We start from the raw sequence: 144,179 nt of genomic DNA on the forward strand, positions 1-144,179 counted from the left end.
AGCCAGATGACCCCCAGTGGAGCAGAGGCAAGGCAGTCAGGTATGGGTGGAAACCCCACAAGCATAGCCAAAGCAGAGGCTCCTGTGGGGCCCTCCAAGATGGGCTGCAGCAAATGCAAAACCTCCAGGAAAGCCCAGAGCTGTGTAGCATGATACAGAAAGAATGTCTACCCGTGAGGAGCTGTGCAGATCATTTAACACCTAGTTGAACACCTAGTAGGCACATGGGGACTCCTGCATTATGATGAGGCTCTTGGCAGGGGGGTCATGTACAGCAGGGAGCACAGGGCTGTGTGCAATTGTTCCCATCTACAGCAGCGGGTGCTAGGACAGAAGGTGCTGTGACAGTCAGAGAGAGCCACAGTGACCAGGCTGGGCTGGCTGGGAAGGGTTAATGGAGATGCTGCCCCCATGTGGAGCACGAGTTGGACCCAGAAAGCAGGGCCCAAGCTTAGCAAATGTGCTGGATAAAATGTCAAAGGCCAAGAAAGAGATGGGGAGAAGAAGGGCGTGTTTGAAGACCCCTGCACAGGAAAGGCAGTCAGCTAGTTTGGTGTATGTGGGACTAGAACCACAGAGACCAGAATTTTTTTTTTTTTTTTTTTTTTTTAGGTTTTATTTGTTTATTTGACACAGAGAGAGAGATCACAAGTAGACAGAGAGGCAGACAGAGCAAAAGGGGGAAGCAGGCTCCCTGCTGAGCAGAAAGCCTGATGCCGATGCCCAGCTCTATCCCAGAGACCAGGTTTTCACAGAAGGCTAAGTGCAACCAGTGGCCTTTGAGAGAGCCCTGGGTCCAGTGGTCACAGCCTAGTGAGAAGCTCAGGATGCAGATGCTCTCCCTAGAGTCTGAAATGGTAGGGGCAGGGGCAGGGTTACTTGTGCCCCCCTCCTCTTCCTGCTGATTTAGCTGGGAGATTCACTCCTATCAGGGACCATTCCCCAACCAGATCGTTGAGTCACAGTGGGAGCTGCTTAGGTAGAATCCACACTGGATGTGATTCCATCTCACCAAAGCCAAAAGAGCCCTCAAGAGAGACCATCAGGAAACACTCTCCAGACCTTTGAATGGGACCTCTGGGAATAAGTTTCCTCCAACACAGAATAGTTCATGAACTCCTCAGATGGTTAAGTTCATGGTTACCTGAGTCTGGGGTTTCCCAAGTCCTTCCTTTGGCTCTGAGAGATATTTAGAAGTATTTTAGAAGAAAAGTAAGACTCCAGGGCCAATGAATTTAGGAAATGCTGGACTCCATAATAGTAAAGAGTTTTCTTCATTGCATGACTTCTCAGAGCCTTTAATATCCTAATATGCACTGCAACTCTTCAAAAGGAAAAGAGACTATGCAGAACTGCCCCAATTTAATACACATGGGATCATTTTCTGAGAATGCCCCAAGTTCTTAAAAGCCCACTTTAGATGTTTAAAGAATGTTGCTCCCAGGCAGAAGCAATACTGTAAGAAGCAGCATCTCTGAGGTAGGGACTCCTCAAAGCAGACACCACTCCTCCTCATCCCAGTGGCTTAAAAAAAAAAAAGTATATTTGCCCCCTTGGAGGGGAAGGAACTGGGCATGATGAGAAAGGAAAATCTCAGCCAAGCATTTTCCCAGGACAATGGAAAATTTGGGACTAATTACTAGCAATCTCTTAAACCAAAGTGTTCCTTGTTTGCTTGCCTTCTGAGTCAACTGGGAAAGAAATAAGTATCTTTAAAAAGTAGAATGATTCAGCCATGAGACAGAAGGAAATCCTGCCATTTGCAACAACATGGATAGATCTTGTGGGCATAATGCTAAGTGAGATAAGTCAGACAGGGACAAATACCCAATGATCTCACTTCTTGTGGGATCTAAAAAAGTTAAACTTTTTTAGACTCTCAGAGAAACAGAGCACAGAGCGGTGGTTAGCAGGGGCTGGTGGGGAGGGGTAGGGAGAAATGGGGAGATGTTGGTTAAAAGGTACAAACTTCCAGTTGTAACATTAACAAGTTTGGGGATCTAATGTACAGCATAGTGATGATGGTAACAGTTCTGTGTCATATACTTGAATGTTGCTAGAAGAATGGATCGTAAATGTTCTCACCACAAAAAAGAAATGGTAACCATGTGACAGGAGGGAGGCGGTAGCTTCTAGTAGTGCAGTAATCCTTTTGCAATTTATAAAGGTATCCAATCAACACATTGTACACCTTAAACTTACGGTGTTATGTGTCCATTGTATCTCAATAAAGCTGGAAAAAAATAAATGGAATATGGATCCTTAGAACAGAAGAGTAGACACTAGAAAAATCTAAGGAAATCTGGATATAGTGTTTACTTAATCATAATGTATCAATAATGGCTCATTAATTATAACAATATACCATAGTATATATGCTTCCATAGAAATATATACCATATCTATTCTTATTTCATAATGTAAATGTACTATAATAATATAAGGTATTAATAATAGAAGAGTGCAGGGTATATGGAGACTCTCTATATTATTTTCTCAATTTTTCTGTAAATCTAAAACTGTTTTAAAAAACAAAGTCTGGGGAACCTGGGTGGCTCAGTCAGGTAAACCATCTGCCTTCAGCTCAGGTCCTAATCACACAGTCTGGGATCGAGTCCCACATGGGGCTCCCTGCTCTGCACGAGTTTGCTCCTCTCTCTGCCTCTGCCCCTGCCTCTCTGTCTCTCTATCCTTCATGAATAAATAAATAAAATCTTTAAAAAGTAAAAATATTTTTTAAAAAATAAAAAATGAATTCTATTAAAACTGTTTATTCTATTTAAAAATGAATTCTATTAAAACTGTTTATTCTATTTAAAAAAATAGAATGCCGGAATCTCTCCTAATGTTTCCACGCTTTGCAAAACTAGCTCTTAACTTCTGTAAGCTCTGTTTGCTCACATTTGTTACCCTTATCCTTAGCAGCCTGCCTTGGCCTGTTTTTCAGATGCTTTTCAAAAGATTTTTCTCAAAAGATTAAAATTCAAAGTCATTCTGCTAATCGAAACAAAGATTCCAAGTAACAAGGGCACTCTAGTCCCAGAACTTTTTGTTTAAAACTTTACTGAGATTTACTGGATGAGCCTAAATTTTTATCTGGAGTGCATTTTTGCTTTACGGGTTATTGCAACCAAATTGGTTAAAATCCAAATTTTAGTAGCTATGAAGCATTACTCAAAAGAGATGCATCTGGTAGGAAATTATCTTGAAGACCATTAGGAGCTCTCCCTTTCCAGTGAGGCATGATGCATGAAATATAAATAACTTCTGTGCCAGGTGTCAAGGGAGCACAGCCTGTAGAACTCTTCACATTCTGAGGCATCTTTCAGTGCTGATCTGTGAGAAGGCACAGCTGGCTTCATGAGGCTCATGCACATCTTTTATCTCCCAGAGATCTGTTCTTCTTATGCGTCAGCTGCTCTAAACCAAGTCACAGAGAGGTGAAATAACTTCTTGCCATGGCTCCTGCCCAAAGTTCTTCTCAGGACCACAGATATCTTAAAGGAAGAAAAGGTCAAAGTGACTTTCTCATAACTGGATTCACATTTTGGGAGACTTGCCATTGCTCCACAGCGAAGAGTATTTAAGAAGCATGAACCACAACGTATGCTTGGAATTTGGAAGTACACCGTTAGGTCCCACCAAAGGGCAGAATGTTACATTCCGACTTGGATAGATTCCAGCACTGTAACAGTAGTGTGGGATTACCACGAGTAATTCCAGCTCCTTATGTGTGGTGGGTGGACTGGTGGATGAATGAGATGTCAAGAATTTTGTGAGAAGGAAAACCAGCTCAGATAGTGCTCTTTTTTGGGAACTTCCAGAAGCTCCAGCCGTGAGGAGGCCACCCTTAGCAGCTCCAGGCATACTGCTTCTGCTTTGCCCAGACTGGCCATACCAGTTCCTGACATTTACACCACTATAAGACTTCCACAAAGCTTTGACATAATGGATGATTTCTACAGCAAAGTCACTGGCTTTATTTTCATTGCGGAGATTATTCTGGAAACTAAAAAATGTTTCATGTTTGGCAGGTTTTTCACCCATGTGCTTGTTATCTTAGCTCACGTCATCTGCCAACATTGCAACATAATCCGCTGCCAAAAGTAAATAATAAAAAAGAAGAGAAAAGAGAAAAAAAAATGAAAAGAAAGCTGTCATGATCAAACAGGAAGCCACTGTGCATTTGGGATCTTCCAACTGGTATCTCCATGGTGGGCTTTCCAGAGCCTCTGTCCTCCGTTGCAGAATGACCAGCAATGAAGACATACTATGAATTCCAGCTCCCACAAGCTTAGAGCCATGTGGAACAGAGAAGGGTTATAAAAAGAGGTTGCTATCAATATTTAACTCTTGATAAGGCTGGGAATCCTTTGGAGAATGGCCAGCATATCTTGGCCAACTTGGCTCCTGAGACTCATCAGGAAGACCTCTGCCTTCAAGAGACTGGAGTTTCCACAGCCTGTGTTCCAAATGTTTGAGGATCTTTGTTCCCCCAAGTGGAAAAACACACTGTATTTGCCAGTCAGCGGATAATTTACAGAGAAGTGGAGGCAAATTCATGGTGTCCAAAAACACTGATAGACTTGTAGGTCTCTGCCTAATCTAGTCATTCGTTTATTTTTAAAGACTACCTTTGATAACAATACCAAAGATTTTAAATTCCTCTCTAGCCTTCGTCTAGCCTTTGATAACAATACCAAAGATTTTAAATTCCTCTCTAGCCTTTGTCATTTGCAGAGGCACTGTTCAATGAAATGTGAATTTAATTTACAAAGCAAATATATCTTTTTTTAAAAGATTTTATTTATTTATTTGATAGAGAGAGAGATAGAGAGAGAGATCACAAGTAGGCAGAGAGAAAGGGGGAAGCAGACTCCCTGCTAAGCAGAGAGCCCAAAGAAGACTTGATCCCAGGACCCCGAGATCATGACCTGAGCCAAAGGCAGAGGCTCACCCCAGTAAGCCACCCAGGCACCCCACAAATAATATCTTTTTAATCTACCACCTCAGCTTCTTTATTTCAGGGATTCTGCCAATTAAGTCATTCAAAGTCAACACTGTCTTGTTTTTTGTTTTGTTTTGTTTTTTGCCTTATATGCAGGTAGCACTTACCATTATCTTGTTTAAAATGTATATAAACAATCCAGAAATATAGAAAGTGGAAACTCACCTCTGCAGCCTATCCCAGGAGCAATGTGTTGTTGTACAGATACAAGTCCTACCCCAAATAAGACTCTGAGAAGGCAGGTACTTTAGAACAAGACTTTGAGGTCAGAATTCACAAAACTTCTGCTCGGCCAGTACTAGCTTGAGCCCTCAGCATCCCCAAATATCTCCCACCTTCTCCTTTATTCCCAGCCTGGTCTTCCTCCTTCCTGCTCATCACCCGTCCTGGTCTCAGAACTATGCTTCAGGTCACAGGGTCTGCAGGCCTGCCCGAGGTCCTGCTTATGCCCCTTCCAGCTCTTTGCATAAAGTGCCTCCTTTCCTCAAATCTGCCACCCAGATATGTCCAGTTGGAGCACCTCTGCTCCTCCTGATAAGTTCTCTCTCCCATATATTATCTTACTTCTTGGCAGGTCTAATTAGAATGCTTCCTGTAGTCTGTCTTGTATTTCAAGTGTGTTTGTATAGGTGACATCTCCCATACTAGCCTATGAACATTGGAAGTCATATTTGAGTCATTCCCACACCTCTTCACAGTGCAGAAAGGATGATGACATATCTGATGAAGGGTTATCATTCAAAGTATAATAAAGAATCTATATAAATCAACACACAAAAAACAAATAATCCAATTTAAAAAAGGCAGAAGACATGAACAGACATTTCTCCAAAGACATACAGATGGCCAACAAACACATGAAAAGATGTTTATCATCACTTACGACAAGGGAAATGCAAATCAAAATTACAATGAGATCTCACCTCACACTTGTCAGAATCACTAAAATCCACACAAGAAAAAAATAAGTGTTGACAAGGATGTGAAGAAAAAGGAATACTCGTGTACTGTCAGAAGGACTTCAAATCTGGTACAGTCACTCTGTAAAACAGTATGGAGATTCCTCAAGAAGTTAAAAATAGAACTATCTGATGATTCAGCAATCCCACTACTGGGTATTTATCCAAAGAATGCAAAAATACTAATTCAAAGGGATACATGCACCCTGATGCTTATAGCAACATTATTTACAATAGCCAAGATATGGAAGCAGCCCAGTGTCCACTGACAGATGAATGGATAAAGAAGAGGTGGTGTACATATACAATGGAATATACTTGGCCGTAGAAAGGGATAAAATCTTGCCATTTGCAATGACATGGATGGAGCTAGTGAGTATAATGTTAAGCAAATAAGTCAGGCAGAGAAATACAAATACCACATGATTTCACTCATATGTGGAATTTAAGAAACAAATATTTCTTAAACAGATGAGCAAAGGGGAACAGAGAGAGAGAGAGAGATAAAAAATCAGACTCAGCCATGCAGAACAAACTGATGGTCACCAAAGGAGAGGGAGGTGGAGGGATGGGTTAAATAGGTGATGGAGGTTAAGGAATGCATTTGTTTTGCTGAACACCTGGTGATGTATGAAATTGTCGAATCACTATATTGTACACCTGAAACTAATGACATTGTGTGTTAACTAACTGGAATTAAAATAAAAACTTTTAAAAAAGAGAGAAAGGGTGATGTCAGTCGTGAATTAAATTGATGAACTATGGATAGCAAGGAAGCAGGAGGCCGAGGCAAGTAAGTGAAGTTAAATAACAAATGACAAGAGGGTGGAAAAATTTGCCGACTTTATCACAGTTACACGTTCACCATCTTGATATAAACAAGCTCTAAGAATTAAAAAAAAGATCCTATTTAAAAAATGAACAGAAGATGTGGAAAGTTCACAGAAGTAGAAATGCAATAGCACTTAAACATGAAAAGATGCCCAACTTCACTCATAGTAACATAAATGCAAATTAAAACTACACTGACCTACAGACATCTAACACACCACCCAAAAGCAGAATACATATTCCTCTTGAGTTCACATGGAACATTGTCGAGGACAGACCATATGCCAGTCCAGGAAACAAGCCTAAGTAAGTTTAAAAGGATTGAAGTCATGCTAAGTATGTTCTCCAACCAAAGTGGAATTAAATTCAAAATCAGTAACAGAAAGAAATTTGAGAAATTCACAACTATACATACACTTAAGCAATCAATGGGTTAAAAAGTCACATGAAAAACTAGAAACTACTTTAAGATGAACAAGAATGAAAACACAACATACCGTAACTTAAAGAATGTAGCTAAAGCAGTGTGAGAGGGAAATTGATAGCTTTAGACACCTATGTTAATAATGAAAGACTGCAAATCAGTAATCTAACCTCCAACTTTAAAAAACCAAAAAAAGAAAATCAAACTAAAATCAAATCAAACAGATAAAAGGAAATTAAACTAGAATGGAAAGAAATAAAATAAAGAATAGAAAACCAAAACAAGAAATCAGTGCAACCGAAAGTTAGTTCTCTGAAAAAATCAGCACAGTTGACAAATCCTTAGTTAGACTGACAGGGTGGGGGTCGGGGTGGGGGTGCTGAAAGAAGACTAAATCTACTAAAATGAGAATGAAAGAAGGGATACCACCACCTATCTAAGAAATAAGAAAGCTTGTAAGAGAATATCATGTCAACAAATTGAAAATTCAGAAGTAATGGACAGATTCCTTCAAAGACACAAATTATTAAAACTGAGTCAAGAAGAAATCGATCTGAATTGATCTACAAAAGAAAAAGTAAAGAGACTGAACTATTATTTTTTTCCTTTTTTAAAAAATTTAATTTAATCTTATTTTATTTCAGTGTTCCAAAATTCATTGTTTATGCACCATACCCAGTGCTCCATGCAATACCTGCCCTCCTTCCCACAAAGAATACCCCAGGCCTAGATGGTTTCTACGGTAAATTCTACCAAACTTGTAAAGAAGAATTAGTACCGTGCCCAAGATAAAAGAACTACAGACCAAAACTATATGGAGACACCATTTCTTAGTAAGTTGGGCAAACATCCCAAAGTTTCATGATATATTCTGTAGATGAGGCAGTGGGGAACGCTCATAAAATGCTGGTGGAATACATAATGGTAACCTGTTTGGAGGGGAATTTTATAATATTAGAAAAATTATATATCCATTTACTGTTAATTCCAGCAATCTCTCTTCTAGGCATCTAAGCTAAAGAATCCTGGCTAAGCGCAAAAGAATGTGTGGCATGGCTTTTAACTGTTATGAGACTTGTAAAGATTGAAAACCACCAAAGTGTCCATCCAGTTGAGTCAAATTTCATTCATTCACCCAAGGATTTAGGCTATAGAACTAGAAAAAGAAATGAGGAGAGACTGAGTAATTCCCAGGAAAAATAAAGATGCAAAATATTCTTCCATTTATGTGAAAAAAAAGGAGGGATATATATATATATATATATATATATATATATATATATATATATATGAAGTTAATATTATATGCTAATATTTTAAAATGGAAAGATTAAAAAAATTTCTTTAGTTCACTTTTGAGAGGCCAGACAAGGGTGAGAGATAGCTCCAGTAGCCAGATATTTCTGAATAAATCTTATCTGCAGTTTTGGTTTTGCAATAATATAAATGCTTTATAAAATTATTTAAAAAATGAAATTAAAAAACCAATTCCTAAAAATCCAAAAGAAAATTAAATAAGTGAATCCAATGGTGTCTCTAAGTTTGCAGAATAACCTCACAGAGAAGAATTATTTTAAGTAATTTTAAAACTCAAACAGGATATACCTAAGGTCAAAATGAACAATAAAACAATGTTTGAAACTGCACTTAGGAATTGTATTATTAATGGTAATATTGGCATTGTTGCTTTGAAACTGCAGCTAGGATAAAGTAAAAGACAAATTATATTAATATCATTAGGAACAAGACTCAGCATAAGTGAAAAGAGACACAAATATAAAATCAGGACATAAGTAAATTAGCTGTGTTTCTAAATTAGAATTGGAACTGTCAGTATGAATTCATGGTGCATTTTCTCTTCTATGTCTTATATCTTATACATAATTATGTTATATAATTATTACATGTTGTATACCATATGTTTATTGTATGTACATACACATATCAAATATCACCATTCTGCCAACTGCAGGGACTAGAAACACTTCAATTCAGAGGCAGATCCTGGTTTCTTTTCTTTTCTTTTTTTTTTTTTTTTTGCTAAAAAGACAAAAATAAAGACCATTTATTTTAATAAATGTCTATTTTAATGTTTTTCACAATAGAATAAATGCTTCTCTTGATGACTGCAGATAGTTAAGGCTGTTTGGTAGTATCCAGAACCACCACAGGAATGGTTGCTTTCCTGACTGGTGTGTAGTCTTCAGTAATTATAAGGAATTACTTGTCTCGAACTGCTGTCAAACCAGTAGGACTGCATTTATGCATCCATCATTTTCAGGATTGTTGGTAACCTGGGCATATTTTCCCCAAATAACTTTGCCTCCTTGTGTCACATGGCCCAACTCACTCACCTTCAGCTCAATTACCATGCCTTTGGTAATAATACCCAAAGTTGTATATAGTGGGGATGAAGGATTTTTTTTACACCAAGTATTGGCAGGCTAAAGGTGGCTTTCAATTCAGGATGTGTTACATGGGCCTTTTTGAAACATAAGCCCATTGGCCTAATGAATCTTTCATATTTAGGTGGTTTTCGAGTAAAGCCATCTCCAACAAAGCAGACTTTAGTGACCATTCTTTTCCATGCTTTCTTCTTTCTCTTTCCTGTTCGAATAACTTTTAATACTTCTGTTTCTCCCTGGGCACGAACTTTGGGTAAAGGAACTTCCCATTTTCCCGCTTTCTCTTTTCATTTTTGTTTAATCATATTAGAAAGTACTTTAGCTTGAGACTGTCCCTCCCTGTCCAGTAGATATGCAGGTACTGCTCCTTGTGGAGTCTTTTCATCATTCTTTTGTTTGGTGTTTCTCTTTTCATGCATCTTGATAGTCTTTTTCATCTGTATTTTCTCAGCATGGTGCTGTTTATGGTAGAGCTTAGCTTTCAGACCAATCATCCTTTTGCCTTCTTTGAACGTTCATGAGCCTCTCGACCTTCTTTCTTTCTCTTTTTCTCATGGTAATCCAAACGATAGCCATAGCGCTTCTGGTGTGACTCAATATATTCATTTGGTGGCATGGTGACGGCTGCAGAGCTGTGGGGTACAGCTGTCGGGGCGCAAAGAAGATCTCAGTTTTCGGTCTCCCAGACCCACGAGCTAACTCCCCAGATCCTGGTTTCTAAGGACCATTCCCCCACTACAATGGGACAAATGGCCACATCCAGGTCTAGGGCAAGAAATGTACCACATGAGCATGAAACACCTTTTCATTCCAAATAGCAAGGATGCTCTCAGAGCCTCCTGGTGTCGTGCCAGAAGGAATCAAGGGCCCGTGTGAAATTGGGACAATTTGAACAACAATAAGGAAAGTTACTGCTGTGAATTGAAATTCTTCGAGTATGTTTCCATCTGTGAATTCATACACACTGACACTCTGAAAAAAGAAACACGTTAGTCACCTTGGGATCACGCCAGGGAACCAACTCATTACTCTGGAAACCAAAACCTTTTGCCTTTCCTGTGTGAACCACACTAACCAATTTGGTCAGGCGGTTTCTCTTCATAAGTGAATTCCAGTGAATAAATGAAGAAGGAAAGCCAGAACTGAAGATCACCCTTTTGCAAGTTCTAGTGATGCAAAGGCTCTAGGCAATCATCATCAAGACACCCCCCCAAATCGGAAAAGGCAGACAAGTGGACATTAGGTGCCTCCTGATGGAAAGACACATGTCACCAGTGAGTCTTGTCAAAAAATCGCTTCTGAATCCAAACAGGTCTCAAGATCTTACTATTGGTCAGGAAATGCAGGGCACAGAGCAGAACAAGAAACATCATGGACTTGTCTCAGAGTCTCCTTTGTGGGGAACCCGAACCAAGACCCCAGAGACAGAGTGTGACTGGGACCACCCTGGGTTCCTCCCTGTTCCCCCGGTGCCTGGTTGCCTGCTGCCCACACTGGTGACCACACGAGTCACCATCCTAGTTCCTCTCGCCAACTGGGATCACAGGCAAGATGCATATTCCTTAGGCTCCTCGGCAGCTTTATTCCTGACCCATGATAAGAAATGCACCACCTCCCAGGCTGGCAGACTAATCAAGTTGGTCCCTCCCCAAGAGGCAGGACCTGGCAGCAGTGAACTACCCCATGTGTCTTCCTCGTCACTAACATCAGTGCTAATATCATCGGCTCAGAATGCTCCCTGGACACGTAAAAATCCTTACCCATGAACAACGTGTCCACAGTTCTCGTGTATCATCTCCTAGCGCCGGGTTCTTTCCAGGTGCCATGCCCAGAGAAGGAGACCTCCTGAATATGGGAATTCTGCTCAGGACCCCCTCCCCTTCCCAGGCTCTAGCTTAGCACCAGACAACAGGAATATAACGTGAGCCGCAGCTGTGAGCCACAGACATCATTTTACATTTTCCAGAAGTCGCTTTAAAGAAATAAATAGAAGCGGGTAAAAAAAAAAAATTAACAATACATTTTATTCAACCCAAAATATCTGAAATATCATCTCAACATGTAGTCAATATAAAGCATTGGCCATCTTGCGTGTGGTACACTCGGAGCACATTTCATTTCCGACTGGATGAACTTGGAGTTCTCTGCAGGCAGCCGCAGGCTCGGGCCGCCATGCTGCCCTTGGCAGTTCCGGTCGCCTGCCTCACTGGGCCAGCGCCAGCAAGGAGGGTTGTTCACTTTTGGAAGGCTCAAGATCTCCATCTCTCCATGTTCTCTGACCCCAGACCCACTATTGACTAGTGACAATAGCATCCGTTGGCGGGAGAGGCACTGACTGACGGGCTGAGACGGGGCAGCTGCCTGGCATGGGACATCAGGTTTCTATACTTTGTAGTCATGACGGAGCACGAGCCTGACACAGGGACGGCAAGACCATCACCTGCCAAAGGGGCCTCCCAGAGGCTTTCAGTCTGATTCTTGATACCCCAGGAACACCCTGCCTCTGCAATTCTGTCTCAACCTGCGCCATCCAAAATACTGTCATTGCAGATACGCTCGGACCCCTGGAGGAACTCCTGCCAGGAGCCATTTGTTTATCTAGAGCCAACCATGAGTTGACAAGGAAAACACCCCCGGTGCTGGGCCAGAGCTGCCGCCGGGTGGGTGCTGCCCTCCCCACAGGCTGTGTGTACCTGCAAACCATGGACAAAGTCACCCCTATTGGGCCCACTTTCCTGGGAAATGGTTGTCACCTTCGGGGGGAACAGATCTGAAGGAAGCTGACGAAACAAAGGGTAGACTCCCTCCCCAGAAAATGGCCTGGTCCACCTGCTCAGTCTAACATCCACCTCTGGAGGTCAGAGGCTCCCTGAGCGCCCCGGGGGGCCTCCAGGTGTGGGTATGGTCTTCTGCAGCTTTCGGTGGAGGACATGGTCCCTGGTTCAGGCTCTATCCCCTTAGGGCTCGATGGGGTGAAATTACGTTCCTGCTCCACATCCTGTGCTCACTCAGAGGCCTCAGTGTCCTCATCTGTGAAATGGAAACTGCCCTAACTGTCCTGCATCCAGTCTGTCTGCATGTCTGTCCGCTCTTCTGGGAGATGAGGGAGGCAGCCCAGGAGACCCACAGGTGTGTGGGGAACCTGGTCGCTGCCTAAAGGGTTGCAGACAGGAGAAGTTCAAGATTTGGGTTTTCTGTCTCTTGCTAGTCTGAGAAAGCTTCCTGAAATCTGGAATATCCACGCACATCCTTATAGCACACCCTCCCCCATAGCAGTTTTAGGGGCACTGTGCATACGGGTCATGCAAGCTGCTGGTAGTGTGGGGACCGTGGGGGTTAGGAGCACCCGGATGGGGACGGGAGTCATGTGGGACTCACGCTGCATGTGCAGTGGAGTTCACTGCGACCTCTGGCTCAAGCTCAGATGATCTGAGAAAGGATTATGGATGACTAGTGCCATGTGCTGCCTTCTCCAGGCTCCCTGGGGCCCTGGCGCAGATGAGGGGCTTCTGAAAGAACGATTATGTCCAATTGTCTCAATTATGCAAACCATGCTGACATTTCTAGCAGGGGAAGGATGGGCTGGGGGGAGGGTCACTTCAAAGGGAAAGTTCTAGCTCCCCCACCTCTCTCAGATCCCAAGGCTATTTTCATGGGATCCCACACCGAGCAGCCTGGCAACATGGGGCCCTGGTTTCCTTTTTTGGCCCGGGAGCGAGGTCATGGGGCCATCGCCTCACCAGGATCATGAGGGCCCCGGCACGGGCACTCACATGCTCCTCATGTGGACTTCTGCTCTTAAAGGGTGGGCCCGCCTCTGCCAGCTTCCTGCCTGGCCTGAGGAGGAAGCTGGAGAAGGTCGGGCTGAGCCCTCCCCACTCTGCCACTGTAGCAGGTAAGCCCAGGTGGGGCTAAGCTCAGGTGGGGGTGAGCTCAGACGGGAACTCTGCTTCCCAGGGCCTCTCCTGCAGAGGCTGGCTGGACAGGGGTGTATCCATTCTCAGCCAACAAGGCCTCCAGGATCATTCCCTGAGGGGACAAGCCCTGTGTCAGTCAGGTTCCAATGTGTTGCGGTTCCCTCAGAGCTGGCTTCTAAAGGTAGGTGCCAGGGGTCTGCACGGAAGTCCCAGCTGCAGAGTTTAGGCTCCTTGCCTGTCACTCCTTATCTTACCTCTGCTTCTTTGCTTCCTGGAGAGGTGCCTCTTCCCAAAAGCCCTTGCTGTCACTAAAGTTCTTTGGGGTGGGGGGGGCAGAGGCGATACCTGTAAGCCTTTATCCGCTGATATTCCAACTGTTAGTTCAAACCTCAGGGAAAAGATAGGTTCCACTACACAAGACTGCAAGGGAGGTGGGAGTTCCCTCTCACTGCCGGTGGGAAGCAGGAACGGGTTTCTGGAAGGCCATGCAGCCAAGATTTACACAGCGCTGTTTACTGCAGGGAGACACGGGAGCAACCCAATGTCCAAAACAGGGGACTGGGTTCATAAATCACGGTCTATCCACAGGATGAAATATAATGTAGCCATTTGCAGAAGGACAGAGAAGAATGCGTAATGACAATGCGCAGAATGGATATGTTTTTTATTACACACATACACGCACACACACATATGTCTATTCTATTCACAGAAAAAAGCCTCGGAATACACTGAAATTCTATCTGTTGTTATTTTAGGATGAAGGCCATCTGGGTGATGTTTATTCATTCCTTAGTATATTTCCTCTTCTTTTACTTTAATCATTTTCTATAACAAATACATTTTCCTTTCTGTTACCAGAAATTACACCTTTTTAAATTCTTTTATCTTTTTAAAAAACCTTAGCAGAAATTAGCAGGAACAGAGGGGTGCCTGGGTGGCTATCAGTTAAGCCTCTGCCTTCGGCTCAGGTTGGGATCCCGGGGTGCTGGGATCGAGCCCTGCCTCGGGCTCCCTGCTCAACGCAGTGTCTGTTTCTCCCTCACCCCTGTTCCTCCCTCCCCCCAACTTGTGCTCTTTCTCTCTCACTCTCTCTCAAATAAATAAATACATTCTTTTTAAAAACTCGCAGAAATAGAGAGTAGGGGGACAAAGAACGGGAGTATTTACAGGAATCGTTCCTGAGTGAACCAGGAGTAGGAACTGAGAAGGAAGGAAGACCAGAAAGGTAGAGAGGGGAAATAGGAGACAAATTTGCTCTGTCTGAATTAAATATTTAGGGAAGAATTAAAAAGGACACCAGCCTCTCTGGGAGCGGACTTCATACAGGCTTGACTTGAAGGAAGGATTGTCCTTGGCAATCTTCCCCAACTATCACTCTATACGGTACCTAGCAGCAGTTTTAATCATGGCATTTGCAATGGAGTTTACAGCATGAATTGGCCACTGTCTACAATGTGTTTCAGGCCCCCAGAAAATGTAATCGAAAACACCAACGAATGTTGAATGTGTTTGCTGTAATTGTTTGTGTTTAATTGGTTCTTTTCTAGAAGTCTGGAATTTTGTTTGGTTTGGCTCTTTGCATTCTCATTTGTTTGCTTTGCAAAGTTGATAAGTACAAGAAACAGAATGACATTCAGGCATTTTAAGTGGCTAGTCATCTTCCTTCTGAACTAAGTGAAAACAAAACACACTTTCTATTAACTTAAAATCCTCTTACTTGGAGCAGTTAATATTTTTAGAACTCCCTCTTTTGCTTTGGTTGAAAATATTTTTGAGAATGTCCTATAGTGTGTGTGTGCATGTGTGCATGCATATGTGTGTGTGTGTGTGTGTGTGTGTGTGTGTGTGTGTGTGTGTAAATTCTGGGCTTAGAAAAATAGAAGGGGAATAATGGAACCCACTCCATGATGCTCTTCCATAATCTAGAAGCTAATGGGGTTCAACATCTTAAACCCTCCATTAAAAAGGCAGTAGCCAGACAGTGGCTGTGATGCCCCTTTGTTCTCCAGCTCTTTTAGACTCTGCAGTCCATGAACGAATTACGGCATCCACTGGGAGTGAACAGGGTCCAGGAAATGGTTGGTTCATTGCCTCAGACACACATCACATACAGGAACACTTTTCCCAGGCTGCCACAGGAAACACTTACTAGAATTTATCTTGCTATTCTCCAGAAACCGTGCCTTCAATTGCTATCCACATCAGGGGAAGGATCCATTTCCAGTGCTAGAAATGGCTTTAGGAAAAGGAGCTAATGTCAGCTCACAGTGCTCCCTTCCCCGGCTGCCAGGCCCTTCTGTTGCTGTGTGTCTCCCCAACTTCCCTCACTGCTTCTGGCTCTCATCCTGCCTGGTCTGCTCTCCGCATGAATGTGGCGCGGAGACAGCATGTCCTGTGTCTGTTCCTTAACGGCTGGTCATGCTCGATATGCCTCAATGTAAAATTAGTGCTGAAAGGGCAGGTGGCCTCTCTCCATGGGCCACGGACCCTGCCTGGAGATAGGGCATAGGAGAGGGTACATTTGTTAGGCATGATGGAGTGGAAAGCATGCTACCAGGAATCGTGGCAACAGCATCCTTTCTCTGTTAATCATTGGAGACACTATATACAAATGCTTAAAGCTGTATGACCATGCAGAAGAGCCAAGGGAAGGTCTTGGTTTACGCACTTCTCCTAATCTTGACCCCTACCCTGCTAAGCACACTTGGCGGTTTGTTATCTGTCATTCTAAACGAGGGCACCCAGTCATGCCTGAGTCACAGACATAATTTTAAATTGTAGAGAAGCCACGTTAAGAAAAGGAAAGCCATGCTAAAATAAGGGAAATTAATTTTAGAACTTACTAAACTCCATATATCCCAATTATTCTTTCAACGTGTTGTTATAACAAAACAACTTATTAATGACATATTTTATGTCCTTTTTTTTTTTACTTCAAAATCTAGCCAAATACTACCCCCCCCACCCTTTTCCTAAGCTCTAATGTCAGACATAAAAAATGGCAGTTTTCTGTCTTGTACTTGATCTCACAGCGTATCTCCATTAAGACCAGCCAAATTTCAGGGGCTTAATAGCCACATATAGCCAGTGGCCACCATGTTGTACAACATAGCTCTAGACCTTTCAAGGTTTGGTGTTTTTTTTTTTTTAAGATTTTTTATTTATTCATTTTAAAGAGCGATAGAATGAACAAGAGCGTAAGCGGGGGACGGAGGGTCAGAAGGAGAAGCAGACTCCTTGCTAAGCTGGGAGCCCGACATGGGACTCGATCCCAGAACCCAGAGATCATGACCTGAGCTGAAGGCAGATGCTTAACCGACTAAACCACCCAGGGGCATCTCAGGGTTTGTGCTTGTACAACTGGATCATAAGAGAAAGATCTGACTACAACTTTTTTTTCCCCCAATTCATAATAGTGATATTTACACTCTAGAACTTAAAGTTCTTCTTCAGAATGTCTGAGTGTTGCACAGCCCATGATTTGTTATATTGCCATTGGTTCAACCAGTCCCTGACAGAGAGGAAAAAGAAATTGGAGGCTTCTAATCCTTCACTCAGTTCAAAATACACTGAAACAAACTTCCATGTATGCATGTAAAAGTATTTCCAGATAATAGGTCCCTAGAAGTGAACCTATTGGTGACCTAAGTGGGTCAAAGGATATATACACTTGACCCTGTGGCAGGTGTCGCTCAGCTCCCCTCCAAAAACGTACTGCCAAGAGTCTGTGAGCAGGAACCACATCCAGAGCCAAGCAGGCCACCAGCTAGCCTTGGGGTTTGGACCTTGGTTCCCTTAGAAGTAAAACCAGGGAGCTGGGCTAACCCTTCCTAAATGCCCGATTCTATGGCTCAAAGGTTGGTGGTTCCAGCCATCCCTTTGGTAGGAAGCTGGTGTCTGGATGAGACCCACCTTCAGCAGGACAGGCTCAGAGAGGCAGATGAGCAAACAAAGCTCCACACGCCCTTTGTCTGAGGTCAGCAGAAGACTCTCAGTGAAGACCCAATTCTATTTATTATACAATTACTATTACATCCTTTTCTGTGAATACAATATTGTCTATGAAGTGTCACCCCAGCAAAGGAGTAGAGGAGCAAGGACCAGCCCCAGCAGTCTGGTTCCTGAGCTGGCTGCCTGAGGCAACACATTGAACTGCACCCAGCTGACTCCGTTGGCATGCCACCCGGGGTCCTTCCCCACCCTGGTGGCCCCAGCTGTCATCACAGTCCCTGAGGGACACAGTTCCTGTTTGCACACACTGCCGATGGGGTGGGGAACCTTCCAAGGTCCTGGGAGTGTTGATGGGGGAAGCCCTGTGGATAGGGACCTAGAGAGTGGCAAAAAAGCACTGAAAAGGAGAAGGTGCCCCCCATGGGAGCCAGCCAGTCTTGGTTTTCTGATCTTCTCTCCAATGAGCACTGTACTGTACCCTCCCAGCCAGGGAAGACCAGACTGGGCCCTCCCACCATATCAGGGAGGCTCTATAACAGTGGCTTCCCAACTTGCTGGCCCTCCTCAGCAAGCCAGCCAGGTGTCGCTGGCTGAACCAGAAAGGGGAGCTATAGAGGGGCTCCCCTGAGACCCTTATGGCAATCCCTTAGTTCCCAATCAGGGAGGAACTGGTGATGGGGGGAAGGGAAGATTGGGGCACTTGTCCATCCCCAGCTGTGTGCGGCTGAGGCTTCCAACCATGGCCATGGGTCCACATTGCATTTAATTAGGTCTTCTCCCCTTCCAGTGATTCCTTCTGGTTTTCAGCCTGCAGATCTTTCGCTCCTGGGTTAAACTTATTCCCAGATACTTTCTTCTTTTTGATATCATTATAAATGAGATTGTTTTCTTAATTTCCTTTTTGAGTTCTTCACTGCTGGTGTTTGGAAACAACGGGTTTTTGTTTGCGGACTCTTCTAGAGTTTTGCTATTGTTTCATTACGGACTACATCTGTATCCTTAAACAATACATTGTTTAGCTTTGTCTGGTTTTGCACTTCGTATAAATAGACTCACACTGTGTGTGTCCTTGGGGACTTGCTTCTTTTGCTGTGTGTTATGTTTTGAGAGCCATTCAGATGGTGTGGTTTGTCTGTTTCCATGGCCATATCATGTTCCCTTGGGTGAATATGTGATGACAGACTATAGCTCCTACTGCAGCTGGCCGTCTGGGCTGCTGTCTGTTAGGGTTCTCATGAATGGGGCCATGTGAGCGTGCATGGGTGGGGGGGGGGTCTCCCGGCATACACATGCAGGAGCGTATTTGGAGCAGAACTGCCGGATTCCAGCATGTGGCTGCTCAGCTCCCCCAGACCATGCCAAAAGGTTTTCTCTCCTCTTTAAAGGGAGGAACTCAGAAGCATCTGCGCATTTTGGAGAAAACCTTTGGAATCAGCCAGAGGACACAGATGTGTGAGGAAGGCGAGGGCTGTGCAAAGCCTGGACTGGTGACCTCACCATGACTCAGTCTCCCCTCTTGATGCCCATTCACCTGCCAGAGCACCGAACAAAGCCCTGACCTCTCCACCCTGTTTAAAACCACAGGGAGGGAGCACGTGCTTTCTGCAGACCTCTGCCGCCCAAGGACGGTGGCATCTCAGTTCTGTGCAACAGGAACAGTGGGAAAGATGATCGGGTGCTCTGCTTTGCTCCTGCTGTTCCCTCTTCCAAGGGACCCTTTCCTCTTTGCCCCTGCACCCAGCTAAATTCTCCTTAGGCTCTGAAGATGAGCCAAAGGCCCCCTCCTTGCTTTCCCCAACAAGAGAAGTACTTGTTCCTGCCCTGTCCCCCTCACCGTGCACAACTTTACAGTGCCATGCCCAACTGGGAGCTCCCAAAGGCTGAGTGCACTCACCTCACCCGCAGCCAGCAGAGCCCACCAGGTAAGGGAGCTTCATTTACCACGCGTGTGAAACACACGCCCGCTGGCTTTCCGTCACATCACACAAGGTGATCGGGGGCCACAGAGGTCCCACTGAACTTTTGAAGATAGATTTTTCTCTGCCACAACCCTCCCAAGTGTAAAATGCTGATGTGTGTGGAAACACCTGTAAGTCCATGAACAGCCCAGATCAGGCCTGAGTCCTGGGTCACTGCAGACCACATTGGTTAGGACAGCCCTAGACGAACCCGGCAAAGGTGAACGGCATCTGGGATGCTCAGCCATGCCCCCTCCTCCACACCCAGCCCCCCACGCATCTCTGCACAGCCACTCTCACCACAGGCTCCCTGCCAAGACTGGTCCCTGCAGGAGTGCCCCTGTCGAAAGCAAAAAAGTTTGTATTATTTGTTTCAAGTAAGAAGATAGGGAGAGGGGCGCCTGGGTGGCTCAGTGGGTTAAAGCCTCTGCCTTCGGCTCACGTCATGATCCCGGGGTCCTGGGATCGAGCCCCGCAATGGGCTCTCTACTCAGCAGGGAGCCTGCTTCCCTCCTCTCTCTGCCTGCTTCTCTGCCTACTTGTGATCTCTGTCTGTCAAATAAATAAATAAAATCTTTTAAAAAAAAAAAAAAAGAGAGAAGGAGAAGAAGAAGACAGGGAGATAACTCTCAAAACACTGTCTCCAGTGGGGTCAGTACAGTGTATTAGGGGGGCAGGGAAGGAGCTTGCATATACATTAAGGAACTTGGACACGTTCTATTCTTTAGGCGCTTACGTTGCACTGCACATGCCCAACGTGTCCACGTGCTAGTGCACACATTGCATATTTGAAAAGTAGTAGAAAACTCCACCCATAGGAGATCTTCATAATGAGCTAAAGGTAACTTCAGGACAGCTCAGGAGGACTTCTGGGGACAGCTTCAGCTCCAGTCTGGCTCAAACTGGCTCCTGTAAGGGGCTCTCAGGCGAGACCCATCTAGCAAGGGGCTCTCAGGTGAAACACCCGGGCAGGGCGGGGGTCTCCTTGGCTGGAACTGTTGACTCTGCAAAACAAAACACATTCCTTCTTTGCTTCTGCCCTTCCCCCGTCTCCCTTCTGCTAATAATGCTTAGCCCTCTTATTTGAGTAACTTCCCTCTGCATTCTAGCTGCCAGATCCGTCCCATCCTGGCTCTCAGTCTCTCGGAGCTGGCTATTGCAAACTGACCGATCGCCACAAACAGTACTGAAATATGAGAGGTGCTTTCTGATTAATGCATGCACACTGGTCCCCAGGAGCCCCAGGAAACTGATTTAGCATGGATGAGAATATCATCAGTGCAGAGAAGGAGAATGCTGGTGAAAGAAATCCCTGGAAAAAGACAAACCCGCATTAATGTCTGACATTGTCAGAGCTGACCACAGCTGTGAGTTGGAGAGCAGAGAGTCCCTGGTTCACCAAAGCGTCCCTCATCTCGGGGACAGCTGGTCAGGGCTGGGCTTGACTCTCAGCCCTGGCATTCTACTGGCCTCCTGCTGCCTCTACCATGAACCATGAATTAGAAGCAATGTGTTCCAATGCCCATCGACCCTACCTGACCCTACCAGACCCTGGGCATTTAACAGGAAGCTGAAATCCTACCCTGGATGCTCTTCATCCAGTTCTTGCTCATTTAAGAAACTCAAAAACTATTTACGGAATACCGATCTCCGTCGGACAAGGGGCTTGAGGTTTTTCACACTAAATTGTATTTAACCCGTACAACAATCCCACCTCACAGGAAAGATCGTCAAGGCTCAGGAAAGGTACATACCTTGGCCAAGGTCATAAGTGTAAGAAACGGCGAATCTGGGAGCTGATAGGTATGTCAAAATCCAGACTCCTTTTCTTTCCCCCACACCTTGGATCGCATTTTTACTTTAGGGACCACCTTTAAAGCCTTAACCCAAAGAAATGACTTCAAGAGTAAAACTTTCAGGCTCCGGGGCAAGCCCACTGGGAAGATTCTTCTCAGGGTGTGACACCATGTAGAATACGCCCAGAAAGTCACAGGATGAAACACCATGCCCACGAGTTAAAGGGTGAGGAGGCTTTCTGGGCAATGGCTGCAGGCTGGCCGGGTCCAAGGACCCAGAGGGAGTCCTGCAGGACCGGCCAAGAGGGGTGGTGGCTTCATGCGGGAGAGAAATCAAACACAAGCCAGTAAGAAGTGAGAGCAGAGTTTATTAAAGTCATAGACCAGATAAAGACAGAGAGTCTGGGAGACGCAGTAAGGAAAGGATAGTGAGTCTCATCTTCGTCTGGGGTCTGGAGTTTTTCTTGAGGATGGTGCTCTGTTGTACTGTCTTCTCCGGCACTGGTTGAAACAAGGACAAGTCCTCAGGTGTCCTCCAGAAGGCATTTATGCCCTGGAGCCAGGGGTCTAGGTGGCAAGGTGTTGAGAGTCAGTGGTCTTGGAAAATGTATATGCTGACCTCACCCAGTCACTCTTTATGTATTATTTATGGTGCTGGAAGACTCCAAAGAAATCATTACTCCTTGACCTTTACAGGGAGGACATACATTATGGCATGGGTGAGGAGGGGGTACAAGTCCTAGTACGTATAGAAGCAGAAAAAAAGCAGTCCTTTCATGGCACTCATTTTACAATGGCCCAAAACATGCCCCCAAATGTCACTAATTTGTCATTTAAAAAAAAATTACCTATTTATTTACCAGAAAGAGAAAGAGAGAACAAGCAGAAGGAGCAGCAGCGGAGGGAGAAGGGGAATCAGGCTCCTCGCTGAGCAGGGAGCCCAAGGAGGGACTTGACCCCAGGACCCCAGGATCATGACCTGAGCCAAAAGCAGATGCTTAACCAACCGAGCCACCCAGCCTTCCCACCTAACCCATCATTTTAAAAACGTTCTTTACAAGAGTGTGCGTGTTTGAATAAACAGGAGGAAAAGTCTGAAGGGCAACTGTTAGCGAGCGTTACTGCGGGAGGCTAAGGGTTGGAGGCAGAAGGAGGGAGAATCACTTTTTAATTTAGACATTTTTCAATCTTTCTAATTTGTTCCATGGAGCACTTATTAGTTTAGAGATGCTTGTTTGCTTTTAATTCTAAGCAAAGAAAAAAAAAAACCACCATCCTCCCACCCCACCCCCACCAGCCCTTGGAAATGGCCGCCCCCCTCCCCACGCCCACCTTGTGCTCCAGGCATGAAACTTTGGGGGCCATCTCTGTCAGGAGAAGAATAGAAAACTGTGAGCTCCAGATCAAGTTTCAGGTCTTGGAGAGGTGAGCGTGGGGCCCTGTCGCTGAAGCTTCTCCGTCCTCGTCCTCGTAGGGGAGCAGCGCCTAGGCCAGGGACCTCCATGCCTCTTCATGTTACAGCAAGACACCCAGCCCCACCCCGTCCCCATCTGCTCTGTCTTCTAGAACATGTCTTCTCATTATGATCCCAGGTCCCCTTGTAGCCTGGGTACAGGGCTGTCGAAGCACCTGACTCTGGGACTCCCGAACAGACCAGGTTTGGTGACTGACAAAATCTGAAGGCAGAGAGACCAGGGGTGACAAAACAAAGGGATGTATTTCAGTGAGGCCAACACTGGGAAGACAGCAGACCAGCTTCTCAACGACTGTCTCCCAAGCACTAAAAATACTTCTAGGTTCACAGAAGGAGAACGTGGGACAAAGGTCCGTGGATTTGTGCAATGGGACTAAAGGTCAGGGGCATCATTGTCTTGGAGTCAATCACGTGGAATCTTGCTGGCATCAGGCCAGTCGCCATTATGGCTTCCATCACAGGATGCTTTGCCACTGGATCTTTTGCCCAAGTTAAGAGATAAACTGGAAAGAAGAACTTGATTCGTTAAGAAGTACAGACTAAGGTCAAAATGGAGGTAGTCTCTGTCACAGTCCCCACAGGCCTTCCTACCATCCCCCAGCAGCCGTGTGCACCACGGAGGGCCGGCCTGCCATGGTTACCGGTGACCTGTTGTGGGCACCCCGCTGAGCCATATTGGAGTCTGTGGGGGAAGGAACAATGAGTGCCCTACATACGTTTACCAAAATATCCTCTCATGTTTTAACCTGTGTGGGAGAAGTGAGTAAGAACTCTATAGTCAAAACACATGACTGTCTAAAAAGCCTCCCACTGCCCAGCATGCTGGCCAGCTGCGGTGAGCCCTCGCACACCACCCAGTGGATGCAGGTTGGCGGCACACGCAAGAGCTGTGAGCAGATTGGAGACAACCTTCGCACCATGATGCAAGGTCATGAAACAAGCAACGAGAACCTGTCTTTAAAATGCTGATATTGTGTTCACAAGGAACCCTCTGTGTGGATTTATTTTTTAATTTCATATGAAATGTTATTTATCTTAAGTACTGAATTTGGGGCACCCTGAGGTCAGTGCCTGGCCCCAGGCCTCACCCAAGAAAGGCACACCAAACCCAATTGTGCCACGCCTGCTCAGCATCTTCTGAGCACTGATTCCTTCCCTGGGTGCCCAGGTGCCAGTGCTGCCATCAGAGGTGACCTCCCTCTGACTTGTTCCCTCTACACCATGAACCTGCAGCTCGTGGGGCTGTCTGGCTTGGAAGGACCCAAACAGAGTAGCAAGAAGCGGCGGGCAGCATGGGCAGCGGATCTCCAAAGCTTGTTAAAATACAGATTCTCACACGCTGATTCTGATTCTAAGGCCTGGAGTGGAGCCTAGATATCTGCATTCTTTAAAATTTGAATTTAATTAGAGTAAGATACACACAACATGAAACGTACCAACCCCACCATTTTTAAGGGTGCCGTTCCCAGGCATGAAGGACGTGTACGTTGCTGTCCGGGCCATCGTCACCATCTTCTCCAGGACTTCATCCTCCCAAACGGAAAGTCTACCCATTAAACACGAACCCCTCATCTCCCCTCCTCAACCCCTGGCAGCCCCCATCCCACTGTGTCTATGGATTTGGTTGTTTGAGGTCCCTCGTGTAAGTAGTCATTCTTCATGACTGGCTGGTTTCACGCAGCATAACAGCCTCAAGATTCACCCGCCCTGTAGCTGGTGTCCAAACTTGCTTCCTTTTCAAGGCTGATCCTGTTCCATGGTAGGGATAGACCACATTTCATTCACTTCTTCATCTGCAGACGGACACTTAGGTTGCTCCCAACTTTTGGCTATTTCGAATAATGCTGCCATGAACAGGGATGGACAAACCTCTCCTTGACGCACTGTTTTCAGTTCCTTGGGGTATGTGCTCAGAAGTGGGATTACTAGATCGTATGGTAATCTTAAATTTCACTTTGGGGGAACTGCCAGACTGTTTAGCACAGCATCTGCTCCCTTTCAGAATCCCACCCATTGTGCACAATGGGTGCACAAGGGTTCAGATCTCTCCCCCACACTCACCAACACTTGTTATTTCCGATACTGTTTCTACAGTAGCCATCCTAATGGCGCGAGGTGATGGCTCACTGTGGTTTTTATTTGCATTTCCCTGATGATTAGCGATATTAGGTATCTTTTCCTGTGTTTGTCGGCCATCAGTGGGTCTTCTTTGGAAAATGGCTATTCTAGTCCTTTGTCCATCTTTAAATCAGGATGTTAACTGTTTGTTGTTGTTTTGGTCACTGTTAAGTTGTAAGAGTTTCTTAAATATTCCAAATGTTGATTCTTTTTTTCTTTTTAAGATGTATTTATTTATTTGAGAGAGAAAGAGGATGAATGGGAGGGGCAGAGGGAGAAGGAGGGAGAATATCAAGCAGACTCCCCACTGAGCACAGAGTCTGACATGGGGCTCGATCCCGGGACCCCAAGATCATGAGGAGCTGAAACCAAGAGTCAGATGTTCAATAGACTGAGCCACCCAGGCACCTTCAATGTTGATTCTTTTTCTTCTTTTTTTTTTTTTAAAGATTTTATTTATTTATTTATTTGGCAGACAGAAATCACAAGTAGGCAGAGAGGCAGGCAGAGAGAAAGGGGGGGAAGCAGTCTTCCTGCTGAGCAGAGAGCCCAATGCGGGGCTCTATCCCAGGACCCTGAGATCACGACCTGAGCCAAAGGCAGAGGCATTAACCCACTGAGCCATGCAGGTGCCCCTAAATGTTGATTCTTTAGTGGGTATTTAATCTGCAAGTATTTCCTCCCGATCTCGGTATTTTTTAACCACTGCCCCTGCACCATACTTTGAGGAACACTGGCACAGACCCTGGGGACCCCTTTCCAGATGCAAGTCTCTGGGCCAGGTTCTTTTTTTTTTTTTTTTTTTTTTGTCGGAGGCTGTTACATGCTTTTATTTTTTAATTTTTTATTTTTTCAGTGTAACAGTATTCATTATTTTTGCACCACACCCAATGCTCCATGCAATCCGTGTCCTCTCCAATACCCACCACCTGGATCCCCCAACCTCCCATCCCCCGCCCCTTCAAAACCCTCAGATTGTTTTTCAGAGTCTATAGTCTCTCATGGTTCACCTCCCCTTCCAATTTCCCTCAACTCCCTTCTCCTCTCCATCTCCCCTTGTCCTCCATGCTATTTGTTATGCTCCGCAAATAAGTGAAACCATATGATAATTGACTTTCTCTGCTTGACTTATTTCACTCAGCATAATCTCTTCCAGTCCTGTCCATGTTGATACAAAAGTTGGGTATTCATCTTTCTGATGGAGGCATAATACTCCATAGTGTATATGGACCACATCTTCCTTCTCCATTCGTCCGTTGAAGGGCATCTTGGTTCTTTCCACAGTTTGGCGACCGTGACCATTGCTATAAACATTGGGGTACAGATGGCCCTTCTTTTCACTACATCTGTATCTTTGGGGTAAATATCTGGGCCAGGTTCTGTTGAGGAGCAGGGCTTGAGGGGAAGAGATAAGGAGAAGAGTTGGCTCCGCTCAGCACCCGTTGGCCCCTTCGGGGAGAGGCAGCAATCCTAACCTCAACACCTACCAGCTATGGGTCTCTGGCATCAGAAGGAGAAGAGGCATGTAGGGCTATGCAGATTCTGGCACCCAAAACTGTGGCTCCCCCTCATCTACAGGGCAAAGCATCCTCCTTCAAAAACATGATCCTAAAAACATGGGCCAGCCCTGGGTCCCATGCTATAATGAGGAAGAGTGGCCACTCCCATCGGTGAAGCACAGCTTGTGCTTAGAAGTGTTTGTTGGTCTTACCCTTATGTGATCCTGGAAGTGGGGAGCAGAGACATCTGACATCTAGAGGGCATGTGACTTCCAGGCGCTTTCTGCTCAGATGGCTCTGCAGGGGGCTGGGGCTAGAAGTTGACCTTGGCCACCTTCCCTTTTCTCCCTCCATTACCCCTGCCAACCCATCATCTTACCTGAGCTCCTGATAGCTCACCCCTTTTCTTCAGGCTCAATGGAGAGCCCTCAGCTGGTGTCAAAACCCCTCATGTTCCTTGTGCATCGGTCCTCATTCTTGACCGGAGCAGCAGAGTCGTCTGCAGGGGTGGGAGATTGGATTATCTCAACACATGGCCCTTTTTTGTTTCCTCTCTTCCCTCAAATGGTGCAAGAAAAGTGCATGTGTGAGTTGGTCCCACAAGACCTTCCTTCCAGGATATCAAAATATCAGTCTGGCTCTGGGGTCTTTTGCTGCATCTGTGGGACCTGGAGGTCTTTCCTGTAAACAGTAAAAATTCAGGAGCAAATATCAAAGACTCAGTAGGCCAAGCCCAGCTGCTACCTGTATGGCTGGCCCAGCTGTACCATTAAGTACCTGATTGCTCAGTCCTGCTCTCCTTTTCTTTTCTTTTACTTTGGTTTTTCCTCCTAATGGACAATTTGCATTTTCTCAGGGATAATAACAGCCCTGCATTCCACCTAAAGGTCAGCAACCTTCTCACTTATGGTGAGGTCTGCCTGGCAGGCAGCACATGTGAGTCTCTGACATTGTGGCAGCACCACTTTGAACTAAGACGCTGTCTTCTGTGATCTGACTGCATCGAGAATGATCATTCCAAAAACAAATGGGTATGGGCTCCCATGTGAACAGGAAAACCCAATTTTGATGAAATCCACTCACTGGATCCTGGCAAGACTTTCATCTTCGCCCGTTCAGGCTACTACAACAGAACACATACATCAAGTAGCTCATCAATCTACTTCTCACAGTTCTGGAGGCTGCGAAGTCCAAGACCAAGGCAGCTGCAGACCTGGGGTCCGCGGAGGGCTTCGTGGCTCCCAGATGGCTGTCTTCTCACTGTGCCCCCTACATGGTGGAAGGGGCGAGGGAACTCTCTGGAGTCTGTTCTGTAAGGACACTAATCCCATTCATGAGGGCTCCATTTTCTTTCTAAAGTCAGTTATCATTTTCCTTAGAAAATTAAAAACACGATATGAACAATGAAGAAATGAAAGGAAAACATTCTGCATCTCCTACCACCAACACAACTTAACAAGCTAGTAAATGTGCTTCCTTTTTTCCTGGCCTTAATTGGTACTCCCTCAACAAAGAGAAATGTCTTTAGGGCAGCGATAGCCAGGGAGCAGAGACAACCCAGGTGTCCCTGATGGCTGAGCTCCCCCAGCGGAGTATTACTGAGGCATAAAAAGGAATGAAGCCCGGACACCTGCTGCATTCCTGCTACCCAGGAAGACATGCCAAGGGAAAGAAGCCAGCCATGAAAAGCTACACTTCGTATGATTCCCATTACATAAAATGTCCAGAATAGGCAAATCCATCGAGACAAAAGGCAGATTCCTTGTTGTCAGGGACTGGGGGGATAGAGGTGTAGGGGATATTAGAGAATGACTGCCAATAAGCAAAGGACTTGTCTTTAGGCATGACAAAAAAAACCCACTTTGGGATTAGATAGTGGTGCAGTTACTCAGTTTTGGGGATATACTTAAAAAAAACTACTGACTATACCCTTTAAAAGGTGAATTTTAGGGTATGTGAATTATAGCTCAATATATATATATATATATTTTTTTTAAAGAAAAAGAGAAAGGTCACTTCCTGTGGCCTAAAGATGAAGTTCTTTTCCCATGACTCTAGACTGGAGGATGGTGTTATGGTGTCCCGGGGAGGGCCCCTGGATAGAAGAGGGCTGGAGATCGGGGATCCAGAGAAGAGGGAACCCTGGACCAGGGGGGGGCTCTGATGACCCCCAGCATTTCCTGCAGGTTACCTCCTGTGGACTTGTCAATAAAGCACAGGAAATCAGATCTTGAAGCAGTTCCAAGCATTATCATGGAGTCTCGTGTAATCATCCCATTTTATAGATGTGAAAACTGAGGCCTGGTGCCTAAGAGGCAACCACACAGTGGGCCATTCCTTGGGGCTCCTACTGGTTCTCTTTGCTGTAGGGGGCAGTGAGGCAGAAGTCTCCCTGAGAGGCCAGGGCAGAAGTATCTGCCAAAACAACACAGAAATGGCCTATTGGATGGGGCTCAAGATCTCCTACATGGTGAGTGCGTGGCAGGTGAGGGAGGAAGGAACAATTGTGGAGTTTTAATCCTTGTGCACACAAAGAGGGGTGGTTTGTCCCAGTGCTTTGGTGGGGAAGTTGTTTGATTCTTTGGGGTGGAGAGTTTCCAGGCATGCAGGTGCTGCCCAGGCGAGGCCCACAGGTGCTCCCAGAAGCCAGGCAAGGGCGGGTAGGGGGCATGATTACATATGCAGGGGCACAGCCACCTGCAACTGTGCAGGGATGTCCTCCGGTGTTCCCACATAGCGAGGGCATTCTAGAGAAGCCAGAAGTCAAGATTTCCGCCTGTAATCCCCACTCGGTGAATCGAATCATGGCAGCTGATTCTTCTCTTTATACAAGGGTCAAACCAAGTCCACATGTGCACCACAGGCAGCCCCAGGATGAGGGTTTGAGGCATCTGCTTTAAATACCCACGGCAGACAAGCAGTTTCTTTTGGCTAAATTGGTCCACGAATCAGTCATTTCACTGTGAGGTTTGCTGTTAATTTTGGACCAAAAAACAGGGCCAATGAGTAAACAAAGACTTGCCTAACAGTAAACCCACTCTTATATTTGGAAGTCACAACCCAGGGCTGGTCACATCTGCCCAGGCCAAAATCCATTCCCTGTCCTCCTGGCCCTGCCTCTTGCCTCCCCCTGTCACCCTGCCCCTCCCCTTCCTTCCTGCCTCCCCCACATTGTCCAGGCCCCATCCCCCACCCCCTCCACTCGCTGCCCTCTCCACCCCCACCCCCCCAGGCACCCCATCCCAGCCCCAGCCTTCTCAAGCGTGTCCCCCGGCAAACTCCTCCTTCCTCCTGTACCTCTCCTAAAGGGTCATTTCCACTGTGTGCCCATGTTCCAGAAGGTCCAATTCTCCTGACTCCTCCCGCCCCTCCAGCTCCCACCACTTCCGGGCTTCCTCGGAAACTTCTCACAGGGACTGGTGCCAGCTGCCTGCAACGTCCTCGGGCCCTGCCTTCTAAATCTAAGTAAAGGTCCAGAGAACAGTCTGACAATGAGCATCTGGGGGACCACAAAACCCAGACCGTACAAAAATTATCTTGGTCATGTTTACAACAAGTATTTCTTTCTTTTCTTCTTCTCTTTACAAAAAAAAAAAAAAAATCATAATAAAAACCTGGTAGACCCTGGACACCCTTAAGAAGGCTCAGGATGGGATGGGGTGATAGGGGTGCAGGGTCTGGACTACTTGGGGCAGGAGTGGGGTCCTGAGGCCCCGTGCTCTTGAGCCATCATCTGGCGTGGCCCATCACAGGCGCACAGTCCCCAGCAGAGGGACCATCGTGGCTCCTGCACCATTGCCTCTGTCCTCCAACTCACCAGCCTTTCTTCTGAAGCTCCCTCCTCCGCTCCCCGGGGCTCAGTGCTAGGCCGCCTTTCTCTCTTAGTCGTGTGGTCTTTTCTTTGCAATCTCAGTGATTCCCATTATCTTAGATAGCACCTAGACAGTAAGTCCCAGACTTGTGTAGCTAGCAGCTATGAGACCCCTCTGTTGTCCCTGGAAGTCTAAGGGGCCCCTGGAGCCTGGGTTTTCCTCCTCGAATCCATTCTGGAGCTAGTCCCACTTCCATAAATTGTACCACTAGCCACCCAGGTCCACAAGCCAGAAAACCAAGAGCCATTACTGGCTTCCCTTTCCTTCACCTTTGTCAGCACAAGGTCCATTCTCTGTCCCTCCAGCCCCACCAACTATCTCCAATTGCCCTCCCCACTCCACTTTCCTTGCTCCCAGGCTGGTCCAGACTTCTTAACGCATCTTGCCTGGACCACACTCCAGTCTTGCTGCTGGTGCCCTGCATCCCCTTTGGCATCCCCAGAGGTTCATGCAACTCCTCTGTGCACCAGTTCCTGTGGCCTAAAGTCCCTGTGGGACATGCCCCACCTGCTTCTCCAGTTCCAAGGTCTGCTGCATGCCCAGTCCATGCTCCTCAGCCACCACCCCAGGTCTCTCCCCCGCAGGTCCCCCCAGCCCCCTAGAATTCTCCTCTGGTCTTTTTTGTCTCCATTTCAGTGTGTAAGCCCTTCAGCCAAGACTTCCCAACTTAACAAGCCCTCCAACTCACCCCACGTGGAGACTACAGACTCTATCACACCCTCTTCTTTATCCCCTTCGTAGTCTTAGCACAATCTTCAATTTCTCTGGTTTATCTGCTGCCTTGCTTGTTTGCTGTTCATTGTTACTTGACCACAATGGAAGCCCCATGAGGGCACAGCCATGACTACCTTGCTCGCCTCCATCCCCAGCCCATGGCCCCGAACCCAGCCATCCCCACGCTGGCCAGGTGGGGACACTCACAAAGCACGTGGAATATGAGTCTGTGGTGGCCTGGTTTCTGCCTGCACCTCACTTCCCCAGAGAAGCCTTCATTAAAACACTTATCTCACGGTGGGCCTTCTCCTGCCCCTTGCCAGCCCATCTCCAATCTCACCAGGTGAAGGATGGCACAAGAAACCTACCCTTCCCCCATTCCTCTCCCTCCACTATCCCCCCCCACCCCCATCCCGGTATCCTCACTCCCTCTGTTATGCACATGCTGTTCCTCCCACCCCACCGTTCCCTGGCCCCAGATATCTCTGACCCACCTTTTCAGATCTTACCTGTACTATGAAGTAGTAGGAAGCCCAATTTACCTCCCTATATTTACCCCCTCTAGACTCCTGGCACCTGGTGGTTTTTGAACCACCAATTGAAGCCCTGACAACATACAACCTCAATTTCCTTCATGCATCTGACTATCCTGTGATAAAAACAATGACCAGGTTTTCTCTTTAAATCTAGAACCTCCCTGGGGCACCTGGGAGGCTCAGATGGTTAAGCATCTGTCTTCAGCTCAGATCATGATCCCAGGGCCCTGGGATCAAGCTCCACATTGGGCTCTGTGGTCAGTAGGGAATCTGCTTCTCTCTCTCCCTCTGCCCCTCCCCCCACATGCTCACATGTTCCCTCTCTCTCTCTCTATCTTTGTCTCAAATAAATAAATCTTAAAAACAAAAACTAGTACCTCCCAGTTACTGTACAAGTGTTATCCCAGGTGAGGCTCAAACTATGCAATCCAATTTCCATCTCAGAGATGAAAAAAGTCACCGCTCAGAGGACTTGGGGAGCTTGACGGTGGCACCATCTCCGTGACCCCTCACTCTGCCTCGCAGACAGACTGTCCAGTGAGAGTGCACTCTCTCAGGCCAGGTTTTAATTCCCAGTGCCAGTGTTCCTATGATCTTGCCCTAAAGTGTTTAAAATAACCATTAATGATGGGCGGGAACATTTTGGATGAGTGGACAATACCTAACCTAATGGGGGGACTTGAAGGGTTTACAAATGAATCATAAGGGGCTCTGCTCTTATTCCGTTTCGAAGGACGTGCTGTGCAAGATTCCCTGGCTCTGTGTGGTTACGCTGGCAGTCTCAGTCCTGGTAGCAGAGGCTGGAGGGGAAGGAGGAATATTTGACTAAGGGGTCCTCCACCCCTTGCCTTTCACCTGCATCAGTGCGGTGCCGCCACCCAGGAGGCTGAGCTCCTCCCCCACGAGGGGGACTCTCCTCAGGTGACCCTTCTGTTCTGTGTGCACCTCGCTGGGGGAGCCTGGGCCCAGGGGCCAAGGCTGCAGTAGGCAGTGTTGATAAGTGCTGAACAGCCCTGGCAGTGTTCCATCCAGGCGGTTTACTGACTCATTTAGTCATTGCAGGGTACTGAGCACCTCCTCTCTGCCAGGCATTCCCGGAGGCGCGGGGGATAAAGCAGAGAACAGAACAGGGTTTCAGGAGAGGGAGAAGGGAAGAGAGTGGGATAAAGTGTATGAAGGACAGGGAGCAGGGCTTGGCGATGGGATGGGGAGTCAGAGAGCCTCCCTTAAGAGGGGACCTTCAAGCAGAGACTGAAACTGTGTGAAAGACTGGGCTCAAAGAATGGTTCTTGTGCCTTTTGTTTACCCTCAGAAGATTCTAGAACATTTCTGGAGACCCAGCTGTAACTCAGAATTTTGAACAAGAATGTTCTTCAGGACTGAACTTTAAAAAAAATAAGTAGTTAATACTTCAAGGAAAACACTGTTTCCCCCCAGGGAAAGTATGATAGGCATAGGCTAGGTTATTCATTAGAAGAGAGAAAAAAGATTTTTGGTGAAGCAGAGGGATAATGGATTGAGTTTGGAGGATGCCAGCTGCTGCTCTTGTCCAGGGCTACAAGCGAGCCCTGGGGCTGGGCACTCTGAAAAGGTCCCAAGTTTGCAGGGTAATGTTCAAGCCAGGGCTCTCTTGGGGTCACAGATGTCCTGCACCTGCTTGCAAAGGATATGCTCCGGGTGGGGGGAGGGACCTCTGTGATGGAGGAATTTAAATGCTGCCTGAGACAGAGAAGACATTAATAAAAACGAGAGGCACATTACTGCTTTCCAAGTCCTTCATCCACCTCAGCATATTAAATCCTGTGGGACAGGTAGCATTTCCTCTTTGGATGATGTGGGACCTGAGCCTCATCCTCCAGGAACTGGATATTGGTTTCTGATTGCACTGTGTAGGCATAGGCTTCCTGGAAGTGCCCGCTGGCTGGTTGGTTATGCGAGGTGGACTGAGAGGGAGGACAGGCAAAACCTAGGAGGGGGTGGGACCTAGAGAGGGAGTGGGGGGAGGGGCTGCGAGGGGCCGGACAGAGACAGCGTGGCCCAGAGATGGGAGGGCATTCCGTGGTCATGTGACTATAGTCTCTAAAACTATTCCCAGTCTTTCCTTGTCTTTCATGGCCTTGACATTTTTGCAGAGTATTGGTCAGTTATTTTGTAGGATGCCTCTCAGTTTAGGTTGTCTGAGGTTTCCTCCTGATTAGATATAGGTTAGGTATTTTTGGCATCTTTATTCTCCGTGCATTTTAGCGGGAGGTTCATGAAGAATATTCATTCCATTACTGGTGATGCTCACTTGGTTTCCGGGAGTATTTGCCAGATTTCTCCACTGTCAAGCCATTAATTTCCTCTTTGTCGTTAGCAAATACTTGGGAGAGATAGTATGAGATTAAGTGCCCTGTTAAATCTTCAAACTTTTACCCACGACTTTTAGCATTCCTCCAACATTTGTGGTATCCTGATACTCATGCCTTTGGAATTGTTGCGTTGGTCCCATTCCTGGCTAGGAATACCTGAGGCACTTGCCAGGGCCTGTGTTTCTCAGCGCAAGCACACACAGGCATTCCCTTCATGGGCAAATGTTGTGGCTGGACCAGCCCTTGTCCTTCTTATCATGATTGCACGATGCACTTCATGAAAACCAGCAGGAAACTTTGAGGAACGAAATTTATCACTTGCAAGCCTGAAGGGTATATGGCACACCCAAGGACCACACAGCGAAGTCACAGATAAAGATAGAGCGCAGACCTAGAAATCTACCTCTATTAGGGTGCAAAGGCTGGGGGGGGGGTCTGAGGTTTTGAGGGTTTACTCTGTATGGCTAATTTCAAGCATGAGAGCAAGAACGAGGGCAATGGTCAGGTGTCAAGGTCACCCAGGGCTTTCTGAAAGAGGGAGCTTCATGAGTGGGGGGAAGCCTGGTTCTTTATTTGGTTGTTTTGCTAGTAGCTGTGTCACACACCTACAATATGTTTACTGGAACTGGGTGCCTTTGACATGGATGCCTCAGCATTCAAAGGCTTCATGTCAGGCACCCACATTAGAATAGAAAAATTTAACATCCACTTACACTACAGTAATCCTCTCCATCTGAGTGTGGGGAGTAAGACTAGATGACTCTCTTCTAATGCACATCATACAGCAAAAGTGATGAGATATCACTTTAAATATGAGGTTATAGAGAGACTGTGACTATCGTCTTGTGTGACTTTTATGCTTCCCCCTCTGATGGAGGTCACCTGCCATATTGTGAGCATCCTGTGAAGAGGCTCACATGGCAAGAAACAGAGTGAGGTGCTGGGCCCACAGGTCTGGAAAGGAACTGGGTGTTCCCAACAACCACATGGGGGAGCTAGGCATGGGTCCTCCCCAGTGGATTTCCTTCAGATGAGACCACAGCCCCCACCCATGGCTTGATTAAATCCTTGAGAGAGAGAGAGAGAGAGAGTCAGAAGCACCCAGCTAAGCCTCCTCTAATTCCTGGTCCACAGAAACTGTGGGATAATAAACTTTATTGTTTTAAGCTACTAAGTTTGGGATCAATTTGTTATATTAAGCAATAGGTAACTAATACAATATGTTATATATACTCATCGTGTGTGTGTGTGTGTGTGTGTGTGTGTGTGTGTGTGTAGAAAGGGACCACACGCACCTATATCTATATAAATTACAAACCATGGGTTCCTACTGATCATCTCAGTTTCAATCTCCTGCTACAGGGATTTGTTCTAACCTTCCCCACCTTCCACGTTTGTAATCCTCCAATAGTGAGAAATCCAGCTCCTGCTATACACAATGTACAGATTTCTTTGCTCTATCCTAGAATACACAGAAAGAAATTTCAGAATTGCTATCCTATGTCTCTGTGAAAAGCTAGCCTACTACTCATGGGAATTCATATTTGTTAGAACACTTATTGTCTTTAATTGAAGGTACATAGTCCAAATACTATGACTCTATTTCAGAGGTGGAGGGGGTGGGGGTGGGGAGTGCCCTCCCACCTTCTCTGGGAAGTGAGGAAGGACAGGCAAAAGGGAAGCATATTTTCTCTCCAGACAGCAAATGCTCTGCTTAGCTATTCCACACAGGATTATTAGAACATTCCACATGAGAAGGGTTGGGGACATGGCTTGCCACCCCGAGCTTTCTCCCCTGGGCTGATGTAGCCACTTCCCCCTTATTGACTGTGGTTTTCAAGCAGTCATCAAATTATTTGTGGAAAAAGGTATACAGCATTTCTTTTTTGAAGGCCACTAGGGAAGTTTTTGAATAATAATCCTTCCTGTTATTCAAAAAGAAACCAAGTGACCAGCTGACTCTACGATCTTCCCAGAAAGGCTTGCGGCCCCATGGGTCCATCCAGAAGGATGAAAACCCTGATCAGACTGTCTCTGTCTCTGCATGCCTAAGACTGGGGCCAGGACTCTGCAGAGCAACAAAAGGGGCATTGGGTCCTGGCTTGACCTCACTGGGGAGAGCCTCTGTGACACGTGGGTGTTATTGCCCCGCTCTGAGGAGGTGACATCCATGGACATGAGGGAACCCCTAAATCAGCATTGCTGCCCAGGTGGGTGAGGGCCACTGACCTTCAGGTCACAGCCACACTGCGACGCTCCCTGGAGACTGTGGGATGGTGACCAAGAACATGAGGCTCTGCCTTCCGTGGTTTCTCCAAGATCTGGCTCAGGATTTCCAGGTTTCACAAGCTAGGTGACTGCATTCCCTGTGCCTGCCAACCCAGCATCAGAGACACATTCATGTTACATACACACCACATGCCACATAGCACACATGCCACATGCATGACACACACCACATGCATTGCACACACCACACACGCATACGCACTGCATATATCACACCCACTCACACACACGCTACCACACGTGCATATATCACACCACACACATACCTGTATCCCATATAATCCACACTCATACACCACACATACATCCTACACACGCACGAACACATCACACAGGCACACACAAGTACATACACAAATAGCACAAACCGCATTGAGCCAGGGCTCAGGGAGATGCAGAGAATGATGCTGGCTCCCTGATAAAGGAGACAGGTTTGCATCCTGCCTCCCTCAGCTCCAGAAAGCCACCTTGTGTTGCCAACCTCCTTCAGTGCGTGCAGGCGCCACACAGTCCAGCACTGCTGGGGGCTGGTGACCCAGCCTTCCCTGGAAGTCCCCAAGCACTCAGCACAGCACCTTGTACAAAACACATGTTCAACAAATGGACATAGAGGAATAAGACGTTGGCAAATGAAAAATGACAGCACCCAGAGCTTTTCTCTTATTAAAAACTTGTTTTATTTTACTTTTGCATTACAGGCAAACTTTTTCTATTTTTAAATAGTTTATACATTTATGTAATTAAAATTTTTTATGATTTTATGATGGGATTTCTCGTATTTCTCTTTAAATTTTTTTTTATTTATTCACTATTCCAAGATTCATTGTTTATGCACCACACCCAGTGGTCCATGCAATACGTGCCCTCCTTAATACCCACCACCAGGCTCACCTAAACCCCCATCCCCCTCCCCTCCAATACCCTCAGTTTGTTTCTCAGAGTCCAAGGTCTCTCGTGCTTCATCTCCCCTTCTAATTTCCCCCAATGCACTTTTCCTTTCCTTCTCCTAATGTCCTCCATGTTATTCCTTGTGCTTCACAAGTAAGTGAAACCATATGATAATTGACGCTCTCTGCTTGACTTATTTCCCTCAGCATAATCTCCTCCAGTCCCGTCCATGTTGATAAAAAAGTTGGGTATTCGTCCTTTCTGATGGAGGCATAATACTCCATTGTATATATGGGGCATATCTTCTTTATCCATTCATCGTTGAAGGGCATCTTGGCTCTTTCCACAGTTTGGTGACTGTGGCCATTGCTGCTATGAACACTGGGGTACAGATGGCCCTTCTTTTCACTCCATCTGTATCTTTGGGGTACATACCATGTAGTGCAATTGCAGTGTCTTAGGATAGCTTTATTTTTAATTTCTTAAGGAATCTCCACACTGTTTTCCAAAGTGGCTGCACCAACTTGCATTCCCACCAATGGTGTAAGAAGGTTCCCCTTTCTCCACATCCTCTCCAACACTTGTTCTTTACTGTCCTGTTGACTTTTACCATTCTAACTGGTGTAAGGTGGTATCTCAATGTGGTTTTGATTTGAATCTCCCTGATGGCTGGTGATGACGAACATTTTTTCATGTGTCTTCTGCCCATTTTTTTTATGTGATTATCTGTTTTCTGAGTGTTGAATTTGAGGAGTTCTTTATGGATCTTGGATATTAGTCCTTTGTCTGTAGTGTCATTTATGAGTATCCTCTCCCATTCCATGGGTTGCCTCTTTGTTTTATTAACTGTTTCCTTTACTGTGCAGAAGCCTTTTATCTTGATAAAATCCCAAAATTTTTAAGAGGAAAAAAACCCCAACATTTTAAAAGGAAAAACTTAAGCCCAGCCAAAAACCTGCACATAGGTGTTTATTGCATCTTTATTCATATTTGCCAAAGCGCAGAAGCCAACGGCTCCAGTGAACGGTGGCCCATCCAGACAATAAAATCTTCCTCAGCATGAAAAAAGAAATGAGCTATCAAGCCACGGAAAGGCATAGAGGAATCTTAAATGCATGTTAGTAAGTGAACAAGGCCAATCTGAAGAGGCTACATAGATAGGATTCAAACTCTATCAACATTCTGGAAAGGGCAAAACTGTGGAGCCAGTAAAAAGATGAGTGGTTACCAGGGTCTTGGCTAGGGGGGAGGAAGGGATGAAAAACAGAGCACAGAGGATGTTTAGGGCAGTGAAACTGCTCTGTATGGTGGTGTGATGGTGGAAACGTGTCATTATACATTTGTCAAATCCATAGGGTATACGACACCAAGAGTGAATCCTACAGTAAACCATGGGCTTTGGATAATTAGGAAATGTCAGTGTAGGTTCAACCTTGGTAACCCACATAGCACTCTTGATGGACAGTGCTGTTAATGACAGAGGCTGTGCATGTGTGGGAACAGGGAGTATATGGGAACTCTCTGTACCTCCATTTCAATTTTGTAATAATGCTAAAACTGCTGTTAAAAAATAAAATCTTTTGGGGGCTCCTGGGTGGCTCCATGGGTTAAAGCCTCTGCCTTCGGCTCAGATCATGGTCCCAGGGTCCTGGGATGGAGGCCTGAGTCAGGCTGTCTGCTCAGTGGAGAGTCTGCTTCTCCCTCTCTCTCTGCCTGCTGCTCTGCCTACTTGTGATCTCTGTCAAATAAATGAATAATATCTTTTTTAAAATATTAAAATAAAATAAAAATAAAATCTTTTTCAAGAATTTAAAAGAGCACTCCATTTGTGAGTGTCTCCTCTTCGCCATGTCCCCCGGGTTTCTGGACCCACCCACCTCCTGGAGAAACCAGTGTTAGCTGCTTCTGGTGAACCCTTCCTAGTATATTGCCTCTACCCTTAAGCAAAAGTATTTCCATATACATATTTCTTAAGTAACAGAATGACAATACCCTAGAGATTATTCCATGTCTTGCTTTTTCACTTACCATAGCTCAGTGATCTTTCCCTGTTGACACAGCAAAGTCTTATTTTTTTTAATAGCCACAGAGAATTCCATGAATGACTCTTCCATGACACAGGTAACAATCTCCTACTGGAAGACAGTAGGTGATGTCCAGTCTTTGGATATTATAAGTAGTGGATGCATAGTGTGCATTTTGCATGTGTTCAGGCATATTGATAGAGTAAAATACTGACAGGTCCAGAGGTATATGCTTTGCAATTTTGATATTATTGCCAAATTTCCCTTGACAGACATTGTACCAACTTCCAGCTGCAGCAACTGTGTTATATGAGTGTCCATTTCCTTACAACTTTCAGTATTTTAAATTATAAAAATAACATGCAGTGAATCTGAGCACCAGAGAGCTCACTTGTAAAATTACTATGGTGTGTGGGTGCCTAGAAGCCCACAGAAGATGACGTTCTTGACAGCAAAACAAAATCTTGACCAGAGTCTTGTAGCCTTGGTTGGTTGGCTTCTCCAGTAACTCACGCTCACACCAGGGCTTGTCCAGGCACTGGCTTACTCCAGGGCGGTATCATGTCCCCTTTGCAGACTGATTTGCATGCAGAGATTACTTTTTGCAACCCTATGGAAACCATGAATACATTCTTCCAAGCCATTTCTCTGAAAAGGAACCAGAGCTAAGATCCTTGAAAGCTGCCTCCACCATCTATGCAGATGTTTTGGGCAGACTTCTGTTAGTGGCACTGTGGTTTTATAAAAGTACAAGAGGGAAATCCGACTAGACTTTGGGAAGATATCAATCTAATTTTCATTTCTTTCTCTTCCAGGGACAGAAAGCTTGGATAGAAAAAACCTTTTGCAAAAGAGAATGTGTCTTTGTAATTCCCAGCACTAAAGACCCTAGCAGGTAAATTGGAAGTCACAACTAAGACATTATCCAAACCAGCACTTGTCTACCAGGTGCCTGCAACTATTCTTGTGTTTGTGAAGTTGGCGGGGCGGCGGGGCGGGGCGGGGAGGGACGATGCAAGAAGAATGGTCAAAGGGGAGGCATTAACCATGGAATACTTCATCTAAGAAGCTTCTCTGTTAAGATGCAGGAAAGATTGCTGTCCAGCACTCATCCTAATCTAATGTGAGCTCTCATAACCAGATGGGCTGACAGTGTTCCTCCTAGTCTTAGGGAGAGCAAGATGCTGATAGCTTTAGACAGATTTCCAGGGTAACTTCACATCCTTTTGTTAGAGATTCATAATGTTATTTAGATAAACAAGTACTTCCACCATGGGAAAGTTCTGAGCGGTTAAGTGAACTAGATGTAACTCTGTGTAAAGGCAGACTTTGTACACAAAATGTCAATTTCATTCACTTACATGGAAATGAGTTATAATTAAACTGTTATAAATTAAACAGTAGGTCTTCTAAAGCTGTGAAAGTGACTGGAGATGAATTTAGCCAAACCTTCCCATCTCTGAGGACAATAGCTATGAGCAGAGTTTGGAGAGCCAGAGGGGGATGTTTTTTTCATATGTTCACCCGATATGAAACCCATGCAGGTAGGATCACTGACAAAGAGTGCACAGACTCTCAGAGATCACGTAGGTCAAATCTGACACATACAACCTCAGCCCTGTCATGTCACCAAGCCCGTCCTTTCCACCACCACCACATAGATTTTTCTCCCTGCTTAAACCCCAGGGCAAGAAATATGCCGTAAGGGACAATGCCAAAGATCACAAAAGTCTTCCTTCCGTTGCACATAAATTTCCCTCCTTATTTCAGTGACACCTGGACCCTCCTTGAAGGAAACTACCTATGCCAGTCTTCCTGGCATTGCAATGCCCCACACAGCCAAGTGGCTAGGCAGCAGAAGCAGCAGAAGGGGCCTCTGGGACTCACATATGAGATTCCTCTGTGAGTTGGATGTATTCTCTAGCATGGGCTTAAAAAAAAAAAACAAACCTGGAGTAAATAAACAACCATTTAACAGTCCCTGGAAATGGTCCCAAGGGGCAATAAGAAATAAAGAAATATCTATTCAAAAACACCAACAAAGATTCAGTAAGAAGGGCTAGAGTCTGGTATTTGAACCAAGAGAGCTCCACCCCTTCCCCCTCCAGGCTTAGTAAGAGCAAACTAAATCTTAGGGAAGCAGAAGGAAATGGTAAAGAATAAAATGGAAATTAACAAAATAGAAAATTTTGAAACAATAGAGAAAAATCAATAAAATCAAAGGTAGTTCTTGGAAAAGATCAACAAAATTCACAAAGCTCTAACTAACTCAATGAAGAAACAAAGAGAACAAATTCAAATTACTATCATCAGAAATAAAAGGGCATTACTTACCAATCTTACTATCAAATTCCAAAAAGACACAAACTACCAGACTAATTCAAGAACAACCAAATCTGAATAGACCTATAAGAAATGAAGGCATAGGGGGCGCCTGGGTGGCTCAGTGGGTTAAAGCCTCTGCCTTTGGCTCAGGTCATAATCCTCGGCTCCTGGGATCGAGCCCGGCATTGGGCACTCTGCTCAGCAGGGAGCCTGCTTCCTCCTCTTTCTGCCTGCTTCTCTGCCTACTTATGATCTCTGTCTGTCAAATAAATAAAAAATATATTTTTTAAAGAAAGAAAGAAATGAAGGCATAGGATTAGTATCAAAAATTACCCACAAAGTGGGGCACTGGGGTGGCTCAGTCAATTAAGCGGCTGCCTTTGGCTAGGCTCATGATCTCAGAGTCCTGGAATGGAGTCCCACATTGGGCTCCATGCTTGGTGGGGAGTCTGCTTCTCCCTCTCCCTCTGCCTGCTGCTCTGCCTATTTATGCTCTCTCTCTCCGTCCCTCTGTCAAATAAATAAAATCTCTTTAAAAATTTTTTATGATGACTTTTACCAAATATTTAACATAGGCAGTAACCTCTTCAACATCAGCCATAGCAATTTCTTTCAAGATATGTCTCCCAAGGCAAAGAAAACAAAAGAGAAAATGAACTTTTGGGACTTTATCAAAATCAAAGCTTCTGCACAGCAAAGGAAACAGACAACAAAACAAAGAGGCAACCCATGGAATGGGAGAGGATACTCGTAAATGACACAACAGACAAAGGACTAATATCCAAGATCCATAAAAAACTCCTCAAATTCAACACTCAAAAAACAGATAATCACATCAAAAAAATAGGCAGAAGATGTGAACAGACACTTCTCCAAAGAAGACATACAAATGGCTAACAGACACATGAAAAAATGTTCATCATCATTAGCCATCAGGGAGATTCAAATCAAAACCACCTTGAGATACCACCTTACACCAGTTAAAATGGCCAAGATCAACAGGACAGTAAAGAACAAGTGTTGGAGAGGATGTGGAGAAAGGGGAACCTTCTTATACTGTTGGTAGGAATGCAAGTTGGTGCAGCCACTTTGGAAAACAGTGTGGAGATTCCTTAAGAAATTAAAAATAGAGCTACCCTATGACCCTGCAATTGCACTACATGGTATGTACCCCAAAGATACAGATGGAGTGAAAAGAAGGGCCATATGTATCCCAATGTTCATAGTGGCAATGGCCACAGTCACCAAACTGTGGAAAGAGCCAAGATGCCCTTCAATGGAGGAATGAATAAGGAAGATGTGGTCCATATATACAATGGAGTATTATGCCTCCATCAGAAAAGATGAATACCCACCTTTTGTATCAACATGGATGGGACTGGAGGAGATTATGCTGAGGGAAATAAGTCAAGCAGAGAGCGTCAATTATCATATGGTTTCACTTACTTGTGGAGCATAAGGAATAACACAGAAGACATTGGGAGATGAAAGGAGAAGTGAGTGGAGGGAAATTGGAGGGGGAGAAAAACCATGAGAGACCGTGGACTCTAAGAAACAAGATCAGGTCTTGATCTCTGAGGGTTTTGGAGGGGGGGGTTGGGTGAGCCTGGTGGTGGGTATTAAGGAGGGCACGTATTGCATGGACCACTGGGTGTGGTGCATAAACTGAATTTTGGAACACTGAAAAAATAAAATAAATTTTTTTAAAAAAAGAAAAGAATTAATACTAATTTCTCATTAAAATTTTCAAAAAATAGAAGATTAGATAACTCTCCCCAACTCAGTTTTCAGTTTCATGACGTCAATACTACCTCGATATTAAGACCCGACAAAGACATCACAAGAAAGGAAAACTATACGATGGCATCTTCTGTGAGTATAGATGCAGAAATCCTGAACAAATACTATCAAACCAAATATAGAGACATATAAAAAGAATTATACACCATAATCAACTGGGATTTATCCCAGGGACACAAGGTTGGTTTCACACCAGAAAATCAACTAATGCAATACATTGCACCAATAGAATAAAAAACAAAAGTCACATAATTATCTCAACAAAAAAACATTTGACAAAATCCAACCCCTTTTTTCATTTAAAAAAAGAAGTCCTTGGAAATAGGAGTAGAACTCCTTCAGTCTAATAAAGGACATCTATGAAAATCCATGGTTAACATCATATTCAATGGTGAAAGATTGAATGCTTTGCTCCTACTATCAGAGACAAGACAAGGATGTCCACTCTCACCACATCTATTCAAAATTGTACTAGAGGTCCTAGCCAAGGTAATTCAGAGGAAGAAATAAAGGGCATCTGTAGTGGAAAGGAAGAAGTAAAGCTATCTTTATTGGCTGTTGACATAATGTTATATATAATAACTCCTAAGGAATCACTAAAAAAAAAAAAACTATTGTACCTTATGAGCAAGTTCAGTAAGGTCACAATGTAAAAAAAATAATCAATATACAAAAAAAATCACATGTATTTCTATGTATTTTCAATGAACAATAGGAAAATTAAACTAGCAAAACAATTTCATTTATAATATCATCAAAAGAAATAAGATACTGGGGTGCCTGGGTGGCTGAATTGGTTAAGCTTTGGACTCTTGATCTCAGCTCAGGTCTTGATCTCGGGGTTGTGAGTTCAAGCCCCACCTTGGGCTCCACACTGGACACAGAGCCTACCTAAAATTTTTTAAAAAATTAAAAGTAAATAAAAGATAAGGTACTTAGGAATCAACTTACAAAAGAAGTGCAAAACCTCTACTTTGGAAAGTACAAAACACTGTTGAAAGAAATTAACAAAGATCTAAATAATTGGAAAAAATTGCCTTCATTCATGGGTCAGAACAGGTTAATATTGTTAAGATGGCAGTATCCACAAGAGGATCTACAGATCACTTCTTTGCAGAAATTGACAAGCCAGTTGATAGGGAATCGCAAGGGATACAGAATAGCCAAAACAACCTTATTTGAAAAAGAACAAAGTAGGAGAACTCACACTACTTGGTTTCCAAACTTACTACAAAGCTACAGTCATTAAGCCAGTGTGGTAGTAACATAGGGGTAGACATACAGACCAATGGAATAGAACTGAGAGTCCAAACATATCCGAGCAACTATGGACAATCAATGTTTCAGCAAGGTGGCCAAAGCAAATGAAGAAGGAACAGCCTATTCTTCATGTGGTACAGAAACAACGGGATGTCAAGATGCAAAAGAAAGTAGTTATCCCCGACCTCACACCATATATAAAAATGAGCTCAAAATGTATCAAAAATCTAAATGTAGGGGCTAAAGCTATAAAGTTCTTAGAAAAAAATGTAGGGGCAAATTTTCATGACTTTGGATTTAACAAAAGATTCTTAAATAGGATAAAGAAAGTATAAGCAGCAAAAGAAATATATTCTCAATGTGTCTTACATAGAGAAGTGTTTTACGAAGCAACAGAAGAATTCAATAATATTGAAGAATCCTGGAAGGTCAACTCCATATCTGGAGGGCATGACTATACTTTGTCACAGAATGTCCAACAATTGATGCCTATATTGATGTTTTCAAGACATCAAAAAGAGCTAAATATGTTCAGTAAAGAAGGGCAGCCATCTGATGGGTTTTAAGTGGACTGGTATGTAAATAGATATATGTTGGTTATCTGGAAACGGCCACCGTAAGGGGCATTTCTACCCCCACAAACCCCAAGTACGGTGTTAGTCTGCCCCTGTTTGGATGCTACCCTTCTGTTTAGATGAACTCATCGTAAGGAGGAAAATGTTATAGAAAGACTCTGTTTTACCTTTGTTTTCAGGTGCTGCTGTGGCCAGTTCATCAACCAGCACATCCCCCCTCTGCCAAGCATAACATCTGGCAATAATGAAGAGGAAAATAAACAGGTGGAGACTCAGCCCGAAAAATGGTCTGTCAGCAAACACACCCAGAGCTACCCAACAGATTCCTATGGAACTCTTGAATTCCAGGGTGGAGGATACTCCAATAAAGCCATGGTAAGAGAGGCCTTCGGAAGGGAAGCTGCTGAGCCCACAGTCTCCATCAGAGGCCCAGCCTCCCAGACCCCCAGATGACTGACACCTGGGTCTTCTTTCAAGAGCGTGGCTCAGTCTTCCTAGATAATTCATTGCAAAGGCAAGAAATACATCTGTACACTCCACTTTTTAGTCATGTGATTTGGAAACTGAGCACTATTCAAAAAAAAAAAAAAAAAAAAGTAGTGTCACTAAATTCATACCAGAGTTGTGAATCCACAAATTATGCTCCAGCCCAAGTCTGCAACCATACTCATCACTCTATCTCCAGTGATGAGTGAGAAATTACACTATTTGTTTTTTGGGGTTGTTTGGGGTTTGGTTTTGTTTTTTATGACTGTGGACCTTCAAGCCCCACCCCCCTTAAATGGGTTAGGAGTGTCTGGAAATGGTTCCCTCTGAAGTCCAACCGCAGCCTCCCTGGGCCTGCATTCAGTTGGCCCAAGAAGACTGAGGTCTTTCACATTTGCGTGTAAACAGGGAGTGCCCTCTGCCTTTCTGATGAGCCCTGCCAGAGAGGGGAGGCGTTAGCACTGTGATTCCTTTCAGCTAATTCTGAATAATACTCCCACATGCCCAGTCAGATCATTTTTGCAATTTCATTTTATTCCACTGGCCCAACGTCATTGTGCAAATAAAATGCATTTGTATTCCAAATAGCACAAAATAGGGACTTCTGGAATGGCACCCTACACGTTGGCATGGACACAAAGAAGTGGTTCATAGGGGCCAAGGCAGATATCTGACCATTAACCTCTTCCTCACCTTGGGGGGAAAGTCAAGTCCAGAGGCTGGCCCAGGTTCCCCATTCTCAGCACCCACTCAGTGTGGCCAGAAGACCGCTCCCTCAACATTGCCCTGTCCAACCTCTGGAGCCATGGTTCTAGCTGAGCCAGCTTTAGAATTGATTTTTTCAAGATTAAGGGTTTGCCAGGTAAAACACAGGACAGCCAGTTATATGTGAATTTCAGATGAACCACATAACTTTTTAGTATAAGTATGTCCCAAATATGGCATGAAGTCATACTTACAATAAAACATTTTTCAATGTTCACATGAAATTCAAATTTAACTGAGAGTCCTATATTTTTATTTGCTAAAATCTGGCAATGCTTCCAAAGTTCCCTTCCCTCACTTGGCCACAGACTCATACAGAGGAACAGAAAGCCAAGACAGCTTTTGCTTGGGACAAGAGTGGTAGCGCTGTTTCCCTGTGATACAAGAGGAAAACCAGGAACGGTCCTGAGTGTCACATACTCTTTTACAGTATATCCGAGTATCCTATGACACCAAGCCAGATTCACTGCTTCATCTTATGGTGAAAGACTGGCAGCTGGAACTCCCCAAGCTCTTAATATCTGTGCATGGAGGCCTCCAGAACTTTGAGATGCAACCCAAGCTGAAACAGGTCTTTGGGAAAGGTCTGATCAAGGCCGCCATGACCACTGGGGCCTGGATCTTCACCGGGGGCGTCAGTACCGGTAAGAGCAACCTCATTCCCTTGCAACAAACATGCAAACCCAGAACTCATGGTGGTTCCCAAAGAGCTTCTGAATAATTAAGATCATAAAAACAAAATGCATTGCAATATTTATGACAGAAGTGAAATCTTTACCCAGTAGCGTCTTTGTTATTTTGATATGAGAGCAGTAATGGTCAACTTTTCTGGCACCCACGATGTCATTCCTTGAACTGAGCCCTGTACAAGCCTCGTTTTCACTGAGGGCCCCTGACAATCATTTCCACTGTCCTATGAGAGAGGAAACTGAGGCAAGGAGAAGTTAGGGACAGGCTAGGCAGTCTGACTCTCAACTTCAGCTAAATGCACCCAGTGGCTTCCAAGGCACCCCCACTTACTTCCCTCTTTATGTCCCGGAAATTTATAAAGGAAGTCCATGCACCATTGCTCTAGTTTTGGGTTTTTGTTTTCCCTTTTCTGGGAGCTAATGCCGAATGACTAGTTATTAGGAGCTCGGACTTTCAGCGTACTTCCTTTTAATGATGAAGATCTATATGCTTCAACCCTATTCCATAGGGAATGGAGTGGCTCAGAGAAGGGGCCCCTAAAGTTCATAACTAATGGTATGGTGGGAGGTATTGGGCCTAAAAATATGATTCATGGCTGGTTACAGGTGTTATCAGCCATGTAGGGGATGCCTTAAAAGACCACTCCTCCAAGTCCAGAGGCCGGGTTTGTGCTATAGGAATCGCTCCATGGGGCATCGTGGAAAATAAGGAAGACCTGGTTGGAAAGGATGTAAGTGTTTCCTCCCCAGATACTGGTAATTTTTAAAAAATCAAAGTCTTTATTTTGAGATAATTGTGGATTCCCTGCAGTTGCAAGAAATAATAGGGGTCCCATATCCCCACCCCCCTTCCCCAATGGTACCATCTTGCAAAACTATGGTACAGCATCACACACAGGATATTGACATGGATACAGACAAGATGTAGCGCATTTCCATCCCCACTAGGATCACTCATGTTTCCTTTTAACATCCATACCTAATTTCTTCTCACCCCTCCCACCTCCTTAACCCCTGGCAGCCACGAATCTGTCCCTTATCTCTACAATTTTATTATTCCAACAATGTTCTATAAATGGATCATACACTTGTAACCTTGAGGATGTGTCTGAATTCTACCTGCTTCCCCCGTTAGTCTTCATGTCTGAGTTCTGCAGCTCTGATCTGTTGTGCATTTTGCCAGGTAACGAGAGTGTACCAGACCATGTCCAACCCTCTCAGCAAGCTCTCATTGCTCAACAACTCGCACACTCACTTCATCCTGGCTGACAACGGCACCCTGGGCAAATACGGTGCCGAGGTGAAGCTGCGGAGGCAGCTGGAGAAGCACATCTCTCTGCAGAAGATTAACACAAGTAAGTTCCAGCAAAGGCCATGGGTCCTGGGCACCACGGCTGCCGTGAAACCTGGGCTGAAAAGGAAACTTCCCACGGGTGTTGAGAGCTTTCACCTTGATTCTCATTAGATCCACTGAACAGCAGATCAACAGACTTGTCCAACCCCCTCATCCTGGCCACCTACCCAATCTCACACTCACTGAGCTGTGTGGCGATGCTCTGCCCCAGGTTCACTGGGAGGGACGGTGCAAGAAACAGCCCTGTGGCAGTTGTCATGGTGATGGCATTGCCCACCACGTTTTCCACTGTAGTTACTATAGTTATTTGCTTAATGTCTGAACAGGAAGAAAGCTTCTCACTCTAAGACGTAGGTCGGATTTCTTCCATCAAGTAAGGGTTAGTGTGATCGTTACATTAAATAGCTCTGTAGCTCTGGGTCTATCCCCCAAACTAAGACATGGTTGCAAGACCATCTGCTCCCCCTGGCTCCACCAGTGCTGGTCCAGATGGCACGGCTCGCAGTGGAGCTGCTGCCCAGGGGAGGATAGTGAGGTCAAGCTCAAGAGAAAGGAACAAACCACAATCAGATGAAACAATACCACTTAGAATGAAAATAACTGGTGTCATCTCTTGGAACATGTGCAGTTCTTACTGCCAAAGTATTATGAAGAGATTTTTAAAGAGTATTTTGTTTTTACCATGACTGATAAGATTTTTGTGAAAGCCAGTCTAAGCCCTGGAAATAGCCATCATCAAGGCTAATGAAGGGCCTATAGGATGGCACAAGCAGTTGGAATGCTTGCCTGCTAAGGGGACTGTGGATTTCCAAGATTCAAATCTCCATTGATAAACTGCTTGATAACTGATTTTTTGTTCTCACATCTGTCATTGTCTCGGACTTGTAAGTTTTCACGCTACCCAACTGCATCTGTCCATGTGACTTGTGGGCTTCCCTTTGTCATCCTTTGCCTAGGGCTCTGACTGGGGCAGGGACAGCAAAGGGGTGCTCAGTTGTCATCTCTCACAGCTTGGAGCTTCGGGGAGTCCAGCCTCAACCAAGAAGAACCAATTTTACACTATTTATAGAAAATAAAGTGATTTGGCTACACTATTCCTGAGAATCTAGAATCCCAAGACTTGCTTGGGTTCCAAATCTCAGGCAGGATCCACATCGTCTTGATCCATTTTTCCAGTATCTGTTGGCCAGGGCCGGGCACCAGGCAGACCCTCAGTGCATATTCGCTGAAATGAACTTAATGGAGATGACCCGGGTAGGAGAAGACAAACGTGTTCAAAAAAAAACTTTTTAAGAGTTCCTGGTTATAGAGATGCATCATGGAAGCAAACCCGAAACTCTGAATTCAGCCACTTGAAATTTTTTTAGATTTCCTCCTATGCTAGCAGATTTTCTCTGAAGGCCTTCAGAACGATGAGACGAAAGACATTTCTCCTACTTGCCATGCATTAAAATGCTCATCAACATCATATCCCATCAATCCCATCACAACCAAGGGACACTAGGTGAAACATGCTCAGCATATGACCTGTCCTGTCCATTCCAGGGTGAAATTGTCAAGAAGACAAGTGTGTCTCAGTGGCTTTTCTACCTCTACTGTCTTCCCTCTCCAGAAATCTCAGGTTCTTGAAGTCTTCCAGAGTTCACTCTGTTGGTCCTGCCTCCAGAAGTTAGCCTGTTCCTACTGAGTTCCTGAAGAGTCCTATTATCTGATGGAGACAGATGGAGGACTCCGGGAACAAGTTAGTCCCTGCCAGGCTAATAATGGTGGCCCGAGTTTGCCCTCCCAGGTGATCTGTGCCGTGACATTGGTCTCTATGATGAATGTATTTTATGTTGCAGGATTGGGGCAGGGTGTGCCCCTTGTGGGCCTGGTGGTAGAAGGAGGCCCTAACGTGGTTTCCATTGTCTTGGAATATCTCCGAGAAGACCCTCCAGTCCCCGTGGTCATTTGTGATGGCAGTGGACGTGCGTCGGACATTCTGTCTTTTGCACACAAGTACTGTGAAGACGGAGGGTAGGATTTCTGACCTGTTGCAGAGGGTGGGTTTTTAACTGCCTTCTTGTTAGACCAAGAAGAAAACTATAAGTGATACATTGAGCCATTCCAAAGATGCTAACTAATGAAGATTTGCTAGCTCTCTCCCATTTTCCGAGGTCAGCATGTGAGGGAGCTGTCAAGGGCATGATGTTTCTTACGGAATTCTTTCTCTGGGGGAATATGCTCTCTTCCAACTTCATTTTCCCTTATAAGGTTTTCAACGAGTCTGGAATTTAGGACACGTGTGAATGCAGTTTTTGACTGTGGTCCCCTTTTGTCTCCTAGCCTGGGATAGCCGCCAGTGGTAAAGTTTCAAGTCAAAGACACCAGACCGACCTAGAGTTCTCTGATCTATTCACATACAGATTTAACTTGTGCTGTTTTCTTCTCTTTCGCATTTCCTTCGAACAGGGTAATAAATGAATCCCTCAAGGATCAGCTTCTAGTTACCATTCAGAAAACATTTAATTACAACAAGACACAATCGCATCAGCTGTTTGCAATTATAATGGAGTGCATGAAAAAGAAAGAACTCGTAAGTGTCTTCAGTTTATGTCCAAGCCAGCTCCGCGGAGAGAATTTTATGTTTCCTTGCTAATTCTGCCCATGTGTGCGTGATGGACTGGCTCATATTTTAGTTCAGGCTTTGCCAAGGGCCAGTTTACAAATCCCTACCAAATTGGCCATTATGCCCACGTGATGGAAGCAGACTACGCATGCGCAAAAGAGGGACCGGGTTCTTTCAGATCCTGGCAAACATCACGTGACCCCATGCCACATCACGCCACTTCTGAGGCTCATGACATTAATTGTATGTCAAGTCTTGAGGAGTGACAAACACACCCTTTTAGGTGTGCTTACAAAATTCTATCCCTTCACTTTACAAATACAGTAATTATTTCCCACTCCTTGCCCTCCCTAATTATGCTGGTAGAGGAATACGCACAAAATTCTAAATCTACAAATTTCCTACGAATGGGGCACATTTCTGAGTAGAAATGATTGTGTCATCTCCAATTGCGATTTAGATAATGGAGTACACAGATCCTGAATGAGCTCTTTCCTCTCCGGGGCTGTTGAAGCCGATTGGGTAAAATAATAAAACAGGGACCCAGGCAAGGACTCAGAGCCTGGATGAGCAAGGTTGTGCCTCATGTAGATGAAAGGCACCTGGTTTAAAATTAATGCACTTTCTGATTCATTGTATCCCATGTCAGGCTCTATGGTCCTTTTTCAAAAACACCCCCCTCAAAAATTCGCCCTCTCAATTGCGGCTTGACTTTACCTAGTCTTCTCATGATTAACTCATTTTCAGGTCACCGTGTTTAGAATGGGTGCCGAGGGTCAGCAAGACATCGAGATGGCAATTTTAACTGCCCTGTTGAAAGGTGAGCTCTCAGGAAACAGCAACTCCTGGCCTCTTGGTGCTGGCCTCATCTGGGGCTTTGCTCATGGCCAGAAACCCCACTCCCTCTTCTGCCAGGAACTGTGTCTATTGGTGATAGGCTCCCGAGGCGGTCAGGCTGCCTAGAGTTATCTCAGTGTGAAGCCATGGGGAATGACCAGGTTCACAATGGGTTTCCTGGGAAGGGGTATTTTCTATGAGTCCCAGTGGCCTGTGATGGCTGAAGTCAAACCAGTTTCTATTTGTCTGTCATTAAGGATTTCGTCATAGAGGTGACCACGAACCATTTTTCATTTGTTATCACTGCATCCCACAGTGTTGTGTTCAATTTCCCCATCCCACTCCTAATGATAGGCTGCAACCTGGCCACTCTTGGGGTCACTCCCAGGACACACATTTCCTCCCTGCCTCTTGATTACTCTGGGACCATAAGGGGGCAGGGATGAGAGAGGAGAATGTCACCATTGGGCCAGCTGCCCAGTAGTCCTGTGCTGGTCTCCCTGCAGCTGGGGGCTGTTGCTCTTGGCCTATACTCACATTTGGCTTGAAGGGACAGCACCCCTTGTCCTGGCCTGACAGATGCCTCTTGCAGATGAGGGTCCTGGGGTCACCAGGTGCCTCCTCCATCCCTTCCAAGTAGGTAGGGAAAGATGTTGCCTCCAACCTCCTCTCAGGCAATTCTGTGAGAATAGGAAGTTCTTAGCTTTGGGGCTTGAGTAGACACTCAGGGGCAAGAGAAAAGACAGGAGTGCTTGGTTTCTGGGGGGTCGGGGGTCAACCCCGGGAGGCCTGTGCTAACTGTCCAGCACCTGCCAAACCAGGACAGTCCAGGCACCAAGTGACAAGAGACTCGTTTCTTGCCTTTCCAGGAACCAATGCTTCCGCCCCAGACCAGCTGAGCTTGGCACTGGCTTGGAACCGTGTGGACATAGCACGAAGTCAGATCTTTGTGTTTGGGCCCCGCTGGCCGGTGAAAATAAGTGTTTTTCGTTTTCTACCATTTACCATGACCTTGTACAGACGATAGATCAGTATGTTCTCCCTCGGGACACAGATCTTAGGAAATTATCTGGGGTTTCTGATGATCCAATGTGTAATCCATTAGGATCATTAGGAGATGTTGCTATTTAACTTCAAAGAGCCAGCCAGAAGAGCTACTAGCCGTAATTATACATTCAAACCAGTGCTCTTGAAGAAATGAACAGCAAATATTTTATCTTTGCTAGTGAGAAGTGGGGCTTACTTACCCTTTTCAAGGAAAAGAAGAAAGAAAAGAGCCCATTAAAATTAAATACAATGGACAGCATTTTTTTTTTTTTTAATTCTGTTCCCTGGTACCCTGGAGGCCTAGAGAATCGTGTGTGTGTGTGTGTGTATGTGTGTGTGTGTGTGTGTTCTTTGGGGTGTAGGGTGTATGTGTCTGTGTAGCATGTATATGGGTGTGTGTTATGGGGGGGGTATATGGTATATGCACATGCATGGTTTAGTGTGTGCGCATGTGTGTGGTATATACCTATGGTATCTGTGTGTGTGTGTGCTATGTGTAGTGTGTAAGAGGGTGTTCGTGTGTGCAGTATGATTGTATGTGTGGGGGTCGTGGGGGTATATGTACAGAATGAGAACCTGTCGTAAACAACTCTAGGCTTTCCTACTTCCTGCTAGTTCCATTTTCATGCCAGCCTATTTTCATCTCATGAATGCAATCCCTGAAGATACAAATTGGATTTTTAAAGTCCTCTTCTGTTCCCTAAATTATCTCTATTTTTCTCCCCAGTCAGCTGCTCCCATTAAGTTCATCTTGTCTTTTTCTGTTGCCGATCCTGGCCAGTCCATCCCCATTTCAGAGGGATGAGGCTAGTGTAGGAAGCCTACTTTGTCACTGAACAGCTTTGCTTTGCCTTGTGCAGACTGGAACAGACCAGTGAAGTTCCAGGCCTCTCTAAGCAGGTCCTTCCACTTCTTGAGCAGCTAGCTGTTCTACAGTCTCTGTTTGGGGATGAAGCTCAGGCATGCCGTCATTCTGCACCTGCCCGCTAGGCTGGTAGCCTGCCACACGAGAGGGGATGTGTGGTACCCTGCTCTGTAGAAGTCCTTCCACTAATCATGCTTTCCACCCAGCACTAAAACTTATTCTTTAAAAACCCAGTCCCACCTCTACTGCCCCTTCCACATTAGTCCTTCTGGGCACCAGCTTCCTCTCCATGATTTTAACTACCCATCAGTATTTCCAGAAATTTGTTAATAGCTCTTGTCTACCTCTTCTTGAAATAGATTTTCCTTTCTTTTTTTTTTTTTTTAAGATTTTATTTATTTATTTGACAGACAGAGATCACAAGTAGGCAGAGAGACAGGCAGGGGCAGGGGGGAGGCAGGCTCCCTGCCAAGCAGAGAGCTTGATGCAGGGCTCGATCCCAGGACCCTGAGATCATGACCTGAGCCGAAGGCAGAGGCTTTAACCCACTGAGCCACCCAGGCGCCCCTATAGATTTTTCTTTATCATAGTCTTTTGCAAGTTATTTCCATGGACAAGCAGGAGACGTGATTAAGACTATAACCTGGAACCAAAAATCCTTCTGTCTCCCACAATGCAGTATATGGTCTCCAAAATTTTCCTTTAATGGTTGAAGCACTCGATTAACTATGTGGCTGTGAATCTATATTTTTTTTACTTGTGAGCGAGATCACAAGTAGGCAGAGAGGCAAGCAGAGAGAGAGAGAGGAGGAAGCAGGCTTCCTGCCGAGCAGAGAGCCCAACGTGGGACTCGATCCCAGAACCCTGAGATCATGACCTGAGCTGAAGGCAGAGGCTTAACCCACTGAGCCACCCAGGCGCCCCTTTTCTAAAATTCTTGACACAACCCAGAACTCATGATGGGCAGGACTTGATAATTAGTTTACTACAAAGCAATCTCGGGTCTGATTCATTATATTTACTTGTCAATATTCTTCTACCTATATTTTTTTAAGTACAAAAAGCACAACTTCCCCAACAAAACTCTTTGTGAAAAGGTTTTATTAAAAACAACAACGGCAAAGAGAGAGAGAATAGTGTTTGATATGAACATATAACAAGGTAATTTATTTATACTGAGTCACAAAAACTTGGGCTAGCAATTTTTTTAAGGAAATAGGCCCAACTCAGTTTGAGCATCCAAGAGCAAAAGGTTTGGGGACCTCTAGACCACTGTCCGTTTTAAAGACAAAAATCTACAAACCTTGGCCAGCCTCCCTGAGATTTCTGAAATAGAAAGAAATGTCTGCTTGTTTTTCAGGATGAGAACTATTCATTTGGCTTTCATCTATAGGCAAAGGCTTGCCCTTGGTAAAACACATGAACTAGAATCTTAAATTCAAAGCAACAATTGGTGATAGTATCTGATGCTTGGATTATACACTGTGTTTTGCCCCATGTGTTCACATACATGAACATTACAGCCTTCAGAACTCTGAAATATATCTGATTGTCCTCATTTTAGAGTTCGGAAAAAAGCTGATGCTCCCAAGAGGTTAAACATATTTTCCCGGGGTGCCTGGGTAGCTCAGTGGGTTAAAGCCTCTGCCTTCGGCTCAGGTCATAATCCCAGGGTCCTGGGATCAAGCTCCAAATCCGGCTCTCTGCTCAGTGGAGAGCCTGCTTCTTCTTCTTCTCTCTCTCTCTGCTTGCCTCTCTGCCTACTTGCGATCTCTGTCTGTCAAATGGATTAAAAAAAATATTTTCCTAAGTTTACTCATCATACTTCTAAATAGCATATCTATCAAAGAAGTCTCACAGCAAATTTTAAAATATTTTGAACTAAATGAAAATGAAAATACAACTTACCAAAATGTGTGGGATGCATCAAATCACTGCTTAGAGGGAAATTTCTAGCATTGAAAGCTTATATTAGAATGAAAACTAAATCACAAATCAATAACATTGAAAACAGGAAATCAATAGAGAATGTCAACAAAACCAAAATCTAGTTATTTGGAAAGATCAATAAAATTAATAAGCCTCTAGCCAAGCTAACTAAGAATATTGATATCACAAATGAAAGAGGGAACATCAGTACAGACCCCATGGGCATTACACAGATAATAAAGAAATATTATGAACAACATCCCCAGCAAGTGATCATTTAACCTGTATTTAGGGTTCCAAAAAGGAATTTCCTCTTCCAGATATGGTCCATGCCATCCCATATCCTTTTAAAAGAGTAGTGCCCCCAAATTAACACCTTGTGCAGCCCAGAGTAGGACTGCTACATCCTTGTGTTGGAGCTAGTAATACAGCAATATATAATTCTTCTCTTGTACTAAGTTTCCATCTGCAGAAATTCCCGAGTTTCATCATGCTCGCACCTGATAAACCACATCTTGCAGTTCTGAGGTTAGGTGTTCTTGGGCCCAGGTGGACCCAGTAGAAGACATCATTCCTTGTTACATCTAAACTTACTAGATTCAGTCCATCATATCAACCTATCAACATATTTCAAATTGAAATTCTGTTACCCAATATACTTACCATCTCACTTTCTTCCCAGTCTACTCAAATGTTACAAGTACCCTTCCTACCCTCCTTCCAGCAAGTCACACCTCTCTGATTATTTGGGATTCCTCCAGAAGAACCCTTTCTACAAGTGGCATCGTGAGTAGAGCAGCAACATATATAGTAGATAAGAGCCAAGCCCCCCACCCCACCATTGACCACCTCCTCCCAGGAAGCCCCTAAAGCCCCTCCTCAAAATAAAGAAGTCTACTGGCCCAGGCTAAAAGTTACCCCTCTAAGATTACCAACCATGCTCTTAGAATCCTAGGGTGTAACCCTAGAAGGAAGAATGAGTTAGCTTGTTTGAGCATCTAGAAATTCTCTTACGTTGCCTGACCACATCTATACCATATTTAATTCTCTCCACTGTCAAAGACAGAAGTTAAAAGAGACTAGGAGGGATTCTGCTCCTCTCATTCACCTAGCAGCAGCAAATGGTAGAACAACTAAATCTCTTCTCTGGCTATTTTGAACCAAAGCAAACTTCTTTTTAAAAAATCCACATTTTTACTCCTTCATTCTCTTAACAAAAGTTGATCAGCAACTTCCTGTGTGCTAGACCATGTGCTGGGTTCTGGGGAGACAGGGGTAAATAAAACAGACCTGCCACAGCCATTACAGAAGTCTCTGTGTGATGCTGGTGTGGGCATGCTGTGGGAGAGAGGGCAAGAAAAGATAAGAAACAGATCATTGAATGACTAGATACTGGATTATACTGGATTATAAATTATAGTAATTGCTAAGAAGGAAAAATGCACATGCCCATGAAACAGAATGTGGGAGATGGGAGGGCTACTTTTTATTGTGACACCAGAGAAGACCTGATGAAGGAAAAGTGAACTAACACTGAGACCTGTCAGGAGAACAGATGCTGGCTGGTGAAGACTGAGGGGAGAGCACCGTCCATACAGGCAGAAGAGCGCGTAAAGGGCCTGAAGCAAGAAAGAACTGGACATTTTCAAATAATTTATTGAAGAAGGAAAAAAGACCAGTGTGGCTAAAATGCAGAGTGGGCAGGGGGTGACTCGGGGGGAGGCCGCAGGTCAACCAGGAGCTGTGTATTACAGAGTGCTGCAGACCTGGTATAGGGCAGAAGGCTGGGGCCAAGAATTTGGGGAACAACTTAAGGACATCTCTTTTTTTTGAGCAACAAAAAATATTATCTCACACTGTGTCCGTGGGTCAGGAATTTGGGAATGGCTCAGCTGGATAGTTCAGGCTCAGGGGCTCTCATGAGACTGTAATTAAGCCATTGTCTTGGGCTGCAGTCATTCAAAGGCTTGACTGAGGCTGGAGGATCCACTTTAGGATGGTTCACTGAAGGGTTGTCAACTGGTTGTTGGTCATTGACTTAAGTTTCTCCTCCATGAATTCCCCATAAGGATGCTTGAAGCTCTTCCCAATAAGATGGCTGGCGATTTGTGTTATTCCTTTTGGTCTTTTGCCTATTGTTACCTCAAATGCTGTGTCATCTTGTTTTTGTTTTTGTTTTTTTTCCACCCAATCTGTTTATTGGGGCAAAAGACGTTTAAATAAAAGTGAGTATCTTAAACATTTTGAAAGAGAATGGTTTAGTGACATTAAATACATTCACATTGTAGTGGAATCATCACCATCCATCCACAGATTCTTCATCTTGTAAAACTAAAATTCTATACCTGTGAAACAATAACTCCCCGTTTCCTACTTACCCTTGCCCCTGGCACTCCATTCTACTTTCTGTCACTATGAATTTGACCACGTTAAGCACCTCACACAGGAGAAATCAGATAGTATTTATCCTTTTGTGACTGATTTAATCCACTTAGCTTAATATACTCCAGGTTCATTACTGTTCTGGCATGTATTAGGATTTCCTCGTTTTTTAAGGCTTACTCATATTCTGTTGTATGTATAGACCACATTTTCTTATCCATTCATCCATCAATGGACACTTGGCTTGCTTCCACATTTTGGCTATTTTTAATAACACTGCTATGAACATGGGTGTACAAATACCTCTTTGAGACCCTGTTTTCAACCATTTTGGATATATACCCAGAAATGGCATTGCTGGGTCATATGGTTATTCTATTTTTAATTTTTTTATAAGCTGCCAAACTTTTCAATGGCAGCTGCATCATTTTACATTTCTTCCAGCAGTGCACAAAGATTCTGATTTTGTCACATTTTTGCCAACACTTGTTTTTGATAAGGGTCCTCTCATTGTGGATTTGATTTGCATTTCTTTAAGGATTAATGATTTTAAGGATCTTTTCGTGTACTTGGGCATTTGCAGATCTTCTTTTAAGAAATACCTATTCAAGTTCTTTTCTTGATTTTGAGTCAGTATGGGTTTTGTTGCTGTTGAATTTTAGGAGTTCTCTATAAATTCTAGATATGAATCTCTTATAAAATATGAGATTTGCAAATATTATCTTCATTAAGTGTGTTGCCTTTACTCTGCTGATACTGTCTTTTGATGCACAAGTTCTTAATTTTGATAAAGTCCCATTTGCCTATCATTTCTTTCACTGCCTTTGGCACCATATCCAAGAAGTCATTGCCAAATCCAATGCCATGAAACTTTGGCTTGGTTTTTCTTCCAATAGTTTTGTAGTTTTAGCTTTTACATTTAAGTTTTTGATCCATTTTGGGTTAATTTTTTATATAAGACAATAGATAAGGGTCCAGCTTCATTCTTTTGCATGTGAATGTCCAGTTTTCCCAGCACTATTTGTTGAATGCTGTGTCACTTTTTCTTGAGGATTATAATAGTCTTGTTTGTCTGAAGAGTCAGCCAGGACATTCATCCACACAACATGCATGGTGTCCTCAGTCCGATCTCTGGCCTCTGGCCTGCCCCACTTAAGGATTTAAGCAGGAGAGTTACGTAGTCTCATTTACATTTTTAGGATCATTCTGGATTTAATGCAGAAAATGCATTGGGTGGGTACAATGGCAGATGGAAGGAGCCTTGTTAATAAGTGACTGAAATGATTCAAGAGAGAGCCATCACCTTGAGCTAGAGCAGAGTCAGAAGTCAAGAATGGGAGAGAATAAAGTAACATTTAACATGGAACACAATTGCACTTAGAGGCTGTTTAATCACGGAAGAGGGCCTTGTGGGGAGTAAGATGTCAGCAATCAGCCTCTATTCTCTGACTAGCCACTTCACTGAGTTGAAGGACACTGGAAGACGAGTAGGTTGGAGGGGGTGGTTTTGAGTGTGGTTTCGGATATGATGAGCCGAAAGGGCTTTGAGGTGTTCAAGTGGAGGTGCTAAGTTGGTAGGAACTCCAGGGAGAGACAAGAACCGAGGCTAGAAAGGACAGGTCGTGGGCAAATGAGTGGGGACTGGTAGTATGGGTCTCGACAAACTTGTTGAGGGGAAGTACAGAAGAAAGGAAGGGGGCTGAGGACAGAGCCCTAAAGACCCTCAGCATTTACCACCTGTGTTGAGAAACAGTGGCCGGACAGGAAAGCCAGAGCAAGCAGTGCCTGAGAAAGCAGGGAGAAGAGGGTTGAGGAGGAAACAGGCAGCAGAGTCAGATGCGCTAAAAGCCCAGCATGAGAGGCACTTGGACACACCTGTACTGTGGCACCAGAACAGCCATCCATGGCCACGGCCAGAGGCATGGGAAGATGCAAAGCAGGAGCATGGAGTCTGTGGAGCGGAGTGTGTGTGGTGGGGGGAGACTTGGCACGGTTCACCAGAAGAGTTTGGCCAGAGGACAGGGCAAGTCTAGCAAGATAAGACAACAGCTGAAGGAGCAATCTTTGTTTCAATGTTGGTGTCACTCTGCCCCAGAGCCATTTCCCCCCACCCCAACCCCACCATGCTCTCCATGTGACCAGAAGGCAGGCCCAGGGGCCGGGTCCCACCTCTGCAGTCCTTCCTATTCTCTGAGTGAAACAACATTCTTCCCTTGATGCACTCCGTCTGTCGCCACATTCCATACAGCTCCATAACCCCCAGGAGGCCTTCTTTACCCACCAAGAAGCTCTGTCACAGTTCTAACCAAAGAGGCATCCTCAGGAATACCAGACATACCCATTGTCTCTGATCACTTCAACAGTCATTTTCTCCTTTAAAATGAGCAACTTCCCTTTGGTATCTTTGAACCTACCTCTCAGCAAAAACACACATGATTCAAAATGTCAGTTACTTGAAAGACATAAATGTGCTTCCTCAAGCCCACAGGTAACAGTGGTTGATGGTATCAGGGCCTCCTCCTGCGGGTGGCAGACTTGCAATGACTGAGTGTGTCCATGCAGGTGTGTGTGTGCGCATGTGTGCGCACATATGCACGTGTGTGCAAGTTTGTGCATTGGTGCCTGCGTGCTTATACGTGCATGCATGTGCACATGGGTGTGCACCCGGAGCGGGGGCATGCAACTGCCTTGGGACAAGGGGCAGCCTTAACATCTTTTCCCAACTCTGTTTGCTGTGGACTGCAGCCCCTGGGAAGCCTGGCCCCTCCTACTGATAACAAGGTCACGGAGAAGGAAAAGAAGCCACCAACAGCAACCACCAAGGGGGGAAGAGGGAAAGGAAAGGGCAAGAAGAAAGGGAAAGTGAAAGAGGAGGTGGAGGAGGAAACTGACCCCCGGAAGATCGAGCTGCTCAACTGGGTACGTCAGTCTTTGCTCCCCTTTCCCGGGATCACAGCGATCGCAAGTGGGTCACCCTCTTTCTCTAGGGCAAGGGGTAGTCCCTGTTGCCTCTGCTTCAGCCCCATACAGGCCCTGAGTCCCGGAAGGCCGTGGCAGCCCAGGGATGGGATGGTGTCCGTATTTCAAAAGGCAATGGTGGGTTTCACGAACGCCAGACATTCCTGCTCTGTGGGGGTGGGGGAATGTGTCCTGATGCCTTAAAATATGGAAACAAACCAGTTATTCTGAAACAATCACCATTCAGGGACCAGAAGAAGGTGCCCACGATTGGGATGTGCGAGTAGCAGCACTCGTCTGGGCAGGGAGGCTGAACTACATGCGGCACCATGTTCCTGGGCTGCTGCTCTGAGGCCACAAGCAAGGAAGGGCCGCTGCAGTGACATGTGACTGGCACTGTCACGGCCACTACAGCTGGTGGCAGCTGCGTGCTCATAATTTCCACACAGTGACCATGCAGTCACCCTTAGTCAACTAGGCAAACACTCCCAGCGGCTCTCTCCAGAAGGCCTCACGCTACACCGAATGCTGCAGCTTCTGTCATTATTAAAGGACAGAGGCACACGCAATGGATAACAGCATCTAAACTATTACAACCCACCACTTCTGAATACACTGTTTATGGAGTCCAGAGCTCGGACATGCGAGTACTGAGTTAGCTGCATTTTGCCAAGAATGCTACAGCTTACGGGGTTTTTCTTTCCCATCTTTATTTCAAAAGAAAAGCAAATAAGCTCAATTTTAATTAAAACAAAATCAGAACTGGAGAGAGCAACAGTACCAGTCTGGCTCTAGTTTAGAATCCTCCTTCAATTCGTTTTGAAGAGGAGAGAAGCATTTACTTTTTTCCTTTTATCAAGCTTCGATACTTGGATAGGAAATGTAGGGGCCACACTGAGGAAAAAGAGGGGACATGGGGCATGTTTAGTCCAGACGGACAGCAAAGAGAACCAGGTCCAGCACGCTGTAAGGTCCGACTGCATTTTCCCAGATGCCTCCTGCCGGCTTCCTGCTGGAATCCCTCTGGGAGGCCGCTCAGGGACCCCTCTGGTTGCTTCGTCCAGGTGAACGCTCTGGAACAAGCCATGCTGGATGCTCTGGTCTTAGATCGAGTGGACTTCGTGAAGCTCCTGATTGAAAACGGTGTGAACATGCAGCACTTTCTCACCATCCCGAGGCTGGAAGAGCTTTACAACACGGTGAGTGTTCCAGAAGGAGGGAGGGCCGTGGGGAGCTGCCCTGTGATGGTATTCATCCGCAGTGCCTGGTTTGCATTACTTCCCTTCAAATGAGCATAGAGTTACTGGACCACTGGTTTTAGTGGCGGGGGTGGGGGGCATCATTTAATGGCAGGTGACTGTTCTCTCCCATGCGGGCCACAGCTTAGGTTCACATCCTTACCAGCTACAACCTTGCCTCACCAGACAGCTTCAGTAAGAACCCAGGTGCGGTATGTGAAGTTTATACAAAGAGGGAATCTAGCTTCCTAAATCATTAGCAGAGTGAAAAGTTCCCCAGGGTGAGCAGTTCTGTGGGACCCCTGGTTTTTTTTTTTTTTTTTTTAAGATTATTTATTTATTGGACACAGAGAGAGAGGCAGTGAGAGAGGGAACCCAAGCAGGGGGAGTGTGAGAGGGAGAAGCAGGCTTCCCGCTGAGCAGGGAGCCTGACACGGGGCTTGATCTGGGGATCCCCGGACCACGACCTGAGCCCAAGGCAGATGCTCAACGACTGAGCCACCCAGGTGCCCCGGGACCCCCACTTTTTTAAGCAGCTTCAGTGAACAATGGACAACTAAGCTTTCCCCGAATTTTCCCAGCAAAGAGCTCTACTATCTGAGAATCCAAGTCTACGGGCGAAATCCTCTTGGTGTTTATTATTACAATGTGGATTTTGAGAATTTACATTTCCCTGTCCCCATTCTGAAGTTTTTCACAGTGAAAACAGTCCTCAGCACTTGTTTGGTCCTTGCTGAATTTCTCACACAATATTGCACACCAGAAGAGGCTCTTTAGAAAAAATCAGAAGTGGGGCGCCTGGGTGGCTCAGTGGGTTAAAGCCTCTGCCTTCGGCTCAGGTCATGATCCTGGGGTCCTGGGATTGAGTCCCGCATCGGGCTCTCTGCTAAGCAGGGAGCCTGCTTCCCTCTCTCTCTCTCTCTGCCTCCTCTCCATCTACTTGTGATCTCTCTCTGTCAAATAAATAAATAAAATCTTAAAAAAAAAAAAAATAGAAGAAAGCAGTTAACGTATCTTTTGAACGTGTTGGGTACTTCTTTACCCCAACCGGTCCTATCTTGTAGAAGAGACTTACTGATCATGGGTTACAGTCCAGCTCTCACACGTCATTACTTCTACTGAGTCGGGTAGGATTTAGCTCCAAGAACTCAAGAGAAAAACACGTTTAACATGGTTGAACGCTTCTCTTTCAGAGGCTGGGTCCACCGAACACACTTCATTTGCTGGTGAGGGATGTAAAAAAGGTCAGTCTGCCATTTTGCACTTCCTACCCAATGGTGTCTTTCCATAAGACGTTTTATAAAGCAATTTTTACATTTATAAAGCAATTTTCCTATTATTGGTGGCATCAGAAATAAGGAGCTCCTCTCTCCATAAAAGAACTTCCTTAAAAGTAATATATCTTTTTCACGTTTCATGTTCATCCACACACATGCTAGGCTCATGTTGAATGACTGTTGGTTACAGCGTCTTGGCACCATTTCCATTGCCTGGGGCAACAGCCAGGGAGCGCCATCTTGCCCCTGACCTGAGCTCGCATCTGTCAGTGGAGTCTCCTGTTCTGTTATCTCCTTTAAGATCCGCGGCTCTCTCCTTCACTGAGCCAGCTTCCAGAAGGAACATGCCTCATGTCACTGTGTGTGTTCTGTGGACCGAAGCCGTCGTCCTTCCTGTTCTCTCATTAGTGAGTGATAGATGTTTCCTCCTCTTTCCACTGCTGCTGACTACTAGAGTGTGTGTTCTTGTAGGATCTCGGCCGCTCCCTGTTCTGTCATGTCGCCACAGGCTACAGGATTAGACTGAGTTAAGGTGTGAGTGATTCATTTCTCGAGGATGCAGACCCTGGCTTGCAAAGCGTGGAACGTGTATTCATATTCTGAGCAAGAGAAAATAATTCAAATGAGAGAAGAGAGTTTTCAGAGTCCTGCATAGTCTGGCCATCCTTTATACAAATGTCTACTTCTAAGAATACAAGAATTCAGTTTCTACAGACATTCATTGGATCAGTGAATTATTGGTGGGTCTGGGAACCAAGAGGGACCAGTACCCTTGCTTCCTCCATCAGGAATCTGATTTCCCAGATCTCTTAGATGAGGGAGAGCAAACATTCAAAAGCCGCAGCTACCCAAGTTCAGACCCAACCGAGTCTCACCTAAATGGCTTCAAGAGTCCTCTTTCCACCTCCGGCCCCACACTCCATGACCATCCCAGACACAGGACTCCCTGACTTAAAATCCTCCAAAATCTCATGAAGTTCAAGGTCTTCCAAGAAAATTGTACCCCCCCGGCCCAGTTTGTCAATATCCCCTACTCTTTCCCATCACATCCCCACCATGGGGTACACATGCTAGGCAGCCCATGCAGTGCTCCTGTCTGTAGGGCCCTTCCTCCTTGTCCCCTGCAGTTTCTGCCCCTCCTGCTTCTAGCCCCCTCACGTGTGCCTCCTACAGAAGGTCCCTGCTTACCCTCTCACCCACCCAGAGTTCAGGAGTTCAGAGCCAGACTCAGGGTTCGTGGCTTTGCCCCTCCTCTAGAACAGTGAGCTCCCAGAGGGCAGGGCTGTGTCTCCTTATCTTTGCAAATGGCATTTGGGATAGGGTGGAGAATCCGGACAGGAGCTGCACAAACTTGTTAATGCAAGTTTCTACTGAGTGAAGTATTCGGTAAATGTGGCCAGTTCTGAAGTAAAGGGAGGACATTTGGAATGTGTAATCTGCACGTGAACCCTGGGTTCCCACCATCATTTCAGCCATGTGAAATTAAACCATCAATAATAGAAAACAAAAATCCTTACAACCCACTGGTCCCCTCTGCCCCCTGTGTAAGTCAGCTGTCCAGCAACGCCAATGACTGGCCAACCTCTTCTCAACATACCTTGTTGTATTTTGTTGAAACACTCTGCCCCTTCACTGACTCCCAGTCACACCAGATACTTTGCCCCCCCAAAAGTCACAGGGCACCATGTGGAGCTTTCTCTAAGAAATTCCCAGCCCCAAGGATACTCTTCCCAGTGCCTCCTATCTAGTCCTCCTTCCCGTCATGTGGGTCACTTCCTCCTTCAGCACAAAAGCTGGACTCCAGGCTCCTAAAGCGGGCTTCTCCCTGGCAAGCAGCTATCAAAGCACCTTCTCAGCATGACTCATCTGCTCTCACAAAGGAGGTCCCAGGCCAGCTGCAGCCTCTCTCCTCTGTGTCTACACGGGCACGCTGCAGGCCATTTTGACCCAGCCCATGGACAAGCCCAGGGCTCTACCCTGCACTCTCATGGGTTTCTAACTCTTCTCACTGGGAAAGTTGAACCCATTTTCTGAAGTATGGCTTACCCCCTCATCTCCTTCAGTCATATGGTAATAGACTGAATATTGTTTAATGCTCCACTCCATACATCAGCACCCAAGTGGTAGCCAGGAATGGCCACTTATGCCCAAGGTGTGTGATGAAGACCATACTTGGAATGCATTCTTGCAAGGCCTGAGACACGGCTTCTTTTCTTCTAGGGCAACCTGCCACCTGATTACCACATCAGCCTCATCGACATAGGGCTTGTGCTGGAGTATCTCATGGGCGGGGCATACCGCTGCAATTATACCCGGAAGAGCTTTCGGACCCTTTACAACAACTTGTTTGGACCTAAGAGGGTAGAACAAAATGAACTTGTGATGTTCTATGGTCCCCTGCTGTCCTGTTCAAAGCCAAGTTCATCATCCCATCCCCAAGGACACCTGTCCTTCCTCCTGTAGCTATCCAGGTGTGAGGCTGCATGGTCCCTAGAGATGCCCATGTTTTACCCACAGCCTTTACCGCCCTCAGCAAGGCAGGCCCTCGGCCCATGGATTACATCTGCTCCCTGACTTTTGTCTATAGTAGGTTTCCTCCCGGGCTCCCTTGTCTCCGCCCTCTCCAATCCATCCTACCACTGTAGCCACTTTTATCTTCCAAAGCAAAAGACATGACACTGCACTCCTTGCTCAAATACTTACAGTGTTCTCCACCACCTGAGGAATCACGGCCAAGCTTATGATGACAGCATCTAAGCCTCTGTCAACCTAAGAGCTGTCCCACGCTGTCATGGGAGACCCCAAACCTCTGCCAAACTCGAATTGTATTACTGTACCAGCCATGTCTTTCCCCTGATCAAAACACCACGCCTATCACAAGACCAACTCAAATGTCAGATCTTCCATGAAGCTCTCCTCTCGCCCTCCCCACGGAGCCCCACAAACTCCATGTCTGCGTTTCTGTTAGTGAACCTCTCTGGTTCCACCTGGGTCATGTGTCTTCACATCCTTCTCCTTACCTGACTTTGGCTGTCCAGAAACAGTGTCCATATTACAGCATTTCCTTTCCTTGGGTATTTCCCTTAATTGTTAATGATACCAAGTACTTCTGAACCCAGGATTCTGTCCCCTACTAACAACACTGCCAATGTACTACTAACATTACTGCTACTACTATTAGTTATCTGATTGAATGGATGTTTTTTCCCTCTTTTATTATGCAGCCTAAAGCTCTTAAACTTCTAGGAATGGAAGTAAGTATGACATGTTTTCATTGGTTTTATATCTTCATCAAATACATGTAGCTCTCTTTGTGTTGTATTTGTCTAATGTAGACTGGCGGATGCTTTCAATGGATCGATCCACTACCCTACACCACCATTTATTTAGATAGTGTACTCAAATTATAGAAAAGGATAGTAGGCATTCCAAAAAAGGTAAAAACTACTTAATTCATTTTATAGAGTTAGCAAAGCCATAGTTCCAAAAGTGAACAGAGAATAAACAAGAACAACAAAAAAAAAAAACCCTCAAAATCATAAATAATAGGAAAGAAATTCAGCAGCATATTTTAAAAGTTCTAAGGAAGTAATTAAAGTCTTCTAAGAATGCGAATATAATTTAACGTTCAAAGTTTTGAGTATATTGCATCATATCAAGAAGTCAAAGAAGGAAAGTGGTAAAAGAACATTTTAAACAAATGCCAAAGAAGAATTGAAAAACAGTTTCCTTAATTTTTTAAGGTTTACTAGAAACAGAATGAAAAAAAATAGAGTGATGAGATAAAAAATACCCCCTGGTATGATTAAAAATACATGTATGTAGGGGCACCTGGGTGGCTCAGTGGATTAAGCCTCTGCCTTCGGCTCGGGTCATGATCCCAGATTCCTGGGATCGAGCCCCACATCAGGCTCTCTGCTCAGCGGGGAGCCTGCTTCTCCCTCTTTATCTGCCTGCCTCTCTGCCTGCTTCTGCCTACTTGTGATTTCCTCTCTGTCCAATAAATAAATTAAAAATCTTTTTAAAAAAATACAGGTATGTAGTAAGAAGAAATCTATAACATTAGGAAAAGTATGTGCTATGGTGAGTGCTATGAAGTGTGTAAACCTGATGATTCACAGACCTGTACCCCTGGGGATAAAAATATATTATATGTTTATAAAAAATTTTTAAAAATTAAATTAATTTAAAATTTTTTTTTAAAAAGAAGAAATCTATGACTGAACACTAATGCCCTCGAGTCATTTTTATTAACATCAGGAAGACAAGCATGTCCATTATCGTTGCCATCATAATGAACCCCATTAGTTTTTTAAAGTTTTCTAGAAATTGTACCACATGAAAAAATAAACGTTAAAGAAAGAGTAAGCCTCAAGGGGAGAAAGTAATTACTTTAAAAGAATACTTAAAAGAAAGGAAAAATTATTACACCAAAAAATATTATTTTGTGTCTAGAAAATTCAGGAAAATCAATTAAAGTTCTTTCCCAATAGAACAGAAGCACCCAGAAATCAGCTTAACAAGGAACTTTAAGAACAAAGCACTAGACATGAAAATGTGTACATGAATGGAAGAATACCATATCACAGCAAATTAAGACTATTGTTAAGATTCTTCTCAAATATATTCATGAGTTAAATAGCATCCCGATTACTATATGGACTCAGGGTACAAGGTGCCAATTCTGTGTTCACGGTGAAGACTGATTTTAACATTGTTACACCATTGTTGATGGAGCTGTGGTCTTACAAAGATTGCAATATGGAACTTTCTATAATTTCCTATTCTCTCGCGTTCTTTACGTCATGTAGGGTTTATCTTTTGGGTGAAGTTTTGCCCAAATAGCCTAGACCCTCTTCTCTTTTAAGAGGTATATCTTTCACCACCTTCAAAACCACTTCATGAGTCCACCCAGGCTTTCTATTTTCTGGAGTCCATTTTTGTCATTTAGACTCTCCTAGAAAACGTCATGATCCCAGGGTCCTGGGATCAAGTCCTACATCAGGCTCCTTGCTCAACAGGGAGCATGCTTCTTCCCCTGCCCGCTGCTCCCTCTGCTTGCTCCCTCTCTCTCTCTTTCTCACAAATAAATAAATAAATCTTTTTTTAAAAGGAGGGGTGCACCTGGGTCTCTCAGTTGGTTAAGCATCTGCCTTTGGCTCAGATCATGATCCCAGAGTCCTGGGATTGAGTCCCACATTGGGCTCCCTGCTCAGTGGGGAGTCTGAGTCTCCCTCTCTCTCTGCCCCTCCTCCCTGCTTGTGCATACTCTCTCTCACTCTCTCACTTGCTCTCAAATAAATAGATAAAACCTTTAGACTTTCCTAGAAAACAATTTATTTTATCTAGATTTTCAAATTCATTGGTATAAATCTTTATATTATATTCTGTTTCAGCCTTAATATCTTAATTGTATGCCCTTCTGATTTTTTAAAATTATATCTTCTTTTGTTTTTTTCTTAACCAAACTGTTCTACATATTTGATGGTATTTTTGCTGTATCAAACAACTTTATTTTTTTCCGATTTGTTCTTATTAACATCTCCTACATTTTTATTCATTCCTTCCATATACTTTCTACAGTTACCGTATTGTTTGTATAGACTCCATTTGATGGGAGTTTCACTCATTTTCAATCTTCCCTTTACTGCAATAAACATATGAAAGGTATAAATTTTTCCCTGAGCATTGTTTTCATATCACACATGTTTAGGTAAGTAGAACCTTCATTGTCATTTATTTCTAAATTGTTTATAATTTCCTCTTTAATTCAAGAGCATTTAAAGTTATTATTATTATTTGGAAGAGAGAGAGAGAGAACAGAGGTGGGAGGGGTGACCAGGAGGGTCAGAGGGAGAGGGAGAAGCAGACTCCCCACTGCGCAGGGATTTCTCCAGGAGGGATTCAGTCCCATGACCCTGGGTTCATAACCTGAGCCCAAGGCAAACACTTAACTGACTGAGCCACCCAGGCACCCCTAATCCAAGAGCATTTAAAATCCAGAAGTGCATTTAAATTTTTCCAGATGTAGACTCCTCTGTTGTTATCCGACAGTTTTGATAAGTCAACTATGTGATTTGTAGTGGAATCTGTTGAGATAGAAAATCTCAAAGGACTTGGGGTATAATGTCTGGTGGGGTTTTGTTAATGATCCATGTATGGTGGAAATACATGTGCATTCTTGGTTTGTTAGAAACATTTCTTATATTTAGCTGTCAGATCAAATTGATAATTATGTAATTTAATTTGTTTCCATATTTAGGAATTTTTTCAAGTTCATTTGGAAGTGAAGTACATTCAGGGACTCTTTACTGTGACAGTAGATGTGTCCATTTCTCTTTATATTTCCAGTTCATATCCTTTCTTATTTTATTGAGATGTTTCTCTTTTTCTTGTTGCTTTGTAGCAGTTTAGGAAAATTAACTCCTTGTTTGTTATATCCTCTCTCTAGCAATTTTAAAACTATTTTAAAAGAATTTTTATGCAATTAGTATTTTGGAATTATGTATTATTGAAAGGTAGGCTTAAAGGGCTTCTGTTTTATAACATTTCATTACCATCTGTGGATTTTTATTTAATTTGGTATATTATTAAATATATATATATATTTTAAGAATATATACATATAGAATATATAAGAATATATAATATTCTTAGAAGACTATTAAGAATATATATATATATATATATACACACACACATATATATTTTTTAGAGTTGGAGAATGGCAGAGGGAGGGACAGAGTCTTAAGCAGGTTCCGCTCCCAGTATGGAGCCTGATGCAGGGCTAACTTAGTATATTCTTGAAAATAAAGCTGTGAAATAAGTCAAGCAGAGACAGTCAATTATCATAGGGTTTCACTTGTTTGTGGAACATAAGGAATAACATGGAGGACATTAGGAGAAGGAAAGGAAAAGTGAATTGGGGGAAATCGAAGGGGGAGATGAGCCTTGAGAGACTATGGACTCTGTGGTGGGGGAATGGGCGAGCCTGGTGGTGGGTGTTATGGAGGGCATGTATTGCATGGAGCATTGGGTGTGGTACATAAACAATGAATCTTGGAACACCAAAAAAATAAAATTAAAAAAAAATAAATATAATTAAATTTTTAAAAAAAGAAAAAATTTGTATCAAATGACCTATAAAGAAAAAAGAAAGAAAGAAAAGAAAAGAAAGGAAAGCTGTGTTTATTTTTAAATTTCTATGGAGCAATTTTTTTTCTTTTTTTAATGTTTTTTATTATCATTATTATTATTATTTATTAACATATAATGTATTATTAGCCCCAGGGGTATAGGTCTGTGAATCGCCAGGTTTACTCACTTCACAGCGCTCACCATAGCACATACCCTTCCCAATGTTCATAACCCAACCACCCTCTTGCTACTCCTCCCACCCCACAACCCTCAATTTGTTTTATGAGATTGAGTGTCTCTTATGGTTTGTCTCCCTCCTGATCCCATCTTGTTTCATTTATTCTTTTCCTACCCCCCCAAACCCCCGCATTGCTTCTTGACTTCCTCATATCAGAAAGATCGTATGATAGTTGTCTTTCTCTGACTTATTTCGCTAAGCATAATACCCTCTAGTTCCATCCACATTGTCACAAATGGCAAGATTTCATTTCTTTTGATGGCTGCATAGTATTCCATTATATATATATATACAACATCTTCTTTATCCATTCACCTGTCGATGGACATCTAGGTTCTTTCCATAGTTTGGCTATTGTGGACATTGCTGCTATAAACATTCGGGTGCACGTGGCCCTTCGGATCACTACATTTGTATCTTTAGGGTAAATACCCAGTAGTGCGATTGTTGGGTTATAGGGTATCTCTATTTTCAAATTTTTGAGGAACCTCCATGCTGTTTTCCAGAGTGGTTGCACCAGCTTGCATTCCCACCAACAGTGTAGGAGGGTTCCCCTTTCTCTGCCTCCTCGCCAGCATCTGTCATTTCCTAACTTGTTAATTTTAGCCATTCTGACTGGTGTGAGGTGGTAACTCATTGTGGTTTTGATTTGTATTTCCCTGATGCCGAGTGATGTGGAGCACTTTTTCATGCATCTGTTGGCCATCTGGGTGTCTTCTTTGCAGAAGTGTCTGTTCATGTCCTTTGTATGTGGCAATTTTTAACAGATATAGAACAACATCCACAAAATTACTGTGACTATAGTTTTACTGTGACCATTTAGAAAATTAGAACAAAAACATTTAAATCCAGGACAAGGTATGGCAGTTTCAGTAGAAATGTTACAACTCATGACGAAACTCTAACCGGGATGCCTGGGTGGCTCAGTGGGTTAAAGCCTCTGCCTTCGGCTCAGGTCATGATCCCAGGGTCCTGGGATCGAGCCCCGCATTGGGTTCTCTGCTCAGCAGGGAGCCTGCTTCCTCTTCTCTCTGCCTGCCTCTCTATCTACTTGTGATCTCTGTCTGTCAAATAAACAAATAAAATCTTAAAAAAAAAAAAAAAGAAAGAAACTATAACAGTTTTACGGGGGGTGGGGTGAGACTGGTGGTGGGTGTTATGGAGGGCAGGTATGCTTGGAGCACTGGGTGTGATGCATAAACGATGAATTCTGGAACACTGAAAAAAATGAAATTGAATTAAATTTTTTAAAAAACAAAACTATAACAATTAGGTCAGTCATGAATAACGCATGATAAGAATTGGAGGGCCAGGCCTCCAACCCAGCCACTCTAGTTGTGTGAATATGGGCAAGTTATTCAGACTTTGGGCCACAACTTCCTCATCTGAGGGAATGGAAGAAATTCACAATCTCTGAGTCATTGAAGAATAAGTGTAGGTAATTGATGGGAAAGCTGTTTGCAAAGGAATAAATATCCATGTCTGTTATACCGCTGAGTACTGAAGTCTTAGCCTGCAGTAATCTGAGCCCATCTAATTAATCTTGCTCCCAGGTTCACCCCGATTCTCCCTGTCATGACCCACCTTTCTTTTGGATCCTGTTCTATTTTCAGAACAGTCCCTCATCATCCCTTGAGGAAATGGAAATTTTGGCCTTCCCTCTGCACCACACACGTGAAAGGACAAAGCTCATTTAAAAAGGAACGTTTGCTTCTTTTAAACATTGAGAGGGAAAACCTACAACAATTTTCTCTCTCCCCTTCTACATTTTCCTATTCATCTCTGGTCACCTATGTCTGACATTGATATTGGGAGACTTCCCCAAGAAAATAAACTTTACCTCTCCCGTGATGCTGTTTGTGTTTTAGTGTATTCCTTCTTTCAGTTTTGTAGCATGTCCTCAGGCTTTTTCAAAAATTTATTATTGAAGTATGTTTGACACACAATGTGGCATTAGTTTCCCATATACGACTCACTCAACAATTCTTTTTTTTTTTTTAAGATTTTATTTATTTATTTGACAGAGATCACAAGTAGGGAGAGAGGCAGGCAGAGAGAGAGAAAGGAGGAAGCAGGCACCGTGCTGAGCAGAGAGCCTGAGGCTGATGCCAGAGAGCCTTAACCCACTGAGCCACCCAGGCGCCCTGATTGAACAATCCTATATGTTTCTCCGCACTCACCCTAATAAGCGTTATCCTCATATGTCACCATGCAATGTCACTACAACATTATTGACTATATTGCCTATTCTGTACTTTCCACCTCTATGACTTACTTATTTTATAACTGGAAGTTTGTACGCCTGAATCCCTTTCACTGATTTCACCCATCCCTCCACATCATCCCCTCTGGCAACCACCAGATTTTTGCCTGTATATAAGTCTGGGATTTTTGTTTGTCTGCTTACTTGTTTGTTTTGTTTGCTAGGTTCCACATGTAAGTGAAATCATGTGGTATTGGTCTTTCTTTTTCTGCCTTATTTCACTTAGCATCATATCTTCTACGTCCATCCACGTTGTTGCAAATGGCAATATCTCATACGTTTTTATGCCTGAGTAATATTGCACTGTGTGTAAATTCCACCTCTTTATTCATTCATCTGTTGATGGACACGTGTTGCTTTCACATCTTAGCTATTGTAAATAATACTGCAATAAATATAGGGATACGTGTATCTTTTCAAATTAGTTCTTTAGTTTTCCTTGGGTAAATGCTCAGCAGTGGAATTATTGGGTCATAGGGTAGCTCTATATTTAACTTTTTGAGGAACCTCCATACTGTTTACCACAGTGGCTGCACCAGCTTGCATTCCCACCAACAGTGTAAGAGGGTTCTTCCACATGCCCATTATACTTGTTATTTGTATCCCCTCAATTTTTAAAGGCTTGTGGGAAAACAAACAAACAAACAAACACCTGCCAACCCAGAAGTATAAAGTCATCAAACTCTAGCATGCCTTTTCAGTCTATTTTGGGGTTAGGTGTTTTCCTTATTATAATAAAGACATGTCCTTCTTTCCACAAGAATTAATATACTGACTGGGAACCTCAGATATATTTACAAAATCTCTTTATTACCGCTGACAAAGGGGTTTTCCTTTTTTTGGTAGTCATGCAATCCTTTGCTGTGCACTTAGGACAGAACCGTGAAAAAAGGTGCTTGTTTCCCCTCAGGATGATGAGCCTCCAGCCAAAGGGAAGAAGAAGAAAAAGAAGAAGAAGGAGGAAGAGATTGACATCGACGTGGATGACCCTGCCGTGAGTCGGTTCCAGTACCCCTTCCACGAGCTGATGGTGTGGGCCGTGCTGATGAAGCGTCAGAAAATGGCGGTCTTCCTCTGGCAGCGAGGCGAGGAGAGCATGGCCAAGGCCCTTGTGGCCTGTAAGCTGTACAAGTCAATGGCCCACGAGTCCTCCGAGAGCGAGCTGGTGGACGATATCTCCCAGGATCTGGACAACAACTCAAAGTGAGTGTCTCGAGGGAGTTTAAGAACTGGGAGTGACTATTGTCCTGAGGATCTGTCCCCTTGGGGGAGAGGGGCAAATGCATTTCTCACTTAAGTCCCATTATGTTGAAAGCTTGGTCATAAATCACTTTGTCCATCATGCCAATATTTTTCCTTCTGTTTCTCTGAGGTATTTCTAGACTGCCATTATTTTGTTTTTTTTACTGCCCTCTCATGGGAACTATGGAAACATAATGTTAAGGCAAAGACAGTGAAACAGATTTCCACACTGAAACACACAGAGGAGTACAACTCTAGTGACATTACCTCTCAATTTGACTTTCCCAAGTGCTCCCTCTCTCATTTAGGTGGGACAGGACAGCCAGAGGATCCTGCAGTTGGGTATTTCCCTTCTCCCAGGACAATTAGGCTCTCATAATACCCCAGTAAGTTAGTCTATGGCTAACTCTTCTTCTGGCAGGCCTTGTTAAGAAACAGGGCACACTGACTTATTTCTCTGTCTGTCTCTGCAGCTTTGGGAGCAGCAGTGTGTGCTGTGATCTCAATTCTCTGATGAGTTTAGAAGGGCTGTCAATTTTCAGTTTGTCCAGCTTTTCACTTATTGTGAGGACAGACTGGTCACTTCCAAGCCGCTTACGTGCAGAACCAAAACCCAGAAGTCCCAATACAACTTTATAGACCCAGGAACTTGAGGCCTACACAGGCAACTCTGCCAACATCTAACATCTTTCTTTTCTGAGGCGCACTGCTTTTATTTTCTAATAAAATTAGATATAGTGATTTCCAAAATCACTAGATTTCTAAATATTGGGAATTCAAGGTTATCTAAAGAAATAGGGTGGTATTCCCCTGTCTCAGTGGGTTGGTAAACACCGTCCCTCTGCTTCCTGGAGGATTCTCATGGTGATATGTCACCCTACAACCTTTAGGACCTGCGGCTAGAGAGCATTCCTTTACAGGGAACAGGGAAGGCCATTCCCCCACACATAATTCCTCCCTTCTGTATCTTCAGCTCATCATTGGAATGAAATCTTACAAAAAATGGAGAAACAAAAACTTCGTGAAGGGCGATCACTTTGGAACTTTATCTTAACCACATTTCATGAAAAATGTTGAAGGAACAGGGAATGTTTATGACTGCCATTGAGTATTAGAATGTCGTACAGAAAATGGAATAAGTTTTATGTTTACAGGGGTGCTGGGGTGGCTCAGTCAGTTAAACGTCTGCCTTCAGCTCAGGTCATGATCTCAGGGTCTTGGGATCTCAACTCAGTGGGGAGTCTGCTTCTTCCTCTCCCTCTGTGCTCTCTCTCTCCCTCACTCTCTCTCAAGTAAATAATTTTTTTTAAAAGATCTTAAAAAAATTTGTATATTTGTAGTTCAACTTGTGTCATCCTCTCCTTCTCCTCAGCTTGGCTCCCCTTAATTTCCCATCCTCCACCTCCAACAACGGGGTCCTGGCTGCTCTAGGCCCCAGTGACAACTAGAGCCTGTCTCTCTCATTGCACTGAGTGTTGGATTCTCCTGTGACCACTGTGTTACTGAAATAATTGCTCACGTGCAGAAAAAGGCATCCATACAAACCTATGTGTTCACAAACAACATACTGGTATGACCAGAAGCTAGGTCAATGAACAGGACCTTACCTAGACCTACCAGCAAAGTCCACCCGTACACTCCATAGAAAGTAGCCGTATTCTGACTACGTTGGCACAGGGACTTTGCTCCCCTTTCTGTCTCCATCCCTTTTCCAAGAACAGTCAAGGGAAAGAACTTCATCTCCTCGTTTCTGTGTCCCTGAGACCTAAGGGCAAATGTGGTGTCATTCTAAAGTCCATTTGCAGGGGCACTGGGTGGCTCAGTGGGTTAAGCTGCTGCTGCTTTTGGATCAGGTCATGATGCCAGGGTCCTGGGATCGAGCCCCGCATCGGGCTCTCTGCTCAGCAGGGAGCCTGCTTCCCCGCTCTCTCTGCCTGTCTCTCAGCCTACTATGTGATCGCTGTCTGTCAATTAAATAAAATCTTTAAAAAAAAAAAAAAAAACTTAAAGTCCATTTGCAGCAGGAGCAGTCAGTCCCCCAACATGACTGAACACAGAGCCCTGGTCTCAGCCATTCCCATCTGGGGACATACCCCATGAGCTTCCCAACCGCAGAATACTGGAAATCAAGGATTCTGAGTCCTGTGGCTCCATGGTGTCCCTGTGGACACGTCTCTCTAACAAAGAGTGTGTGGCCACTGCAGCTTCAGCCCTGGCTGGTTTCTTTCCCTCCAGAGACTTCGGCCAGCTTGCAGTGGAGTTGTTAGACCAGTCCTATAAGCATGATGAGCAGATCGCCATGAAACTGCTGACCTATGAGCTCAAGAACTGGAGCAACTCCACCTGCCTGAAGCTGGCGGTGGCGGCCAAACACCGGGACTTCATCGCTCACACCTGTAGCCAGATGCTGCTGACCGACATGTGGATGGGAAGGCTGCGAATGAGGAAAAACCCCGGCCTCAAAGTACGTAATGACGTGTTGTGAGCTCTGACTCTGCACCTTGCTGAGCTGGGCACTTCCTGTGGATTATTTCATTTACTCCTCTGAGCAACCCCACCAGGGAGATGCCTGTCTTACAGATGACTTAAGTAATTTGCCCAGGGTCTGAGCCAGGTAGGCGTGGATCCAGGACCTGAACCCAAGAGGTCTAATGCCCGACTTAATCACCGTGCCTGGCTTATGAAGCCTGGAGTCCACCCTAACTAACCACATGCCCCCTGGACAGGCCATCTACCTGCCATTAAAGCAAACATCTGAACTCTTTCTATAGATCCCGTTACAACTCTGAAATTGTGTAATATTAATTTGATCGGCAATGTTTTCCTTACATGGGGTTTGTAAGAGAATATGAGGTCATGAATGGGCTGGAAAAGGATGTAGTGGGTGGAAAAATGTATTGTGATGAAATCCTAGTTCTGCTGTTTACTACTGTTAATGATTTGGTTACCTTTCTTTCTTTCCTTCTTTTCTTTCTTTCTTTTGTTAACGACTAGGTTACCTTTCTTTCTTTCTCTCTTTATTTTTCTTTCAAGTAGGCTTCACACCCAGCATCAAGCCTAATACAAGGCTTGAACTCATGACCCTGAGTTCAAGACCTGAGCTGAGATCAAGAGTTGGCTGCTTCACCAACTGAGCCACCCAGGCACACCAACTATTAGGTTGTCTTGAGGAGAGATTCTAATCTTCAGATAAGCCAGTCCCTCATGACAATATTATACCAATCTCATGGGAGAGCCATGAGGGTAAAGAAAAGACATTATATGTTATGCTGTGTGGTTCTGGCAAATAGAAGGCCCTCTGTGTCTTAAAATTTTGAAGGGGGACCGCCTGGGTGGCTCAGTGGGTTAAGCCTCTGCCTTCGGTCAAGTCATGATCCCAGGGTCCTGGGATCTAGGCCCATATCCAGCTCTCTGCTTAGTGGAGAGCCTGCTTCCTCCTCTCTCTCTGCCTACCTCTCTACCTACTAGTGATCTCTGTCTGTCAAATAAATAAGTAAATAAAGTCTTAAAAAAAATTGAAGGGTACCCATGTTTTTTCTCCTCAAAATCCATTCCTTTCAAATAAATCTGTTGGAGAATTCCATACCTCTGCCCCATGTTTTTTCTCCTCAAAATCCATTCCTTTCAAAAAAAATTGAAGGGTACGCTTTATCTCCATATGAGAACTGAGCAGCAGGATTAAAAGTCAATGAGATTAAATGAGTTTAAGGAGTCAGTGAGATCCAAGAAGAAAGTGCTTCCAGTAAATTCCAATAAATTTCAATAAATAGATGGAATTACTGAGCAGCTACAAGTATCAGAGATACAGGTTAAGGAAATAAACACAGTTTATTTTTTCTTTTCTTTTCTTTTTTTTTTTTAATGAAAACAGTTTCTTAACAAGAAAATACTTTATGAGAAAATAGAAGGAGAATCAAATTCCAGGAAGAAAACAAAAGTTAAGGTTCAGTTAGGATTCAAATTAAAATTCAGAATGATTCTGAATGGCTGGTCGAATGTAAAAGAGACCATTTGATCTCTGATGCCAAGAACATGATCCTTCAGGGGCGCCAGAATTCTACATTAAAATTGTCATATGGCCGTGCAATAAACAATATTTATACAGTACTTAAAATGGAAATGCTTTTTCTTGGTTTTCAGCTTTTAGAATAGTTCCACAGGCGAAGCCTTCAGTGAAGGCTCAAGAAAGATTCCTAAACAGGATACAAAAGTCAACAAGTATGAAAATACAGAAGCAAAGGCACTGCTTGGGAAAACTGGGTGATGGAAGGCAGAAAGGAGGGTAGTGAGAAGGATAGTGACCCATATTATAAAGCAGGCAATCGAGGGACACCTGGGTGGCTCGGTGGGTTAAGCCTCTGCCTTCGGTTCAGGTCATGATCCCACGGTTCTGGGATTGAGCCCCCCATCCATCCGGGCTCTCTTCTCAGCAGGGAGCCCGCTTCCTCCTCTCTCTCTGCCTGCCTTTCTGCCTACTTGTGATCTCTGCCTGTCAAATAAATAATAAGTAAAATCTTTTTTAAAAAATGAAAAATAAAGTGGGCAATCAAGAGTATCGAAAGTTGCTGAGACAAGAGATAAGGATTTCAGTTTATGACAAAGGCATCTTCGTAGGAACTGAAAATATTCCTGTGCCTATTAAAAATGGAGCAGAAGAATAGGATGTCAATATATTACAAAGAAACAGCAGTATCAAATATCACTCAGGTTGTTAAAAATGTGAAATTGTTATCAGTAAGGATGAAAACCAGGAAAAGTTCAAAGTGATTATCTTAAAATATAATTCAAAGATTTCTCTTGAAGTCAAATGATTTGAAATTGTGTTGAAAAGACACATTCCAAAACTGAATTTATCAACCCAGGAGAGCCAACATCAACACACATTTTTAAATTAGTGGATTTTAGTGAAAAAGAAAAAACCTTCCGGGCATCCAGGCAAAACACAACCACAACAACAACAAGATTATTGTCAGACTTCAACAGCAGCCACTTGTGTCAGGGAGAAAAAAATGGAGTGTATCATATAAAGATACTCCCAGAAGAAAAATGACAGGCCAGGATTTTATATCCCCAAAAGTGACTGTTAAATATAAAGGGTACATACTAACTCTTACCAACAGGCAAGAACAGCAGGAAATACAGTTCCTAGGAGGCCATTCTGAAGACTCTATTAGGAGAATGAGGTTCCAAGAACCAAAATAACCAGAGAGGCATCAGTGTAAGGACTAGTTGTAAGCCTCAGATAGATTATTTATTTACAGTGCTGAGACTGGGGGAGGGCAAGAAGGAGACAGCATAATATGTAATGGCTATGTGTTCTGATAACGTAGATATAATAATTATTTTCAAAAGGAGGAGATAATCAGAGCACCTGTGCAAAGAAATTACTGTTTTCTTTTTTTTTTAAAGATTTTATTTATTTATTTGACAGACAGAGATCACAAGTAGACAGAGAGGCAGGCAGAGAGAGAGGGGGAACCAGGCTCCCCACTGAGCAGAAGGTCCGATATGGGGCTTGATGCCAGGACCCTGAGATCATGACCCGAGCCAAAGGCAGAGGTTTAACCCACTGAGCCACCCAGGTACCCCCAAAATTACTGTTTTCAATAATCATAATTGATTATAGTAGTATTATCATTGTTATTCTGAAACTATAAAGTTAAAGCAACTGAGTAGTGAGGGATATTTTAATTCTAACATCGTGTCAGGCCTTGAGAACTAGGACCCAGTGTGGAACAAAAGGAAAGAAACATGGCTACAGTCTAAAAGGGGCAAGCAGAAAGCCTATAGTATTTAACTGGAAGCATCAATATGAACTTATTCTGTCTCTCACCAATGAAAAGCCTAGAAACAATGGCCTCCCCAAAAGTCACAGACATCTCCAATGCCCAGACTATGGTCTTAAAATAAATTTCCCACTAACTTGAGACAGAATTTCTTAGAGAAATGGTTCACTCCAGATCTGGAGATCCGGAAATGTACAAGATAAACCCTGAACATCTTCACACATCAGATGGCAAAGAAACTCTCAAAGACCAGTACGGCAAGAACTAGGAGACCAGGAGCCCACTTGAAGAGGCTTCCACTGGCAAAGATGGGACAATTTGGCTTTCAATAACATTCCTAATAGCAATAGATGGAAGCATATTGTACATGTTTAAATCCATGAGTTTATAATCATATGCTATTACTTTAGTGGATGATAAGAAACCAATTCATTATCTGGAAGATAGCTGAATAAGAATTAAGCATTTAGCCCACATTTCCTACATGATCAAAACCATGGGTAACCACTGAGAGATGAAGCGAAATGTGAAAGTCCAACTAAAAATTTAAAAATGGGGCGCCTGGGTGGCTCAGTTGGTTAAGCATCTGCCTTCTGCTCAGGTCATGACTTGGGTTCCAGAGATGGAACACCACATCAGGAGTCCTGCTCAGCAGGGGAGTCTGCTTCTCCTTCTCCTTCCTTCCCTCCCCTCTGCTTGTACTTATAGTCTAGCTTTCAAATAAATAAACAAAATATTTTTTTAATTTTTATAAACATATAATGTATTATTAACCCCAGGGGTACAGGTCTGTGAATCACCAGATTTACACACTTCACAGCACTCACCATAGCACATACCTCCCCAATGTCCATAACCCCACCACCCTTTCCCTACCCCCCGACCCCCAGCAACCCTCAGTTTGTTTTGTGACATTAAGAGTATCTTACAGTTTGTCTCCCTCCCGATCCCATCTTTAAACAAAATATTTTAAAAAAAATAAATGATAGAGTTAGAATATCACCAATTCTCAACACCTTTCTCTCAACTAACAAATCTAACAGGGATCAGTGGCCCCTAAAATCACCAAGAGCTTCCTGATGAAAGAACACATTATCTACATTCTCAACAAGGGGCTTGAACCTAGGTCTGGTCAATAAAAGTATATTGTAAAAAGCAAGAAGATAAAGTTGAGATTAATTTTAGTATTTATTTAAACCATTATATACAAAATATTATTGTTTTGACATATCAATAGGAAAAAAATCATCAATGAGATTGTTAATATTGTTTCTGTTCTAAGTCTTTGAAATCTGATGAGTACTTTGCACTTCTGATTTAGACCAACCCCATTTCAAATGCTCCATAGCAACTTGTGACTCATGGACCCCAAACTGGACAAGCCAGGTCTAGGAATGCATGCTCAGGAGATAAAGCTGTAAAAGAACGGAAGGAACCTGTTCCTTTCAAGTCATGATGGAGGTCCTTCTGGAGATGAGCTTGTGATGCAGATGGGGTACATGAAGGGGCTTCTGCACCTACCAACTTTATCACTTGCGTGGGTTACAAGGATGCTCACCTTATGATGATTCATTAATCTCTGCCTTTGTGTGTGTGTGTGTATGTGTGTGTGTTTTGTATTTGTGTTTTGTTTTATGATAAAAAAAATATTTACAAGTTTGCCTCTGGGGAATAGGATTTGAGAAGAAGAGAGATGTGGCAGGGGACCTTCTCTTTTCACTCTGAGTCCAGGACATTCAGATGTTCAATCACGTGCCCATGTTCTTTGATTTTTAAAATATAAATAAATAAAATTCAGAAAAGAGACCCAAGAAAGTTGATTAAGCTTCAAACGCTTCCTTTTTTTCCCACTTAATTCTTCTCTTAAATATTATGTATGCCAAGAGGTATACATAATTTTAAGCACCAAATTTCTACATTGGGAGCCTGAAAATATACTTACTTTAAAGCAATAATGGTCTGGATCATTCTTTTTTGTTGTTCTTTTAAACCTAACTTTTTAAGGTAGTTAATATGATATGCACAAAAATTAAAACAAAGCTATTTAAAAGGATAAATGACAAGTCTCCCTCCTACACCTGCCCTCGTCTGACCTGTTCCCACCCAGCAGCAATCACGATACTCGTTCCTTGTGTGTCCTTCCATATATAAAGCTACTAGGAGTGACCATTCTCTTTGTAGCCTCTTTTTCACAGGAGCTGCCATACTCACTCTTTAGTACCTTGCTTTTGCACGTTAATCTGGGAGCTCTTTCGATATCATTATATAGGAAGTTCTTGTTCTTTCCCAGCTGGGTTGTATCCCATTATTTCAGATTAAATTTAGTCAGTCCCCTCCGAGCCCATGGAGGGCACTCCTGTCTTGTGGTCTTGTGGTATCATACCCACTGCCACAGTGAATGCGCTTGGACACAAATCGTGTCTCATATATCTGTTAGATAAATGTTCAGAAGTGGAATTGGTGGCCCCGTGGGGATAGGTGCTTACAACTTGGATAGGTTTGACCAGCCTCCCTCCGTGGGGATGGTTCCAATTTACACTTCCACCGACAATGTAGGAGAATGTCTGTTTTCCCACAACACAGCGGTGGTGGGGGACGGAGAGTAAACTTTTGAATTTTTCTAATCTGATGTTAAACAACAACACCCTTGTGTAGTTACTGTGCATTTATCTTATGAGTGAGGGTGAGAACATTTTCCTCTCAGTACCAATGTCTCCGTTCACAGCCTTTGCCTATTTTTCTGTTGGATTGTTGGAATTTTTTTCTCAATTTCTAGGAACTCCTTTCTAATTAGAGATTAGCCTTTTGCCTGTCACATGAGCTGCAAATATGTTTTCCCATGAGTTTGATTAAAAAAGTCTTTGATTAAGACTTTTTTGTTGTTTTGTTTTTTGTTTTTTTTTGCTGTACAGAACTTTGTGCTTTTTTTTAAAATTGATTTTTTAATAGTTTCTTTTATTTTACTAATTGTTTTTTAATTAAGGTATAATTGCTTCTTGATTTGTGGGCATAGTTAGAAAGGTCTTCCTCCAACCATCCTTTTTCTAAAAAATTCTCACATGATTTTTTTTAATAGTTTTTTCACATTCTTCCCATACCACCACCTTTTTTTTTTCTTTTGTGAAATCTTTAATCTTTCATTTAGGCTGGGCAGAGGTAGAATCCCCCTTAATTGTGTTCTGGATAATCATGCAGTTTCTCAATACCACTTTTATTAGTCCTTCTTTATTCTTCCAATTTGAGGTGGTACTTTTACCTTATACTAATTTTCGATGTGTATTTGAATCTATTTCTGGACTTTCTATTCTATTCCTTTGTTTGTTCTATCCATGCACCTATATCGTACTATCTTAATTATGGATTTTTTAATTGTATATATTTTTTAATATATGGTATAAATAACCCCTTTGTAGTGTTCTTAATAATGGATCACTGAGGGATCACTCAAACTCAGCACTGAACATTGGGAACAGATTTCTGTATTGGTGGTACACATCACAGCACCGATAAAAATGACAACAAAGTTTTCCATCCATGGGCCAGGCCATCCTTTTGTCTAGATCTAGCCCAAATTACATTTGTCTTTTAATTCTTGATCCATACATTCACATTTACATCTAAGTCATTTCTTCTTTTTTTTTTTAATATTTTATTTATTTATTTGAGAGAGAGACAGCTAAGTCATTTCTATATAAAATATTTTCTACCTACTTTACTAAAGGTATTATTATGTATTTATTCTCACTCATATTATTATATTTTAATTTAATGATTTACCTTCTTTGAAACTCAATGTAAGCTCTCTGCTTTTTAAGACAGGATTCCACACAATACTGTTTGCTGTCTCTCTGAAATAATTTGGTGAAAGTTCTTAAATTTTTCACAGTCTTCAACTCTGCCAATATGTCAAACCACGTAAGCCACAGAACATCAGAGCAGTGACAAAGCTCTTCTAGAACTGCTCAATTTATTGAGTAACACTGAAGGTCATAATTTAAAATTTTTACATATATTAGGATCATTTTCTAGAATTGCCAGAGCTTAAAAATTTTAAAATCTTTAAAAAAATTTTTTTTCTCATTCTATGTAGGTTATAATGGGGATTCTTTTCCCCCCTACCATCTTGTTTTTGGAGTTTCGCACATATGATGACTTCTCATATCAGACATCCAAGGACAACGAAGACAGCAAAGAGAAAGAGGAGGAGAATGTGGTTGGTGCCGCCCTTGATCGCAACAGTATCCGTTACGCTCATGCTCAAAATTGTTGAGACTTCTCTTGCCATGAGTTTAGAAATCACAATAATGGGAGAACTCGGTGTAATTCTTTATTTTTGAAGACGTCTATCTGTTAACTGCTGTGCACTTCCCATTTAGCAACCTGCTTGCTGTGTGCCGTTGTTTTGCAGGATGCAAATGCAGACACTGGTTCAAAAAAGGGTGATGAGGAAAATGAGCACAAAAAGCAAAAGAGCATCCCCATAGGAACGAAGATTTGTGAATTCTATAATGCTCCCATTGTCAAGTTCTGGTTCTATACGGTAAGGCTTCCTCATTAGCGTTTGCTAAGTGTTGAATACACAGAATTGTGAGACTTGAGAAACGTGTCAAACATGTCAAAGGCTTTTTAACAGATGTTTTAAAGTTCACAGAATTAAAACGAATTATGAAAACAAAACCAGGACTGATTCAAATCTTCAGCTGAAACTGTATCTGGGATCTTGTCCTATATTTACATGCATGTGGGTATATGGCCCTCCTAGCCCCAAATACACCACCTTGTAAAACAAAACAGTCCTGTTTGCTTAAGATGAAGGATTTTTTAAAAAAATGCCTTTGGTAATAAAAACTTAGAGAAATACAGTTTTATTTTTAAACCAACAAAGATGACTTGTGATTTAAACAGCAAACTCATAGGTGCCATTTTCCCCCCATAATATCAGTGGGGTTACCAAAGCAGTGTGGTTGAACCCAGATTACAAACTCCTAGAACAGGGGAGCAAGTCAAGTCTTCTCCACTCTGAAATGCACACGCAACTGACCACTGCTTGGCTGCACACTCTCTTCCAGATGCCTTTGGTGGCCACTATCTCCCCATCCCCAAGAGTGAGGCAAGAGTGTTACATCTGTAACAAGATGTGTAACAATAAGAGTGTTAATCTGGAGCATCTTGTTACATCTGTAACAAGAGTGGCCCTGGCTTTACACATGCCTGCTTATGACTCTCACAGATAGGCTCTGGCTGCAGGAGGTCCCAGCAGGCAAGCAGAGGCTCCCACAACCATTGCAGGCTGGGGAGGGTGCTACAAGACCTGGGGCATGAAGTCCCAAGCACCAAGCTACAGCCTACACCAGGAAGGTCCTGGCATGTGGTTCCATTTGGGACCAGGCAGGAGCAGGTGATGGGAGGTGAGGGATGGGTCCGAGGCTGTAAATGGAACATTAGGCCATAGGGTAGGCAGTAGGCAGAGGAAGTCTGCGTGGGGAATCAGATCAGCTGTGGACCTGGACATCGAACCTTCTGGTAGCCACAGCTGGTGGTGAGAGAAGCCACTGCTACCCACCTGCTCTGGTCAGAACCATCTGAGTACCGCTGATACACCTGGCCTGCAAGAGAGCCCAGCACAGGGCAGAGCCAGGAGGCAGAGGAGCCCCAGTGTCACCCCGCACCTCTGAATACTATCTCTGGCCTGTGGGAGGACAATCGCACATTTTAGAGTTTCCCAGGGGATTCTGATGAAGCCCAATTTTCCGATCTGCTTCTAATCCTTCTGCAAAGAATAAATCATGGGTGCAAGGGATTTTACCTATATTACCAGTAAAGATTATACAACCGGGAGGGCTGGAAGGTGAATAAAAAAAAAAAAAAAAGAAAGAAAAACTAACAACAAAAAAAAAAACCCTGCTACATCACAAATACACAATTGCTAGAACAACCCCCTCCTATCACACAACCCCAACTGCCATAAGTCCTGAAGAGCCCTGGGCCAGCAAGAGGACCTGGAGGTGAAGTTTCATCCACTCCACAGTGAATCGCCTCAGACAATCAACTTCAGATCACCTGCCTCCACCCCATGCCTCATTCCCATATGTCTCCAAACTCTGCATCTTTTCTTGCCACCAAGATAGGGAGCACGTTGTGGCCACAGCAAAGACTAGATATGTAGATCCTAATTGTGGGGACTCCGGACAGCTTTGTGCACCTGGGCAGACAGCTTTCACTCCCCCGCTTCTAACCTCCTGTATCTGTTGGCAGGGTAAAGATTCAAGAGGGAAATTTGCAAAGCAGGGAGAATAAGTAACATTTTCCAATTTCCAGGAATGTAGAAGACACATCAGTGAAATATTAAAAATTTCCCCATCTATCATAATTTTGTGCAGCTCCATAATCCCCCCCACAAGAGTGGTAGTGGCCAGAAATACATCTTCATGTAGAAAATGAAATGCCAGTGTGCTTATTATCCTAAAGCATACAATGCCTCCTGACCTGCCCCAAAGTTTATCTGCACTGGTGATGTGAACAGAAGGTTTCCTCTAGATGAGTCAGTCCAGTTGGAAATGCAAATTTTAGAAGACCTGTCAACCTGAAAATAGGATTTCAAAGTTGTTGGTTTTTTTCCCTCCAGCATGTGTTATCTCCCCAAACACTGCTAACAGTTGTTCTGCCCTTCAGATATCATACTTGGGCTACCTACTGCTATTCAACTATGTCATCCTGGTGCGGATGGAACGCTGGCCCTGTCTCCAGGAGTGGATTGTCATCTCCTACATCGTGAGCCTGGCATTAGAGAAAATACGAGAGGTGATTATTCCAAAGTCCTGTCCCAGGCCCAGTGAACGCTGACTTCAATTCAGATATAGCTTCTTACTGCAAAAACACTCGATGCAAATTATGAGTGACATGATACCATGATATCATGGTACCTTTTTCTCTTTTGGGCTATCACAATCCCAAGTTTATTCCATTCCCTTGCTTAAGATGTCTATGTCCTCTGCTTCTGATTTGAATTTGTAGATCAAAACACAAAGCAGGGCACCTGGGTGGCTCAGTGGGTTAAGCCTCTGCCTTCTGCTCAGATTGTGATCTCAGGGTCCTGGTGTAGAGCCCCACATGGGACTCTCTGCTCAGCAGGGAGCCTGCTTCCTTTTCTCTCTCTCTCTGCCTGCCTCTCTGCCTACTTGTGAGCTCTCTGTCTGTCAAATAAATAAATAAAAAAATAAATAAAATCTTTAAAACACACACACACAAAGAATAATAAGCGATGTTTAGTAGTAAAAACCATCTCAGGTCCTGTAAAAGCAATAATCAATGCTGCCAGGAGATAAACCAAATACTAAAACAGGGTACAAATTTTGGCTGTTTACTGGGAACTGAAACTAAAAACAAAGAGAGACCCAAGATGATGTTTTACCTACAACTTAGGACTCAGAATCATGACTCCCTGTCACCTGCAATGGGGACTCTACCTTCTTATTAAGGAAGAGCTCTCAGGAGATTCTGAGAGTGTGGCAGAGGAAAGAAGGCCAGGCACTTTTCTTCAAGTTCTAACTCACTATATTAGCTTGTAAAGAGAAAGCTTACATCCAAGTAAAAAATGAATTTGAACTGGAAGAGCACACAGAAGCCTTTCATGTGTCTCTTCCAACTAATACAGACCCAGTACTATTATTTTGCCTTTCACTGAACTGAAAACAAACAAACTAATTAACAAACAAACAAAAAACCACTACTGGCAACTCCTTCCCAGCCGAGGTAGTTTGATGTTGTCAGTCTAATGAGAGCCTGAGACACAAAAAAGTGCAGAAGCCAACATCTTTCAACCCATCTCCTTTGCTACTAGTCTTTCTTTTCCAGGTGGCTTCTGCAGGTGTTACCACTGGGATTCCCCAAGTGGCCTGCCGTGCCATCCCCATGCCACCATGATCCACTGAGCACCAGCCATGTGCTACCGTACTGCTCTTTTTTTTTTTTTTAATATTTTATTTATTTATTTGACAGACAGAGATCACAAGTAGTCAGAGAGGCAGGCAGAGGAGGAGGATATGAAGCAGGCTCCCTGCTGAACAGATCAAGCTCCGATGCAGGGCTTGATCCCAGGACCCTAAGATCATGACCTGAGCCGAAGGCAGAGACTTAACCCACTGAGCCACCCAGGTGCCCCTGTTAAATGTTTTTAATTTTACCCTGAGGAAGTAGTGATTTTTAATCAGTGGTGGGGTTCTTTTTAAGATTTATTTGAGATATTTATTTATTTATTTATTTATTTGACAGACAGAGATCACCAGCAGGCAGAGAGGCAGGCAGAAAGAGAGGAGGAAGCAGGTTTCCTGCCAAGCAGAGAGCCCGATGATCCCAGGACCTCGAGATCATAACCTGATTTATTTGAGAAAGAGAGTGTGCATGGGGGAAGAGGCAGAGGGAAAGTCTCAAGCAGACTCCCTGCAGAGCACAGAGCACAACACTGAGGCCAGGGCTCAGGGCTCAGGATCCTGAGATCGTGACCTGAGCCATAATCCAGAGTCAGATGCTTAACTGACTGAGACACCCAGGAACCCCAAATAAATGGTGATTTTTAAAGAGTAATATCTCAAGGAGGAGAAAACTCATTTAACCTTCCCCTCACTTCTCATATCTAAGTTGCAAAGGAATTGTGGCAAACAAACAGCTAGCCCAATTCTGCCATCTCCACCTTTCGTGAGACCACCTGGGTGTATCTCCGCTGTAGACTTTCCTCCTGAACTAATTCTGGAACGTGGGCTGACGGGCACATATCCAGAGAATTAAAAAGAAATCTAGAGGCAGCTGCTTTAATTTCACCCAGAAGGACATAATTTGGAAGGCATTTCCTGAGAATTTGTGAAACACTGCATCTAGGAATATAGAGGATTCTGTGGAATTTCCCTTTCGAGATATCTTTCTCCATCTGAGAAGATTAGTGTTTAAAGGTCTTAAGTAGGAAATGGGACCAGATGCCCTGGAATGGTCCACCAGTCCTATCTTTCCAAGATTCGAAGAGGTTTCCAACACAGCACTCCCTGTTTATTGTTCTTTGGCAATTGTTTTCAGATCCTCATGTCAGAGCCAGGCAAACTCAGCCAGAAAATAAAAGTTTGGCTTCAGGAGTACTGGAATATCACGGATCTTGTGGCCATTTCCACGTTCATGATTGGAGCAATCCTTCGCCTACAGAAGCAGCCATATATGGGCTATGGACGAGTGATCTACTGTGTGGATATCATCTTCTGGTACATCCGTGTCCTGGACATCTTTGGTGTCAACAAGTATCTGGGGCCCTATGTGATGATGATTGGAAAGATGGTTAGTACTGGCATCCCATTAGGAGATAGGGATGTTGTGGTTGTGGTGAAGACCTGAGACCAGGCCTTGAGTGTGGCTTTGTTAGGCTTCATTTGGTCTTTCCTTTGCAGTTGGTTTTTTGCAGGAAACATTTTTGCTTTAAAATACATAGTTTTCCTACATGTTAATACTGCATGTATATGTATATACCCAGTATATACTACTTTATATAGAGAAATATATCTACTGTATATATGTACAATACTAATACTGTATATGTATATGTATGTGTGTATATATTATATATACACATTATATATATGTATATATATATATACATATATATATATATATCGCAATAATCTGGCTCATAACATAGGATGAAAGCCAGAGACACATGGGGCCTAGGGTCACACCCCCTCCTGTATTCCAAACAGACTTCAGCCCATGTACTCTGGCCTGGAGTGGGCACAGGCAATTCATGTTATAAAGGCCAAGACAAATCCATGGCAACATTTCTTCCAGATTAAATCATACAATATGAAAGAAAGAAAAAATGAGGCAGCAGACCATCCTTATATCACCTAAAATAGCTTCAGTGTTAGGACTGGTCCCAGAGGAAAGGAAATCTCTTAAGTTTAGGAATAACTCTTTATAGCACCAGCCATTTTGAGTGAAGGAATATATGGTTTAGCTTATCCTGGCAAGGGCTCTCATCTTCAGGGATATCCAAAATTAGGAATTACACCAGTTCAGTATCCACAGTAACCAGAGCATTGCTCACTGTAACAACGCAGCATTTGTGTAATGAATGAATAAATATTCTGTACTCTCAATTCATTTTCTTGTTCCTTTCTTAGATATCTCCTCCTCTGTCTCCCTGAAAAAGTCCCAGGCTTACCCCATAATTCTTCCGTTTCTCTATTTGCTGTTGTTAAGAGAGGAATATTTGTTTATGGGCAACAAAAGCAGAAAAGAGTAAGAGCAAATGAGGAAGTCAGCATTCTAGAATAAGATGTATGTGTTGCGTAGCATATAAAAACTAGGAGCCCATGGATGAGATGGAGAGAAAGGAAAGAGGCTCTCTTCATCCTAATTAAACACTCCTGAAGTCATCAAGGAGAGCAAAAGCAAGAGAACCTGGTCCATGAGTCAAAACAGTAAGAGACTCATTTTCTTTCTATTCAGATGATTGACATGCTGTATTTTGTGGTCATCATGCTGGTTGTGCTGATGAGTTTTGGAGTAGCCCGTCAAGCCATTTTGCACCCAGATGAGGAGCCTTCCTGGAAATTGGCCCGAAACATTTTCTACATGCCCTACTGGATGATCTATGGAGAGGTGTTTGCAGACCAGATAGACCGTAAGAATAGAATTGATAGTAAGATTCTCTTCCCTGCTTCTGAGGCAGATGATCAGTTCCAAATTAATGGAAGAGCATGTGTTAATTTGGAAATGAATTACTTTTTATTCTGCCACAAGCATCAAATTATTTTATGAAGGAATAAGTGCAGAATATGCAATGTGGATTTTTGAGCCATCAGTCATTTCTTCTATTCTAAAAACCATTAATCAGAATTTCGAAAGAGTCTCCCATTCTTTTAGCTGGACCTGGTGAACATCTTATCCCGTGAATATAATCCCAGTGCCAATATCCCAATATTTCTTCAACCTAAATCTCTTTCTACCCCAAGACAGAATGGGTAGTGTTATTCCAATAGACTGAGATGGTAAGCATGACAGCGTGACTGGTGCCTTGAGTCACCCTCGTCTTCAGGCTTCTTCTTCGAAGCCCATGATCCACATGGCTATCAATTTCCTCTTCATTTATGGGGTTCAATTTTTCAAAAATTTTATTATCAACAATAATCTGAATGTTAGCCGAGGAAATGAGCCATAATCTTATGTGAATTTCTGAGGGGCACAGGACCCAGCTCCTCTCCAGGCTGAGCTGCCAGGTCATGGTGTCTCTTGTGTCATAGGAAGTAAAGCTCAAATGTTCTTATACCTATTTCACCTGACCAGGTAATGTCCCACAGATGAATGAGGCTCTTCACACCTGTTTTTGTGTCCAGAGCCATACCTTCATTTGTATGTTGTGCTCTGTCACAGAGATACAGATACAACAGCACATCTGCTATTTCCAGTATTCTACTTCTTGGGCATAGATGGTCTTGAACATCCTCTTCTTGTATGAAATGCAGGATTCTCAGTATATCTCCTGCCACTGGTTTAGACTGATAACTAGTTCAACCAATGCCCTCTACCTACCTTTTATAATGTGATTCCGAACACATCATTACCACCTGGACATCTCAAAGTCAATTGTTGAATGTGTTTGTATGTTGGTAAACTGAAACATAATAATCTAACTTGCTTTCATAAGAATAGTTGCTTCAGTAAATGTATGATCCAGACATAGATTGTGGTATTTTTATTTTTTATTATTGAATTGGGTAATAAGAAGATAAAGAGACAAACGAGGCTATTTTCAGTAACACTATTAAATGTTAGGTTTTGATTCTTGATCAAAAGTGGTATTTTGAAACTTGATCTGATTATTGCATAATAATTTTTCACTTATTTGGGCTTATGAGGTTTTTGAATTTGGCTATGGAGAATGCCTGATTAGTTAACCAGTTGGTTAAAATGATCATCTGCCAGTAGCCTCATATCTTTTTCACAGTATTGTTAACTAGTTAGCTTTTTATTGTTTATGACATATGGTAAAATCAATATTCATGAAATATATATGAATTTTCTAGAATTAATAATGTATACAGTTTCATCTAAATAGACCACTGCTTCCAAGTGTGAATCTATAATTCCCAAACTTGAGTACTTTGCATTTTGTGACAACCAAAACCATTCTTGTCTTGTTAATCATTTGTTTTACTTTTTTCTCAACTGTCATCTTATTTTCTTTCCTCCCTTCCTGTCACACCTAAAAAACCCCCAAAACCCTGCTTTCCAATTGCTCTATAGTCTACGCCATGGAAATTAATCGTAAGTTTACACAGAATTGATGACTTCACTCCATGAAGTGTGTGTATTAATCAGTCTCTCCCTTAGCTAATTACTGACAGCCTTACACTGGTTTTAAAGACCTCTCTTGTTTTCTGGTATCAGAAACAAGGTTTGTTGTTTGTTTGTTTGTTTGTTTGTTTTCGGTGTCAGAAAACAAGAGAGGTTTAAACTGTAAGTAAGTAAAAAGTAGGTAGACTATAAATTCACTGATCACTGTTGGGATCATTCTATTTTTTAGTTCAGGACATAGGTTCTATAGAATCAAAGTGGTATTTTGAATGAGCTGAGAGAAAGAAAAGGTGATTTTCCAAAAATGACACCAGAAACTTTGATTAATGGATTTGAGGGTAGGGGGCATCCTTAACTCGTTCCTCATAACAAAATTATTGCTGAAGTTCATGTACAAGTGAAACCAAGGAGACAACATGAGGTGATGTTAAATAATCAGATTATCTATTATCCATTAGTAATTAGCTTGATAACAGTACAAAAAAAAGATTTATCTGCTTAGAAATATAATTTCTAATGTATATGAAAAACGCAAATACAGAAATGGGAAAATGTTTATAAATACGTCAAGTCAAGAATGACTATCATGGAGTGCAGAAATGAGGTTTTTTTTCTTTGTATGAATTGATATTTTTCATATGGAATACTATTGCTTATGAAATCAGGGAAAAATCATCTTAAAAAAGAAATAGATTGTGTAATGGCTTATGTAAGTTATTTATTCTATTCATTTTATGTAAAAAGTACAAGAAGACAAACTTTTGTTTCAGCTCCTTGTGGTGACAACCAGTATGATGAGGAAGGCAAGCGTCTTCCTCCTTGTATCCCGGGTGCCTGGCTCACACCGGCCATCATGGCGTGTTACCTACTGGTGGCCAACATCCTGCTGGTGAACTTGCTTATTGCAGTTTTCAAGTATGTATTAAGGCTCTCGACTGCTTGCCTATTATTTATTGCATTACAGATTCCCAGTTTAATCTTGGAACACTCATGCGGCCATGGGTTTACACAGAATTTCAGTGGGGCTTTTAAATATGTAGTTTTTGCAATCTCTTTCATTCAAACTTAATCAGCCTTCATGTATTCGTGAATTAAAAGTTGACACTTAAATACATCAAAATTTTTTTTGATGGTTCAATATTTTATTTTCTATTGAAGTATAATTAACATACCGTGTTGTATCAGTTTCAGGTATAGAGTACAATGATACAATAATTCTGTGCATTACTCAGTGCTCAACAGGCTGTGATTAGCGTACTGTTAAATCCCCTTTAATCCATTTCACCTATTCCCCCACCCACCTCCCCTCCCACAACCACCAGTTTGTTCCCTGTGTTTAAGAGTCTGGGTTTTTTTTTCTTTCTTTCATCTCTTTTTTCTTTGTTTGTTTTGTTTCTTATATTCCACATACTTATGAAACCATATGATATTTGTCTTTGTCTTAAATACATTTAAACTCAATCTTGGTTAGTATTTTAGCACTTAAACATGTATTTTAATCTGATGAAAATATTTCCTTAGATGAAAGTCTCCTGGAATAGGGAAGATTTGATCAAGGCATGCCTTTAATTCATTATCACAGGCACAGAAAGCAATGTCAACTTCATAAGCTGTGACAATTATTGTGATCTTGTAAAACTTGCCCATTTTGGCATAATGTGTTGAGCATGTGACCATGCTTAATAAATGATTTTTTTAAAATTCTAGCTTCTAAGATGAAAATATAAGGGAAAAATACTTCACAGAAATATAGAATCTTAGAGATAACCAGGGCTTTGGAAAGAATCTGGTTCAAACTCTTATTCAAGTGTATTTCAGATTTAAATACTTCAAAATGCTTAGCTGATTAGCTCCTACCTTTAAAAATATGAAATAATATTTTCTTGCACATGAATCAGTAGACTGTGGTATGGTGTCTCAAGAAAGCAGTAGGTAGCCATTTTAATATACTTAATCCTTAATTATTTATATAAGTAAAATGTCCTTGGGTGTAGATAATCCACAATGATAGATAAACCAAAAGGGTAATTCAGGAGTCAGTACTAAAGGGCACTAAAAGGTCCTTTCACTGTTTATTTTCATTTCGATGTGAGTGACTGATTGTCCTGGGAAATCAAAATGAAAAGCAAAATAACTAAACCTTTATTCTTTTTAAAGCAATACTTTCTTTGAAGTCAAGTCCATATCCAACCAGGTGTGGAAATTCCAGCGATATCAGCTGATAATGACATTTCATGACCGGCCAGTCCTACCTCCACCAATGATCATTTTAAGCCACATCTATATAATCATCATGCGTCTCAGTGGCCGCTATAGGAAGAAAAGAGAAGGGGACCAAGACGAACAGGATCGTGGGCTGAGTATGTACAGGACTCTGTCATTTCTATCCTGCACTAATTTCAAGAGGGTTCTAACTGGGTACCCTCCCAAAAATCTCGCTGAACTACTTAATTGTGGGAAAACATAACACCCAAGTCCAACTGCTGTTCTTTGCAGAACGCTTCTCATTTTATGTTGATTTTATTCCAGTTCTGTTAGTTGGTGAGTAATTCATGTTACTGAAAGCTTGCTCATGAAGAGATTAGAAATTGAGAGAGTTCTTGAGAATGACTTGTCTGTATAAATTCAATGCCCCTTTAAGAATGTTTCCACCTGTTGCATCTCAAAAGGATAGGAAAATAATGCTGTTGACCTGACTCCATCCATAAGACAGATGCAACAGTTTCTCCAGTAAAGAGTACTTGGCTTCACTTTGCAAATAGCTGTAAGAGTTGTGTTTTGTGTTAAAAAGTGAGCCATTCTGCTCCAATGGGAAGATGATCGCGGCATACTGCAACCTGTTTGAGTAAAACAATTGGAGTAGTGGGAGAACCACCTACCAGTGTCGAGCAAAGGAGCTTAATTCCAGTTGGGTTGTGAAATTCGCAATGGCGCAACTCAATTGATTCTTCGTGGACAGGGCTCATTTCTCACGTGGCAAACCCTTCTCCCTTCACGCAGAGCTGTTTCTCAGCGATGAGGAGCTGAAGAGGCTGCACGAGTTCGAGGAGCAGTGTGTCCAGGAGCACTTCCAGGAGAAGGAGGATGAGCAGCAGTCGTCCAGCGATGAGCGCATCCGCGTCACTTGTGAGAGGTGAGCCCAGCGCGGGGCCAGGGCCCAGCCGCGGGCCGAGGGTGTGCGGGCCACTCCGCCCCATTCTAAGAGAGATGCCGATGTTCATATAAATGTTCCCTCCAAGTTCTCTTGTTGGTTCACACTTTGGGTTCTTTACGTGTTTTCTCCCGAAAGAGTGGGAAAATATCTCGTGTGAAAAGGTGATTGTAAATTGTATATAGAAGTAAATGATGGGGTGTATTGCAAATACCCCAGACCCAAACTAAAGCAAACCAAAAGCCCCTGACAGTTCTTGCCCAGCCCCATAGTGGGAGATTTGGCAGCAGGACCCTGCACGAATGAAGAGAAAAATCAGCTGCTGGGCTGTGTAAAGGCTAGGGAAGCGGTCTTTTGACTGGTGGTTACCTTTGTCAAGGATGGTATTCCCCTAGGGACTGACCTGCTCATCCCACCTTAATGTTCTTGTTGCTCCTTTCCCAGAATGCAGAATGAATGAACGAACACATGTGTGAGCCAATCTATGAATGAGCAAATGAAGGCAGGTGAGGGAGAACCAGAAAGGGTGACATTTTCCAACCTTTTCATTATTGCTCCTCCTGCAGCTGAGAACGAGAAACCAGCGAAGGGTAGACAGGAACAATAAAACCACACTATCTGTATTTTTTAATCACATAATTTTTAAGAAACTTTATCACTTCATAAAAGAAATGTAAGCTATTATTATTATTACTAAGACTGTGATCATTGATAAAACATCGTTCCAAAGAGTTTAACCAACAATGCAGGTAGAAGGATGACACCTACGGGAATTCTAGCTGATCATTCTGTCTTTCAGTACTCAGAATTACAGTTTCTTGGTACAACTACCTGTATATATTGATAAACATAAAGACATTCACAAGAATGTTTCAGCACACCATCCAATCAAGGGCCTCAACCACTACAACAGAATTTAATACCCTTGAAGTCTCCCTGCTGTACACATTCCAGCCAGTGACTCTGCCACAGCCCATAGGCTCCAGGTCTCTGGCCCATCTCCCCTCCTAGCCCTAGTCACCTTGTAATCCAGTCTACCAAACTCAAGGATAATCTGCACCAACTTTTGGCCTTAATAAGGCACATTTTCAAAACTACTTTTAAATGTATCTTTTCTGTTTTAATAGTTACTGTTAAGCTTTCAAGATACAAAAATTATTTCTTCCTGAGAAAGAGAAGTTACTTCCATCTTAATAATCTAAAATCTCAATTTTTTAGTTAGACATTAACTTGGATTTAATCACAGCCAGTAATTTACAATGGAAATTGTGCTCTGTTTCACTCTGCTTCTGCCCCATCCCCCTTCCCCCAGCATTGTTTGGATTTTTACCGTTCTTGGAGCAAGCCTCCAAGAATGTGGTTATCAGGTCACTACCAAACTGCATTTTCCTCTTGGGGCTTCGTGCACACGTAATAGGAATGAAAGTGTGCTGGGCAGTAAAAACATCTACTTCCCGTTTCTCTTGGCTGAGATCTCCGGGAGTGATTGGAGTACATTCCTGCCCCTCCGGTTCCCTTGTTGACCCTTTCAAGGCTGAATCACAGGTGAATATCAGAGACAAATGGAGGAGGAGGTTTGGGGAGAACGTACTTTTTCTTCACTCTTAACCTCAGGACATCTGAGGTCCTAAGGTGGAAGAATAGAAATAAAATTCGTTATTTTACCTAAATTTGACACCCGTGGTAATTTTTTTTTAAAGATTTTATTTATTTATTTGACAGAGAGAAATCACAAGTAGATGGAGAGGCAGGCAGAGAGAGAGAGAGAGAGAGGAGGAAGCAGGCTCCCTGCTGAGCAGAGAGCCCGATGCGGGCCTCGATCCCAGGACCCTGAGATCATGACCTGAGCCGAAGGCAGCAGCTTAACCCACTGAGCCACCCAGGCGCCCCCGTGATAATTTTTTAAATCAAATTTTTGAGTACTCATATATTTCTGCCATTTAAAAAAATCTACTTTATATGTTGGCTTATTTTCATTTTCCACATCACCATTTGCCATTTGATGATTCTCCTTATCATCCCCGGCACCATTCTATCTGCAGGATCTGGTTAGGAGTGAGTCTTCTAACCTCCTAAGATGCGCTTGGCATCAGTCCCTGCTGTTGGCTGGTAGCTTTCAAAACCTGAGCCAGCAATTTGCATGACTCAGTCGAACAAACGTGTTCACACAGGAAGTTTACATGCTTCTGCTCCTCCTTGCAGGGTGTTTTGAGGGCTTATGCGCAGGAACCAAATTCATGGCTTTCCCTTAACGTTTAGAGAGCAATATATGAAGTTCTAACAATTTCACCCAACTTCACCATTTCTTGAGATCTAACATTTAGTGTCCCAATCAGAGATTTACATTATGATCCAGTTTTTAATTAATACAGCCTTAAAGCAGGGTATTTGGCCCAAAGCCCCATGCAGCATATCCACTTAGCTGACTTACGGAAATGCACTGAAGGTTTTCCTCCCAAATTTGGACATCCTCTTGCATGCTCTGGCCTCTGAGAGTGGCACCACTAGCCATTTCATTTGACACTGTCAAATCATCAAATTCTGCTTTCTTCCCCCTGTGAATGAATCATGCCCCCCCCCCACATACACACACACTGCTTTCCTTCTCTACCACCAGCACACCAGTACAAGCTACCATCATTTCCCACCAGGATTCCTGTGGTTGCTTGGAGAGCATCTGAGCTCTCCATAATCATTTCCACTCTTTCAATTCATTGTGCACTCACTAGACTCGAATCCTGTTGCATTGCTCCCCAACAGCTCTCTTTAAAAGCTTTCAGTGGCTCCCATTGCTCCCAGCTCCAGTATCACCCTGACTGCCCTCCCTTCATGCTTGGTTTGCCAGTCTTGTCAGCCTTCTTTCATTTCCTTAAAGTCACCACTCCCTTCCTGCCATGGGGGTTTTTGCACATGTTGTAACCTCTGTCTACGCATCCTTTGGATCTTTGCTCAAATGTCATTTCCTTCTGGAAAACTTCCCTGACTGCCTCACACCTTAGACTAGGTCAAGAAGCCTGCACATCTCCACATAGCAAGACCTTGAGTTTTTGAATGAAAGGATAAGTAAAAAGTTCTTGTTCTGACTTGAATGTAAATTTCCATCCTATCCTCAATGAATATCAAATAAGATATCAACTATGCTTCCTCTGGGTTTGTGACTTTGATTTCGCTATTGGCAACCAGGAAGAATTTCAATATACAAATGATTCTGCTACCCATAATTGTCAGGGAGAATCTTTAATATCAGCAACACCAAAACAACTGGTGGTGTTGAAGGGTGTTATTTCTTTGCTTGAAAGTTTAATATCATGTAACCTAGAGGGCTGGTGGAAGAACATTTTACAAATACATCTGCCAGCACAACCAAAGTAGAATTTGTCAACCTAGATATTTATCATATATATATTATATCATATCATATCATATATAGGCTAATACCTAGTAACATGTATCTTTATCAATCACAACTTGAAGGCCATCTCTGTGTCTCTTGAAAATCCAGGGTTGAGCACATCATTCCTTTTGTGGTTGGGCATCCCTCAGTTCACAGGCTCAAGAGCAATTGAGTTGAAAAGAATCTTTTCTAAAAAAATTTTGTCCAAGTTTCAACTTCCTTTTCTTGAACAATGAGAATTATGTAATCCAGTGTGTTTTCCTTTTTTCCATGGCATCAAGGAAGCTTAGCACCAACTTACTATTTAATTAAAACAGGTATATTATTATAGATTTTTGGAATGCATGGTCTACATTGCCTCCTTATTACCTCTTCTTCATTCATATCTTCCACTTAAATGAACTTTCATTTTGCATGTATGATATTTTCAAGTATGCAGACTATAATTCATAAATCATACATTTTAAATGCTATTGGTCTTATACTTAAGCATCTATAGGTCTTAGACTAGCCAAACTTATAGTAGAAGGTTTGGATTCCCCCCAAAACCTCTGGGTCAACTGGTTTCTTGTCATATTTGTGGATCTGGGTTAAGGTATTGGGTTTCTTCTAGGCTTGATTAGGAATGAAGCGATTCATGGTCTTGAGATCTTATTTGGCATCCTTTTCCCAAGTAATCAAGTAGAGACAGTGGTAACAGAGATTATAACAAGAAAGACAAGAAGGAGAGAAATGAGATAGTCAGTAGAAGAAGACCTGAAAGAGAGATGGGCCTCAGAAAGGAGGTGGATAATTCCTCTGACATAGAAATTAATAGAGTCAAAGTTGCTTGGATTATGGGGAAAGGGTGGGATTAAATGTGGGAGTTTTAATGTGTCTAGTAAATGACAATCTTGTTCCTTACCTGACCTTTGAGAGCCAATTCAAGGACAGAGGCAGATATCAGGCAGATAGAGATAAAAATAGTATTGGCTTTACTAGTAATAAAGGTGCTAGAGGATGTGGTTCAGTTGTTGCCAAATTCACAGAATTAGCCAGAATTAGCCATAGCCACCCAGTCACAGGCACCTGCAGACCTCTGTTCTCACAGGCAGAATCAGCTTTCCCCACGAAGCTTACCGTATGAACAAAACAAAGTGAGAGCCCATGCTCTCTGCAGGCAGCTGGCTCTCAAAGAGAGAGAGAAAAAAGTAAGCTGGTGTCGTGGTCCCCAAATTCCAACCAGAAAATCAGTCCTCCTCAAGAATAAATAAAGGACTGGAGAGAGGCCAAGAGTTTTACACTAATAGAAAGTCCAGACACATGGGAAGGAATGATAGGAATGGGGAAAGAGTACCCCTAGCAATATTAAAGACTTAAAGCCTCTAAGGAGGATTCGAGTTCACCTTTAGGGGAAATGTGATAGGAAAGGAGCTAGCCAAGCGATTGCTCAGCAGGAATATTTAGGATGTAATGAAATTAGCTAATATGACTTTGTATTGGGCCAAGTCAAGGTGACTTCTACAACCTTCCTCAGTGACTCTCTACAGCCCCAGGGCAAGAATGCAGTTAGTGAATGAAGCATGGGGCATAGCAAAAGGGAGGCTGAAGGGATCTGTGATCCCGAGAACCAATCAATGGGGATACCACAATGATGTTAGTGTTTGCAAATGGTAGCATAAACATTTTACAGTGCCTCAAGACACCATTTTTCCCTGCCCAGTTGGGGAGTCCTAGTGGCAATAGAGGAAGGAGTAGAGTTGGCACTGTTATATGAAAGTAAGTGAAAGAGAACCTAGGATATTATTAAGAGCTTCAGTGAGGAGCTGACCTGAGTCTTGCCTGACAGAAAGTGGAATATAGCCAGAAGAGTCCACTGATTTAGATGACTTGAATTCTAGAAACCAAGGAGGTCTGAAGTATGGCCATGTTGGTATATATAATGATGTGGCCTAGAGTTAAGATCCTAGAGAGCTTAATAATCTTTTAATAGTCTTCAGTATTTTGTTTATTAAAAACAATGAGAAAGCCAAAAGATTTAAGACTTAAATCTTGTTCTTCATTTAGTCTTTCACATATAAAAACTCAGTAAGTAAGCACAACCAGGTTCCATCTTGAGTGTTCTCACCATAATTACTAAACTTAAAAGGCAGCCTCATACAAAGATGGAAATTAAAATAACTGGATATAAAATTTGGACTGGATGAAACAAGTTTATGATCTGTAGACCTGGAATAAAATTACAGGGTAAGAATAGTCTCAGAACTCAATATAGAATACCATGGGACCTTGGAACATGGGTTTCTTCAAGTATAAACTGGATCTAGTTGTTCCACTAACATTGTTTTTAGGTTAACATTGAGTTCTATCATTAAGGAAATGTTCCCATATATATAAGATGCCTTACAGGTGAAGAGTAATGATTGCACATGAAAAGATGATGGCACATAAAACAGGTTTTGGTAACTACCATGCTACAAAACTCCAAATATCTAAGTTCTGTCCTTAGGAAATACACAAGAGACTCTTACCATGAGAACATGAATTTTGACCTTATATTTAATATATAAGAGTCTATGAAACTCCAATAAAGTTATGCCGTCTATCGGTATTCTCTTGGAAGTTACTACAAAGTGCCACACATTTATATATTGTTGTACCTAGTAGTTGAATGAAATGGAAAACTTTATTTACAATACCTTAAAAACAACAACAAAAAAAAAACCACTGTGTTTTCATTAAGCTCCTTTCAAGTTTAGTAGTACAATGTCCAAAACCAAATATCCTACATAACCAATACATGAAAATAACAATGAAAGCATCTGGAGATTTGCAATCACACCCCTTCACATGGTCATGTTATTGTACACTTGCATAGCATTCATACCTCACAGAGTGCTTTCATTTACACAATTTCACTTAATTGTGGAACACACAACACAACACTATCATGCTACCACTGTTGTTGTTGCTGCCTTTGCTGATGTTGTGAATTGTCACTGGTGGGGATGCCGGAGCACTCCGTCCCTAACATGAATATGGCCACATCTCAAGGAGAATACTGAAGTTGATAAAATGTTGATCCTTAATAGCCCTTCTTTTTTTCTTGAAAACAAAGTCCTGATATGCAATGTCAGTTGCTAAATTGGTACCCTTATCTCTAACTTTCTGAATTTACAAAACAAGTAGAATATATACAGGCCCAGATTACGAGACTGATTAGGGCATTGAGATGTGGCCTTTTAACAGAAAACCCTGTAGACCAATCTGTACTAATCTCTGAATCAAACAAATGAGGGAGGGAAATACTACTATTATGAACTAGGATAGATCAAACAAGTTGGGGTCTGGACTCCCAGGGATTTTAGTAGGAGATACACATTAAGTAGTAAAAGGCAGGGCAAATATTGTTGTAAATCAAGAGCAGCTTAAATTCCATTCAAAGACAGGAGAATGATCACGTTGGTCCCAGCCAGTTTGTAGATGCCACTTGGTTCTAGTTTCCTCTGATATAAAAGCCTACTCCTCACAAATTGTTCTGACCTGCCCACTGAAACTCAGAAGTTTGGTAGTTAGAAAAATGGCCTTCTGGCTCTTCTCAATAATATTCTAAATGGGAGAATTCTTACTGCGAAGTAAATGTTACCACAGTGTGTGAAATAGAAACCTAGAGAAGCACTTGTGATGGGCTGAGCACTGGGTGTTATATGCAACTGATGAATTATTGAACAATATATCAAAAGCTAATGATGTACTACTGTATGTTAGCTAATTGAATTTAAGTTAAAAAAAAAAAAAACTAGTGAAGCTACTTATGGATTTACTATATGTAAATCCAAACACAGAAATAATTATGAGAAGCCATGAATCCAAACTGGCAAAAATAGATATACCTGGTAAGAAATCATCAGTATTTCAGTCTAAGAAAATGCACTTGTATTATAAAAATACTTCATCCAAAGAAATAGTCCTTTTGAGCCAAATACTATCATACTAGAGTAATAGTTACAAGTGACTTGACCAAATGATTTGAAATACTCAAAGACAAATATTGACCTCTTTTATAAAATCAATATGATTATTGAAAATAAAAGACAATGCAGTCATATTAATCTAATTAAATAATAGCAGAAGTCAGGGCAACAACGGAATTTTATACACAATGGCTGGGATCCCTGGCATCACCAAGGCAGCTTTCATTCATCTGGTTCTACAATCATCAGAGATAGCAAGTTCTAGAACAAGTTTTTTCAAACTGAGGTCACCAAATGCCCTGACATTTGGGGTTCTCAAGTTCTAGGAGAATTTCATTTTTCCATTTTGATGATGATGGAATGTTTGTGAAGCAAATTGGAGGATGAATAACAAGATGAAACAGAAAGGGAGGATGGGGGACACAATCTGAAAAGTCTTGAGTGTATATAAGGACCAGAAATATTTTTAAAAGATTTTATTTATTTATCTGAGACAGAGAGAGAGAGAGCACAAGCAGTGGGGAGGGAGAGGAAGAAGCAGATTCCCTGCTGAGCAAGGAGCCTGCTGTGGGGCTCAATCTCAGGACCCTGAGATCATGATCTAAGCCAAAGGCAGATGCTTAACTGACTGAGCCACCCAGGCAGCCATAAGGTTTCTTTTTAACATACACTTAAGGGTACCCATCATTGCAATAAAATTTGGCTTTTAATCTTAAATGTTATGAGAAGCTGCTACTGTGTTTAAGCTAGGAGTAGCATGATTGAGTATCTGTGTTATTGTTTTGGATTAGAGTGAGTAGCCATTGGAGGCAAAGAGGTTATTCCTAACAGCTAACACTTTTTTCTTTATCAGCCTGGGGTATAACATGAGGTTGTATCTCTTTAAATATTAAGGAAAACTATTAGGACTTCATCTTGTTTATTCCAAAAGTGTCTTCTTTCCCTTCCTATTGTTCCCCTGAGTCAGTTGTAGGAGATCCAGTGCTCTAGCAAAGTCCCTACCTATTTCATCAAAAACCAAGAAGGTGGAGCCAATTTTTGGTTTTTGTTTTCTTTCTATCCTCCTGCCACTTGGCCCTGGAAGTTGTGGAAGTGCAGGCAGAGTGGATTAAAGCCCCAGATTTCTGATTAGATGTTGAAAAGAGGGAGCTCCAGGGTACTGGAAATTCCAAGCAGATTATAGAGAGGGAGGAGATTGGGAAAGTAACACTACGAGGTTGCTTATGAACTTTAGAGCTCACCCCCAAACTGTATTTGTATGTGTATGTGTGTGCATGCATGTGTGAGTGTGTGTGTGTGGTTCTGCTCCTTATTAGCATACCTAAAGCACTGAGGGAGACAAAGTGAACAAAAAATGATTGAGTAAGGAACTCCTGGACTCCATACCTCCATAAAACTGGCAAAACTTTCAGAATCAAATTTTTTAGAAAGATGGACATGAACCAATGGCTTGCAATCATTTGTGGAGTGCTTATTCAAGAAACACAGCTGAATCTTTTTTTTTTTTTTTAAATGAGATTTGTGGCATTTCAATTTATCTAGTCCCATCCCCCACTCCTCAGTTCAGTGGCAACCATGAAAATAATAGTATGAATTCCTGGTACCAGTGGAAGCAAAAAGGACCCCATCCACAAAGAATTGTAATTATCTGTTTTGACTGATCTGGTGATTCCCTGAAAGTTTGGCTCAAAGGCTTGTCTTAATCTCCCCTTGTTTGGAACTAGCCAAGGGCTTAAACTGTTAGCCAGAGGTGGAGATGAGGAGAGGGCATTTTTCAAAAACATTTACAGGCAAATGTTTTAGTCCCTACTCCCTGAGGTAAAAAAAATAATAGATTTGGGGCAAACAAGACTAACCAAAAAGCTTCAGAGAAAAGGCTAGGAAATGAGATGTCCATAGGGCTTTGAAAATCTCTGACATATTCCTGGGAATCTAGAAGACCTTGTGCATGCATATGGTTGTGTACATTCTCAGAAAATACCTGATAAGAAAGAAAGCTTACAATTCTAGCTTACCTAAAGGCTCTGTGCAAACAGGAAGTGAAGGCTAAGACAAAGATGCAAACTCTGGTTGAGTGTTGAAGATGTGCGTGCACAGAGTCCCTCAGCAAAGTCTAGGAGAATTTTTTATTCCAAATATTTAAAGAAATCTGTTCAATCATCAGCTGACCATTGAGCTAAAAGAACAGGATTTCAGGGACGCCTGGGTGGCTCAGTTGGTTAAGCAGCTGCCTTCGGCTCAGGTCATGATCCCAGCTTCCTGGGATCGAGTCCCACATCGGGCTCCTTGCTTGGCAGGGAGTCTGCTTCTCCCTCTGCCTCTGCCTGTGTTTGCTCTCTCTGCCTCTCTCTCTCTCTGACAAATAAATAAAAAATCTTTAAAACTTAAAAAAAAAAAAAAAGAACAGGATTTCAGTGACCACACACAACAAATAATACAGGCTTTACAGGATCATTTTAGAAAAATCACTAAATAAGCAACAACTACCACAAAATGAAGCAACAATAATAAACCCCAGGGAGGAGAGAGACTCTGACTTCAAGAATTGCTGTGCTCTATTACTCAAAATGCCCAGTTTTAAGTAAAAGGTCAGGAAAAGAAACAAGACAGTATGATCCACACCTGGGGAAAAGGCACTCAAAGAAACTGGCCCTAAGAAGTTCCAGATGTTGAAATTTTTGACAAAAACTTTAAATCAGTTACTGTTAACACATTCAAAGAGCTAAAGAAATCCATCACTAAAGATTTATAGGGAGGAATGAGAATGATGTCTCACCTTACGGAGAATATAGAGATAGAAAATATATTTTTAAAAAGAAAGAAGAAGAAGAAGAAGAAGAAGAAGAAGAAGAAGAAGAAGAAGAAGAAGAAGAAGAAGAAGAAAAGGAGGAGGAGGAAAAAGAGCAGGAGAGAAGGAGGAGAAGGAGGAAACAGACATTCTGGAATTGTAACGTAAAGGAACTAAAATGAAAATTTTACTATAGAATCTCAAAATCAGATTTGAGCAGGCAGAAGAATCAGTGAACTTGAAGATAAGTCAACTGAGATTATCCAGTCTAAGAAAGAGAAATATAAAAGAATGAACAGAGTCCCAGAGAACTGTGGAACACTGTCAGCATGACAGCATACACATAATGGGAATGCCAGAAGGAGACAAAAAAGAAAGTGGGAGAAATTATCTGAAAAAATAAAGGCCAAAAATTTCCCAAATTTAAGGAAAAATATTAATCTACACATACAAGAAGTTCAATGAACTCCAAGTAAAATAAACTCAAAGGCATCCACACTTATTCAAATCATAGTCAAGTGTTATAAGCCAGAGGAAAAAAATCTTGAAAACACCAAGAGGGAAGGAACTCATCACATACAAAACATCCTAAATACAATAAAAGGCTGACCTCTTATTGGAGCAAGTGGGCAGTGGGATGAAATATTTAAAGTTCTGAAAGAAAAATACTGTCAACCAAGAATACTGTATATAGCAAAATAGTGTTTCAAAAAAATGAAGGAGAAATTAAGATTTTCCTAGATAGAAAAACTGAAAGAATTTTATTTGCTATTAGACCTGCCCTAGGAGAGACACTAAGAAGTTCTTTGGGCAGAAATGAAAGGTCACCAGACAGTAACTAAAATCTACATGAAGAAATAAAGAGCACCAGTGAAGGTAAATACCTACATAAGTATAAAAGACATTATAAATATATTTTTTGTTTATAACTACTTTTTATTTTCTATATAATTTAAAAAATAACTGCAGAAAGCAATAACTACAAGTCTATACTGATGAGCATAGAACAAATAAAGATGTAATCTGTGACAACAGCATGGAAAAAGAAGTAATAAACTTTAAAAGAGCACATTTTTGTATACTATTGAAATTACATTGACATTAATCTGAATTAGATTGTCATAAATTAAGATGTTCATTGTAGTCTCTAGGGCAACCACTAAGAAAATAAATCAAATATATATAATAAAATAAATGGAAAGGGAATTAAAATGGTACACTAAAAAATGTCTATTTAACACAGAGAGATGTGGCAATGGAGGAATTGAGCAAAAGAAGGCATAAGACCTGTGGAACACAAACACTAATGATAAGGGTAAATTCTTCCTTATCAGTAACCATATTAAATATAAATGGATTAAACTCTCCAATTAAGACATGAAGACTGTCAGACTGTATATTTTTAAAAACACAATCTAACTGCATTCCCTCTAAAGTTTCATTTCAGATTCAAGACACAATAGTTTGAAAATAAATGGGTGGGACAAGATACTCCACATGAATAGTTATCAAAATTAGTATAGCTGTAGGACACCCAAGTGGCTAGACAGAGATAATAACAACATAAAAGACTTAAATAATACTATATGCCCACTCAACCTAACAGAACACTGCTCAACAACAGCAGGATATACATTCTTTTCAAGAACATATGTAACATTATCCAGGATAGATCATAGACCCTATGTTGGGCCATATAACAAATCTAAACAAATTTTTTAAAGATTGAAATTAATCAAAGTGTGTTCTCTGACCACAGTGAAATGAGATGATAAGTTAATAACAAAAGGACATTTGGAAAACTCAAAAATATATGAAAATTAAACAACACTATCTTAAATAACCAATGAGTCAAAGAAGAAACCAAAAGGGAAATTAGAATTTGAGATTGCACAACAGTGTGAATGTACTAAATGCCACTGAAATGTGCATTTTAAAATGGTTAAGATGGTAAATTTTATATTGCATGTATTTTATCACAATTTAAACATTATAAAAAGAAAGAAAATACTTCAAAGTGGATAAAAATGAAAACACAAAATAACCAAAATTTATAGGATGAAGCAAAAGTGGTACTCAAAATAATTATAATAGTGAATGCCTATATTTAAAAAGAAGAAAGATCTCAAAGGTACTGAGTCCTGAACTAATGAATAGACAATTATCAAGGTCCCAAACTGATCACTGGGCTGTACAAACACAGGACAGATTTCAAAGGCACTGCCAAGACTTTGAAAATTGAACTGCAACTGGAATCACAGCCCACAAAAGTCATGGTGGAACTTATACCTTGAGCTTAACTAGGTCAACCAGTTGCTAAAAGAAAAATGTCAACATCTGTCATGGGATTTAAACAAGACTCTGTCACATGATGTAAGATTTGAAATGTCCATGATATAATCTAAAATAACTTAGAATATGAAGAATTCAGAAAAATCTAATTTACTGGGTAAAAACAACAACAACAACAACTAATAAATGTCAAGGCCAAAGTAGTGCAGATGTTTGAATTATTTGACAGACTTTAAGGTAATTATTACAAAAATGCTTGAACAAAATTGCAAAGAATATTGAAACTAATTGAAAAATAAAAGTTTCAGGAAAAATGGAAGATATAAAGAAGAACCAATGAAAAGTTTAGACCTGAAAAACATAATAAGTGAAATTAAAATTTCACTGGCTAGGCTCAATAGCATAACAGAAATGACAGAGGAAGGAATCTGGAAACTTGAAGACAAATATGTAGGTAAAAATTACCTAATTTGAGCAAAAAAGAGTAAATAAACTGGGGGCGGGGGTGGGAAAGGAACCTTTTGGAAATAAATGTGTAGTACTGTGCCAGCAGAGTCTTAGTAGAAAAGAGAAAGTGTGATGCAGAAAATAATATTTTAAGAAATAATAACTGAAAAACTCCCAAATGGGTGAAAGACATAAATTTACATGTTAAAGGAATTTAGCAAACACTAAACAGGAATAATTCAAGGAGATCCTCACCCTAGTTCATGTTAGAATCCTCTGAAAACAAAGACAAAATAAAAAAAAATTACAGCAGCCAGAGAAAAAGGATTTATAACTTATAATGGAACAGCTATTTAAATAAGGGCAGGTTTCTTGTGAGAAACCAAGAAGACCAGGAGAAAGTAGCATCATGGTTCTAAAGCTGAAGAAATAACTATCAACCCCCAAATTCTATATCCAACAAAAACTCTTCAGGAATGAATACGAAATAAAGACCTTAAATAACTCATTTTAGGAGTTGGGACCTAAAATATTACTACAAGAAGTTCTTCAGACAGAAGAACGTATACCAGAAGTAAACTTGGGACATCAGGAATGAAGGAATGTTTGGGTTTTTAACATGTGTCTGTGTAATATCTAAGACAACCAAAGCATGGACAGAAAATGGACCCATATGGTGGTAATGTTTTTATATCCAATTGAAGTGGTAAAATATTGAAGCTAAGTAGACTGTGAAATGTTACTATCTACTTTGTATTACTAGATCAACCACTATAAGATCTACAGTAAATGATATAATCATTTCCCAACTTATTTCTGAGGCCAGCATGACCGTGACACAAAAATCAAAGAACTGAAAGAGAAAACTATAGGATACTAGCCCTTATGAGCATAGATACAAAACTTCACAACAAACATTAGCAAGTTGAGTCTAGCCACAACTGGTAAGATTTATCTTAGGAATGAAAGGATGTTCAATATTTGAAAATCCATGCTATCCACTATAGTAAGAGTTTAAAGAAAACATGATAATACCAACTGGTGAAGAAAAAATTATTTCCACAAAATTCAACATCCATTCCTGATTTTTTTAAAAAACGGAAGAATATAGTGAGTGCTATGAAATGTTTAAACCTGATGATTCACAGACCTGTACCGCTGGGGCAAATACTACAGTACATGTTAATAAAAATAATTCTTAAAAAAGAAAAAGAAAGAATAAAATGAAATTAAGAAAAGAGACAGAAACCTCTCAGAAAACAAGGAACAGAGAGGAACTTCCTCAATCTGTTAAATGGCATTTATTAAAGAAAAAAAAAAAAAGCCACAGCTAACATGGTAAAAGACTGAATTGTTTCTCCCTTAAAATTGAGAACAAGGCAAGGATGTCCACTCTATCACTGCTATTGAACAACATACTGGAAGTCTTAAACTTCCAGAACTTAAACTTCTATAACTCTTCTAAACTTCAAAACTCAATAATGTGGGAGAAAATGACCCAATTTTAAAAATGGGCAAAAGATGAAAATAGACACAACAGAGAAGACTTAGTCTTGGCAAATAAGCCCATAAAAAGATGCTCAACAGGGGCACCTGGGTGGCTCACCGGGTTAAGCCTCTGCCTTCAGCTCAGGTCATGATCTCAGGGTCCTGGGATTAAGCCCCGCATTGGACTCTTTGCTCAGCAGGGAGTCTGCTTCCCCCCCTTCTCTCTCTGCCTGCCTCTCTGCCTACTTGTGATCTATCAAATAAGTAAAATCTTAAAAAAAAAAAAAGATGTTCAACATTATTATCTATTAGTGAAACACAAATTAAAACTATGATGAGATTACACACATATTACAATAGTTAAAATAAAAACATACTGACAACACCAAGTGCCAACAAAGACACCGAGCTCATGGAATGCTCTTACACTGCTGGTGGGACTATAAGATGGTACAGCCACTCTGAAAAATAGTTTGGAAGTTTCTTATAAAGCTAATATACTCACTGTGTTCTCTAGGTATGAAATGAAAACTTATTGGTTCAGCCACTATGTTAAACAATATAGAGGATCCTCAAAAATTTAAAAATAGAACTACCAGATGATCCAGTAATTCCACTCCTGGGTGTATATTCAAAGAAAATGAAAACAGGACATCCAAGAGATAGATGTATTCCTATGTTTATTGAAGCATTACTTGTAACAGCTAAGCTATGGAAACAACCCAAGGGTTCACAACAGATGAATGGATAAAGAAGACATGGTTTACATATACAATTGCATATTACTTAGCCATGAGAAACAAAGAAACCCTGCCATCTGTGACAACATGGATGACCTTGAGGACATTATGCTTAAATAAGTCAAACGGAGAAAGAGAAATGCCATATGACCTCATGTCTATGTGAGATCAGAAAAAGCTAAAGTGATAAAACCAGAGTAAAATGGTGCCTACCCAGGGATTACCAAGAGAATTGGGGATATGTTGTTTAAGGGTATAAACTTGCAACCAGTAGCTGAGTAAGTCCTGGAGATCTAATGTACCTCAGAGTGGTTAGAGTAAAAAAACAAAAAAAAAAAAAAAAAAAAAAAAAAAAAAAAAAAAAACCTGTATTATTAACTTAAGCATTACTAAAAGACAAGATCCTAATTGTTCCCACCATAGAAAATAAAGGATAATTATGTGACATTATAAAGGCATTAGCTAATACTACATTGGTAATCACATTGCCATATATAAATGTATCAACACATGTGACATCTTGAAGTTACACAATGCTTCAGTGATTCATATGACTGAATGCCAGAAAAAAAAAAAACAACAGTTGATTTACCATATGAAAATTTCTAAAGGAAAATATGAGATTAAAAATACGGCATGTGAGGAACATGTCTTTAAGAGCAAATTGCTTAGCCTTAGAATACCTTCATAGTCTGTGCTATAGTGAAAAAATATTTCACTCCCTGCTGAAAGGAAAGTAGAATTAAGACTTAGAAAAGTAAGAAAGTTCATGTTTTGCTACAAGCTCTACAGAAATGACAGATTTCTCTTGTGTGTTTTCCTGTCACTCAGAATGTCAACAGATCTGGGACTCTCATCAAAGTGTTTCCTAGCTAGTCTGTCTTTCTACATCTGAAATGGAAATCACTCTTTTTAGGGATGTCAAGATTTGTGAACCATCTTAAGTAATTGAGGAAGTCACGAAATGTGGCTAGCATAGAAGATGGCTTATTATCCATCTCTTTCGTTCATCATTCCAGACATAAGTGACCTTAAATTCATTTATTTCTTACTCCGTTTACGCATACCATAAAAACACAATCCGGGATCCCTGGGTGGCTCAGTGGAGTAAGCCGCTGCCTTCAGCTCAGGTTATGATCCCAGGGTCCTGGGATCAAGTCCTGCATGGGTTTCTTGCTCAGCGGGGAGCCTGCTTCTCTCTCCCCCTCTGCCTGCCTCTCTGCCTGCTTGTGTGCTCTCTCTCTCTCTCCTTCTCTCTGACAAATAAATAAATAAAATATTTTTAAAATTTAAAAAAAAAATTAAAACAATCCAATATCCCTCGATTTCATATAAGCATTTAAATTTTGTCTCCAATGCTGTAGCTGTTAATAGGCTTGAAATAAGCATCTGATCATTTTTCTTAATCTAAGCCACATCATGAAACCTTGGTTCTTCCACAGTTTCGATTAAGGGAATGGCAGTAGGAACGGGAGGAGATTTAGAGATACCCATGGAAGAGTCCCACTATGGAACTTGGTAGTTTATTCAATGCGGGGACTGGGGAGCTAGTGAAGTGGGGAGGCTGAGTGCAGTAAGAGAGACTTCAGAATCAGATGACTTCTTATTTCTTTATTTTTTATTTTATTTTTTTACTGAAGTATGTTTGACACAGTATGACATTAGTGTGGGTATACAATGGTGATTTGACAGCTCTGTACCTCATGTTTTGCTCACCACATGTGTAGCTACCATCTGTCATTACACAACACTAGTGTAATACCACTGACTGTATTCCCAATGCTGTACCTTTCATCTCCTTGGCCTATTCTATAACCATAGGCCCATACCTCCCACAGACCCCCCTTTTCCCATTTTGCCGATCCTCGTTCCCCCTCCCCTCTGATAACACCAGTTTGTTGTCTGTATTTAGGGGTCTGTTTTTGCTTTATTGTTTGTTCGTTCACATGTTTCTTTTCTTTCTTTCTTTCTTTTTTATTCCACAAATGAATGAATTCATAGAGTATTTTTCTTTCTTTGTCTGACTTATTTCATTGAGCATAATATCCTCTAAGTCCATCCACGCTGTGACAAATAGCAAATTTCCTTTATATGTATGAGTGGCTGGCCATGCTAGTATCTGAATTAGGTAACACAGGAAAAACATAGGGCAGAGGGTTATAGAAGAGTCGAAAGGAGAGCTATTTATCTATATTTTACCAGTGTATTTATTTTTCAGAGTTTGGATAGAGTTTATATTATCTCTCTCTCTCTCTCCCTCTCTCTTTTTTAGTTTTTATTTATTTATTTGACAGAGAGAGACCACAGGAGAGGCAGGCATGGGGAGTGGGAGTGGGTAAGCAGGCTCCCTGCTGAGCAGAGAGCCCAGATGTGGGGCTTGACCCAGGACCCTGAGATCATGACCTGAGCCAAAGGCAGAGGCTTAAACCCCTGAGCCACCCAGGCAACATTGCATCATCTCTTAAAGTAGTATTTGTTAGAGGATCTCAAGTTTGACTTTAGAGAGGACATTGTGGATTTTAACATCAAAGGAATCCTTGAGAAAAACAGATTTGAAGTGAGCGAGGAGACATGACATTTCACAGAGAAAATCAAATCTTACTTGAAGTCACATAAATTAGTAGTGAAAGTTCTGTTGGTCGCCGAAATGCAAGAGGAAAGAGAACCCTTAGAAGGTGTAGTGTCTATGGTACAAAAGTCAAGACTTCTCATACACAGTGAATTTGGTCCTCCTGGTGGCAAATTTCCAGGAAGCCAGACCCTTCCTGCTCAAATGATGTGGTTTCCTAGGGGACATATAAATAGTCTTTTCTCCACACAAAAAAGTTAAGAATAGAAGCCAAAGACCCTCCCACACATCAGAGCACAGCTGTCAATGTGGCCAACAGAAGCACAGCATTGGCAAAAGCAGCTCTGGCAGGATGTAGGGAAGGGTAACCACAGAGGTAGCAGGGAGTGAGGAAAGAGCAGGAGACATGGTCGGAGAGCAGACACTTAGTGCAGAAAAGAGCAGCTGGAACTCAGGAAGTGGGTAAGAAGAAATAAAGGAAAACAGGTGGAAGGATTTAGAAAGATATGTAAAGAATGTAGCAAGGGCAGACTAAGTGCAAACCAGGTAACCCTAGAGACTGCCTGTATGTTTCTAAGACAGGATCAGAAGGTGGGAGAAAACCCAGGCATGACAGAATCAGACCAAAGTATCGGTCTTCATCCAGGGAAGAACTTACTGGAATGGCCCACCGTACCCCTGGTTCAGAGGGCCCAGAGCCTTATCCCCACTGCCCCCACCTTCATCACATCCTGGGGGGCAAATTCAACTTTTATTTATTTATTTTTAAAATTTTATTTATTTATTTGAGAGAGAACACATGCATGCACCTGTGAGTGGGGAAGAGGGAGAGAGAGAATCCCAAGCAGAGTCTCCACTAAATGTGAGCCTGAGGAGGGACTTGATGTCAGGACCTGAGATTGTGACCTGAGCCAAAATCAGGAGTCAGACCCTTCAACAGCTGCACCACCCAGGTGCCCCAAATCCAACTTTTAGAAGGCAGTGCTAGGTCCTAGGCATACCTCACTGCCTCTTAGTGTTAAATTTCAAGAGTCAGTTGAAAAAGTTCATCTTGTACATATTCTTGAAATAGAAAACCTAGTCTATTCCAGCAGGCTTTGGTTCAGACAACATCATGGTTTCATAAGTTGTTGCCTGATCTTCTAGGAGTTAAAAATCTAATTGCAGATATTTATAATCTACTATGGTCTTTTTAAAAATAAAACCCATTAAGGGAGTGCTAATTATTAAATATAATGAGCAATTTAAAGCTAGTGGTATTCTTCAGATAATTAGATGACCTTTTGTTCCTTAAGTAAACCATCTGATAATCTGAACTTAATTACCAACAATTCCTCTTCTGAATCCCCTGAACTTCAAAGAAGGATTTTAATTAATTTTATCATTATAACCATTAATTGCTGGCAGCTATAATCAAACCTCAAAAACCTAAGGGCTAGTATCTTCTTTTATTCTCAGGGGCAATGTGATATGCCTCTAAGAGACAAAGGCTGAAGCAAATGTTAAAATAGATTGTGCGCATTCGAATGTACACTGTGTACTGCCCCACTGCTTACCAGCCATGTGAACTTGGGCAAATTATTTTCATGATGACTTGATTTCCTCATTAAAATGGGGACGATGATAACAGCAATTACCTCATGAGGCTGTTATTAAGGATTAAACCAGCCTAGAACAGTGCCTCAGTAAGTACTTATTAATGAATACAGAAAACATTTAGAACCATGGGTGGTAAACAGTACTCACTGTATGTATTAACCATAATTCTATTACTTTCTGATGTTCCTCACAGTAATTTTTAGTAGTTTGAAGTATGGAGTAGTATGAAGTTTGAAAACATGCCCAGTGAGCTCCATGATCCTCTAAAGACCAGAAAATAAAGTAACAATGATAACATTATAGCTCTGTTTTTAATACTTAGTTAATCTCAGCATAGTAATTCTATTCCTTTGTGTTCCTCAGAGTCGAAAACATGTCAATGAGATTGGAAGAAATCAATGAAAGAGAAAATTTTATGAAAACTTCCCTACAGACTGTTGACCTTCGACTTTCTCAGCTGGAAGAACTGTCTAGCAGAATGGTGAATGCTCTTGAAAATCTCGCAGGAATTGACAAGTCCGACCTGATACAGACCCGGTCCCGAGCTTCTTCCGAATGTGATGCAACTTATCTTCTAAGACAAAGCAGTATCAACAGCGCCGATGGCTACAGCATGTATAGATACCATTTCAATGGTGAGGAGTTGCTGTATGAGGATGCTTCTCTCTCCATGCCACCAGGGATAGGATTCAGGAAGAAAGCCTGTTCCTTCCGAATGAAGGAAGAGAAGGAGTCAAAAATGCATCTGATACCAGAGCGTCAAGGCAGCCTTCACCTTTCATCCAGCACAAGCCCGCCAGCAACACCAGACTGTGGTCAACTTGCGTTAGACAACGTCAAGAACTCTTCAGAGCTGAAATTAGGTCCAGATACTGGGATCGCAGCCGAAGATGATCGAAGGCAGGCCGACTCTGAAAGGGAAGAAACTGTTCCCCCAAGTGTAAATCAACCAGATGTTATGCATGGACAGAACAAATCAGATTTTCAAAACCCTCAGCTCACAGTGGAAACAACCCAGATAGAAGGCACAATTTCCTATCCCCTGGAAGAAGCAAAGCTGATGCGTTATCACCCTGAGGAAATGTTCAGTACTTATAAAACAACAAAGTCCAGAAGCTTTGTGTATTCCCGCGGACGGAAGCCGGTCAGCGGGGTGAACACCTGCAGCACAGAGTACAGTTCGATCATGGACCCAGCACGCCCCTCGACACTTCAACAGTGGACGACAGAATGGAAATACCAAGTTCGAAAGATCACACGTTCTCACAGTACCGACATCCCTTACCTTGTGTCGGAAGCGGCCAGGCAAGCCGAGCATACAGAACAATGTGCAGACACCGAAGATGAGAACCATGTGTCTGAAACAGCCCCTCAGATCGCTCATTTATCTCCAGCTGTCCCTGACAGAACCAAAAAGGAAAACTTACTGTCTGTGAAACCAGACCCAACTCTGGGGTTCCGATCTTTAAGGTCAAAAAGTTTACACGGCCACCCTAAGAAAGCTAAAGCCGGTCCGGACAAACTAGACAGACCTGGACATGCCAGCAGTGTAAGTAACTTGGCAGTTGTGTCTGGGATTACAACAGAAGAACAGAAGGCCAGGCAAGAGAAAACTTCCACAGAAACTGCATGTTGACATGTTCTGCCTCTTTGATCTTTAAATCGAAACCACTGATGACTACCATCTTGGTCATCTAAATAGCATCAATTTCTGAAAACACTTTCATTAAAACTGTCCGGCAATTTGGACATAAGATTTAAAATTCAATGCACTAAACATAAAGTCATATTTCGCTAGCACATGTTAGTAAACTTAGGTTGTTTTTAGTTGGAGTAGGATCAGATGAAAGTGACAATATTCTAGTTGAGATAAATTGCTTAATCTGTAAACAATTCTACAATCTCTTTGTTAGGCAATCTCTAAATTGCTTAATCAGTAAACGATTCTACAACCTCTTTATTTCTCGTTATTTATTTCCACCAAGTAGCCTAAGAAATGCCTTTGGGTGCCGCCAGTAGGTTACCAAAGAAGTAAACAGCTATGTAAAAAGAGAAATTAAAGAGAAAGAAAACGTGAAAAAAAAAAAAAAAAGAAGGCGGAGAAGAAAAACAAAATTGTGAAGTGCAAGAAGTAAGAAGTGGAAAGAAGCCATCGGCATCATATTTTTTATGGATCTTTGTTTTCTGTTTCAATGACACGGTGGAAACAAAAATACACTATTATGTCAAAGATCACACTGTCATAGTCTAGGGTGACGAGGAGTTGTGTTAATGTGTAAAAATAAAGTATCCAATGTGCATTTTCCTGTTGTCATAGAGTCCCCAATAGCAAACACAAATAAATTGTACCTCTGCCTATTCAATGGTTTGTGCAAAGCTGTGGCTAAAACCAGAAAGAAACATCATGAAGGTCGAATTGTTGAGAATCACGGAGACCATTCATGGCTGAGAATACAGGGTCTTAGGCTTCAAATTATAAGTTCAGAAACATTTCAGACTACTGAGCCCCTATCCTCAAGTAGGGGCCACTCTCTAGAGCCCTTAATACCACCTCTAGCCCCACGACTCTTGACTATACAAACAGGGGCAGAGAGGGGCAGAAAGGGATCTTCTCTGGCTAATGCAGAGGGCACCCACACTCACAGAGGCTAAGGGTTGGTTCCTTACCATCTCACAATGGCATCTCTTGGGAGGACTCAAGGAGTCCGGAAGCACACAGAGAAGGCCAACCTCATGCCTGAAGTTACATGCCTATTACTACTTTAGTGAAGTGCCTCATGGCGGGAAGCAGGTCAGACAGAAATGGGGATGATTACAAAATAACCACTACACCCATTCTCATGTGAGTCTCAGACTGTCACATTGTCATAAACCAGCAAGGGAAGAGAGAGAGAGAGAGAGATTCCGTGTAGTTATGCTAGTTACGTACTTATGTAAGTTATAAAGATAGTGATCAGAAATAGTTAACAACTAAATAAGACTGAAGTTTTTAATAATCAGGTTCAAATCCCTGAACCGGGGTGAATTGAAAAAAAGGAAAAGATACCATTGCATGGATGATGGGGCTTTGAAATGTAAGAAATGATAACATTTATTTAATAAATAAAGCTACTGCTACATTGAGACTGTTTAATCAATCCTGCTATGTGCGTTATTTGACCCAATGCTTAACCCATTATATTTTACCTCATTCCTAAATCTTTCTTTTTGGTGCCAAGAAACTTTTCAGCGCTTTGCCACGTTCTAGAAAAAAAGGTTTCTCAGAATAACCTGGAGAACCCAAGACAACTCAACAGAGTGAGTGTGAAGAAGGCAAAGCTTATCTTTGCAACTCCCTGTTCTCCATTCCCTTCACAGCTGCCCTCCCCTCTCTCTCTGAGGTCTCTCTTACCTTGCTATGGGACCAAGTCCATTCCCATAAGTCTCATTAGATTTGAGACACCTCCCTCCTGTAGAGGTGTTGGCTAAAAGGAATGTGATACTTTCCTTTAGATATTGGTCTGACAGACCCAAGGAAGTGTCTTATAATGGTGGAATTCCAGAGACTGGGGCAGGGACTTTCTTGCACACCTGAAATCATGCTATATGTCCACGCACTCTACCATCTCAATACAGCTCAAATATTGAGGCCCTTTAATGTAGGGCTTATGATATTATTATTAATTTGTCATTCTAAGTTTGCTAAATAAGGAGCAGTATATGTTAGGAACTAATATCCACTTGGATCAAATCTAGCAATATCTAATACAATTAAAATAGAAACACTGTGTATGTTCAAAGCATTTAATGTTAAGTTGTCTTAGTAGGAGTGCCTGGATAGCTCAGTGGGTTAAGCATCTGCCTCCAACTCAGGTCATGATCCTGGGGTCCTGGGTTTGAGCCCCACATTGGTATCCCTCAGCAGGAAGTCTGTTTCTCCCTCTCCCTGCTCACTGTTACTCTCATTCTCTCTCTCTGTCTCAAATAAATAAATAAATTTTTAAAAAATTGTCTTAATAAATAAATCATAAGCCTATTTCTGTTCTATGTAAGACACAATAAGAAACATACTAAGAAGGTTTTATTCTCATATCCCATAAATTCTGGCACACACTTATGATAGTTGTATAAGCTGAAAGTAAGCTCATTTTTTACTTTGATCAAGAGGAAAGAAGAATTGAACTCATTATAAGTGGCTTTCTCCTTTGAGACTATATGATTGCTTATTTTTTGAATATATATGGTATCACCTTGAGGCTCCTATAGGCTTACACAATTTAGGTTTCAGGACTTTAAAATTTAACTCCAAGCATTGTCTTAGAGTTATTTCATATCAAAAAATGCATTTAGGGGGCACCCGGCTGACTCAATTGATAAAGCATGCAACTTTTGATCACAAGGTCATGAGTTTAAGTCCCACACTGGGCACAGAGCTTACATTTTTAAAAAGTTTAAAAAATGCATTTTAGGGTCACCAGGATTCCTCAGTCAGTTAAGTGTCTGCCTTTGGCTCAGGTCATGATCCCAGGATCTTGGGATTGAGTCCGTGTCAGGCTCCCCACTCACTGGGGAGTCTGTTTCTCTGTCTCCTTCCCCACTTGTACTCTCTTAATTGTTCTCTCTCTCCCTCTAAAATAAATTTTTTTAAAAAATAAAATCTCTTTGATACAGATGTAGTGAGAAGAAGGGCCATATGAACCCCAATGTTCATAACAGCAATGGCCACAATCGCCAAACTGTGGAAAGAACCGAGATGCCCTTCAACAGACGAATGGATAAGGAAGATGTGGTCCATATACACTATGGAGTATTATGCCTCCATCAGAAAGGATGAATACCCAACTTTTGTATCAAGATGGACAGGACTGGAGGAGACTATGCTGAGTGAAATCAGTCAAGCAGAGAGAGTCAATTATATGGTTTCACTTACTTGTGGAGCATAAAGAATAACATGGAGGATGTTAGGAGAAGGAAAGGAAAAGAGAATTGGGGTAAATCAAAGGGGGAGATGAACCATGAGAGACTGTGGACTCTGGAAACAAACTGAGGGTTTTGGAGGGGAGGGGGGGGATGGGGTTGGGTGAGCCTGGTGGTAGGTATCAAGGAGGGCACGTATTACACAGAGCACTGGGTGTGGTGCATAAGCAATGAATCTTGGAACACTGAAAAAATAAAATGAAATTTAAAAATAAATAAACAAAATATTTTTTAAAATGCATTTTGCCAGATATATATTGGAAATAGACACAAATGAAGTCATCACCCTACTATCTCCAACATAAAAAAGACCTTTAAAGAAATTTTTATTATGAAGGACACAAAATTATACAAAACAAATACGACTGAGTTATTTTAAGATGAACATCTTTATAGCCAATATGCAGAGTAATAGAATTTCCAGCCACCCCAGAAGTTTCAGAAGTTCCAATATCAATCATCTTCCTCCCCACAAAAGTGACCACTATCTATTTACAGTAGTCATTTCCTTGTTGTAAAAAAAAAAAAAAAAAATTACTCAGAACCTAGATGGCTTAAAACACCTATGTGATTATGCTCATGGATTTTGGGGGTTAGGAATTCAGACAAGGCACAGAGAAATTCTCCTGATTTGTAATCTTTGCTGATTTTCATGAGGTAAATCCTCCTACCGTGACCAACTGCAAGCTACATGTGACATCACTGAATTCAGACTTGGGAAAAAATGCTGACAATTAGCTCCTGCAAACCAGTGCAAATGGGCCTGAGCACATCACTGTCTCTATCTCATGGTGTTTTTTTTCCTCAAAGATTTTATTTTTATTTATGACACAGAGAGATAGCCACAGAGGGAATACAAGCCTAAGGGAGCTGCAAAGGGAGAAGCAGGCTCCCCACTGAGCAGAGAGCCCGATATGGGGCTTGATCACAGGCTTGAGATCATGACCTGAGCCGAAGGCAGACACTTAACCAACTGAGGCATCCAGGCGCCCCAATTTCATAGTATTTGAGCTGAGAAGATTCAGCATCTGGAGGTGATTCAACAGCTGGAGGCTGACGTCATCTAGAAGCATCTTCCCTCACATGTCCGGGAGTGGATCCTGTCTGTCAGCTGTGATCCGAATCTCAGCTAGGGCTATTCACCAGAGGACCCAAGCATGGTCTCTGCATGTAGCCTGGGCTTTCTCACAGCTTGGCAGCCTCCTAGAAATCAGATTTCTTACATAGTAGTTCAGGGCTCCAAAAGTGAGTGTCCCCGTGAGCAAGGAGGAAATGTCATTGCTTTTTATAACTTAGTCTCAGAAGTCATGCAGAGTCCCTTCCATTGCATTCTCTTGGTTACAGGTGAGTCACTAAGCTCAGTCCAGACTCAAGGAGAGGGAGGAGTGTTTAGAATTTTGCAGACATAGAGCGTCTGGGTGGTGTAGTCAGTTAAGCATCTGACTCTTGGTTTCGGTTCAGGCCATGATCTCAGGGTCACAAGACTGAGCTATGTCTAGCTCTGGGCTCAGCATGGAGTCTGCTTGAGAGTCTCTATGCCCCTCCCTCCCCACCGCATTTCTCTCTCAAATAAATAAATATATCTTTGAAATAAAACAAAATAAAATTCTGCAGACATATTTAAAAGTCACATTTGCATTTCATTATAGCTTCATCACCTGAATGTCTTTTAGCACTATAATTGAGCTTTGCTCTATTTTTTTTCCCACTTTCTCTTTCCCATTCCTTTCTCTTTCTTATATCTATCTGTGGAAGAACACGAGCCATTTGTCTCGCAAAATTTCCCAGAGTCTGATTTTTACTAGTTGAATATTCATGCGTAGTTTGCATGTTTCACTGTTTCTGCAAGCTGGCAGAATTTAGAGGCTTACTCAGGCTTGGATGCAATTCTTTTAGCAAGGCTATTTGGGTGGTGTTGCTTCCTTCCTCATGAGGCACATATGTCTACTTGCCTCTTTTTGGGATGTCTGTAGCTGTTGATACTGCTTGATACTATGAATTAAGGCTTCTTGATTCATATGAAGCTAAAAATCATAATCTACTGTACGATTTCTTTTTCCTTTATTTTTTAGAAGACTATAAAGAAATGATTCCTTTCACCTGTTATTTGGTTGCATAGTAGTACAGTTCATACCATACAGCAAGGATGACGATTGACTTTTCCCATTTATTTGTCAGTTTTTAGGATACTGAATTGGTTCCCTATCATCCTCTAATGGTAACCAATAGATTGAAAAAAAAAAATATATATATATATATATATATAATTACCTCATAGATTTTAACATATGGATGTGTTTCAATCCTTGCAATTATCATATTCTCACATTTTTTTCCTTAAGTATATTAAATATGTTGCTCTATTTTATTCTGGCATAAAGCATTGCTGCCAAAAAGTCTGAGGATAATCGAATTCCCTTTCATCTAAGTCACTTGCTCTTTTTGTCTAGATACCCAAAGAAATGTGCATTATTTTTTTTCCTTAAAGTCTTGTATTTTTACAAGAATGTGTCTTCGTGTTGATCATTCTAGGTTTATTTTCTCAGGTGCAATATGTTCTCTCAATGCATAGATGCAAATACATATATATATATATATATAATTATATATATTTTCATATATAATAATAAATATATATATAATTTCAAGGAGGCTTTCTTGAAGTCTAATTTGTATTATTTGTTGTTTTCTTATCCCTGCCTCCTTCCCCCCTCCCCCCAGGGACTCCTATTACCTGAATGCTGGGTTTCCTTTCTCTATCTTCAATATTTGCCATTTTCTCTCTTTTTTAAACCTCTCTTCTTTGATTTTTAAAATATTCCTCCTGCTCATCTTCCGCTTCTCTTAAAGCATAATTAAATGTGTTTACTAACTTTGGGTTTCATTTAGTCTTCATTTCCAAAGTAACTTTTTTCTTATTTCCAATTCTATTCTGAGTTTGTTCACTTCATTTTGATGGTTTCTAACTCTGATTTATATAGTTCATTCTTGTCTCACATCATTTAGTGTCTCTTAAGTAGTGGGTGTTAGCTTTGATCTACCCTGTGCACATGTCTTTTTGGTGTGCTTTTATTGTCTGTAGAAGTGCTATTCTGTTCTTATTCTCTTTTCACAACAGTAGTCTTCTATGGGATTTGACTTCCATACTTTCCTGTTACTTGTGTGTATGTGAAATGGGTTTTCTTGAACTTTTGGAAGGAGGCAGTTTTCAGGATAGCTTTTCTGACTTCACAGAGAAACTTCTTCTGTTTTTACAGTGGTATTAACATTTAAAAAGTCAGCTTATTTTCTGAGACTTTCTGGTCCTCAATTTTTTTTTTTTTCCTGGACCTCCTCTTTCCTTTGGTTCTATCTGGTGTAATTTTGTTTCCATGTCCAGAAGTCTGTCCTCCATGTGGCCCCTTTCCTAGGGAAGCCTTGATAGGTCAATTTCAAGAGTTCCTACCACTATACTGCTCCAATCACCTCAGATCCTACCATGAGTCCCTCATACTCCCATCACCTTGGAGACAGCAAACACCCATTCCTATTTCTGCTGCTCTTCTCAACTTGACTGGCCAGGACCTCCAGTGAATACTTTCTGGCTATTTTGGAATTTTCCAGATGTCTCGCTGATTCCTTTGCTGATACAATAAAGATCTGTGACTGCCACTGCTTTGTTCCCACTTGCTGGTGCTGGAGATCATGGGGTTACCATTTCACTTAGACTTACTTGTAGATGTCATCTATTATCGCCGTCCCGCAGCGATAATAACGAACCTCTGTCTGGTTGGGTTTCAAAAAAGCAAGGGGTTGGGTTTCAAAAAAGGAAAAAAGGGCGACAAATGGCGCCGGCACCTGGGAACTAAATAAAGGAATCTTGCAAGGTAATCCGCAGGAAAGCGGGGAGTAAAGGTCCGCAGGAAAAGGAGGCTCCAGTTTGGATCCCAGAGCAGCTGGTGCGTGCAGCCTTGCCTCCAAACACCAGTCATGATGCTGAAGATGCTGATGATAACTCTGGGGATGCTACACCTCCTGCGTCAAGCCAGAGAGCTGTGAGCAGTGGTTAAAGCATGGCTATATCCTTTACCAGTGACTAACTCTTCTCTCATATTCCCTCCTCTCCCTTTGATGCATGGCAAGTCTGTAACTTGCTAGGAGCATGTACTGATATCTCAGCAGTGTCCATGTTAAATGGTGGCAAATTCCTCAACTGTTCCTATAGACAAAATGACTCTAGTACCTTTGAGACAACAGTTAATGTGTCTTGTCCCAATAATATTACTTATCAGCCCACTCCCATATGCGTCAATGATACGTTGAATTGCACTACGAATTGCTATCTTTCCCAGTGCTGGAATGTCACGGCCTTCAAGCTGGCTGTGATTATGCATATCCCTACCCATGTTCCTATCCCAGTTTCCATTCCAGAAGACAAGTTACCGGTGGTGCTATCCAGAAAGAAGAGAGATTTTGGTATCACAGCCACCGTTGTGACATTGGCTATATCTACAGCAGCTGCCACGGCAGCAGCAGTCTCCCTTGCTGCAACTATACCCACTGCGGAAGCTGTGAACACCCTTGCAGAAGGAATGGCGGCTGTCCTTCAAACACAGACTCAGATCAATGCACATCTGCAAGCAGGAATCCTGATAGTCAACCAGAGAGTGGATTTGGTTCAAGAACAAGTGGACATATGGGGGGCCCTATCAGGACTGGGATGTATAGTACCCTTCCCGGCAATTTGTGTAACTCCCATAGCCTATACTAATATGAGGGACTTACAGAATGTCTCCCGACAGCTCTCCCAATACTTGCGGGGGAATTAGTCCGCAGAATTCCAAAACTATACTCAGCACCTGCTACTAGGCATAACAAGGATAAATAACACCAGAGTTGAGTTTGCAACCCTCCCAGAGATAATCAAAACATTGCAAGATGTGTTAACCTTTACGAAACAATGGGCTAGCGTAATTGGTCTGATGACAATCCTCGTAGTGGGCTTGATTCTGCTAGTAAGGAAACTGCAAATTTGGAGGCGACAGCAACATAGGCAACAGCAAGCCATGGTGCAGGCCTTGTTAGCCATCGAGTCTGGAACATCCCCCCAAGTGTGGCTAAGTATGCTGGATCGGTAGTCAACGACGGGTAAGATTGGTGGGGGAAATATACCAACCTAAGACAGGACGCAGATCATTGATATCTGCCGTCTGATGACGGGTAAGGATATTCCCCACCACTGACAACCTAAGACAGGCACGATCCCTGCCATAAAAGAAAAAAGGGGGAGATGTCGGAGGCAGGCCCCTGGCCAGGGCGGCCTCCGCCATTAAAAGATGGCCTCTGGCTAGTTGCCAGGTTAGGATTGCCTCGTGAGACTAAGCGAAATGCCCAAAGAGGAAGTAAACAGCATTGGTTGCTAGCGAAGTTGTTCGTTTAGGTGCACAGCCTGATTCGCTCCCTCCTGTACCCTGCTCGCTGATTGGTCATGTAAGCATATATAAGTGTGTAGACTTGTGGAAATAAAGAGATAGAAGATGCATCCGAACTGGGGCTTCTTATAGTCCTTGCGGGCAGAGGGCGATAATCTATGGGTTTTGATTTTGCTTTAGAATTGCTTTGTCTATTTTTATGTGGAGACCAAACAATAATGCTGCTGCTGCCATTTTACCAGAATCTCCCCCACAGAAACAGACTTTTTGAATTACTTAATTGTCATCTTAAGGGTCCACACACCCAGGCAATGGCATAGTTTTGTAGACAGTATGCGTAACCATGTTTTACCTTTTCTACTGTTTCCACCATTACCTTCTTTTATCTGAACAATTCTAGTAGCTCCCAACTATTCTCTGGGCTTCTACCATGCTGTACCTCTACAGCAGTAGGAGTGATTTTAAAATATCAGCCAGATAACATCACTCTCAGCTCAAAATATTGCAAAAGCTTTTCTCAACTTTCAGGCCCTCGAGATCTGGCCCGGTCTTTCTGACTTTCTCTCCCAATGGTTTAGGCTGCATCAGCTGCACTGGCCTCAAACACACCAGGCAGGCTCTCACCTCAGGGCATTTGCACTGCTATCTACTCTATTCCTAAGCTTGTCCCTCTGATTTCCACTTGGCTCTCTCCCTCACTTCTTCGGTCTCTGCTTAAATGTCATCTTATCAGAAAGGTCTTCCATGACCACACCTCACCTCCCATCACAAAATAGAACTCTCATCCTCTTGCCATGTTTTATTTTTCTTCATGGTTCTTATTACCATGACATGTTATATATTCATTTTTTTATGTATTGTTCTACCCATAATGCCATGAAAAATAGGAACTTTGTCTTCCTGGCAACCTGAACAGTTTGTTTTTGTTTTGTTTTGTTTTAGCACAAAGGTAGCACTTGATACAAATTTGATAACTGAATGAATATATAAACTACCTAACACCTAACAGGTATTGAAGAAATGTTTGTACTTTTTTTCTTCATAGAGAAAAGGAAATGATCTGTAGGGAATACCACTATCTGCCATGATAAAACCAATAATGGAACACAGTGAGAAAAATAAGAGAACGAAATGGTGGCATTAGAGCCAAAAGAAGAGGGTAGTCAAAGTATCAAGGAGGTCAGGGCTGAATAGAGGCACAAAAGTGGTGCTTTGGACTGCACTGTATCCCCCCCAAATTCATATGTTGAAGCCCTGACCCCCAATGTGATTACATTTAGAGGGAGGAGTTTTAGGAGGTAATTAGTTGTAAGTGAGATAGATTATTAAGGGTGGGATCCTGATGCAACAGGATCAGTACCCTTAAAAGAAGAGATACCAGAGCACATGTGCTCACTGTCTCTCTCTCTCCCTCTTCCTCTCTCCTTCTCCCACCCTCTGGCCTATGAAAACACAGCCACCATTAGCAAGCAAGTCAGAGAGCTCTTAGCAGAAACCTGTCTGGTCTGTACCTCGATTTTGGACTTTCCACCCTCTAGAACTGTGAGAAATAAATTTCTGTTGTTTAAGCACAGAGTAATATTTTGTTGTGGCAGTCCAACTGGACTAATACAGTTAGGTTTCTGAAAAGGTCACAAAATTTAGGGTTAGGTTAGTAACAAATCTGGAAATCAAAGTTTTTCTCCTTTTCTTTTTTTTTTTTTTTTTAAGATTTTATTTATTTATTTGACAGACAGAGATCACAAGTATGCAGAGAGAGGAAGGGAAGCAGACTCCCTTAGGGATTTAATGCGGGGCTTGATCCCAGGACCCTGGGATCAGGGCCCGAGCGGAAGGCTTTAACCCACTGAGCCACCCAGGCGCCCCAGTTTTTCTCCTTTTCAATTTTAAGGCCAAATCTTAAAGAGTTGTCGATTCTAAGAAAACCAACATAACCAAATCACAAAATCATTTAAGTATAAAGAAAAGCCCATATATCGCTTGAAGAGTATTTATGGGAAAAAAGCCATTTTTCCCTCAGTTCTGAGATATAATTGATATATATCTCTGTATAAGTTTAAGGTGTACAGCATAATGGTTTGACTTACATACTTACATATACTGGGAAATGATCACTGCAATAAGTGTAGATAGCATTTATCAATTTATAGAGATACAATAAAGAGAAAGCAAACAAAGAAAAAACTTTTTTTCTAGTGATGAGGAATCATAGGATTTACTCTTAACAGCTTTCCTATCATACAGCTGTATTAACTACACATTACATCATGCTATACATTAAATCCCTAATGTATGTATCTTTTGACCACCTGCCTCCAATTCTCCCTCCCTACCCTTGCCTCTGGTAATCACAAATCTGATCTTTTTTTGCACGAGTTTTTTTTTTTATCCATTTAAGGAAGAAAAGTCACAGACTATTCATAGAAGTTTAAGAAATGCATGTGCACAAGTGTTTTTAACACCTTTAACCACGTGGACTTAACATTTTAAAGTACATTTGTGGTTCCTGAGCTAATGAAATCATGTGTTACCCAAACAAATTAACCATACAGATCAGTAGGGTTCTGAATCCAGGATAAATTATTTTCAGAGAAAAAGCAAACTTTTGAATCTTAAAATTGTTTAATGTTTCAACTAGCAACACTTGTCGGTATGACTGTGATTCATATGACTACACTGCAGCTTCCTTGTGACGTTAGTTATAAAACACTAGATTAGGGTTTTACTCTTCAAAGCAAAACAAGAATCAAGTCTCAACTAACAGGTCACCAAAATGATACATCACTAGCCCTTCTCCACCAAAGGCTGCTCCAGTTTCGAGTTAAGAAATGCCCTGTGCTCCATATGGTGAAATTCATCTGTTCTTTTCAATTCATGGATGGACTATTTGGTCCACGGCCTATTGAAGGCCCCCACACTGATAGTGCCTCACTCTCACTGGGCTTTTGATCATTTTTCTGCTCACTAGTTTCTTTACCTGAGAGGATGGGCAAGAAAAGAAAGGAAGGTAACTTGCTTAGTATCTCTTAGCACATTCAATTTTTATAAGGAGGGTAAAAGTTAATAACCTAAGTTGAGGAGTCTGGATTGCCCGCCAGTGTTATGTGCCAGTTGCCGCCAGGCCGGGGCATCCCCTGGAAATCAGCAGTCCGCTCAGCTGGTAGGACGTCCTAGCCCCAAAGCTTTGCGCAAACACAACAGACGAGATGATGGAAGAAAATCTCCCCCAACCGTGGGACATTTAAAGGAGCTTTATCACATGCGGTACAGACCGCGCTGGACGTTTGATCGTGGCCACTGTCGGTAGCACGGTCCACTTTCCCAGTTCGGGTCCCTCACGCGCTGGATGCACCGCGGGACCGAGTCCCGGACACCAGAGCCCCCTTCCCCAACGCCCCGGGCTCCTCCGGACGACTTAAAACCACAATGATCGCGCGAGCTGGGTGACAAACGAACAGCAGTCCAGGGAGCTGTTCCAGGAAAAGACAGCAAGGAGCAGCCTAGAAAGAGAGGGATCTGTGCCAAGGTCGTCGGCCCTCTCCAGCCTCCGCCATGACCCCCGCGGGCCCCCGTAGGTCCCCGTGGGCCGCTATGAGCCCTGCGGGCCACCGTAGACGCGCCGGTGCTCTCAAGATGGCTGCCGAGCCCTGCTCCCCCCGGCGCCTTCGCTGAGGTCCCGGCAGCCGGCGAGCGATGCAAGACTTGCGTTCCGGCACCAGCGCAGCCTAGAGGCCGGGAGCGGCCGGCCGCCGGCCCGCACGCACCGTCGCTCGGGGCGGGGCGCCGGGCCCCTTCCGGGGATGGGCCCCGGCGCCCCCGTCGACCCGACTTTGCCCCGGCTCCTCCCCGCTCGGGCGGGCGCTCCGCCGTGTCCCCGCCCGTCAGTCGGCCCGGCCCGGCTGGCCGCAGACGGGGCCTGGGCGGCCGCACCGGGAACTCTGAAACCCCGGGCGTCGGGAGGCGTCGGCGCTATCGCTGACCGGCGACGGGTCCCGGGTTGCGACCCGGCCAGAGCGAAAAGGCGGCGACACCATGTTCTCCCTCAAGCCTCCCAGACCTACCTTCAGGTCCTACCTCCTGCCGCCGCCCCAGGTAAACAACCCCCACCCCGCGAGCGACCCTCTCCTTGGCGCTTCCTGGGAGCTGCCGGGCCGACCCCCGGGAGGCTCCCCCGGTCTCCCTGTTCCCAGCCGCGCGATTGCCGGAGCCCCGACGCCGGGGAACGCGCCTTCTCGGGAGCCCCCACTGGCTCGGTGGAAACTTGTAAAACTTCGCCGCAGCCATTCTCAGCTCGGAGACTTGTGATCCGTAGTTTGCCGTGTGATGAGACTCAAGGGAGTGTTTGGAGTCGGATTTATTTAGTTCTTTGCCTGGCGGTTGTCCGCACTGTGGCCGCCAGCATGATCGCATCGCTTCTGAGCATCTGGTGGAAGACGTTACCTATCTGTCATAAATGTGAACACCTGGAAGCGGCACGGCAGTTTTAATGGTTTTGTCGGACTCGCAATTGATAATGAACAGATCTTGAAAAGATCTGGTAAAACATGTGAAAGATTAAAAGGGGGGGGCGGGGGAAATGTGTATCTGTTGCATGTGTCATCACTTAGAAAACAAAAATTGCTTTAGTATCTCACGGGGGAGGAAAAGTTTTGATCTTGATTTATTTTGCTAATGTATTTCAGACTGACGATAAGATTAATTCAGAACCGAAGATTAAAAAACTGGAGCCAGTCCTTTTGCCAGGTAAACATCAGAGTTTCAACAGATACTTCAGTAAAGTCTTTTGTCCAAGATGATTCTCCCAGCTAGTATCATGTGGTTAATTTCTCCCTTGTATTTATTTATGTTAAACTTTATCCTGTTAAAAATCTAATGACTGAGATGACAGAAAAACTTGTTAGAACTAAGCAACAGCAACAGAAAGTAGTTCTGAATTTGGTGTTTGTCCTTGAAAATGTAAGCACTCTAGAGAGCTGTCAAAAATATCACTACCTCATTTCTTTTTTTATTTCCTGAAATGTTCATTTTTAAAACTCTCATTACTTGGATAGGTAGTGAGAGTACTCTTTGCCCTTCATGTCTGCAACTTCATGCATTAATGATTAATGTCATCGTTTTAATCATGTGAAAAGCAACTTTTATTATGTTCGGGTCTTTATACCAATAACAAAACTTAGTAAACTTTGAATTACTTAACTTGGCGATTCTTTTTTTTTTGGAAGGTGTCTGCTGTGTTTGCAAATTTACCTGTTTCAGTTTAGAATGGAGTTTCTCAACAGAGGCTCTATTGACATTTGGGGACTGATAATTCTTTGTAATAGGGACTGTCCCATGCATTATAGGATGTTTAGCAGTATCCCTGGCCTCTACCACCAGATGCTAATGGCACCCCTTCTCCATCTCCTAGTTGTGACCACCAAAATGTCTCCAGATGTTGCCAAAACTTACTTTTGTCTTTTGCCTCTGGGAGCAAAATTCCCTCCCAGTGGAGAGACACTGGTTTAGAACAAAATTTACCTTGGAACACCTTAAGAGGTGGAGATAGGAATTGGCGATTGAAGTTTTAAATCATATAAAATATTATTTAATTGGTATTTGAATTGTATGACAATTGAATAATAAATGGAAAATTTAGTAGTTTAATATGATTCTTGTAGGGAGTAGCCGGATACTTAGGAAAGCCTGTTTTAAACCTGAAATCTAATCAAATACCAATTTGTGTGGCTACTGTCAACATTTAAAAATCTTAGTCATTACTTAATGCTAAACCTAGTAAAATGATTAGAACTTACAGGCAATACTTGAACAGATATGGAAACTTTAAATTTTGTGCTTTGAAATTTTAAATGTTAAGTGGGAACAAACATACTGCAGTCAACCTATAGTTCAATATTATAGATGCTAACTCTTAAAAATTGTTTTCGACTTTATTATGGGACTTAGTTATAAATATTTGGCCTTTATTTAGTTAATGCTTTTTATCCAACCAGTGTGTACTAAATAATCCTTTGTACTTTTCCTGAGAGTGAACTGAACAATAGAATTAATAAGTAACCTTTGCTCCCCCTGTGTGCTCTGTTTTAGCCTTAGTCACTCCAGGCATTTAAAAGTCAACTGTGGGAAACAGTACTCATCTTAAATGAGTGAGGGCCTGTGAGCTATTAACTTTGGCTTTCTTTACTTTTTCTGAATAGGCCCTGTTCTTAGGCCTTGATTTCCCTCTTCTGATATGATGATTTGGCATTAATAAACAACAGGTCTTAGATATAAATGATAGTGCTTGATTTTTTTAGGATTGACTTTTATATTTAAGATATGCTTATGAAAGTGTTATTGAATATCGATGAGCAGGAAGAACTTCACACTGAAGAATTATCCCTTCTGTAGAAACTTAGTTTCTACTAAAAAGTCACAGTTTTCTGGGGGAAGATATAAACTCATTTCCTGCCTTTAAGTGGTTTATGTGTCCTAGAAGGGGCAGCTGAATCTAGATATTCTGATTTGTGTTTGCAGCTAGCCTGTTTCCTACAAAATATTTAGCCAGTCCTAGATGAGTGTGTCTTCTGCCTTCTTTCCTCACCCCTTCTATTCTTACTCTCTTATCTTGGCCTTCCCATACACTCCCCAGTTTCTTTCTATCTGGCTACCTCATTTTGGTCTCTGTTTCCTGCCCCCCCCCCCCCCAGCCACCTACCTGTCTGACTACTACTAGAACCTCCGTTACTCCTCCTTTGGCTTGCATCCTACTCCTTGACCTGTGAAATCTGGAAGACAGCTGGAAAGTAACTGAGGCATTGGTGATCTAAAGACTTGGGCTAGGTTAGGGTTTTTTACCAAGAGGGCTTAATAATACAGTTCTTGCCTTCGTTATAGTCAGAAACCACAAGGAAACTTGGCCAAGTCACCTGTGGCTTTACACAGTCACACGGAACAAGAAGTGATTGTTTAGGGATAGAGTATTGCATGTTATCCTTTGGCATAGAGCCTTAGGTTCAAGGATATCCTACTGTAGTTGCCCAAAGTTTGAACTTTTACGTGAAATGGATTGTGTATAGTTACTGTGTGTTCCTTTGGAACTTAACAAGGTTAAATTTAAAATGATTGCCATCTTTTATTAAGTGAAGAAAATAGAAGAAACTGGCAATTTAATTTCGATTGTGCTTTATGTTAGTAATTTTCTATTTGCATGGTTCATGAACTCCCTTGAGATAGAGATTGTACCTAATTCAGCTTTTGGCCTTGATGTCTTGTGTGGTGCACTGAGCTGCTGATTGAGTGATGACTAAATGAAAGAACCCCTAGAACACCAGCTTGAATTGTTACTATAGCCATGCCCACATGCTCAATCCCAGGCCCCTGAGATCATGACCTGAGCCGAAGGCAGAGGTCCAACCCACTGAGCCACCCAGGTGCCCCCAGAGACTTTGAATTTTTAAATACATGTGTGTGTGCATGTATGTTTCAGCATATATTTATTAAGGGCAAAAACTGCCAGACTAATATATATTTTGGAGGGGAGGATACAGGAGGTGAGAGAGAGAGAGAATCTTAGGCAGGCTCCACACCCAGCACAGAACCTAATGTGGGGCTCGATCTCAGAATCCTGAGATCATGACCTGAGCCAAAATCAGGTATGGGTCACTTAACCAGCTAAGCCACCCACGCACCCTAGACTGTGCTCATATCTTTTTCGGATAGCTGCTGGAGTGGTGAAGCAGTCACTGAGCACCTGAGCTAGGGGCCTGGCTCTGTGCTAGATGAATAAAAGTGCTGGATGAGTAGTATGCCTGGATCACAGCAAAGCTGTGGATAGCGTAGAAGACAGCGACCTATATCACTCTTTCCCAGGGTCTGGCTGGCGTCAGATCTGGACGAAGTTTTTAACAGCCCTTGGTCAAACTAAGAAAATTAAGAAAAAATGCAACTTTTCTCCATAGAGCTGAGTTGATTTAAATGATGGTGGTAGTAGCTGTGGCTTTAAAGAAGTTCGCAAAATGACTTTAAAGAAGTTAGCAAAATAAAAGGTTAAGAACTCTATGTTGGTTGCATGAATTGTTTTTGTGGTATATCTGATTTGTGAAATCTGGGTTAGAAACCACTTGATGAGGTTTTTATAATATCATAGATAGGATTTTTAAAAAAGATTTATTTATTTATTTTAGAGAGAGGAGAGAGAGCACAAGTGGGAGGAGCAGAGGGAGAGAGAATCCCAAGCGACTCTGCACTGAGCACAGAGCCCAGGGCGGGGCTGGATCCCAAGACCTGAGATCATGACTTGAGCTGAAACCAAAAGTCAGATGCTTAACTGACCTGTCCACCCAGGTGCCCCTCATAGGTACAATTTTTTTTCTTATAAAGATTTTATTTATTTATTTGACAGAGATCACAAGTAGGCAGAGCAGCAGGCAGAGAGAAGGGGAAGCAGGCTCCCCGCTGTGCAGAGAGCCTGATGCAGGGCTCGATCCCAGGACCCTGGGATCATGACCTGAGCGGAAGGCAGCCACTCCACCGACTAAGCCACCCAGGCACCCCTCATAGATACAATGTAATGAGCACTTATACAGAGAACATCAGTAATTTTGTCTCCCTAGGAATTGTTTCACTGTCTTCTGAAAAATTTACCCTCTCTCCTTTGACACATCAAACTTCCCCATCCCCACACTGCCTTGGGTTCTAGTGTAGCCAGCAAGGATAATAAGCCACCCCAGACTGCAAGAATGGACACAGCTGGGCCTCTGTTATTTTCAGATCGGTACTAAGGGAAGAGATCCTTTTTTGGTAGTTCTGCCAGTGGCCGTAGTTCCAGAGAACCTGCTCCAAAGAATGAAGTCCCATGTTTTAGAGAGAGGCAGAGGTACAACACTGAGGGGGACTTGTGAAGGCGTTCAAGCTGCTGGGCTCCATTTTGCTTGAAGTCCAGCCAACACAAAAGGCAGATTTCTTTTTGCTTAGCTGGCTCCAGGTACACTTCTGACACTTTTCAAGTAAAATCCCTAACTAATACATAGCTTTCAGGTTACTCCTCATAACAGCTGTCTCAGGGAGGCACCCATTTATCTTCATGTGCCAGATGAGAGGACTGTAGTTGCACATGCTAAGTCACTTTCCCTGTATGGCAGAGCTGGAATTCTGAGCCCAGCTCCCAGGCTGTGCCTTTAACCACTAAGCAACAGGGCCTACCTGACTGCACTGGGGACATTAGGGTACAAATTTATGCTTTGGAACTGGAGAGAGTGGATTGGATGTTGGCCTAGAAGTTCTCTAGTTGGGTAAAAAAGAGCTCTGTCCTTAGCGGTGCCCTTTCCACAGCAGTGACAGATTTTGACCCAACTTGAGAAGCAACTTTCAATTTAAGCTGCCAGAAAAACGGACTGCCTTGGGAGGCAGGGGACTTCCTGTCACTGGCTGTGCCAAAGCAGAGGCTGGTGGAATGCTAGCGGCTTTGTCACGAGGTGGTGAGCTTTGCAGTAAGTGGGCTTGTTGGCCTTTTCTCTCTTCTAACTCTGGGATGGGATCTTGCTAAGGATCTGAAAGGTCGGAGGGAGGGCTTGAAGCGCTGTGGCTAGTAGTAAGGAGTTAATTGTTCCACAGGTTTCCAGTGCATGTGGCGTAAAAAGCTAAAAAGGTTGGGGTCCTGGCTTAGACAGTTTCAGTTCATTGGGGAAAATGCTTCAGGAGAGCAATTGTGAGAGCTCAGAGGAAGGTCACTGAAGCAAGATTTGAGGTTGGGGAGGCGTCAGGAAATGACTTCTGCTCTGCATCTTGAGTGCCTGCCCAGCCCGGGCCACTGCTAAGGCCGAGTCCGCTCAGCTCTTTCCCCCTTCCCATCTGTAATGCCAGCATCGCTTTCAGCATCAAGATTAACTGTTAGATCGATAATGAATGCACTCATTGTCAGAGTCTTTTGTAATCGGATCAGGAAAGCATACGGCCCTGGGCCATCTGGAAAATGAAAATAGCCATTGTTGGATAGATGTCTTGTTTATTTTCTTACATATTCACTGTTTAGACCATTTATGTACTATTCTTGTTTTCTGCCTCACTGTAACTCTTATTTCCTTGCTTGCACAGTAAGTCCCTTGAAGGTAGATGTTCTCTTTTGGGTGTTTTATGTTTTGTGTTGTTTTTTAATACCTTTTTGTAGATCGGCCTTCGAGATGATTGTAGACTGATGTTTTTGTAGTATCTTGCTTCAGAGGTATGTTGCTTTTGAAAGCCCGGAAGGACCTATAACTCCATTTTGGAATGGCGAAGCATGTAACTATTATGTTTGTCCCTCACCTGTGGAGCCTTCATAGCGGGTCCTCCTCAGACTGCAGCTGCAGGACCTTGGGCCAGAATTTCGTTACTTGCTTCCTCACTTCTGACCATCAGTCTCTCTGTACCTTGGCTCCTGCTCAGAATCTCTCCATGAACTTGCACGAGTAAAATCCTGCTTACCCAATATAAAAATCCAATTCTGTAACCCCTGTGATTTGCCAGCACTCCACCTTGCTGACCTCTGCACTGTTTCCCAGCGCTGATAATTGCCTCAGTCAGGCTGGTTCCTTTCTCTCTCCCAAATGCCTGATTCCTCATTTAGGCCTTTGTCACTGTTGTCATCACATGTTCTATCTCTGTCCTCTTCTACCTTCAGGATTTCCTTCTGGTTTTTTCCCAGGGTCTGCACTTCTGACTCTCCTTCAGCCCACTTTGTAGGTGACACTTACTGGACATGCTCCTTGATCTCATACTCTTCTGTATAGTATCATCTGCAAAATTGGACCCATGATGGCATCGGACGTTTTGTGTTTGCCTTCCATGTAGATTCAGCGTCCCTTAATAATTTTTAGGCTACTTTAATTCCTGTATTTATGTACAGCTAGGGTGGACAACTGGTTCCCTTTTGCCTGTGACCATCCTTGTATTAATGCTGAAAGTTGTAGACAGCCAGCCAGTCACCGTATGTAAAGCCATATACTGAACTCTGTATTGGCTTAAACACATTCTGTAGGTTAATTAGCCACTGTATACAGTGTGGCTTTGTCTTAAACTATTTCTTAAGCTAAAATGTATTATGGGAAAATTTATTTTTATTCATGAGGCATGTATTGACTTTCCAAATGTATTGGCTTCCTAAATGTAGAAGGTATTATGAGAGAGATAACATGACTGATTTTTTGGTTCTCTGAAAGTTAAAAACCTTAGCTCTACCATTTTTGAAGATTTATTAATTTTAATTATATTTCCTTTCTTATTTACTTTTATGGGTGGAGGGGTCTTGCGAAGAGAAATTTTGATGATTTCTTGATCCCTTTCCAGGTTGTAGTACAAACTCTTGACCCATCATCTGATTTAGAGATAGCTTTTTCTGGGAGGCTTTTTGCTTACCACACAGTGAAACAAATTTCCTACTTTATCTTCCATGAGACCTCCCCGTGGCTTCCCTCCAGTGGTGTGCTGGGAAGCGCTTGGTGGTGAAAATCCTCTCACCAGGGCTGATTGCGAACTGCCATCTTGAAGGCCCAGAGCCAGGGCTGGGGGGCCTGGGGGGTGCAGAGAGGAACTGGAGGTTCTCCTGAGCCAGTGCACGCTGGCTAGCACAACACTGCTCTTCCACCTGACAGATGCCAGAGTTGTCCCTGGGAAAACTTCATGGTCTCCTGGAGTTCTGAAGCTTTTGTCAGGCACTTTCTTTCTTAGGGCTCACTAATTCAAGGTGCCGCAAGGATAGTCTCAGTACTCTTGTATTTTGTATCCATCATCTCTAGGAAGAGCCCATTTAGTATCTTTTTCTTTCCTGTCTCTAAGCTCAACAGTACTGCAGTACTTGCAGTAAGCTTTAACAGCTCCTACTGTGTTACTGCTTTTTTATGGAGTATGAGCAGAAAATTGTTAGGAGAGCAGGTAGCTGTGCTACGTGAGCCAACCATTTTAAAGACTGGTTGCATGTGAACATAATTTAGCGTCATCAAATAAACTCAAGCTGGGTTAACTTGACACTTACTTAATTATATGCTTATAATAATACGACTCAAGCAGAGCATTTCTCCAGCAGTACCCTCCTTTCCGTCCTCCCCTCAATCTCGCCCAATTTCTCCTCCCTTCCAAGGGCTCATTCCCATTTTCTGCTCTCAGTTCTGGTTGACACTTCAGTTTCCTTAAAAGACCACAGCCAGAGAATCCCTATTGAGCTTTTGTTGTTACTTTTCTATTTCTGTTCAGTTTTTTCTCACTTTTATTATTATTTTTTAAAGACTTCATTTATTTTTGAAAGAGAGAAACTGAGTGGGGGGCAGAGGGAGAAGAAGCAGACTCCCCACTGAGCAGGAAGTCCGATGGGGGGCTCCATTCCAGGACCCTGAGATCATGACCTGAGCCGAAGGCAGAGGCTTAACCGACTCAGCCGCCCAGGTGCCCTCAGTTTTATTTTTAAATACACTTGGACTTATAAGAGTTGTATAAAAGAGTGTAGTTAGCATATACTGTTCACCCAGCTTCCCCTAAAGTTAGTATCTTATATGACCTTGTTAAATTTAGCTAAATTAAGAAATCAACAATGCTGTTTTATTCACATTTCCCTAGTTTTTCCACTAATGTCCATTAGCCGTTCCAAGAGGCTGTCAGGGATACCACATTGCATTTAATCATTATGTCTCCTTAGTGTCTTTACTCTGACAGTTTCTCCATTTTTACTAATGGTGATGACTTCTTTCATATTTGAAATGACCTCCCACCTTCTCTTTCTCCTTCCTTCCTTTCTGGCATTCTTGACCTACCAGAGACTCCCTACTTATATTGTGTTTCCTCTGCCCCAGTCCTGGAATTAACTGTTTTTGCAAGGATCGCATGGTCTTTAAATACCAAGGTCTGTGTGCTGAATGTACTTTGTTACTGGAGTGTTACTGTTTTTAGGCCTGTAGGGGCCAGAGTAGAAAATATGCACCTGTGTTACTAATCCACCTATATATACATCTCTTTATGTTTCAGTATTGTGAATATATGAATGTATATGTATATATGTAATATGTGAATATATGTAAAAGTTCTTAAGAAACCATGTCTAGCAAACTTTGTGTAAAGTAAATGTTTTGGACTTTGAAGGCCAAAATGTCTCTGTTGCAAGTACTCTGCTCTGCCTTTGTCCATGAAAGCAGTCAGAGCCAATACACAGATAAATAAGCATGGATATGTTTCAGTAAAATGTTACTTACAAAAACAGGTCTGTGGGCTGTGCTTGGCCATCCCCTGGACTCATTAAATGCATTCTCCTTTTATCTTTGTCTCATTCTCACTGTGTTCATGGGCTTGACATTTTACATTTGTGCCATCAGTAAGAGGATCATGTTGCTAGAGAAGAAGGGCTGTCCTTGAGTGTGTGCCTCATAAATACTCCAGGCTGATGGCACTATGACGCGGCCATGTCCTGTCCCACAAAACCTCCATCTCTTTTTTCTGTTATCACGTCTTCTCCCCTTCTCAGGAACCTAAAATCCTGTGGTGTGGCCTTTTTTTTTTTTTTTAAAGTTAATTTTTGAGTATACCATACATAAAAATATATATATGAGTCTTTAGAGTTAGAACTGAATGACCTTTTGTAGCACTGGTTTGAGATTCCTTGGGCAGATGAGTTTGCTAGTTGAGAAAGTTGGCACAGCATGAAGTGATATAGGTTATACTTCGTGAGCGAGTAGTTCTTGTATGAAGAAATCAGTGTTGTAGGAGTATGACATCTGAGTGCAATGTGAATAATTAATTTAGGGGTTTTTTGTTTGTTTGCTTGTTTGTTTGTTTTTTAAGTTCAGGGCCCTCTTATAATTGGTAGTTAAGATTTCTTGGGGGGAAGACAGGCCCACGTTCTTGGGAGGCATATCCTAATATCCCACGATATTGGGAGGCATTGGGCTCAAGGGGCTGTGGAAGATTTAAATTTTATGTGTTCGAATTATTTGATGAGTTTCAACGTAAATTTATGTCATTTAAAGTTTTTTTTTCTCATTAGAATCCAGTTAAGACTAATACTTTGAATCTTTAATTCAGTTTTTGTGCTTCCTGTTTCTAGGTATAGTAGGTTTAATTTTATGTAAGAATAGAGAAAACTGGATTTGAAATCAGAACACTTGGTTATAAATTGAAAACTTACTTCTTAATATTTTTTAAATCTTAAGAAAGTGATATAACTTCTTTGGATCCAACTACCTTATCTGCCATACCTTATGGGTTGTTGAAAGAATCAAAGAGGAAAAATGTTGAGAAACTCCAATTAGTATATTTTACAGCTTCCTATGTATGTGGTAGGCACGCATAGCAGTTCTGTTCCTTTTTTCTAACTTGATGTGAATTTCCCATGCATTTTTTTTTTTTTAAGATGAAGGGTACAGGTATTTTTATTTTTTAAAGATTTTATTTGTTTATTTGACAAACAGGGATCACAAGTAGGCAGAGAGGCAGGCAGAGAGAGAGAGGAAGAAGCAGGCTCCCTGCTGAGCAAAGAGCTGGATGTGGGGCTCGATCCCAGGACCCTGGGATCATGATTTCCCATGCATCTTTTTTTTATTTTAAAGATTATTTATTTATTTATTTCACAGAGAGAGAGAGAGAGAGATCACAAGCAGGCAGAGAGGCAGGCAGAGAGAAGGAGAAGCAGGCTCACCGCTGAGCAGAGAGCCTGATGCGGGGCTCAATCCCAGGACCCCGAGACCACGACCCGAGCCGAAGGCAGAGGCCCAACCCACTGAGCCACCCAGGTGCCCCCCCATGCATCTCCTCACCCTCTTGGCTGCTTGGCCTTGTTCAGTTCCTCGTTTTTGTTCTGTCTGGAGTACCTCCTCTTCCATTATTGGTAGTTGCCTGGTGAACCAGGAAGCAGAGAAGTGATTTCACATGTTGAGCATTCATTTAATAGGCACCTGCCTTGTACTGGGCATTTGTCTAGGAACTGAAGTATCAGCATTGTGGAAAAATCATTCCCCCTTCTATCCTCATGGAGCATATGATCCTAAGGGTGGGACAGGTAGTAATTTAAAAATATATATATAATTGTAGCTGTGTAAATGCTAGGAATTACAAGTGTATGATGCTGGGATTGAGGGATTTAATCTAGGCTGGGAGATTTAAAAAAAAAAAAAAGGCATTTCTGAGAAAGTAATTAGACTAAGGGAGAAAGGGAGAATATTCCCAGAAATGGGAACAACATGTGCAAAGACCGCATCTAGTGGGAGCAGTATGATCCCTAGGAGGGATGAAAAGAGCACTGTGGTGTGAGGGTGTAGGTGAGGAGGACAGTGGCAGAGGGTGAGGGGCGCAGGGCCTCAACAGGCCACGTGCAGAAGGTTTGTCTTCGGGATGGGAGATTATTCAGGTGGCTTAAGCTGAGACATTGACATGAGTAAATTTGAACTAAATCTTCAAGTAAATAGTAGGCTGCTGTTCTTAAAATTATCTTGTGTATTTTTAAGAACTTTGAATAAAAGCTATTATTGCAACTCAGGTTTATGATAACAGTTTTGTTGAGTGAAAGAATCGCTTTGAGACCATAGTTGCATTCTTGAATTGGTAGGTTTTTGTGGCTTGTCAGCAAACAGGTTCTATCCACCACTGTTAAGGTTTTTATAATGATAAATATAGATGAAGTAGGTCAGTACCCTCCCTTTTCTACCACTGAACCTGAAGATGGAGTGCTTAAAAATGTCCGCGGTCTCGTCGAATTTTAGATCTTGAAATTAAGGTTTATTTTAATGAAGACCACGCTTTAAGTAAATAATTTCTTTCAAAGCACATTATAAATTTTGTTTTGACCTCTTACATTTCTTTCTTTAATCTTCCTTTTTTTTTTTTTTTTTTTTTCAAAGATTCCATTCATTTATCTCAGGGACAGAGATCACAAGTAGGCAGAGAAAGAGAGAAGGAAGCAGGCTCCCTGCCGAGCAGAGAGCCCGATATGGGACTCGATCCCAGGACTCTGAGATCATGACCTGAGCCGAAGGCAGAGGATTAACCCACTGAGCCACCCAGGCGCCCCTAATCTTCCCTTTTAACTTTGAAACTATATTTTAAAGTTTTATTGCCAAGTAAGTTATAATTTGGGTGCAGAGGGAAACTCACTTTGGCTTTATAAAATATAGCTTATTTAAATTTTTAAAATACAATTTATTTAAACTAAAAAAAACCAAACCAGTTCACCCATTTCTCCCAACCTGCACCGCTGGCAAACACGAAGTCGTTCTCTGTATCTAAGACCTTGGGTTGTTTTTGTTTGTTTGTTTGTTTTTTAGATTCCACATAGAAGAGAGATTATCAAGCATTTGTCTGACTAATTTCAGTTAGCATAATGCCCCCAAGGTGCATCCATGTTGTTGCAGATGGCAAGATTTCATTTTCTTTTATGACTGAATAGTATTCCTGAGCAGTGGGGTTAATGTGCTGCATCTTTACTCATTCATCCACTGATGAATACTTTGTTTCCATATTTTGGCTGTTGTGAATAATGCTGCAGTGACATGTGGGTGTATATATTTTTTCATGTTAATGTTCTCATTTTCTTTGGATCAATACCTAGAAGTGGAATTGCTGGATCACATGGTATTTCTGCTTTTAATTTTTGAGGAACTTTTATACTGTTTTCCAGTGTCTATACCAATTTTCATTCCCACCATCAGTGTAGAAGGATAGCCTCTTTTCCACATCCTTGCCAACACTTGTTATTTCTGATCTTTTTGATAATAGCCATTCCAGCAGATGTGACATGATGTGTCATTGTATTTTTGATTTGCATTTCCCTGACAAATTAATGATATAGAGCATCTTTTCATGTACCTATTGGTCATCTGTATGTCTTCTTTAGAAAATACTTATTCAGATCTTCTGGCCATTTTTAAAATCGGGTTTGGTTTTGTTTTAGCTGTTGAGTTGTATGAGTCTTTTTTATATATTTTGGATCTTCGCCTCTTACATAATTTCAAAGTATTTTCTTTCATTCAATAGGTTGTCTTTTCATTCTGTTGATGGTTTTTTTTTGCTGTGCAGAAGCTTTTTAGTTTGATGTAGTCCTACCTGTTTGTTTTGCTTTTGTTGTTTTGCTGTTGGTGTTAGAGTAAAAAAATTATCAACAAGACCTTTGTTAAGGAGTTTACCACCTATGTTTTCTTCTAGGACTTCTATGGAGTCTTTAATTTCTAAAATTCTAGTCATTCTAAGTTAGTTTTTGTGTATGATGTAAGATAGTGGTCCAGTTTCATTCTCTTGCCTATGGCTATCTAATTTTCTAAATGCCATTTATTAAAGAGACTGTCCTTTCCCCATTGTATATACTCTTGGCTCCTTTGTTAGAAATTAACTGGCCATATGTGTGTGGGTGGGTTTATTTCTGGGCTGTCTATTCTGTTCTATGGATCTATATGTCTGTTTACCTTGTTTTAATTACCATAGCTTTATAATATAGCTTGAAATCAGGGAGCATGTTACCTTCAACTTTGTTCTTTTTCAAGATTGCTTTGGTTATTTGGGGTCTGTTATGGTTTCATACAGATTTTAAGATAGTTCTATTTCTGTGGTAAATGCTGATTTCATACAGATTTTAAGATAGTTCTATTTCTGTGGTAAATGCCACTGGAATTTTAATATTACATTGAATTTGTACATTGCTTTGGGTAGAATGGACATTTTAACAATGTTAATTTGTCCAGTCATGGGCATGGGATATCTTTCCATTTATTTGTGTCATCTTTAATTTTTTTATTTAACATCTCATAGTCTTCTATAAACAGGCTCCCCCCTCCAACCTTGGTTAAATTAGATCTGGGTATTTTATTCTTTTTGATACAATTGTAAATGGGTTTCCTGAATTTCTCGTTCTCATAGTTCATTATTAGTATATAAAAATGTAATCACATTTTGTATATTGATTTTTACTGACTTTGCTAGTTTAGCCATTTTTTGATGAAGTCTTTAAGGTTTTATATATATCGTATCATCTTTGAATAATGACAGTTTTACTTCTTCATTTTCAATTTGGATGACTTTTGTTTTTTTCCTTAGCTAATTGCTGTGACTTGGAGTTCCAGTACTATGTTGAATTAAAGTGTGTATCCTTGTCTTGTTTCTGATTTTAGAGAGAAAACTTTCAGTTTTTCACTATTGAGTTTATTATTAGCTGTGGGCTTATCACATATGGCCCTTATTATATTGAGGTGTGTTTTCCACGACACTGGCTTTGTTGAGTTTTCATCATAAATGGATGTTGAATTTTGTCAGATGCTTTTTCTGTATCTATTGAGATGATCAAAGGATTTTTACCCTTCAGTTTGTTAATGCAGTGTATCATATTGACTGATTTGCAGATGTTGAACCATCCTTGCATCCCTGCAGTAATCCCACTCCATCATGGTGTATGATGGTTTTAATATATTACTGAATTTTTCTTATTTGTAAGTATTTTGTTGAGGATTTTTGCATCTGTGTTTATCAGGGATATTGGCCTGTAATTTTCTCGTGCTTTTAGTAATTTATTCAAACTATTGACTGGAATAGAGTCCCCAACTGTTATTATATTGCTGTCTTATTTCTCCCTTTAAGGCTGCTAATAGTTTCTTTTTATATTTAGGTGCTCCACTGTTGGGCGCATAAGTGTTTACGAATGTTATATCTTCTCATTGGATTGACCCTTTTATCATTATGTAGCACTCTCTTTGTCTTTATTGCAGTCTTTGTTTTCAAGTCTTTTTGTTTGATGTAAGTATATATACTCCAGCTTTGGTTTCCATTTGCATGGAAAATCCCTTGTTCTGTCCTTCTTTCCATACATCTATAGCAAGTCTCTTATAGGTAACATATAGATAAGTGTTTTTTAATCCATTCACCCACTCTGTATCTTTTGAGAGGAACATTTAGTCCATTTACATTTAAAGTAATTATTGAGAGATATGTGCTTATTGCCATTTTATTACTTGTTTTCTGGCAGTTTTTGTAATTCCTCTCTGTTCCTTTCTTCCATTGTTCTCTTC

The 144,179-nt window shown here is 42.3% G+C and overlaps 2 protein-coding genes, 1 long non-coding RNA gene and 1 pseudogene across 8 annotated transcripts in view; 2 read left to right on the forward strand and 2 right to left on the reverse strand.

Annotated features, from left to right (window-relative positions):
* Positions 1 to 9,417: 9,417 nt before the first annotated feature.
* Positions 9,418 to 10,326, reverse strand: LOC309867980 (ribosome biogenesis protein NSA2 homolog pseudogene; annotated as a pseudogene). Its single transcript has one exon. The product of its transcript is annotated as a ribosome biogenesis protein NSA2 homolog pseudogene (transcript).
* An 11,387-nt stretch (positions 10,327 to 21,713) lies between these two features.
* Positions 21,714 to 32,059, reverse strand: LOC309867458. Its single transcript, XR_014313184.1, has 3 exons — positions 31,843 to 32,059; positions 22,585 to 27,717; positions 21,714 to 21,819 (listed from the first exon to the last, which is right to left on the reverse strand). It is a non-coding gene; the product is annotated as an uncharacterized lncRNA (long non-coding RNA).
* Positions 32,060 to 45,276: 13,217 nt separating this feature from the next.
* Positions 45,277 to 117,021, forward strand: TRPM1 (transient receptor potential cation channel subfamily M member 1). The gene is made up of 24 exons (XM_082736608.1): positions 45,277 to 45,352; positions 46,659 to 46,872; positions 47,524 to 47,648; positions 48,101 to 48,272; positions 50,113 to 50,287; positions 50,723 to 50,846; positions 51,627 to 51,699; positions 52,586 to 52,686; positions 60,685 to 60,858; positions 61,962 to 62,096; positions 63,329 to 63,379; positions 65,633 to 65,773; positions 66,637 to 66,666; positions 73,961 to 74,253; positions 76,528 to 76,756; positions 84,169 to 84,291; positions 84,487 to 84,618; positions 86,751 to 86,879; positions 89,145 to 89,396; positions 90,564 to 90,738; positions 93,182 to 93,326; positions 94,569 to 94,771; positions 95,412 to 95,544; positions 115,196 to 117,021. Exons 1-24 carry the CDS (start codon positions 45,350 to 45,352, stop codon positions 116,466 to 116,468), a joined length of 4,605 nt encoding a protein of 1,534 aa, XP_082592734.1. The 5' UTR covers positions 45,277 to 45,349; the 3' UTR covers positions 116,469 to 117,021.
* A 9,859-nt stretch (positions 117,022 to 126,880) lies between these two features.
* Positions 126,881 to 144,179, forward strand: part of MTMR10 (myotubularin related protein 10) — a 54,704-nt gene continuing 37,405 nt past the window's right edge. For 2 of the 5 annotated variants that reach the window (XM_082736624.1, XM_082736626.1), the window contains exons 1-3: positions 126,881 to 129,291; positions 129,882 to 129,942; positions 141,030 to 141,248. Coding sequence is in view for 2 of the 5 variants with exons in the window: in XM_082736628.1 (XP_082592754.1) it covers positions 129,000 to 129,291 (292 nt within the window). In the remaining 3 variants the exon portion in view is untranslated. The remainder of the gene's footprint in view (positions 129,292 to 129,881; positions 129,943 to 141,029; positions 141,249 to 144,179) is intronic. The other 3 variants (XM_082736623.1, XM_082736625.1, XM_082736628.1) reach the window with 2 other exon arrangements.

The sequence above is a fragment of the Mustela nivalis genome, assembly GCF_964662115.1.
Source record: "Mustela nivalis genome assembly, chromosome: 6".
Classification (NCBI taxonomy): Eukaryota; Metazoa; Chordata; class Mammalia; order Carnivora; family Mustelidae; genus Mustela; species Mustela nivalis.

Excerpts from the sequence above, each read along its gene's own strand:
- TRPM1 (XM_082736608.1), top strand. Across the intron at positions 86,880-89,144 it reads CATTAGAGAAAATACGAGAG|ATCCTCATGTCAGAGCCAGG; the intron begins GTGATTATTCCA and ends AATTGTTTTCAG. Across the intron at positions 90,739-93,181 it reads GTTTGCAGACCAGATAGACC|CTCCTTGTGGTGACAACCAG; the intron begins GTAAGAATAGAA and ends CTTTTGTTTCAG.